General features: G+C 42.3%; 1 protein-coding gene across 1 annotated transcript; it reads right to left on the bottom strand.

Annotated features, from left to right (window-relative positions):
* Positions 1–39,295: 39,295 nt before the first annotated feature.
* On the bottom strand, positions 39,296–143,056 carry LOC126156199 (uncharacterized). The gene is made up of 5 exons (XM_049916288.1): positions 142,196–143,056; positions 112,677–113,068; positions 49,857–49,882; positions 42,902–43,791; positions 39,296–40,024 (listed from the first exon to the last, which is right to left on the bottom strand). The coding sequence occupies exons 1-5, from the start codon at positions 143,054–143,056 to the stop codon at positions 39,629–39,631; spliced, it is 2,565 nt and encodes an 854-aa protein (XP_049772245.1). The 3' UTR covers positions 39,296–39,628.
* Between the last annotated feature and the right edge of the window lie 1,123 nt (positions 143,057–144,179).

Here is a 144,179-nt window from a genome sequence, read left to right as displayed (position 1 = left end):
CAAAATTTTCGAAAGTTAAACACAATTGAGGAAACGCTTGAATAAACACTTGTCTTTATGCAGAAAACAGCATATTCACTGGACAGTTGACAGTTTCACATTGTGGACAATGGCTTCTCACTGCAGCAGTAGCAGATAATGACATCACATTATACTGGACACAGAGCAATAGAGATGGTAACAATCATCCAGATTAAGATAAGTATAGGTAGCAGTTGTATTGTGTAATTTGTATTTCCCTGAACATCAGTCATGGCCAATATTGTTAAAAGTCATTGAATGATCGTGGCACAGGGGGTGTAAGGAGTGATTCATGTAGCATTAAAGTGGGAAGGGATGAAGTAGATGTGGAGAGTCAATGGGAGGTAGGAAATCTACTGTCATTAATTTTGAATTGATTGAATGGGTTCAAGGAGAGTGAGGAAACATCAATTAGGAAAATGAAATCAGAATTTGCTTTAATGAAATCTAATTTTTCCAATAAATTTGGAGAGATAAAAGTAAATTTTGGGACAATGGAATCCAACTTTGGAGCTCAGTGAGAAAATAACTGTAGTAAGTGAGAAATTCAACTTTTGCAGGATGTATTCAAGGGAACTGAAAATAAAATTGGAAAAAAAACTGTTAAAGTGCTTGAAGGAATAAATAATACCGTTGATAACCTACGAAAGTCACTATTAAAAAAGGAGAGATCTGTGGAAAATAATCTTGGAGGATGAACTGAGGCATAACACCAGAAGTGTAGGAGGTATAATTGATATCTATGAATGTACCCATATCCGAGTGCAAAACAGATATAAGAGCTAATAATGAGAGTACTGAAGTCCATATAAGAGCAGCTAACGTTGCAAGTTTGCCACTGGAATATCCCATGGGGAAAGGCCTGTGTGCTAAAGTTTTCAATGGTGAAACTGCTGAAAATTTCTTTGAAGCGTCCAAAGATAATTTTATAGCTGTCATGAGTATTATTATAACAGCAATTCTAGTAAGGGATGGAGAGATAGTAAACATTGGCAGAGTAGCTAGGATACAGACTGGAGAAATAAACGGCAAGGAGAGACAGGAATTGAGGAGATGGAACAGAAATGAAAAGATGTTGGGAGGCTGTAGTAGTTATAACGAAGTGTTAGAAGAATAAAAGGAATAAATGTTAGAATAATAATGAAAGTATTGACTATTCTAATTATTGTGTTATGGAGTTGTGGTATGAGTTTGAAATAGAGCATAATAAACACAGGGGGGGGTTTGGCTTATATTACAATGAATCAGATGTCTGATACAAAGTTGTATTGCCAAAAGCGAAAGAGGTTGCTGGTATGGAACTGTGGTCGATTTCATTACTAGCGATCAAGTTAATAGTGGTAAGGAATTTATATGCAGGTGTGCAGTGTTGAATAATGTTATAAAGAGTGGAAGTAATGTTGACGATGTTCATTCTTCAAATATTAATGTGTATAATCCTATTCAAAGTGTAGTATGTACGTATTATGTTTCTAATGGTGATGATTCAGTTGATAACGAGGTTAATTTTAACTATGTGCCAGTACCAATAAGTGTACATTACTCCCTTACCAACTTTTTTGGGACTGATGGCAGTAATGGTGTAAAAAATACCAGTGTGTCCTGAAATAGTCAAACATGCCCAAGATGGGCAACTGTTGTCTGTGTAGGTAGCTGTAATTTCACGTTAACTGGTGAGGTCATCCCCACCACTTCGTAGGTGCCTGATAACAAGTGTAGAATATTTTATTCTTCCTCTTCGAGCTGTAAAAACTTGTCAACATCATCTGTTATTCCACAAGATGTTTTGGCAACTTGGCATTTCATTGCCCCATCTGCTCTTATCGTTCCAAAGCCGTATTAGCTTTCTACATCTAGTGCCGCACCATCCATAACACTTTTGTAAACTCTTGTACTCATTCACCGTCATCCCGCCCTCTGTATTTTAATACTTCGAATTCTGACGATATTTTTCGACGATACACCACCTTGTGTGGTAATACACCTATCCTCTCGCGGATTTTCGAATTGTACATGGCAATAACGTAAGGTAATAGCGTATCCATTCGCTATAGTGACTGCTGACATAGTGACCCAAAAAATTTGCAATTGCCCTCTGCACTCATTCTGTTCTGCCATTTGCTTTGGGAGTAACGCACTTTTCTAATACTTATGACTCGAAACAAACAACTCAATTCTTTTCTTACATTCAACATCAAGTTTGCACCTTGAGCTATTATAATTGTGTCTGGGGTTCAGGTTTTCAACAACCAAATATTGACCATTGCTCGTGCCACTGTACTGACATGCTGATTTGGGATAGCTATCGTACTCACAGGGCACTATAAATTATTTGTTATTGTTAATATATAACGATTTATCACTGATGTTTGTCCAAAAGGACCCAAGATATACCTTCTGATCATTTAAAAAAATGGTTCAAATGGCTCTGAGTGGCCGGCCGGTGTGGCCGTGCGGTTCTAAGCGCGTCAGTTTGGAACCGCGTGACCGCTACGGTCGCAGGTTCGAATCCTGCCTCGGGCATGGATGTGTGTGATGTCCTTAGGTTAGTTAGGTTTAAGTAGTTCTAAGTTCTAGGGGACTGATGACCTCAGTAGTTAAGTCCCATAGTGCTCAGAGCCATTTGAACCATTTTTGGCTCTGAGCCATGGGACTTACCTGCTGAGGTCATCAGTCCCCTAGAACTTAAAACTACTTAAACCTAACTAACCTAAGGACGTCACACGCATCCATGCCCGAGGCAGGATTCGAACCTGCGACCTCAGAGGTCGCGTGGTTCCAGACTGTAGCGTCTAGAACCGCTCGGCCACTCCGGCCGGCTCTGATCATTTAAATCGTTTTCTGATTCCTGTCAATCTCTGAAACAGAATATGCCTATAACTTATTTCAGCTTGTTGCACACACAGTACACAGTTCTTTAAGTACTGTTCTCTTTACTGGCTCCATCTTCGCTTCCAATAGTGTTACGCTAGACGTCGGTCGGTGGGCTCCAAGAATTACTGATACATTATCATGTGCCTTTCTCAGCATCTGCTCCCGCTGTGTAACTGTCTCTACCACACGGGATCTGAGTTTTTGACTGCCTACACAACAGCTTATCGTGGAAAATGGATTATGCTTCAGTAGCCAATAGTTTGATAACGTCAACCCGAGGTTGCGGCTTTTCCCCTCCTACAGCAGTGAAGCCCACCCTCTGTAACACACAAGACTTTTGACTGATGCCATCTACAAACCTGTGTTCGTTGCAAAGGTGTTGAATCGCCTCAAAATCAAATTCACTGAGTTTTAGTACCCAGAGTATTAATTCCTTGCCAGGGTTTTTAATCACCTCAAAATGAAATTCACTGTTTTACCGCCCAGAGTATTAATGTACTTGCTGGATCTTTTAACCCTAACAGCCACTGCAGAGCTGCATGATTGCCACAATTTTGAATTTTCTTCCAATTAAATAACACCAAAATTGTTGAGACACAATATTTCCTTCTCGGTCATATAGTAGTTATTTCCACTTTACTCAATTGTCGTGCTGTATAGGCAATTTGACGTTCCGCCCCCTACACATCTCAAATCAATACACATCCAACTGCTTAATTCCTTATGTCACATGTGAGCACAAACTCCCTGTAAATTAGAAAAACCAATACAAGCCCATTTGTCAATAATTCTTTCAATCTATCGAACACTTCTCCACGCTATGCTGCCCATGGATACTTGATGGCCGTGCAAATTCTGACAATTGTGGCGCAAGCTTTTGATAGTACAATGGTGAGTAAAACATAAGGGCAAAAGTAACCTTTGTATAATGTATCTCCGCCAGGTAACATAGCTCGATGAACCTAGCACCATACATAGAAAGAGCTGTTACAGTATAGTAGAGAAAGTACCTGAAGGAAATATGCAATGAGACGAACAGAAATGACACTTTTATGCAAAGACAATAATTACACTAAGACCATGGTGATTCATGATGGTCCCCTGGACGTTAAAAAAGGCGGGACATGGTTCCTAACATAGAGTGTGAGCATCACATATGGAATTACAGGCTCTCCAACGTGATACCACGTTAGTCATCAATCAAATCAGTAAGGAATTTGTGAGACAGCACTTTCCATTAGCCACCAACGCAGTTGACAATTGCTGAATGGTCGTTGCTACATGTGGATGTGATGCATTTTGCGTTACCTCTCCCAACGCATCGCACATATGCTTGAAATTATTTACGATGGGGGCATTTGCAGGAGAATCCATTCGCTGAATATTATCTTTTTTGAAAAGCTTCTTCTAAGGTACTATTCGAAGCTGTCCCGCACTGTCATCAATCGAAATGAAGTGTCAGATGGATAGGTTCGATTAGATTAGATTAGATTAGTACTTGTTCCATAGATCATGAATACGACATTTCGTAATGATGTGGAACTTGTCAGGTTATAAAAAGGTGTCTGTACAAGATATTACATTACACAAAATATTACATGAGACTTATTATTTTTAATTTTCTTTCTGGGGGGTGGGGAAATTACCCACTTACTGTATCCAAAAATTCGTCTAATGAGTAGAAGGAGTTACCATTCAGAAATCCTTTTAATTTCTTTTTAAATGCTATATAGTTATCTGTCAGACTTTTGATGCTGTTAGGTAAGTGACCAAAGACATTTTCGCTGCATAATTTACCCCCTCTGAGCCAAAGTTCGATTTAACCTTGCATAGTGAAGACCATCCCATCTCCTAGTGTTGTAGCCATGTACACTGCTATTAATTTTGAATTCGTTCGGATTGTTAATAATAAATTTCGTAAATTGTTATCGTGGTCTTCAGTTCTGAGACTGGTTTGATGCAGCTCTCCATGCTACTCTATCCTGTGCAAGCTTCTTCATCTCCCAGTACCTACTGCAACCTACATCCTTCTGAATCTGCTTAGTGTATTCATCTCTTGGTCTTCCTATACGATATTTACCCTCCACGCTGCCCTCCAATACTAAATTGGTGATCCCTCGATGTCTCAGAACATGTCCTTCCAACCGATTCCTTATTCTAATCAAGTTGTGCCACAAGCTCCTCTTCTCCCCAATTCTATTCAATACCTCCTCATTAGTTATGTGATCTACCCATCTAATCTTCAGCATTCTTCTGTAGCACCACATTTCGAAAGCTTCTATTCTCTTCTTGTCTAAGCTATTTATCGTCCACGTTTCACTTCCATACACGGCTACTCTCCATACAAATACTTTCAGAAACGACTTCCTGACATTTAAATCTATACTCGATGTTAACAAATTTTTCTTCTTCAGAAACGCTTTCCTTGCCATTGCCAGTCTACATTTTATATCCTCTCTACTTCAACCATCATCAGTTATTTTGCTCCTCAAATAGCAAAACTCCTTTACTACTTTAAGTGTCTCATCTCCTAATCTAATTCCCTCAGCATCACCCGACTTAATTCGACTACATTCCATTATCCTTGTTTTGCTTTTGTTGATGTTCATCTTATATCCTCCTTCCAAGACACTGTCCATTCCATTCAACTGTTCTTCCAAGTCCTTTGCTGTCTCTGACAGAATTACAATGTAATCGGCGAACTTCAAAGTTTTTATTTCTTCTCCTTGGATTTTAATACCTACTCCGAATTTTTCTTTTGTTTCCTTTACTGCTTGCTCAATATACAGATTGAATAACACCAGGGATAGGCTAAAACCCTGTCTCACTCCCTTCCCAACCACTGCTTCCCTTTCAGACCCCTCGACTCTTATAACTGCCATCTGCTTTCTGTACAAATTGTAAATAGCCTTTCGCTCTTTGTATTTTACCCCTGCCACCTTCAGAATTTGAAAGAGAGTATTCCAATCATTATTGTCAAAAGCTTTCTATAAGTCTACAAATCCTAGAAACGTATGTTTGCCTTTCCTTAATCTTTCTTCTAAGATAAGTCGTAGGGTCAGTATTGCCTCACGTGTTCCAACATTTCTACGGAACCCAAACTGATCTTCCCCAAGGTTGGCTTCTATCAGTTTTTCCATTCGTCTGTAAAGAATTCACGGTTGTATTTTGCAGCTGTCACTTATTTAACTGATAGTTCGGTAATTTTCACATCTGTCAACACCTGCTTTCTTTGGGATTGGGATTATTATATTCTTCTTGAAGTCTGGAGGTATTTCGCCAGTCTCATACATCTTGCTCACCAGATGGTAGAGTTTTGTCAGGACTGGCTCTCCCAAGGCCGTCAGTAGTTCTAATGGAATGTTATCTACTCCGGGGTTTTTGTTTCGACTCAGGTCTGTCAGTGCTCTGTCAAACTCTTCATGCAATATCATATCTCCCATTTCATCTTCATCTACATCCCCTTCCATTTCCATAATATTGTCCTCAGGTACATCGCCCTTGTATAGACCCTCTTTATACTCCTTCCACCTTTCTGTTTTTCCCCCTTTGCTTAGAATAGGGTTTCCATCAAAGCTCTTGATATTCATACAAGTGGTTCTCCTTTCTCCAAAGGTCTCTTTAATTTTCCTGTAGGCAGTATCTATCTTAGCTCTAGTGCGATAAGCCTCTACATCCTTACATTTGTCCTCTAGCCATTCCTGCTTAGCCATTTTGCACTTTCTGTCGATCTCATTTTTGAGATGTTTGTATTCCTTTTTGCCTGCTTCATTTATTGCATTTTTACATTTTCTCCTTTCTTCAGTTAAATTCAATATTTCTTCTGTTACCCAAGGGTTTCTACTAGCCCTCGTCTTTTTACCTATTTGATCCTCTACTGCCTTCACTATTTCATCCCCCAAAGCTACCCATTCTTCTTCTACTGTACTTCTTTCCCCCATTCCTGTCAATTGTTCCCTTATGCTCTCCCTGAAACTCTGTACAACCTCTGGTTCTTTCAGTTTATCCAGGTCCCATCTCCTTAAATTCCCACCTTTTTGCAGTTTCTTCAGTTTTAATCTACAGTTCATAACCAATAGATTGTGGTCAGAGTCCACATTTGCCCTTGGAAATGTCTTACAATTTAAAACCTGGTTCCTAAATCTCTGTCTTAGCATTATATAATCTATCTGATACCTTTAAGTTTCTCCAGGGTTCTTCCGTGTATACAACCTTCTTTCATGATTCTTAAACCAAGTGTTAGCTATGATTAAGTTATGCTCTGCACAAAATTCTACCAGGCGGCTTCCTCTTTCATTTCTTAGCCCCAATACATATTTTCCTACTATGTTTCCTTCCCTCCCTTTCCCTACTCTTGAATTCCAGTCACCCACGACTATTAAATTTTCGTCTCCCTTCACTACCTGAATAATTTCTTTTATCTCATCATACATTTCATCAATTTCTTCGTCATCTGCAGAGCTAGTTGGCAAATAAACTTGTACTACTGTAGTAGGCGTGGGCTTCGTGTCTATCTTGGCCACAATAATGCGTTCACTATGCTGTTTCTAGTAGCTAACTTGTTCTCCTATTTTTTTTATTCATTATTAAACCTACACCTGCATTACCCCTATTTCATTTTGTATTTATAACCCTGCATTCACCTGACCAAAAGTCTTGTTCCTCCTGCCACCAAACTTCACTAATTCTCACTACATCTAACTTTAACCTATCCATTTCCCTTTTTAAATTCTCTAACCTACCTGTCCAATTAAGGGATCTGACATTCCATGCTCCGATCCGTAGAACACCAACGTCCTCTTTAGTATTTCCCGCCCAGAGATCCGAATGGGGGGACTATTTTACCTCCAGAATACTTTACCCAAGAGGACGCCATCATCATTTAATCATACAGTAAAGCTGCATGCCCTCAGGAGAAATTACAGCTGTAGTTTCCCCTTGCTTTCAGCTGTTCGCAGTACCAGTACAGCAAGGCCATTTTGGTTAGTGTTACAAGGCCAGATCACTCAATCATCCAGACTGTTGCCCCTGCAACTACTGTAAAGGCTGCTGTCCCTCTTCAGGAACCACACGTTTGTCTGGCCTCTCAACAAATACCCCCCCCCCCCCCCGTTGTAGTTGCACCTATGGTACGGCTATCTGTATCATTGAGACACGCAAGACTCCCCACCAACGGCAAGGTTCATGGGGGTGGGGGAATTTCGTAAGTGAATATATATATTGTGAGACTACAGTGAAGATCCCTAGCTCTTTAAATAAGTGTCTGCAGTATGATCTTGGATGAGCTCCAACAATTATTCTGATTACACGCTTTTGTGCAATGAACACTTCTACTCAATGATGAGTTTCCCCATAATATAATGCCATAAGAAAGCAGAGAATGAAAATAGTCGTAGTAAGCTAATTTACTGAGATGTATATCGCCAAAATTTGCAATGACCTTAATAGCATAAGTAGCTGAACTCAAACGTTTCAGCAGATCTTCAGTGTGTTTTTTCCAGTTCAACCCCTCCTCAATGCATAAACCTAGAAATTTTTGAATATTCTACCTTAGCTACCGATTTCTGATCGAAGTCTATTTTTATTAATGGTGTCATTCCATTTACTGTGTGGATCTGTATATACTGTGTTTTGTCAAAGTTTAATTAGAGCCCATTTGCAGAGAACCACTTAATGATTTTCTGAAAAACATCGTTTACAATTTCATCAGTTGTTTCTTGTTTGTTGGGTGTGATAGCTATACTTGTACCATCGGCAAAAAGTACAAGCTTTGCATCTTCGTGAATATAGAATCACAAGTCATTAATATATATTAAGAACAGCAGAGGACCCAAGACTGGACCTTGCGGCACCCTATTCTTGATCGTTCCCCAGTTAGAGAAATCACCAGTTTTTTGCATATTATGTGAACTGCTGATTTCAACTTTCTGCACTCATGCAGTTAGGTATGATTCAAACCATCTGAGTGTTGTCACATTCATACCATCGTACTTGAGCTTATCTAGAAGAATATAAACCTTTGAGAAATCACAAAAAATCCCAACAGTTGACTTCCGGTTACTCAGAGCATTTAATATTTCATTAGTGAAACTATATATAGCATTTTCCGTCGAAAAACCTTTCTGATAACCAAACTGACATTTTGTTAAATCTTTATTTTTACAAAGATTTGAAGTTAGTCTACAATATATTACTTTTTCAAGAATTTTGGATGAGGCAGTCAGAAGAGTGATTGGGCAGTAGTTGTTGACATCAGACGTATACCCTTTTTGTGCAGTGGTTTAACAATGGCATACTTCAGTCTGCCTGGGAACATACCCTGCTTCAGAGAGCTATTACATATGTGGCTAAGAATCCCACTTATCTCTTGAGAACAAGCTTTTATTATCCTGCTGGAAATACCATCAATACCAAGTGAGCTTTTGTTCTTGAGTTTATTATCTTTCTAATTTCAGAAGGAGGGGTGAGTGGAATTTCCATCGTATCAAATTGTGTTGGTAAGGCCTCTTCCATTAACTGCCTTGCTTCTTCTAATGAATATTTAGATCCTATTTTCTCTATAAGATTTAAAAAATGATTATTCAAAATTTTTTCGACATCTGGATCGTTGTTTATAAGGTTCCATCTGCTGTGATGGTAATGCCATCATCCTGCAGCCTTGGTTTCCCTGTCTCCCTTGTAATATTATTCGAAATTGTTTTGATTTTGTTATCTGAGGTAGTAACCTCCGACATGATGCCCATGCTTCTGGACATTTTAATAACCTTTCTTAATGTAGCATAGTAGTTTTTGTAATATTTGGCTGTTTCTGGGTTATTACACTTTCTTATTGTTAGATATAGTTCCCATTTGTGGTTACAAGATATTTTTATTACTTTAGTAAGCCAAGGTTTGCTGCTATGGTTTCTTATAATTAGATTTAACTACTTTCTGGGGCAAACAGATTTCTAATTCTCTTAAAAGTGTATCATGAAATAAGTTATATTTTAAATTAGCATTGGGTTCCTTGTGCACCTCATCCCAGTCTAACTGCTAGAGATTTTCCCTGAAATTTCTAATTGTTCAGTTATTAACTCAACACACAACTTTGGAGGGTAGTTTTGAATTACCGAATGGAGCTATGGGATATACTGTAACTAGCTGAACACCATGATCAGAAACGCCATTCTCAACAGAACAGAAATTTGTGTTTTTAAACTTATCTTGGTCTATAAAAGTGTTATCTGTCAATGTGCTGCTGTCCTTTACTACCCGAGTAGGAAAATCAATGACATATGTCAGATTGAAAGAACCAAGCAAGACATCCAGGTCATTCTTCCTATTACACTCTTTCAGTGAAACATCCCCATAAATAATAATTGGCTTTCCCCTATCTGACAGATAGCACAACAAGACATCAAAGTTTTCCAGGAGTAAATGAAAGTTTCCTGAAGGGGATCTGTATACTGTTAGAATTATAAAAGAGCCCTCCTTCAGTTTAGGCTGACAGGCACGTGCTTCTATATGTGGTTTCTAGACAAATCTTTTTTGTATCTAAGCTTTTCACACAGTGATAACTTTTGACATATATGGCAACTCCTCCTCTCACCTTATTCTCTCTACTCGTATGTGCATTTACTTTATAACCACTGATATTTACCTTTTCCATATCAGACACTATGTGATGCTCAGACAGGCGTAGTATGTAACACCCCCAGAAAGAAAGCGTAAGAAATTGTATTAGAATTTTGGAAGGAGTCTTGGCTTTGCAACGTGGAGCTTCGTCAGTTTCAATCGAAAGTAAATGTACATCTACTTAGGTACTTCACAAGACACCGTAATGTGCATGCTGGAGGGTACCCTATGCCACTACTTGTCATTTTCCCTCCTATTCCACTCGCAAATAGAGCGAGGGAAAAACGACTGTCTGTACGCCTCCGTATGACCCCTAATTTCTTGTATCGTACCTACGTAGTCCTTTCGCCCAATGTACACTCCTGGAAATTGAAATAAGAACACCGTGAATTCATTGTCCCAGGAAGGGGAAACTTTATTGACACATTCCTGGGGTCAGATACATCACATGATTACACTGACAGAACCACAGGCACATAGACACAGGCAACAGAGCATGCACAATGTCGGCACTAGTACAGTGTATATCCACCTTTCGCAGCAATGCAGGCTGCTATTCTCCCATGGATCCGATCGTAGAGATGCTGGATGTAGTCCTGTGGAACGGTTTGCCATGCCATTTCCACCTGCCGCCTCAGTTGGACCAGCGTTCGTGCTGGACGTGCAGACCGCGTGAGACGACGCTTCATCCAGTCCCAAACATGCTCAATGGGGGACAGATCCGGAGATCTTGCTGGCCAGGGTAGTTGACTTACACCTAGAGCACGTTGGGTGGCACGGGATACATGCGGACGTGCATTGTCCTGTTGGAACAGCAAGTTCCCTTGCCGGTCTAGGAATGGTAGAACGATGGGTTCGATGACGGTTTGGATGTACCGTGCACTATTCAGTGACCCCTCGACGATCACCAGTGGTGTACGGCCAGTGTAGGAGATCGCTCCCCACACCATGATGGTGTTGGCCCTGTGTGCCTCGGTCGTATGCAGTCCTGATTGTGGCGCTCACCTGCACGGCGCCAAACACGCATACGACCATCATTGGCACCAAGGCAGAAGCGACTCTCATCGCTGAAGACGACACGTCTCCATTCGTCCCTCCATTCACGCCTGTCGCGACACCACTGGAGGCGGGCTGCACGATGTTGGGGCGTGAGCGGAAGACGGCCTAACGGTGTGCGGGACCGTAGCCCAGCTTCATGGAGACGGTTGCGAATGGTCCTCGCCGATACCCCAGGAGCAACAGTGTCCCTAATTTGCTGGGAAGTGGCGGTGCGGTCCCTTACGGCACTGCGTAGGATCCTACGGTCTTGGCGTGCATCCGTGCGTCGCTGCGGTCCGGTCCCAGGTCGACGGGCACGTGCACCTTCCGCCGACCACTGGCGACAACATCGATGTACTGTGGAGACCTCACGCCCCACGTGTTGAGCAATTCGGCGGTACGTCCACCCGGCCTCCCGCATGCCCACTATACGCCCTCGCTCAAAGTCCGTCAACTGCACATACGGTTCACGTCCACGCTGTCGCGGCATGCTACCAGTGTTAAAGACTGCGATGGAGCTCCGTATGCCACGGCAAACTGGCTGACACTGACGGCGGCGGTGCACAAATGCTGCGCAGCTAGCGCTATTCGACGGCCAACACCGCGGTTCCTGGTGTGTCCGCTGTGCCGTGCGTGTTATCATTGCTTGTACAGCTCTCTCGCAGTGTCCGGAGCAAGTATGGTGGGTCTGACACACCGGTGCACAATGTGTTCTTTTTTCCATTTCCAGGAGTGTATGTTGGCGGCAGTAGAATCGTGCGGCGGTCAGCTTCAAATGCCGGTTGTTAAATTTTCCGGTGTTTCCCGGAAAGAACGGCACCTTCCCACCAGGGATTCCCACTTGAGTTCCCGAAGCACCTCCATAACACTTAAGTTTTGTTCGAACCTACCAGTAACAAATCTAGCAGCTGGCCTCTGAATTGCTTCGATGTCTTCTTTCAGTCCGACCTGGTATGGATTCCAATCATTCGAGCAGCACTCAAGAATAAGCCGCACCAGCGTCATGTAGGCGGTCTTTACAGGTAAACCACTCTTTCCTAAAATTCTCCCAATAAACCAAAATCGATCACTTGTCTTCCCCACCACAGTTTTCACATGCTTTTCCACCCCACATCGCTTTGTAACGTTAGGCCCAGATATTTACACGACTTGACTGTGTCAAGCTGGACACGAGTATCCAAACATTACAGGTCTGTTCTTCTTACTCATCCACATTAACTTACATTTCTCCACATTTAAGGTTAGCTGCCATGATAGGTGATTACTGGATTAGTGTGATCGGACACAAGCTTACCAGAGAGCAGGCTTGTTTCAGCATGTTGTGCAGCGTGAAGAAGTAGTAAGACAACTAGGAGAGAATGTATTAATCGTTTCAGACAAGCTGGAGTAGCTAAATACTGTTACCGAATGACTTTTTCTCCCGACAGATGGTAATTCTGATTCGCTTGTCTCATCGCAGTAGGTGACAGTGCTTAAGTCCTGTCAGTTCTACAATTCAGGCAGAATCAGAGTTAAGAAAACAGAAAGCGTTACATGAGCCCCAGCAGACGAGGACCACAACAAATATGTGGGGAGCTGTAGTGCAAATGCTGGATTCAGTAAAAGAAACATGAAAATGTTCAGTGAGTGAGATGTACTCAGTGAATTCATGGGTCACCCGTGCAGATTAAAACTAATCACCCATGCAGATTAAAACCAAATGAACTGGACACTTTGATATATTTACAAGAGGACAAGGTCTAACGCCATTTTCTCTCATTTCAGAAGTATTCCTTGTTCTGTGACCCCAAAATTGAAAAACTCACATGTAAGGTTTGAGTAATTTGACGAAGCATTGCCTATATGTTGGTCCCCTCTACTGAAGATGGAGTCTCTAACAGAATTTTGAAGTATTGGTCTAATTCAATAAGTGGAGTCCTTAGTGTTATATGTAATGCTTCGCTGGCACAGGGAATTTTTCAAGAAAGATTGAAATACGCAATTGTCAAACCGCTTCATAAGTAGGGAGACAAACTTTATTTAAATAATTATAGACCAGTCTCATTGCTGACTTCATTTTCTAAAATATTCGAAAAAGTTATGTATTCAAGAGTAGTCTCTCATGTAAGAGAAAATAATTTACTCAGCATTTCACAGTTCGGATTCCAGAAGGGTTACTCGACTGAGAATGCTATCTACACATTTACCCATCAAATAGTACAAGCACTAAATAACAAATCACCGCCAGTTGGTATTTTTTGTGATCTTTCCAAGGCATTTGACTGTGTGGATCATGTCACACTCTTAGAAAAACTCAACTTTTATGGAATTGCAGGCTATACACAAAGCTGATTTGAATCATATTTAACAAACAGAAAGCAAAACGTTGTGCTGAATAACACAAATAACGTTGGGAGGGTGGTAAATTCTAGTGAATGGGGAGTTATCACAAAGGGAGTCCCACAGGGTTCCATTTTCTGTCCTCTGCTGTTCCATATTCATGTGAGTTACCTCTAACTTAATGTTCAGCAAGCAGAACTAGTACTTTTTGCAGATGATGTGAGTGTTGTAATAAATCCCATTCCAGAAAACGCAGCTGAAGATGTTGTTAAGGATGTCTTTCAAAGAATTATTAAGTGGTTCTCAGAAAAAGGAGTCTCCCCTAATTTTGAAAAAGCTCACTATATCCAGTTATGTACGCTGAATAGAGTCATACTGACAATTGATGTAACATATGAACAGGGCTCAGTTAACAGGGCAGATTTCTCCAAAATTTTGGTGTTCACATTGATGACAACTTGAACTGGAAGAAGCATATCACTCAGCTTCTCAAACAATTAAGTTCAACTTCTTTCGCTCATCGTATAATCGCTAGTCTTGGTAATAAGCAGATCAGCCTCCTAACGTACTTTGCATATTTCCAATCAATAATGTCTTGGGGAATAGTTTTCTGGGATAACTCACCATTTAGACATAAAGTGTTCATTGCACAAAAGAGAGCAGTGAGAGGACGTCATGAAGGATGTCATGAAGGCACCTATTCAAGGAGTTAGGTATTTTAACTGCACCATCAGTGTACATATATTCGCTAATGAAATTCGTTATAAATAATCCATCTCATTTAGCGAAGAGCAGTTATGTTCATATGTACAACACTAGAGGGAAAAATGACCTTTTCTATCCGTTACTGAAGCAGTCAGTTTCTAAGAGGTCCGAGCGGATGTAATTTTATGTAAGAGGTCCGAGCAGCTGTAATTTAGATGCATTGCTCATGAGCTGCCTGCGATATGCAAGGTATAAGACAATCGCTGACCAGAGAGCAGTGTTGACTGCAGTACGAACTGTGTAGCTATATCAGTAAGTTGTTGTAAGTGTGCTCCAGTCTGCAGTCTGCTCTGGTCTGGTCTGGTGTATCGTGTTGGGTCGCGGTGCAGCGGTGCAGCAACGCCGGAGCCTGAATAAATATGATGAATTGGCCTGTCGTATTGATCTTATAGAAAGTAATAATGACACCAAATCAGACGATACGTCGCCAGTTTCGTTTAATCAAACACCGGAATTCCAAAATTTACAGCAGACGATCAGTGAGATAGGTTCGTCCAATAATACATTACGTAGAAAATTGTCATCTTTACAGCAAGAAGTGACAGAGATGAAAAATGTTTCAGCCTTTAATACATCACAACATACGCCACTCTCCGAACATTTCTCACACTCACACAGCATGTATAATTTTGGTAATTTACAGAGAGTACGTGAGTTAGATTCTGAACAGTCACAGCCAAATAGATTATCATGCAATCCTGAACCTGCTCAGACATACAAAGACGATAATTTTTATTACAAACACTTTCTATCTCTTAGGAAATTTAAAGTGCTTAATAATGACAGAACACAGATTCACGCTTTGGACTGGATACGACAATTTGCTTTTGTATTTTCATCAGCTTGGCCTGTAATGCAGAAACTAAAATTTATTTGTAGCGCGTAAGTGACCTCAGGGGATTCATTACACTTCGATGAATATGTGCCGTAGCGTGCACAGGGCCCCAAGCCGTAGTAGTGCTATTTCATCTTTAGTTTTCTGCACTACTGCCTTCTCTTTTACTATCCTTTATATCTATCAAAACAGCTCTTCAACTATCGATCTATCTAGGATTAGAAACGTGTAAAGAAATCCCGACTTGACAAGTTTAACCGAAAGTGACAGTTTTCATTAGACACTTGCGAAATGGCAAGCACCAGAACTTTAATAACCGACAAAATTTTAATCATCAGTAAGTACAAAATTATCAGCAACAGGAACCACATTTTGGTAACAATAGAGGTTTTTCCCCGCAACAGCATCAAAGCCAGCCGGTTAGCATACCTAACCAACAATGTAATGTGCAAGGTCAACCAAGCTTTAATGTTTCGCCGCCTACACGTATAGCGTCGGCTCCGCCAAATAGTAACGCACAGCAACAAGGAAATCAGTACGTACAGAAAACACACCATTTTAACACATATCGCAATGCACCGTACAGCAATGATTATTACGACAGACATAAAAGTAACGAGCACAATTTTCACCGTAGCAGTCGGTCTTACCAGCAGCATAATCATCCGCAACAACAGATTATCATGAATGAACCTGACAGTAGATATCATCCCGAACCTAATACGTCAGGACGAAATAACAGAACAGTACAAATAGTTGAAATGCCACAGCATCCTCCCGAAAATAACACCACGTCAGAAAGAATTTGACTAGATACTGTACAGGTCGCATCTTCCAGCAACGCAAGCAATACTTTTGACACAGAGAAACTTATTCACGAAAATGTTATTACTTTTGACGACATCCGAGACACTCTTTTGCAGGAAAAACCAGTTATTCAAAAAACCATTTCCCACCCTGTCATTGAAGTAAAGATTGGATCATCCAAATTTTCAGCAGTAATCGATTCAGGATCAAAATGGCTCTGAGCACTATGGGACTTAACATCCATGGTCATCAGTCCCCTAGAACTTAGAACTACTTAAACCTAACTAACCTAAGGACAGCACACAACACCCAGCCATCACGAGGCAGAGAAAATCCCTGACCCCGCCGGGAATCGAACCCGGCAACCCGGGCGTGGGAAGCGAGAACGCTACCGCACGACCACGAGATGCGGGCGATTCAGGATCTCCTATGTCAGTTATAAATGAGGAAACTTTCAACGAATGTAACAAAGAGAATACCTATCCTACGTTACCATTAGGCAAAACTAAAGTAAAAGGAGCAGTATCTGGTAAAGGAGTAGATGTAAAGTTACAGACACACTTATCATTTTGTATTGCAGGTCATACGTTCCACTCAAATTTTTGGATTGTTCCCTTATTGACAACAGACGTTATTTTAGGTACCAGTTTTCTGGTACAACACGACGCAATTATTGACTTTCAAAATTCCTATTTAATGTTAAAGGATGAAAATGTACAACTGGCTTTAGAATTTCAGCACTCTTTATCTGCAGAAGAACAAACAATTAATCGTACAGAGGTCATTTCCTCATCACGTAACATAGACTGTCATTTCACATTGTTCACAGATACGTATGTACACAACTATAACACTCCAGACGAAGCCGACTATGACGTCATGCAAATGATTTCTGATAAAGTTAAGCAGAGCAGTGCAAATACAGACGACAAACGCACGCAACTACGCAAAATTCTTTTACAGCAAGCTCCAGTTTTTGACAACATCCCTGGTACTATGTCCGGTTTTATGTATGAATTTCAAGTTAAACAGCACGACAAGTTTAAAGCCAAACATTATCCCATTCCGTATATTCACAGAGAACGAGTTAAGAAAGAATTGAAAGCTATGCTTGACCAAGGAATTATTGAACCTCCAGTTAGTCCGTACATACCCGCTCCATATTGTTAAGAAAAAGGATGGTTCACTTCACCTCGTACTTGATTCTCGTCACATCAATGACATTATTATTAATGAAACAGATCGCCCTCAAACACTAGAAGAACTTCTACAGAAGTTTCATGGTACTGCTATTTATTCCACATTAGATTTGAAATCGGGATTTTGGCAAATTCAGCTCCATCCGAACTGCAGAAAGTACACAGCTTTTCTCTGTTTTGGCGACTGTTATCAATTTTGTAAATTACCGTTCGGTTTAACTATTTCTTCAGCAGCGTTTATTCGCGGTTTGAATACTATACTTCCGACAGAACTAAAAGACAGAATCACAACGTATGTAGACGACATTCTTATTGCAGAAGCTAACTGGTCTGAACACAATCTGATTCTTGAACAACTGTTGCAAACTTTTCGTGCACAAGGACTCACAGTTAATCTTAGCAAATCGCACTTAGGCAAAACTTCTATAAAATTTCTTGGACATGTAATTTCAGCAGAAGGCATTGCGCCTGGCCCGGAAAAATTCAAGCTTTACATGACATTACTGTACCTACGACGAAGAAACAATTACGCAGCTTTCTGGGATTAATTAACTTTTTCCGTAAATTTATTCATTACTCTGCTTTAGATACCCCTAGATTATGCCAGTTGACCGGTAAAAACACTATTTGGTCATGGGATAGTCAAGCACATTCTGAATTTGTCAATCCGAAACAAACTTTGTTGAATGCACCACTTTTATCACATCCAGATCTTACTAGAAATTTATCCATTGCCACCGACAGTTCTAACACCGCTTTAAGCGTACACATTTTTCAGGAAATTGAAGAAGATGGTACTACAGTAATTAAAAACATCGCCTTTGCGAGTCGCATTCTGTCACCTGCTAAACGCAATTATTCTGTTACAGAACTTGAAACATTATGTGTTGTATGGGCATTTACGAGATGTAAGCATTTTCTTTATGGAAGACATACGACCGTTTACACAGATCATAGAGCGATACAGTTTTTGCTTTCCGGAAAATTTACACACGACAGGTTAAGCGGATGGAAACTCTATTTACAGGAATTTAATTTTACAATTGTTCATATTTCCGGTACGCAAAATGTTGTAGCAGACGCACTGTCCCGTTCTCTCAGCAACAATCAGCAAGACGTCGCAACCAACTTCTTCCAAGTAAATTTTAGCGTCATGTATATTCAACAAGTTGCATTTGAAAATTTCATTTCGGCGTCATTACGAAACATAGCACAAGAGCAGAGTAAAGACAACGTATGAAAAGAAATTAAACACCTTTGGCAAGACAGGAACAATGTTACCATTGGAAACCACTGCACTGTACGCAATAACATTCTGTTTCGTCGCTCTCACCCTGACGGCAACAACTGGTTACTATGCATTCCTGACGAACTTGTTAACAAATTAGTTTGGTACACTCATTTAAGTTACGCACATTACGGAGCCAGAAAATGTTTTCTTATACTGAGACAGAACTGTTATTTTGCCAACATGGAGAAACGTATTCGACGAGTTTTAGCGTCATGTAAAATCTGCCAGAAAGCTAAGTCAGACACGACTTCACATATTCCTCCCTTACATCCCACTGTACCTGTTAAATTGAGACACATGGCCGCTGTAGACATTTTTGGTCCGATTCCCAGAACTAATAGAGGTTTTTGCTACATCTTTGTCGCTGTTGAACTCACTTCGAAATTTGTTACCTTCACTCCGTTACGCAAAGCTACTGCTAAAACTGTTTCGAAAGCATTTGTAAAACATTTTCTATTTTATGTAGGACATGTATTGAAAGTAATTTCCGACAAAGGACCACAATTTCGATCTGCTATATGCACACGTATGTTACGAACAAGAAACATTTCTCCGATCTATATATCCAAGTATCACGCTTCTTCGAACCCTTGTGAACGACTAATGAGAGAAATTGGTAAACTATGTAGAATATACTGCCATAAAAAACATATTGATTTGGAGACACACATACTCTCATTCCAGGATGTAATTAACTCCATACCAAATGAATCCACTATGCTATCTCCTTACTGTTGTATTGAAAAATGTTGAACCACCTAACAAAATTAAAGAATTAGTATCCTTTCCTACCTCTCGTCGACTACGACACCATGAAATAATTGACATTGCACTCAACAACATCAAACGTGCCACAGAGCGCCGAAGAAGACAGCAAAAACAGGTTTGTACACGCCGTGACTTTCACATTGGACAGAAGATATTAGTACGCACACATTATTTATCCAACAGAGGAAAGAGTAGATGTAGTAAGTGCCCAGCAAGGTAAGGTTAGCAGGTCGCTTTTCTTGTCGTTATATATCAGACCGTGCACATTTTCCATTTTTCGTGTATGTATGATTGTTTTCCTGTATGCACTATGAAATGCTTAAGATGTAACAAACACCAGTTGACTTTGACATTTTTCCTTATGATATATCAATATCTTGACTATTCTACACTTTTGGCTACTGCATTATGAGACTGTGTGTACATTTTTGCACCTGAACACTCTCTATGTTTTTGACATAATACATTTTCTGTCATGCTATGCTGTATGCTTCATTATATCACTAGAAACGAGTTTTTATTTAATGAGTATATGATTTAAATGCTAGATATTAATCCCTATTCATCATTTTCAGAAAGCAATAACGTGTAAAAGAAATAACTTAAACAAACCGCAGTGAATTACTATGAAATGGGAATTTCACCTTCGGAATGAACAAAAGAAGATGCAATACCTTGTCATGAAGAGTAAATGGATCAGAATTAACAAGCATTAACAAGAATATACTATACACATCGTATGATAGCAGTCTTAACTAATTATTTTTCTTTCAGAATACGAGGCGATTGATGGAGGCTGTCAGACAGAACTACACAACTTAGTTTTGGTGATGAAATATGGTAGAAATAAGAAACTCTATACTATGAATAGTTGTATGAAGTAAATGGGAATATGAATAATGAATATTGAAGTGTCTTTTTTGCAGATGATAATAAATGATGATGAATAATTATATGAAGAATATGCTAATATGAATAATGAAGTTTTTCTTTGCAGCTGATGATAGTAATGAAGTTATGGTAATATGAATAATGAAGCTTTTCTTTGCAGATGAGGATAATGATGAAGTTTATATATTTACTGTTAGTTAAGAAATGCTATGTAGTTATTTAAGTATTTGTTGCAGTTCGTTTTGACAGTATGTCTTATGTCGCATGGTATAATGACTGAATGTTTTGGAAGGACAGCTAGAGTACATACATATTGAGTACACGTTTCATTACCTGTTAATTCGAAGTTCACTACTTTTCAGCATAATATGCGTTTCTTCTTGCAGCTCAATAATCCATTTTGTATTTTTTCTAGGAGAAGCTATTCATGAAATCAATGTGCTATAAGCAGTTAGTCATTAAACCTGTTCTAGTACTAGCATTGTTTTTACCCATTTGTGTGTGTCATTCATGAATGTGATCACGTATACTCTACTTGTTTCATAACCTTGCTACATCTGACTCATGACGAATGACGTTACTAATACTTATATCCAGCAGTAAGTGAAAAGCAAATATTTTCATGCCCCAGCAATTAATTGTCGATCTCAACGCAATGCATTGCTAGCACAAAAAAATGTATTACCAGTCCCAAATAATGTTACCAGTTTAAGAGATATTTCTAGTTCTAAATATAATGCAAATTTCTCAGATGTTTTCTAACCACAGACCTTGAGTAATAGTTACAGTGTGTTACATTTTAAATATGTCCTAAGTCACTTGAATGATGAGTTCTGAGTAATACTGAATGATGTTTTGTAATAATGCATAAATGCTATGCCAATAATTTCTGTGAATAATATTTTTGTTATGTCACTTGAATGATGACTTCTGAATAATACTGAATAATGTTTTATAAAACGATATGAATGTTTTGTAACTGGCCAATGAGTGCCAATAATTATTTTAAATATGTCATATGTCACTTGAATGATGAAAAATGTTTTGTAATATTGAATACTTACTATATGTTTACTAACTGGCCAATGAATGCCACTGTTTCTTATATTTTAAATTTGTCTTATGTCACTCACATGATATCATATATGAATACCAGTAGCTTGATGCTACACTCATTAACTCTAGTTTTGAATGATGACTTCTGAATAATGCATAAAAATGGTTTGTAACTGGCCAATGAGTGCCAATATTTACTGTAATTAGATGACCTATGAATAATGTTCTGTAATACTCCATACATAGTACAGAAATATTTATTAACTAGGCAATGAGTGCCAACAATTACTCAAATCGGTTGATAGACTAGTGTAATTCTCAATGATGACTAGCATAGGACTTAATGTCTTTCACCTTCTGACCTAATTACCAGAAATTAGGACTTAATGTCTTTCACCTTCTGACCTAATTACCAGAAATTACTGCAATATCCGTTTGTCCTGTCCATCCTCATGATCATGGAGCACTATATTTGTTTTTTTTTTACTAATTCTACGTTGGTGAAAGAGTATGGATTCTGCAAGGGTGTGGTGTTGACACATCATACTCTCCACCACCTTGAACGATGGAGATGTTATTATGGTCCCACTGTTTGGTCTACCTAATGTACTACCAAAATGATAACATTGAATATTAATACGACATTTCAGTGTCTTGGCTACACTGATTAATACTTCAGGGAAGAGAACTTCAGATTGTCTCACTTGGTGTTGTGCTTCTGTAGAAAGATATGGACTTTCAGTGCAGCTACGTACAACCTACTGTGCTACAACCATGATGCAATCCTTCCCTTTCCTATCCTAGTTCTTGTAAAATGGTAAAAAATATATACAGTGTGTGTGCACTTTATGTCATTTGTTAATATGTTTTGTACTCATTGCGTATCCTAGTTCTTGTAAAATGGTAAAAATATATACAGTGCGTGTGCACTTTATGTCATTTGTTAATATGTTTTGTACTCATTGCGTATCCTAATTCTTGTAAAATGGTAGAAATATATACAGTGCATGTGCACTTTATGTCATTTGTTAATATGTTTTGTACTCACTGCGTATACATTTTGTCATTTCTTGATATGTTCTGTACTCAGTGCATGTGCACTCTATTTCATTTCATGTTGTGCACTCTGTATATGTATATACTCTGTGACTGTAAACTTAGTTAATTAAGAAAAATTTGTTGCTCATGGCAAGTCCTTCTTGATATGTTCTGTACTCAGTGCATGTGCACTCTATTTCATTTCATGTTGTGCACTCTGTATATGTATATACTCTGTGACTGTAAACTTAGTTAATTAAGGAAAATTTGTTGCTCATGGCAAGTCCAATTGACTCACCATCGCTGCCAAATTTTTGCCCCCCCAGTGGAGGGTTATGTAAGAGGCCCGAGCAGATGTAATTTTATGTAAGAGGTCCGAGCAGATGTAATTTCGATGCATTGCTCATGCGCTGCCTGCGATATGCAAGATATAAGACAATCGCTGACCAGAGAGCAGTGTTGACTGCAGTACAAACTGTGTAGTAGTAGCAGTAAGTTGTTGTAAGTCTGCTCCAGTCTGCAGTCTGCTCTGGTCTGGTCTGGTGTATCGTGTTGGGTGGCCGGTCGAGGTGCAGCGATGCCAGAGCCTGAGTATTATTGTATAAGGTAAAAAGCAGCCTCAGGTATATGTAGTAATGTTATCTCAAGTCCCATGCAAATGTTTTTAAAATCTCGTAATAATAATCTTTCTCATAAAAAGTAACTTTTAACAACCATTCATTTCAATTTAAAGAATTTACTAATTTATCCCATCCATGATCATCCCCATTGTTGCAAAAGAAAAATCAATTGCTTCCTTTCATAAAATGACAAATCTATCTGCCAGCATTGCACAGGGCTGTGCCAGAAAACATTATTTTAAGAGCAGATATATATATGTTATCCGGCGACTTCATTGAGGTAACAATTTTTCTCTTTTTTATTCAGAATGATCTTTCAGGGCCATGACGCAGCACTGCTGATGTCCAAAATTTACCAGGTTAAATTCATAGTCAATTATTGAAAAGTCATAAGTGAGTGACAACTTAATTGAGAGGTTAGTTACATTGTATTATTACCAGGTTACTGAATTTTTGTTTTTTTGTTGGGACGTTACACATGAATGTGAACGACATAATTATAATTTTTACTGTTGAGAGGTTTAGGAATTTTTCTGTTTTGAGCTTACATTAAATGTGAATGAATTTTGTGCGGAGGTTAAATGGGAACGAATTTTGTTGGGAGGTTACGGCAAAAATTTTTGTGGGAAATTAGAATCATATTCATATTACTTATTAATAAAAAATTATTCTGTGGGGAGGTTACAAGTTGTTCAAAAGGAGTACATTACTCAGCAAGAAAAATCTTTGATCATTTGCCCAACAACATACACTGTCTGGCAGGTAAGCAGATCAAGTTTTAAATCTAGCTTAAAACCATTTCTTTTGGACAGTTCCTTCTATTCCATGGACGAGTTCATGTTTCAGAATTGGTAAGAAAAAATTGTACCTCTAAATGCAGTTGCACGTGTAGAATTAATAATTTCAGTAATATTAATATTACTGAAATTAATATTATATTAATATTATATATTATATTAATATTATATATATATATATATATATATATATATATATATATATATATATATATATATATCTTGTAACCTGACTTGTTCCACATCATATCGGTAAAATAATCGTAAAAATGATTTACAGAACATGACATAATTAAACTAAACCAATACTTACGAGAAGAGAGGATTATGTCAGTGTATTTAATGGAGCAAGATAACAAAAAGTACCAAAATTTCAGGTGTACGTTTCTATCTGATTGCTGGTCCAAGACAACCCAGGACCAGGCCAATAAGAGTATCCACATGGTGGAGCCACATTATAGCAGTTCAATACAGTATTTCAAGGAAATGATAAAGTGAAACCAATACCATTGTTCACTGCATAATCCAGAGGAACGAATGAATTGCTTGACTAAGTTGCCTCATAGTCTCCACTATGAAATATAGCTGGGAGGTGCATGAACGATGTACAGGCATTTAACTGTCTCTTACAAGAGTTGGGTTGTGACTAAGGAATTGAGGTGCGATTTCCACTACAGCGAACTGGAAATAATTCGATCTCAGACTATCGTTTGAAGGGGCAGACAGGTTGGAATACTCAATATAGCAATGATAACAGATAGAACTATGATCCCAGGAGAGGCAACTGATCACTGAGATATCCTTTCATGCATAAGTTGACTTACATGTAAATGAAATATGCGAGAGGTGTGAGACAACACTAGAAATTTTGCAAGTATAGCTGGCTAATCCAAGATATAATGAAACAAATGCAAATGAAACCAGTAATACAAGAAATTGATTGGAGGAATCTGTACCAGCTACTGAAGTAAATAATTAAGAACTACTAGTGTCATTGCACATTAGCAGTGTAGAGTTAATCGAAGACTGTCAAGAGATGATAGGTAAATACTAGATTACTGTTGTTAGAGCATGAATTATCAATAAGGAAATTCATTGTATTTTTGAAACCAGCGGTCAGATGTCCATGATAAGCAGTGGCGTTAGTTGAGGACTGTCTGCGATTGAAAGCAAGGTCTGAATTGCTGAAGCAGAAGATTGCGGTAGAGGAACAGTAATGTGAAAAATCAGTGGAAGTTAAGAGACTAGTCATATCCTTGGCCTAGACACTGTAAATTACTATAAAATGATTAAAAATTTTGGTCAGAAACCTGTATAGGCAGGTAATGGGAAGAGTCTTTGACGCTGCACTTCGAGGACTGTATAGAAAAGAGAATTCAAGGAAACGGCTGTTCTGTGGATTTCATTGATGTGACGTGAATGGAAGATATGTGGTGCGATGGAAATAAGAGAAGTCAGACTTGAGTGAAGTGATCTTAGTCAGTGGAAAAAAACGCAGTGATTTATGAAAACCTAAGGAAGTAGATGATGTTCAATGTGGACCATTTCCTAATCACGACAAGATTATGGCAACAGCATAATATGAGATTAGACTGTTCGCTCCAAGCATTCAAAGACAACTGGGTAGCCATGAACATTATTATATCCTTTTTTGGGCATGTACGGAAATCAATTTCTTTGGTCATGTGGTGCCACCAGACGGATTCATCCCGACCCACAGTAGCTACAGGTATTAGAAGTTACGCAGCACCATAAACTAAGTGATATGTTCGCAACGCCTTTCTAGGACTAGTAAATTTCTACAAAAGATTCATCCAAATGACTGTATCCGTGCTGCGGCTCTGTCATTTAACAGGATGGAATACAGTGTGGAAATGAGATTAAGAAGCAGTGTTTCCACTTACGATTTTGGTTTTACTCTTGTTTCGTAATTATCCCTAAAATACCCCCAATATCTTAAAAATTCCCAGATTTAGGGTTATAATTATAACAAAGAAATACGTATTATTTCACGTATGAAAGATAATAACATCAAATACTCATAGCACAGCAAAACTCTTACACTGTTTCTCTGCATTTAGGATGGTATTCTTGGGTTCTACGACTGAGCAATTAATGGCTAGCATTACCAGTTTCGTATGAAGCAATCCAATAAGGGCTTCTTGGTTAAGTCTATTTATTTTTTCATTTTTGACAGTTTTGAAAACACTAAGTAATTTTACTAAGTCAGTATTTGAAAATTGGAAGTTGGAATAACCACATCAAAGTTTTCTTAAATAAAATTGTAATTATGATCTTTTAAGTTTTTAACATTTTACCAATAAATTTCAGTTGGCTATTTTATTTATTTCCTCGTCTGTAACCCTAAAATTCTTGGCTTCGATGATAGTCGCTTTTTGCCTGATGCTTTTTGTCACCAAAAAATTAAAATGGCTAGACTTATCTTTCACAGATTGATTCTTCAGATTTCGTGCTACTTGGGTAATTTCATATTCCAGTAAATCGGAAAGTTTCTCGTGCAGGTTGAACCACTGTTGTATCTGACGTTTTATTTCCACATGTTCTTGGCAACTTTCATAACATTTGTTCATTACTGCTGTTACCGCCTTTGTCCTTCAACCTTCCACATCGCATGTACTTCCAGTCCAACATGAATATGTTCGTTATTTAGGCGAATTTTTTTTAATGGCATCCAAGTACATGAGGCTGTTTAAATCAAACCTAGGCCTCTCGTTCTCCTTCTTGGCAAGATTAACAGAAAAGATGGCAACATCTTCCGAACCATCTCAGATAGTATGTACAACTGTGGTGATTTTAACTGAAAGAATACATCAGATTCATTGGTTACAGGAAGGTCGTAAGTCATGAAGCGTAGTAGTGCATTATTAAACATATTTTAAGACTGTTCTCTTCATCCATGATTTAAAATCAGGATGCTACAACCACGAATATTTTTCTTTTCCTGCTGACGCTCTTGGCACGAAGGTGCTTCATCAGTTACTTCCATTTTTAATTATAGTAACACTCACACGGATTCTGTAGCTATCGTTCCGTGTCGCTCACTGAAAAACAAATCAGCACTATAATACTCGCAGGAGAAGATGGCAACTGTTTCAAGAGACTGTTAGATGTCGGAACCAGTGGGAACACTTCATGTTGAGTACTTTTTTCCCACGGCAACCAGTGTCAGCCACCGAACAGTTCAGGCACAGCTGATTACACGGTGTTACAACACTATTATTTTCATTTCATATTACTTTCTGTATTCATATTACTTTTCAATATGAGAGTCTGCATAATATACCTTCATCAATCCGTGTTCCATTTTTTACTTCCTCTTCAGCGTTCTGAAAGGTTTGATGCGGCGTGCCACGATTCATGCTCCGGTGCCAATCCTTTCGTCTCAGAGTTGCAATTTCAAGCTTTGTCCTCAATTATTTGCTGGATGTATTCCAAATCCTCTCTCCTCTGCAGCTCTATTGTTTACCCTAGAATAGGTGTTCTATTGTTCTGTCCTTTCTTTTTGTCAGTATTTTCCATGTGTTTCTTTCCTCGCAGATTCTACTGAGAACCACTTAATTCCTTACTCTATCTGTCCCCCTAATTCTCAACTTTCGTATGGACCACTACATCTAACATACTTCGATTGTCTTCTGTTCCGGTATTCATACAGCGCATATTTCACTCCATACAATACCATCCTCCAAACATACATTCTCAGAATTGTCTTCCTCAGATTAAGGCCTATGTTTGAAACTAGTAGGTTATCTTGGCCAGAAATGCTGCTTGTTATTTCCTCCTAGCGCCATTCAAATAGTTCAAATGGCTCTAAGCACTATGGGACTTAACATCTGAGGTCATCAGTCCCCTAGACTTAGAACTACTTAAACCTAACCAACCTAACGACTTCACACACATCCTTGCCCGAGGCAGGATTCGAACCTGCGACCGTAGCAGCAGCGTGGTTCTGGACTGAAGCGCCTAGAACTGCTCGGCCACATAAGGCCGACTTTGTTCCGTCCATCAAGAGCTATATTTCTGCCTAGGCAGCAGAATTCCTTAACTTTGCCCACTTCGTGATTTCCCGTTCTGAACGTTTCTCACTGTTCTCATTTTTACTACTTCTCACTAGTTTCGTCTCTCTTCGATTCACTCTCAGTCCATATTCTGTACTCATTAGACTGTTCTTGCCATTAAACAGATGCTGTAATTATTCTTCATTTCCACTAAGGATAGCAATGTCATCAGCGAATAGTATCATTGACATTCTTTCATCTATTTTTACAATGATCTTCAAACAAATCGAGGACAACTGTGGCATGCTGATATGCGGCACTGTCATCCACAAACATGCCATGGTCGTTTGGAAATCTGACGTCCATCAACAACCTCAAATGGTCACCTAGTAGCTGAACATCCAAACCACTTAGTCCATTCCATTTGCACACAGGGTACACCATTATGAAACCACCACCAGTTTACACAGTGCCTTGTCGAGAACTTGGGTCCATGGCTTTTTGGGGTATGCGCGCGTCGTTTGGTGATGATCGTGTGCTCAGCCGCCACTTTCGTCATGCTTGGCCTCCCAGGTCCCCAGACCTCAGTCCGTGCGATTATTGGCTTTGGGGTTACCTGAAGTCGCAAGTGTATCGTGATCGACCGACATCTCTAGGGATGCTGAAAGACAACATCCGATGCCAATGCTTCACCATAACTACGGACATGCTTTACAGTGCTGTTCACAACATTATTCTTAGACTACAGCTATTGCTGAGGAATTATGGTGGACATATTGAGCATTTCCTGTAAAGAATATCATATTTGCTTTGTCTTACTTTGTTATGCTAATTATTGCTATTCTGATCATATGAAGCGCCATCTGTCGGACATTTTTTGAACTTTTGTATTTTTGTAGTTCTAATAAAACCCTATGTCATTCCAAGCATGTGTGTCAATTTGTACCTCTCTATCTACATTATTCCGTGATTTATTAAGTTTTCAAATTTAAACTGACTTTTTGATCACCAGGTATAAATCTCTCTCCCATCACTTTTATCACCTCGGTGTAACGCCACTCTTTAATCTTTCTTTCATTTCCGTCATTGCTTCTGCGATGTATAACGTAATCAGGAGGGGGGGGGGGGGGGAGCGGAGGACTACATCCATTCATTACACTCTTTTTCATTCGAGCACTTCGTTCTTGGTTTTCCAGTCGTTTTGTTGGTTGTTGGTTCTTGTACAGATTGTATGTTACCCGACTTTTCCTATTCCTTATCCCTATTTTTCTGACAATTTTCAACAGCTTGCACATTTTAACATAGTATAACACTTTTCCAGGTAGACAAATCTTATCAACGTTTCTTCATATTTTTCCAGTCTTACATGTGTTATCTACCACAGCGTCAGAACTGCCTCTCTGTGCATTTACCTTCCCTAAAGTCAAACTAGATAGCCTCGTAGATTCTGGACGCAGAGGCCAATAGCTCTTTTGATGCCATTTTCCCCAACAATTTCCGCTGGAATGTAATGTCTGTTCCTCTATATACGTTACAATCCAATATCTGATTTTTGGAATCTTTGCCTGACCATGATGCAATCTAACTAGACTTTTTCCAAGGATACTTCCTCCTGTAGTGATTCTTGAACACAGTGTTCGCTATCACTAGCAGAAATTTACTGCAGAACTCAATTAGTCTTTCTCTTCTCTTATTCCTACTACCAATCCCATATTCTCCAGTATCCTCTTTCTTGTACTCCTTCCCCCACAACTGCCTTCCAATCCCTTATGATTTTTAGTTTCATTTCTCTTTACATACTGAATTATCTGTTCAATATCCTCATACACTTTCTCTATATCTTCACCTTCTCTTCCGACGTTGCCATGTATACCTGAACTATTCTTGTGGAGGTGTTTTGCTGTCGATTCTGACGAGAACATCCCTAACACTGTACTGTTCACAGTAATTCACTGTCTGCCTTATTCATAACGTCTTCTATGCCCATTGTACCATTTTTTGTTGCTGTTGATATCACGCTATACTCATTCGATCAGAAATGCTGGTCTTTTTTCCATTTCACTTCACTTCTAGATTCAGCATTAGAATTTGCCTTTTTAGATTTTCTAGCTTCCCTAGCACGTTCAAATGTTTGACTCTCCACACCTCTATTCGTAGAACGTTACCCCTCTCCTTTGTTATTCAGTCTTCTTCCCATTGTCATCCCTCACATCACCGCCCCCCCCCCCCCCCCCCTGCACTTTACGAATGGTGTCTAGACCGGAATCTTTTGCAAATTTAGAGATCATAGTGACACTTTTTCAATTCCAGGCCGCATGTGCTGTGAATTCACATTCTGAGTCGTAAATGCAGTAGTTACCATTGCCTACTACATCCTCCGCCGTTGCTCATTGCTGAATCTCCCGCTTTTTAGGGAGAGTTTCCCACGTGAAGGGCAATAGAGTGCCATGAACCAATGTCTGCTCCTCTGCCCTCTTTGACAAGGCCAGAAGTCACCGGCCGCTATTGCTGTTTTAAGTAAATGCGTTATTTTTCCCATACCAACTGGTGGGTATGAGGTTCGACGCACCGGCCGGTGTGACCGTGTGGTTAAAGGCGCTTCAGTCTGGAACCGTGTGACCGCTACGGTCGCAGGTTCGAATCCTGCCTCGGGCATGGATGTGTGTGATGTCCTTAGGTTAGTTAGTTTTAATTATTTCTAAGTTCTAGGCGACTGATGACCTCAGAAGTTAAGTCGCATAGTGCTCAGAGCCATTTGAACCATTTTTTTGAGGTTCGACGCCCATAAGTTGTTAGCATGGAAGATAAATACGGCAACATATCCCTTCTCGCTTTCCAACACCATTGAGGCATTTCAGCTTTTCCTCTGTACTTAACATGCCCCAACGCCCCTATGTAATCGGTTAACTTCAATGCGATTCCTGGAGGTGTATCGAGACCAAGTTCCGATGTCACATTTAATAGTAACAACAGAGAAATTGATATTAAGCTAAAATTACATCGAATACGAGTTTAGTAAACCTTTGGGGCCATAGAGTACAAGAATACATTGGGGGGTGTCTACTGGAGTGCCCAGGAACAGTCTGAAAAGCTTGTAATGGCGTTGCAGGGTACGTTGTGCAGAGAAATAATTATCAAGAAAAAAATTGTATACGTTGCGCTGTTTATTCAATTCAATTCAATTCAAGTAGCCCGCCAGAGACAGTGTCGCCAAACGTGTTCTTCATTTGATTTCCTCAAACTTAAGAAGAGAGCGATACAAAAACTGAACATGGGACGGTAGTAAGGATCGAACCCGAGCCAAAGTTGTGTGCCATCGCCTACGCTATGAGAACAGCTGACACTGTACCTGGCAGGCCGCTTGAATTTGCGCATGCAGTGATCCGATTCTCTGACGTCAATGCCAACGGACTTGAAAACGCAGCATTGTATCGAACTTGTTTCTTAACAATTATTTATCGGCAAAACCTACCCAGAAACAGTCGCGGAAGCTCTTATGAATGTTTCTGACCACTTTATATAGTACAGTTGCTACCTTAAAATCGATTTTACCATACATTTCATGAAAATCTGGTTGAAATAATAGAACCCTAAACCAGACATGATGTAAAACGCTTCGCCCAAAATCAAGACCAAATCCCTAAAAGAGGAAACACTGCAAAGCAGCGCATCGAGACTTGGTGGTGCTGAAGGAAGCGTTAATCAATGCCTCCATGCTAGAAGACCCTGACTTAAGGGCTCAGCCTTGCGGCGGATAGCTCCCGTATTGGGATTGGGTCAAATGGCTCTGAGCACTATGGGACTTAACTTCATCAGTCTCCTAGAACTTAGAACTACTTAAACCTAACTAACCTAAGGACACAATACACATCCACGCCCGAGGCAGGATTCGAACCTGCGATCGTAGCGGTCTCGCGGTTCCAGACTGTAGCGCCTAGAACCGCTTGGCCACCACGGCCGGCATTGGGATTGGTGTTCATTTGTTCACCTGTTCTAGGAGGAAGAGCGTGATGATATAATGGTGAGACGTTCGCATTAGTGCCACGATTCTTGTCATGGTCCAAACGAACCTACTGCATTACAGAACTCGAATACCTTGTGCGCGATTTATGACGTCTCAATTCCTTATGTATGATAGGAACATGAAGGTGTGCTGTGAACATAAAGCACTACAGATATTTATGAATGCCAAACTGACGCAAAATTTTTAATTTCGAATCATGTAGATACCAGGGAAGGACAGTGTGATGGCAGATCCACTGTCACTCACACCTGCAGGATTGAAAGTCGAAGAAAATGGTGAATTATACAAGGGCGTGTTCGAAATAAGGTACACTAAGCCAGTATACTTTGAGAATTTCAGAACATCTTACAGGAGCAAAATATGGATCATACACTGAAAGATTTCAAGGTAAATGGAGGGAGCAAACAAGTTATGTTATCTTACTACTTTCTCTTCAGGAACGACATATTGTTCGGAGGAAGGAAACATGGTGGTGAAAACTGGGCACTGTGTATTCAAGAAGATTTGGTAAATGGGCTGATATATTATGACCATCTTTGTTATGCACATAGGGTGCAAAAGAATGTTCCACAAAATTAAGAGAATCTGCTTGCTTCAACTTCCTGAGAGTTCTGGCAACTTTGAATTTCTCTTGATTTGCAAAACCATCCACTGTAATACCCATAAATCTACTTCTTCCGATTATTACTGCGAAATCGAGGGAATGTATCGCCGTTGACTTGTTTGGTTGTTTGGCCCGCTCCTTAGGACGAGACGAGGTTACAATTGAAAAGATATCAAAATATGTGTTCTGCCACAGAAAGGTTACCACTTATACATTTATTGTTACCATCTTGAATGAAATCCTGCAGCAAGGATAATGAAAGAGCTTGGTAAGATAATTCGCTTGTACTGACAACCACAACATAGTAACTACGATATCTCTGCAGATGGTTTCCATGGAATAATTAATAAATTATCGCGTGGAACAATAGAAATGCCAGCCACTGGGACTTGAAGAACAAACGACCAGCTGATAAAATCAAGGAAGAAGAGTTGACTTCGCTTACCATCAACCACTCCCCCCCCCCCCCCCCCATCCGCCTCACAGGGAGAGACAGACATACTGTAGTAGTATGTATGACAAATGAGGGAACTCAGAGAGAGCCACTGGGAAGTAAAAAACAATAGATAACAATCTGATTGAAGCTCATTCGTAATCCAGGGAATAGAGGTTCGTTTGTTATAAATTCTGTAACATATATAGTGAACGGTTTCAGATTGAACGAAATGTGGTTGAAGTGGAAATGCTCCACACGAAAAGATATTGTGGTGTACGTTCTGAATCATATATCAAGAAATTTTGTGGATAGCCTCATGAAATCTGGGTAAGTGTCTCAGATAGATGTGTCATCTGCAGCTGATTGATACGTTGACCATCGTCCTCTCATGAAGTGTTCGATTGTTATTAGTTACTTTTTGGAAGATATTAATACTAACTTGTCTGTATATCTGAGATACATTGTGGATAATGGAATATTCTTGTGTGTTGTGATCGACTGATTGAGTCGTGAAAAAGAAGAGGTTGCGGCAGTCATACGAGGCACACCGGGGCTGAGTTTATGACTTATCATTGCGAAGAAATGGTTTTATTGATTTTAAGAATGCTGTGTTGAATTTTGACGTGAATTGCTGCAAATGGATGTAGTGATGAGTAGGATTATATACATGTAGTAGTGAATTTCCTGCGAAAGCTGAAATGAATCGTCACCTAGATAACACTCAAGATTTTTAAGCGTTATAGACAGTGTAATCATGTGTCATTGGACCGTGGGAAAATCACTATGACTACAAGGCCCGAGTGTAAGAGAGTGGGTTGTAATCAAGAAACAGAATTCATTCACGAAGTGATGACGACAGAACTAAGGGACGCAAGCCTAGCCAGATCTGTTGAGATGTTATCGAGAAAGGAGAGGAGAATACAAGGAGTATATTACAAGGAAAGGAAGGTCTTTCGATATCTTTCACCCAGGTGCTTCGTAGTATGATTATGTCAGCGCGAATTTTGTTATTGAGCTTTTATTTTGCATTGTGTTTAATTGTGCCACTTGTTCTGGGTGTTCACAGATTCGATAGTATGTATCAGGAGCTGATGAGCAAGACACAATAACGAATCCAGTCTTCTTCCTCTTACATAGCTTTGTGTAACTTTAAGCGTTGTTCAGTAGCAACAACTTGAGTTCTTTTTGGTTGGTTTGCTGATCATGAGTCACCATGTGTGTACAGTGGCAGATATGCCAGCTGTTGATTCCGACCGTCCAAGTGGCATGCTGACTAACCTGTCTAGACGTTCCCTTCTGTGAAGACGGGTCAGAGGTACACAAATAGGAGGTCTCCGACAGTAAAGGCCATTCTGCCGAAGCCCTCTCTACATCGTTTGCCTCAATACAACACTTCCAGTGGATGCTGTGATCAGATGCCAGTTGACGTGCAGTACTAAGGCCAAATAACGATCCTCGCTTTCTGATGTCACACATGATCGGTCCTGCCCTAGTCTTTAGGATACAGTTTTGGTCACTATAACTGTCGCCACATCCAACAAACAAGAGAACGATTCACATTAAGCCCTGCTTCCTTTCATCCTATCGCCCTCCACCGCAGAGAGTCTGGTAGGCGTCTTCTCTGTGCCAAACTGCACCGACTATGACTGTGTACACACCAGTTGTGGACGAGGGACTGCCTGGCGAAAAGTACCTCGTTTGATAGGTGACCTGACGTCGTCTTTGGCGTGGTTGTCCGTTGACTGGAATGCCACCTTCCGTGCAGAACACGATCGTACAGACATCTGGTGACAGTTTGTATGATTAAATCGTGAATTAGAGACAAAACGGGGAAATAGCGGTTTGTTGCTTTAATTTTGGACACCAGTGTATAATTGGAAGTGTCGTTTGTGGTAGTAAATTAGTGCGAAAAGTATAAGAAAATGAAACATCAGTAGGAATCAGGTACAATCCGATGCCAGAGTAGGTGTGAAGTGTTGTGGTATTGTTTTATGTTTTTGTTTAGTATTGAATTTTACTGGAATTACGGTACTGTTCTCAAAACCTATAGCGACCCATCCCTCATCCCAAGTTAGCCGTCACCATACTCAGCAATGAAGTCTTCCATTCACGTAAAATACGTTTTAGAAATATCGTGGAAAATTTCGCTTCGTGAAGTAACTTTTGAAAGTACAGCAGGACGCAACTGATGTCTAAAATCCTGAGAGACAGAGATGCGAAGCCACTCAGTTATGCTTCTAATAAACTTTATGGGCTGTTTAATATGTAATGTAGACTTGTAGCAACATTCCGAGGAAAGATTTATATTGTATGTAGACTAAGTATTTTTTTATGTTGAGAGGCATTTCTCACGACGATGGGAACATGGCCCCAATCCCGCAGGCATACCTCAGCAGCATATGGATGAGCAGAGCTACATGGGAGTCGCGCTGACCTCGCTTACGACCACCAGGTAGAGCAGTTTTTAATGGCATCCAGCTGATTCCAGGCGCACTTTGCCGGTGACACCCTTTGCTCCTGCCGCTGTGGGCACTCCACACAAGCGATGTCCTCCCGAAAGGACGACATACACTGAGGTGACAATGTCTTGGAATACCTCCTAAAATCATATCAGACATCCTTTTGCCTGACGTTGTGCATCAGCTCGATATGGCATGGACTCAACAAGTCGTTGACAGTCCCCTGCAGAAATACTGAGTCATGCTGCCTCTACAGTCGTCCATAGTTGCGAAAGTGTTGCTGGAGCAGGATTTTTGTGTACGAACTGGCCTACCGATAATGTCCCATAAATGTTTGATGGGATTCATGTCGGCCAATCTGCATGGCCAAACCATTCGCTAGTTCTTCAGACCAATGGTGAACAATTATGGACCAGTGACATGGCTCGTTGTCATTCATAGAAATTCCAACGCTGTTTGGGAACATTTCGTCTGTCAATGGTAACAGATGATTTACAAGTACCCGAACATCCACAGGAGCCTGTCGATTCCATGTAAACACCATTAGGAGACGCCACCATGTCGCAAAGTGCCATGTTGACAACTTGGGTCCACAGTTTCATGGAGTCTGCGCGACCCTCGAACCTTACCATCAGCTCTTATCAGCTGAAATCGGGACTCATCTGACCAGGCCGCGATTTTCCAGTTGACTAGGGTCTCGATATGGTCACGAGCTCAGCACAGGTGCTACAGCCAACGTGGTGAAGTTAGCAAAGACACTCATGTCGGTCATTTGCTGCCATAACCCACCCATTAACACCTAATTTCACTCCATTGTCATAACGGATATATTCGTCGTGCGTCCCACAATGATTTCTGCGATTATTTCACGCGGTGTTGCTCGTCAACACTGACATGTCTACGCTTGTACCACTGCTCTCGTTCGTTAAGTGAAGACCATCGGCCGTTGCGTTGTGCGTAGTGAGAGATAATGCCTGAAATGAGGTGTTCTCAGCACACTCTTAATGCTGTGTATCTCGGAATATAAATTTTCCTAACGATTTCCGAAATTGAATGTCCTACGCGTCTATCTCCAACCTCCATTCTGCGTTCTGCTAATTCCCGTCATGAGGCCATAAATACGTCGAAAACCTTTTCACATGAATCACCTAAGTGCAAACGACAGCTTCACAAATTAACTGCCCTTTTATGCTTTGTGTACGCGATACCACGGCTATCTGTATACGTGCATATCGCTATCAGATGACTTTTTCCGCCACAGTGTAGGACGCCATGCGCCAGGGTAGTGTCGATATCCCCTTGTAACACAATAGCTTAGACACTACATACCTTTTGCTGATTCATTTTGCTTTCTGTTTTGTTCAACATTCCATCGTTGAGCTTCTGTAATTATTCTAAGATTAATTCGGTACTGTATAGAAATGTATTTTTTTTTCTTTGTAAAAACTTTGACGTCCTGGTAAAAACATATGCAATGTATTGTCTTTATTAGTTAAACACTTTGCTTCACTTGGAGGGAAATAAAATTTATTATATATAACTTAAATTTTTTTCAAATAATTTTATGCTGAACTGTCAATATGTGCATATGATATGTTTTGTTCAAAATGTCTTGTTGCTCTATATTTGCTGATCCTCACTTACGGTTATTAGTTCTTTATATGTGTAAAAGGTGTTGTTGTTCCCCTCGGGAACGGAATGATGCAGCGCGCGCAAAATGTGGTTGGCATGAAGGAAGAGGTGGGAAAACGAGTTACTTGGACACGAGCTACTGAACCGCCAACAGCTCATGTAACAACAGCGGATTGTGCTGGTGCCGAGAGAGGCTTTTTGTGCCGTTTTCCAATGTGCCAAAGCCTCGGATGGATGGATTAACAAACTAGCCCTGTTTTGGAAATGGTATCTATCATCGCCACCAAGAAATGACAGAGCTTTATCATTATCAACCGCTGATCCACCTGCCAGGACGTACTCGCCACCACAATGCGCAATCACTGCAACGGAAATAAGGATTTGTAGAAATGTAAAGTGATGGATCAGTTTATGCTGATGTTTCATTTCTTTCAAGTAATAAGATAAACCAAAAACTATACTTTGGAATCTTACCTTGAATTATCCCCAGTCACATAACGCCTTAGGATCCTTTCCATGCTAAATATGCTTACCGAGTGTCCATGTTGTGAAAATATTAAAGCCCAGTTGTTAACTAAATAATGCCACTTCAATATAGTAAGAAGAAAGTAATTTAATTCAGAGTTAATGTGGCAAAAGTGTATGAGATAGTAAATGTATAAATATTATCGGTATCAACTACTGTTTTGAAGGGCGACTTGCTTCCATTAGCCATCCCTGTAAGGATTTCGCCAATGTATTCTACCGACTGAGCAGAGTATATGGTCAAAAGGCAGGTATGGTGGTGTCCGCTCACAATTTGTTGGAATTATTGGCGAATTTATCTTCTAATATCTTTCTTTCACTTCTGTAATGAATGTCTAATTTTTTAGTGCGTGCACAAGAGCAACCATGTCCCATATTTCGGGCTGTCCTTTGCTGATAGAATAATATCGATTATTCTATGGATATCATCCTATCAGCAAAGGATAGCCAGAAAGATCGGACATGGTTGATCCTGTGTACACACTAAAAACCCAGACATTCGTTACAGTAGTGAAAGAAAGATACTAAAAGATAAATTCACCAATAATTCCGACAAAATGTGAGCGGACTCCACCATACGTGCCTTTTGACCATATACTCTGCTCAGTCGGTATAATACATTGGAGAAATCCTAACAGGGATGGCTAATGGAAACAAGTCGCCCTTCAAAAAATTAGTTGATACCGATAATATTTATACATGCGAAATCCCTTGATAACTGAACTTAGTCACCGTGCACATTAGCTACATTACACAATGAAATGAACAACTGGATTCCCAAGCAAATTTAAGAAATTAACCACCATAAGGAACCATAATTTTCAGGTGACTGTTGCTTGTTAAATAATTGCTTAAGTCGAGGAGGGTAAAACTCGTGTTAATGAAACTCCTTTGCCGACGAATATGGTTCGCTATTCTAATGGGCCAAGTTCTTTCATCACTCCTTTCCACCTCCTGCGATATGTGGCCAGAATATCTGTCCTGTTTGAGAAATGTCTTTTTAAATCATCAGTGTAACTCATTCCCTGATCGGTCGTACTTAAGACGATTAGTCGAATTCCGTTACTTTTTTTACAATCGTTGGCTCCAATCTCATTGTATTCTCTTGACAATTACAGACGCAACTGCAGTCAGTAGAATTTATCAATAAAGGGACACTGTTTGCTCCTCATAAGAAGCACAATAACTCTACAAATTCCATCTAATATTACGAATAGTTTACCCTGTATTTGGAATAGTGCCGAAGTTTAGAATAAGGTTAATTCTAATTAAAAAGTAACGTGCATCTTTTACAGGGGTGTGTTGTTTGGGTGCTTTGACGTCAGAGACCTACGAGCTCCATTGTCTCGTTGTGGAGAAATTTTGTGATAATATGTTGCCTTTGGCGTGATGATAAAACTGTTACCCAACACAAATAACTTAGCTACTTCTTATGTTCCGACATCTGAGCACGATATCACTCAGTAAATCTCCGTCAAAAAACTATGAACATTTGCTAGTTGAACTCACATGCATGTATGAAGTTTAATTTTCCTGTTGATATACTCATTTCTACTGGTAATGTGTTGAAAAGTGAACTCGCATCAATTCTGAACAAAAGACACAAGCATTTGTAATAGTTTCGTAAATACAAACCACTCTAACTGTTTCTATTACAAATCGTTTATTGGTGTTAATTGCGTTGTAACAAGAAGCAATGAAAATATTTACTAGTGTCCAATTATCATATGAACAATGGCAGACACAGGTCAAACATGAATTATTGGAAAGGTTCTGTCCCGTAAATATACACGGAGAATAAAATCAGACACATTTCTTTGTGTGGTAGAGTAGCGGAAAGGTATTACAACTACAATCGAAACGTTGTGTATAGCTATTAATCACTCATGAATTTAAGAGTTGCCTTTTGCAAGTGTCGACGATTCGACGATTAGTCCTTACAACCCGTTTTTCAGATGCTCCGAAAACTAGGTCCTGTGCATTTAAAAATTAAATACGATCATAAAATTCCTTTCTTATCAAAAATTGGCGTGAGATATTTCATATATGGCATTGTGTACGGATTCCTAAATGATTTAACGATAACCTCATCAAACTTCTCTGGATTGTTGAATGCTTTTACATATTCTTTGGCATGTTTCTCGGAAGTGAGGAATAATCCACTAGCGCTGCTGAAATGAACGCCGATTACTAAGCAGTGGTCCATGTCCTTCTTCAGCTCCTCGAAGGTGTAGGCGTCTGCCTGCTGTTCCAGTCCCAGACGCCGCAGCAGGCCCACCAGCGTGCTGTGGTACTCGCGCAGCAGGTCCTCCATGTGGTGTCGGTGGACGTCTTCACTGGCGCTCGAGTACAGGAAGTACAGCAGGTCCGAGGCCGGGCTGGTTGCTGATACACCCTGCAAGGACACCAAGGAGCCATTTATTAGAAAACTTTCTCGAGATTACGTCCGTTCTCACAGGTAGAAAGGGCATAACCTTTTTTCAAATCTTATTATTGTCTTGAAACTGGGTTTCATCTTAGTCTTTGGTAAATAGTTAATGTCAAATGGTGAAAGCTGAGTTGAGATGAAGATCTGTGAAAGATAACTGAACACTGCGGTTCTAATATTTTTCAAAGTTTCTGAAAATACTCAGAAGATACAATTTGAATAGTATAGGTATGACCATTTTGGCCCACTTCGTCTATATTTGTGATATCACGTGTAATTTTGCACACGCTAGATGGGCAAGACACAAGTTATGAGTACATTTCATTGCGACCATGTCGTGGATTGACTAGAAGTGGAAAACCTCTTCTGCAAGTTTGTTTGCGTGGCCACCCTCGGCAGCAATCATAGAAATATTTATTTTGTAAATGAAACAGCCTTTTCTTTCTGTACTGTAATTTGTTTCGCCTTCTTTATTTTTATTTTTCTTTTTTAACTCTAAGGCACCTTCAATGGGATCTAGAAAGATACAGTTTGTTTTGATATTGATATGTGTTATTGTAAGATTAATAATAGTCTACCACAAAAATAAAGGTAAACATGATGAGCAGTGTGAAGAAAACGTTCGTAATATAAAAGTGCCGATATGTTTCGGAAATGAAGTGATCTCCAGACCACATAAGAGGAAATTCAGATGCCAACAAACGCGACGTGAACTGTTTGATAATCTAAAAATAATATATATCAAAACCAAAATTGTATCGTTCTAGAACCCATTGAAGACGCCTCACGGTAAAAAAGGCGAAACACGTCTGGGAGAAATAAATTACAGTGCAACAAGAAAAGGAGGCTCTATTTATAAAACAAATACTTGGATTTTCAGCAACCACTGTGTCAAGAACGTACCTGTCGAAGGACCCCGCACTCCTCTTACGTCAACTGCTGAAGACAGGAACTGCTGGCAAATACAGCGCAGAGAGGCTATAGAGCACGAATGTATCGTCATTTTAGTGATGTATGAAAACATACACTATGTGATCAAAAGTATCCGGACACCCTCAAAAACATACGTTTCTCTTATTAGGTGCATTGTGTTGCCACCTATTGCCAGGTGCTCCATATCAGCGACCTCAGTAGTCATTAAACATCGTGAGAGAGCAGAACGGGACGCTCCGCGAAACTCACGGACTTCGAACTTGGTCAGGTGATTGGGTGTCACTTGGGTCACACGTCTGTATGCGAGATTTCCACACTCCTAAACATCACTAGGTCCACTGTTTCCGATGTGATACGAAGAGGAAACGTGAAGGGATACGTACAGCACAAAAGAGTATAGGCCGACCTCGTCTGTTGACTAACAGAGACCGCCGACAGTTGAAGAGTGTGATTCGGGAGGACGACGGTTCAATCCCGTCTCCGGCCATCCTGATTTAGGTTTTCCGTGATTTCCCTAAATCGCTTCAGGCAAATGCCGGGATGGTTCCTTTGAAAGGGCACGGCCGATTTCCTTCCCCATCCTTCCCTCACCCGAGCTTGCGCTCCGTCTCTAATGACCTCGTTGTCGACGGGACGTTAAACACTAATATCCTCCTCCTTGAAGAGTGTCGTAATGTGTAATAGGCACACATCTATCCAGACCATCACACAGGAATTCCAAACTGGATCATGGGGTGCCGGTTTCGATTCCCAACCGAGTTGGGGATTTTCTCTACTTGGGGACTGGGTGTTTGTGTTGTCCTCATCATCATCATCATTAGTGACAATGGCTCGAGTGGACCGTGTAAAGTATTGGACTGTGTAGCAATTGGGAATCTGTACCGGCGCTGATGATCGCGCAGTTAAACGCCCCACAAACCAAACATCATCATCATCATCATCATCATCAACACTGAAAAGGAAGGTGCTTCTCTGCAGTGCCTCGCACTGATTATTTCAGATTGCAGCGAGCCCCCGCTAATGGTTGTATCAGGCGTGATCAGTTGTGATACATGTTAGCACCCGCCTGTAAGAGTGTTTCTGTCGAAGTCACATGAGGCATTGAGAAAAACGTACCGCCTCCAAACACGGCACCATTCACTCAGATGGTGAAGGTAATAATGTGTGGTGTACGTTTACGTTGAGTGAAGTTTGTCTTGTTGGTCCCGGCGAAGTTTATTTACAAGCGAACTATGTGGGATCCCACTCACATCACTCAGGTACAGCCAGGAGTTTCCACCGCCTAGCTGGAACTACGGTGTTTTGTAAGCGTCATCAGGTTCGAAAGAAGGTGTGAAAACACTATGTCTGTAATTCAATTGCTCAACAGTGTCGTTGGTAGCCAATTCATTACTGTACAGTAAATGGGAACCTCTTGCAGATTACACCTTTCTACATGCCTCCGTCCGAGCTGTAATTATCGGTGGTAGTTTATTATTACCCTTTTAACTCGCTATCGAAGAGTTCTGCCCAGGCATCTAAAGGAAAAGACTACAATATATAATAGGCAGCCAAATGAAAACGAGAAAGGTGGAAAAACAGTAAGTAAACCGTTTATTATTTCAAAAGTAAACACCACGCTGTAATTGTAAATACATTTCTCTCATTGTGAGACAACAACACGAATGCGTTGATGAAAAAAATGTTTGTCGTTGCCGATGGAACCATGATCGTACGCAGGTGTGCAGCTCTTCATTCAAAGGAAACCGACGACCATGAATGTCTATGGAAGTGGCATGGAGAGAGAAATCAGGACTGTAGGAAGGATGTGTTTGCTTACAGTGTTTCCATATAACTCGTTTTCATTCCACATCCCATTGCATAATTGGAAGATGATATGAATATTACCGAACAAGTAAAGCTCAATCTCACCTGAAAATCAACTAGACGGACTTCTGATACTTCTCCATTCGTATACTTAAACATCATGTTGTTCTTCCAGCAGTCACCATGGGTCAATACCGGAAGCTTTGTTTGCCTCTTGATTTGCTCCATTCTTTCACATGATAAATCGAGGAAGCGGTCAGCAAAAGCCCTGTATTTTTCTGAATATTTCTCATAACCAGGACATTTGTCAAACTCATTGGCTAGTCCTATGAAAAGCTTCTTGGTCATAGTTTCTACAAACTGTCGAGCGCTTTTGTCCGTGAATATGTGGAAACTGAATGTGTCCTTGTAGTGGGGCTGTTTGCAGAGTACGTACGCTGAGGCGGCGTGCAGCCGTGCATACGCCCGCAGTGTGACTTCACAGTGTTTGAGGTCCAGTGGCTGGCCAGCCTGAGCCAGCCTGAATCCAGCTGCTGACAGGTCCTCCAGCACTAAGAAGGGCGCGGGCTGTCGGCCACATTGATAGCACTTGGCCGCTATCGGCCGGAACTCCTCATTCTCCAGTGCTGCCAACAGCTCGTGGACTTGCGGCATCACATTGTGCAGCATCTCTCCCTCGATCTTGAACACATCACATTTTTCTATGAGATCCTTGAGCAGTTCACCAGACTCAAGAACCGTTTTCACTATCATGGTTTTCTTCTCTGTCTGCTCACTGCCTTCATATCTCATATTGGCAGTGAGTCTGAACATCAAGCTTCCATAGCCAACTCCTTCAGGATTTGCGTACTGGACGTTGATGGAATCGACGGTAATTTTCTTTCGTTCTGCAGTCTTCAAAGCAGATTCTATGAAACCATGATTTATCCATGAAGGCGGTGGAAGTCGCGTATCAGTTGATAATTCCATGTTGTTGGCTTGTCTTGGAACTAAATCTGTGGACAGGATAAAACACAGCATCATTACGTGCATAGGCAATGATCTATAAATGGTTCAAATGCCTCTAAGCACTACGGGACTTAACTTCTGAGGTCATCAGTCCTCTAGACTTAGAACTACTTAAACCGAACTAACCTAAGGACGTTACACACATCCATGCCCGAGGCAGGATTCGAACCTGACCCGCGACCGTAGCAACAGCGCGGTTCCGGACTGAAGCGACTAGAACCGTTCGGCCACAGCTACCGGCTGTACGCCCTATAGATATGCATTACATGAACAAAGGCAGTGAGTCAAACCAACTACCTTCTCTAACCATCCATTTCTTTCTCTTTCGCTCTCACTCTCTTTCAGATACATATCCCCTCCCATCCCCCCCCCCCCCTCCCCGCCGCAACACACACATACACACTCATACCTCCACAGAAATCATCTGTTCGTCGCACACATTATATCCCTTCTCGCTTGGTGCGATTAGGAAATGACATGCTTGCTTTATTCGTACCCGTACTTTGAAGCTAGTGAAACGAATTATTGTCGGTACTGAATTGTTTTGATTCAGTATTGCATTGATTCAGTTGTGACGCTATGGCTGATGTCAGCGCATACAATTACACTGGCGATGAGTAATTGGTGGCATGGGTGTGTCAGTTTTAATTGGACACAAAGAATTATGGTGTACAGATCTAGAAAGTAATGTTGTGATGAAAAACGAAATCACTATGACAGGTTACTTTAACATTATTTATCAGATGACTGAATAATGATCCATTAATGAACTGAAATGTGCAATTGATGATATATCAGAATTTAATTCAAATTAAATAATTACGTAAAATTTGGTGACAAAATAGCAGCTAAACTTCAAGTACTGCTGTGAAAAACGCAAGATGTTTGATAACGGAAGGATGTGGATCGACATTTGTGAGTTTCTTGTCTGACAACGCCATGGAGCAGCGATTTGCTTCCTGCTTGGTTGGTTTGAGGCAGGGGACCAAACATTGCCTGAAGCAATTTAGGGAAATCGCGGAAAACCTAAATCAGGATGACCGGACGTGGGTCTGAACCGTCCTCCTCCCGAATGCGAGCCCCGAATGCTAACCACTGCGCCACCTCACTCGGTGCTTCCTGCCGTGTTGGGACGGTTTCTAAATGCCATGGCTCACTTGTGACTGTTGTGCTTAAAAATTGTGCGACGTATGGCAGTTCACATAGATGTTTTCTCGACTAAGGAAAATGCTCATTATACGAAAGAGTTGGAAAAGGAGTCGGCCTCATGTTTTTATATGGGCCTGGAAGTCATCACAATACCTGTTCGGACCATAGTTTGTCGAAAGGTGTGTGAATGGAAGTTCTTATTTAGATACGTTGAGGACGTGCTTAACATGTTAGCATGAAACAAGGGAATCATATGGAATGTGTCGTTACAGTAGAACAGAGCTGCTTTTCATGTGACTGAGTTCATTGGTGAACGATTTAGAGGCCACTGTATTTGGTGTGGTTCAGCAGCACGTCTAACCCGGCTCAAATGGCCACCACAAAGTCTGGACCTTACCACGCCAGACTACTCACTATTGGAAACAATCAAGTCCTGTGTCGCTCAATATCGGTTAAAGACTGTTGAAATTTTGCATAAAAGTTTTGAGAGAAACATTGGACGCTTTCCGTCGATATCGGACGTCGCATGAAAGACGTGATGGACGTTTTTATTTCTTTCTATTCTTTTTATGACTCCTGCTGCAGATCGCAAAACGAAATTGCAGGTATCTGCCAAATCTAAAGGGCGTATCGAAAAATATATAGAAAATGGGAGGGCCGGTAGAGTCGGTCGCAACAAGCATATTTCACATAGCAAACCATACCCGCCTCCCGCATTGGCGTCATTGAACAGCGTCGCGCTCCTAGAGAGTAGTTACATAATATGCCATCCGAGATGTCATTGTAACAGTTTTGTATGTCAACGTTTACAATGAATCTGTGGCCTCAAGGTAAATAAGAAGTCAGAGTGAAGTTACATAGCCATAATTTGAGAGTAGTTACAAAAAGTTCTCAAAATTACTCCGCTGCTCGAATGCACGCCATGCAACGAAGCTGGGGTGACTACCGCCCTCTTTCACACACTCCTGTAAAAGTGGAAATTGCATCAGAGGCGATATCAGCTTTTCATCAGTCTCAATACGTTTTTAATAGACAACATAGTTCAGATGGGCCCAGAAGAGGTAATCAGTGGGCTTGAAGTCGGTAGAACGTGCAGGCCATGCCAACGGCCCACCGCGACCTATTCAGTTCTCACCACAAGTTTCATCCAAATGCATTCGCACTGCATATGCGAAGTGCGCAGGTGAACTCATGTTGTACCACATTCTCTATCGCTCCCTAAGTGGAACGTGTTCCAAAAACTCTGTCAGAATTTCTCGTAAAAAGATCAAGTATCCGTTTGCGTTCAGTCGCCGGGGCAACATCTGTCAGCACTTGCCCGCGAAGCGCAAAGGTCCCTAGTTTGAGTCTCGGTCCGGCTAAAGATGCAGGTCTCATTCATATTACTTTGGCTTTATATTCTTTCCGTTTCCACTTGCCCAGCTGTCCATTGTTGCAGTTTTGTCGGACTTTCCTACTAACTGTGTTTCACTTGAGCAATGTTTTATGGTATTTGGAAACGTTTCAGCCTGTCAAGAAGTTTCATATTAGCGCACACTCCACTGCAGAGTGTGAATCGTTTTAGCCTGACAAGAAGCTTCATATTAGCGCACATTCCACTGCAGAGTGAAAATTTCATTCTGAAAACAACCCTGTCACTGAATTGTTCACAGTAACACATTCTCTGCCCTACCTTCCTAATTATACAGATTCCTAGTCCCGTTTCACCATTTTCTGCTGCTGTTGGTATTACCCTATACTCAGCTGACCAAATATTTCCATTTCACTTCACTGACCCCTGCTATATCTATATTCAAACTTTGCATTTCCCTTTTCAGATGTTATAGCTTCCTCCACGCCCTGACTCGTAGAACGTTATCATTTCCTCGGTTCTTCAATCTTTTTCTCATGGTCGCCTCCTCCTGGTACCATGCCGTGAGTAAACAAAAAATCCCACGTAAATGGATAATGATAAAAAGCATCGAAGCACAGCGTGGTACAAAAATTATGAATAACATGCCATAATCTCACAAAATGACAGTAATGAAGAAGGAAAAACGGCCAGCTGCGGTAGTAGAAATTGCAATCACATACCCACGATTTGCAAACATCACCATTAGCTGTAGTCAAGCAAAGACTTGCATTCGTAATATGGACTAACAAGACTATGACAGTACGTAGTTAAAAAACTTCACCGTGAGCGAGGTAGGTTGTAAACGAGCCGAAAGAATTTAAGACCAAAAATCTTAAAAAACTTATACCTGAATCCAAGTAAACTCTGAACTTATAAAAAAACAAGAGAGGAAGTTGAAACTACAAAGGAGAGAAGTTGTGTTATACCGTTAACTGGCAACTTGCTATATGTAAGAAACAAATCCTTCGTAACTGATAATAGTTCAAAGCAAAAATCTAGAACGTTTGCAGCCAGGTCCAAATAATTAAACAATATGAAAATAACAAGGGAAAGATGTTGATTTTACAAGACATCGAAGCTACCTTATATACACATAAAAAAAAGTTCTGCATCACCCCGGTTTCTGGAACTCCTGAAGATAGACGCTGACTGTGGATATTGTATTACAGACACAGTCCCTTTGACTGTACAGAGATGTCACTAAACCCGCCCAAAGATGTAAACAACCATGCTTGAGCAGCGCTTAATAGACGGATGGAGTCCAACAACCGATCATTTCCAGTCATTCCATCAGGAAGGAGGTACACGGCTCGTGCTGTCTGAAGTTAAACCATGCCTAGACGGTCATTACCGCGGTTCGATCGCGTCCCCACTGTTACTTTGCGCCAGGAAGGGCTCTCAAGGGAAGTGTCAATGCATCTCCAAGTGAACCAAAGCGATGTTGTTCGGACATGGAGGAGATACAGTGAGAGCGCAGCTGTCCATGACATGCCTCGCTCAGGCCGCCCAAGGGCTACTACTGCAGTGGATGACCGCTACCTACGGATTATGGCTCGGAGGAACCATGATAGCAACGCCACCACGTTGAATAATGCTTTTCGTGCAGCCACAGAACGCCGTGTTACGACTTAAACTGTACGCTACAGGCTGCATGATGCGCAACTTCACTCCCGACGGTTATGGCGAGGTACATCTTTGCAACCATGACACCATGCAGGGCGGTGCTGATGGGCCCAACAACGTGCCGAATAGACCGCTCAGGATTGACATCACGTTCTCTTCACCTATGACTGTAGCATATGCCTTCAACCAGACAATCGTCGGACGTGTTTGGAGGCAACATACTGTCCAGCGAGTGCTATTTTGGGGTGGCATTATGTGGGGCCGACGTACGCCGCTGGTGGTCACTGAAGGTGTCGTAACGGCTGTACGATACATGAATGCTATCATCCGACCGACAGTGCAACCATATCGGCAGCATATTGGAGAGGCATTCGTCTTCATGGACGACGATTTTCGGCCCCATCATGCACATCTTGTGAATGACTTCCTTGAGGATAAAGACATCGCTCGACTAGAGTGGCCAGCAAGTTCTCCAGACATGAACCATATCGAACATGCCTGAGATAGGTTAAAAAGGGATGTTTATGTACGACGTGACCCACCAACCACTCTGAGGGACCTACGCCGAATCACCGTTGAGGAGTGGGACAATCTGCTCCAACAGTGCCTTGATGAACTTGTGGAGAATATGCCACGACGAATACAGGCATGTATAAGTGCAAGAGGACGTGTCATTGGGTACTAGAGGTACCGGTGTGTACAGCCATCTGGACCATCACCTCTGAAGGTCTTCGCTGAATGGTGGGACAAAATGCAATGTGTGGTTTTCATGAGCAATAAAAAGGACGGAGATGATGTTTATATTGATCTCTATTCCAATTCTATGTACAGGTTCCGGAACTCTCGGTACCGAGGTGATGCAAAACGTTTTTTGATGTGCGTAGTTCCACAATACCGACAAATTTGCTGTGAATACCGTAACTAAATGCCACCATTAACTCAACCCAAACACCTGAGGTAGCAGAAATATGTTTCCACCATTATAATTCCTTAATGGTTGACATTTCATCCGTATGATAAGTAAACACATACTGAGGCAGGACATTTTTTGGAAATTTATGGTAAGTTCCGAGGGGACCAAACTGCTGAGGTCATCGGTTCCTAGGCTTATACACTACTTAATCTAACTTAAACTAACTTACTCTAAGGACAACACACACATCCATGCCCGATGGAGGACTCGAATCTCCAACGGGGCCAGCCGCGCAAACTGTGGCAAGGCGCCTCAGATCGCGTCGCTACTCGGCGCTTCCTACCGTGGCAGGATACGCTTTAATAAAAATGTGGCAACACAGTAAGTTGCATCAAATAGCATTTATTAAGAGCATGTTACAAGTGGTGTTTAACATTGTTAGAGTTTGATACACATGCCTTCATGTCCTAAAATTAATGCGAAGATATCTAGCTAACTTTCCTTTCTCATGGCAGTCTATGATATTCCAAGCAACACTGAGGGTAATGTTTGCCGACACTCCGGTTGAAGTTTTCTGTAAACAGCGAGTGCTGCATTGGAAGGAAGTCTTCAGAGTAATCTCTGAGCTAACTGCAGGCATTGAAATTAACTGCCTACTTGCTGGTGCGGAAATGAACAATAGCTGGTGCGGAACAGAATTAGTGTCTACAGTGCGTCGAGTTTTGAGCCTGTCGAAGGAAGAATATCCATGTCTGCCTGTACATGGTGAAAGCGAGGTAGTCCACGTTTGACAGCATTCCCTATTGGCTGGTATCCACTCTATCAGCAGACGTACGCACCAGAGGAAGTGACGCAGAACCAGAAAATGTCTGTGTTTGTGAGCGCCATCTCGAGGCTGCTGCGTGGAGCTGAGAGGCGTAGGCGAATGGCTGTGCCTATTGTGGTGGCGGCCTATCAAGGTTTTTGTTGCGTACCTCTCGTCTGGTACACAACAAGAAGCCTATAATATGAAATAACTGAAGTGTGCAATAGGCAACACAGCATAAAGCAGCAACCCTCGAACAAAACGCATACTCTTTTTATCACAATGTGTTCAGCGTGTTTTGTCAGTATACATTACGGAACATACAAACGCACAACTGTTTCCTTATAGGTATTGCTCAAAATGCTAGTCGTCATGATCACGGCACACTGTATAGCGACACACGCTCAAGGATTCCAGGTGTTTGGCATACAAGTTCCGTGGCTGCGATGATCCTAGCAGCCAGTACCATGTGAGTATCAACCAGCTACTCGTAAACGAGGCTCCCCACATGTCCCCAGGAGAAAAGGTTAATTGGTATGGTGTCTCGTGATCGAACTGGCCATGAATAAGTCCACCACGACCAATCTGTTATCGGCACATCGAGTGCAAAGCTGGTGAACTCCCAGTGGCACATGCACAACTGTTAGTAAACTTTACAAAGTACGAAATGTGAGAGGTCATGTGGAGGAGGAGGAGGAGGAGATTAGTGTTTAACGTCCCGTCGACAACGAGGTCATTAGAGACGGAGCGCAAGCTCGGGTGAGGGAAGGATGGGGAAGGAAATCGGCCGTGCCCTTTCAAAGGAACCATCCCGGCATTTGCCTGAAGCGATTTAGGGAAATCACGGAAAGGTCATGTGGAGCGAACATTTTCTACTCGCGTCTGTTCAGCGAATCAGGGAGTGGGTAAGACCCATACTTCTCGTAATCAGTGGTAATACCAGGCCCTACATTCAAAGCAAACTTCATTTGATAGCAGCGACGCACCAGAGCGTGTGGATTTTCGTCGTCTCTTGTAAACATGGCCTTGTCTGTAAACAAGACGAAAGCAGGAAAACTGGAGTACTCGGTACATTGCTGCAGGAACAAATTTGCAACCGCTCTCTGAAAATGCGAAGTCCACTTTCAGCAATAAATCAACATTCTGTGGATGACAGAGGTGCAGCTGTTATTCACCTCCAACCAGGTGACTGGGCGGATTGTGTCCTAAGCTCGTGCAACGCAACGACTACAATAGGCACGATTGTTACCAATCGTATGATATACATGCTCTTCCATTTCGGCTGTTTTAGCACACTTCATACAGCCAGTGTTTGCCATACTACAGTACGGAAGGATCCCGTATTTCGTAGGCGTGTATCTACAGATGCTATTCCATTACATTCAGTAAACCCACGAGTGCATATTGTCCACTTCTTCATCAATAAAGCTATCTACAATACCACCGTTAACGCTGCCGGAAAACAGAACTCTACATCGAATCGAGGAGTACTGGATGTAGACATGAGGGCAACAAGATAAGGACACTTCCGTTATCAATAACACGTACCGTGAGCGAATGGAGACAACACACACAACGCATACCGCCGAAATTTGCACTGTTGTGCAGTATTTTTAGTGCAATACAAAGACAAAAGCTAAGTGGGGTAAGAAACCAATCGAAATTTTGTAACTCTGTAACGAGCAGCCGGAGACCGCTTGTCTCTCTTACACCAAAATTCACAGAAGGAACCATGAACAACCTCTGACTGTTTGTCAGTGGAGTTCTGTTCCACCTGATAGACACAGAAAATCGCAAGAGGAATGGTCAGTATTAATGGATATGCCAGACACGATCATTTGAAGCAAATACCTTCATATACTGAATGGTTTCCAAGATGGAACACATTTAATGTAATTCATATTTATTTTCTGTATTATTCAATACAGTGTTAGCTTTATACATGCCCAACTGTTAGTAAACTTTACAAAGTGCTTCTAACAAAGTATTAATTGAAAAATACGCACATTCGCATAGAAGCATTACAGCACACTCACGCAACAGCAGTTATGCTACAGTTCACAATAAACGTTCGACTACTCCATCGTCAGCTTCAATGCATTTGTGTACCCATAGGAAAACGTGTTGTGTTACTTCTGCAGCGTCCATAATCTGACCACATACTCCATCTCACACATTCACATTTCGTTTGTAAACCTCAGATATTCTCCAACCCATAAACAAAATCTAATGGTGTAGTATCTGACGATCATGGTGGCCAGTTAATTGTACTACTGCGGTCGATACAGCGATTAGGGTAAGTGCGGCTGAGAAGTTCCCTTACAGGTCTGGTAAAATGTTAAGAGGCTCCATCACACTGTAAGTACATTGCGGTCCACGTGGCCAGCGGAAAGTCCTCAGGGTGTTCAGTTCACTCTTCCAAAGTGACTGAACGCATCAGTTATCCCAAAAGCAAATGTAAATTAAATGTGTTCTATCTCTAAACCATTCGGAATAGGTCTTATGTCCACATAAAGTCTTTCGCTTCAATGGAGCATTCCTGTCATACCCATGGATACTGAGCATTCCTTCTAGGCACCCAGTGTATATTAAACACAGCTTTCACATACATTATCTGTCAACAACTGTTGCCATAAGAAACAGACGAAAACATGTTTGTGAACAAATATTCCAGCACACCTTCCCCTTCTTCATTGAAACTGAACTTTTTCCTATTCTATTAATGAACTAAGTGTAAAATGTATTGTTAAATGTGTTAATACTGAGTATTATGTCATACATGCAGTACATCACGTATGAACATATGATAAATGTTTGCAGCAGTCCAGTGACATATGTTGTATTTGTGCAAAAACTTTGTGAAACTCTCACAAGCAAAGGATGAGTGCTCAATATTAAATAACATTTCTTTTCAGCACCTTCAATGATTCTCAGTTCTCTAGCAGTGGCTAGGCAGATTTTCATAGTAAATTTCCCTCTGTCCCCAGACACTCCTTCTCCCCTCTAACTCCCCCATAGTCCTGCCCCACGAAGAGAAAAGCAGTAATTATTGGTTTAAATTTACATGACTGTGATATTTCGATGAGATCTTTTTAATACCAAAGACTACACTGCTGTATAGGTTATTAAAACTTTGGAGTTTTATAAATGTGAACGACAAAATGAATCACGAAGAAAGTGAATAGTAACGTTTTTGGTAGCAGTGTTGCCAGTAAACGGTCACAGCCGCAGATCATCTTACTAAAAAACCGATTGTCAAGTTAATGAACGTGATGAAATTCCATTAAAATGGTTGCAGGAAAACAAAACTTTATTCAGATTGAACGTAATTTTAGTCACAGTTTTCTAAAATATGTATGTTAAGTAATTCACATATGAAATTATTAATGAAGATAGGTAAAAGTTCTTTTCTGAGACCGTCTTTGCATTAGAGCAGTAGCACTGCTCGTAATGGAAATGGGTACTTGGGTTATTTTCTTCATTAGCCTCGTTATCTTCCTCAAAGACAAAAATGTAAAAAGGAGCTTCCGATGACCTCGACGGACAAAAAGCGTCACTGTCGAACGCTGTGACTTTCTTCGGTTTCATTCTTGCCAACCTAAAGCGTGAGACCTAACATTTCAGTCTATATTTGCATTTCTGAAATAAAGTTATTACTGTGTTCACAGGAATACTTTCTTTTTTCCGATTCATTTTGAATTTCCCTGCATATCTCTGTTTTGAGCCAACTACTCAGTTCATGAAACTGGCACTAGAAATATAAATTGCCTTCACAAAGCTTTAAAGTCACTTACTTTGACGCACAAAGGTGTGCATCATTTAGAAACATAAATTTTCGAAAAGATTCTAAAAAACACAAAAAGTGTAACTGCCAAGAAAGTTCAGTTTAATAGCAGCCTAAGGGGTTTGTTTATGCCCAAGTACCTCGACGTCATTAAAAATTTCTCCGTAGAGCCCATTGATATACACGAGGGTTGGAACTTTAATAGTGGCAACTATTTATTTATAGCTCGTACAAAATAGATATGTGTTCCACAGTTTTACTGACCTTCAAGGCAAAGAATGGTTCAAATGGCTCTGAGCACTACGGGACTTAATTTCTGAGGTCATCAGTCCCCTAGATCTTAGAACTATTTAAACCTAACTAACCTAAGGACATCAACACGCCTATACCCGAGACAGGATTCGAACCTCCGACCGCAGCGGTCGCGCGGTTCCAGACTGTAGAGCCTAGAACCGCTCGTCCACACCGGCCGGCCATGCAAAGCAGTCACGAGCATTGTGTATAACCCGTTGCCAGCGATGTGGAAGTCATAAGTCATAGGATACACTTAGCAGTGCTGGTTGTGTTGACAGTTCGAGCGGCGTGGTCTATTGCCCGACGAATTTGTAGCAGTTGTGAAGTGAATGCCGTGAAGTGTTTCCTTCAGTTTAGAAATCGAGTTGAACTCACGAGGGCTGAAGTCAGGAGAGTGCAGTAGGTGGTATAGCACTTGGCAGCCTCATCAGTAAAACAAATCAGTAACAGCTTGCACTGTAAGTGATTCAGCATTGTTCTGCAAAATTATGGTCAGGTCCTGCAGTAAGCGTCATCACTTCTGACTCTAAGCTGGTTGCAGGTTGTGTTCCAAAAATAAACAGCATAGAGACAGAAGTGTTAACACTTTCTGCAGGACCTGACCCTCGTTTTGCAGCACAATGCTGAAACACGTACAGTGCAAGCTGTTACTGATTTGTTTGACTGATGGGTCTGCAACGTGCTATACCACCTACTACATTCCCCTGACTTAAGCCCTCGTGAATTCAACTCAATTTCTAAACTGACGAAAATACTTCACGGCATGCGCTTCAGAACTGCTACAAAGTCGTCGGGCAATAGACCGCGCCGCTCGACCTGTCAACACAACTGGAACTGCTAAGAGTATCCTACGACTTCCACATCGCTGGCAACGGGTTATACACAATGCTGGTGACTGCATTGAAGACCAGTAAAACTTTGAAGCACTTATCTATTCTGTACGAGCTGTAAATAAATAGTTGCCACTATTAAAGTTCCAACCGCCGTATTAATAAAATCAAACAATTTGAGCGCTACGTCAAATCTGAATTCCGCGCATCTTCAGTACAGTAATGCGATCATTGTAAATAAGTGTTCTATACCTATTTTCACTTTCATGATGCCTGGATGCAATAACAAAAAAATTATCACACAAACCTCTGTGAACTGTATATTTGCACATTTTGCGAAGAGTTTGTTATTTGTTGTTAAATGAATACGTGTTTAAGTTGTTACGTTTTATTCCACATTCATGAATTCCTTTTACTTAGAATCTGTAGATCAGACATAGTCATATCTCTCTTTTTTGTGAATATACGTTGTGTAAGTCTACTCTCTTATTATATGACTCCTTCTATACTTCCTTGAGGACGTCATCGCTATCGATCTGCAGCGGAAAAAAGTCCTTCGACTCTAATCTCCCGATGATGAACATGGTTTCCCTCACTGATGTTCTTGGTTGAAAGTTTCTCAGTTTTCTTGGGACTCTCCACAAGTTCATCAGGGAGAAGTCTCTGACGAACTTGTGAAGAAATTGAGGTCAATAGCTCCAGTCATGAGTTCTATCAGCTCTCGTATATACTGAGTGACAAAGTACTTATCTAAATTATTGTGAACGTATAGCTGGCTACTGTAGACACCACATTAAATATTCCCAAATGTTTTTAGATGTCATTAAGAAGATGATGATACGCCCAAGTGAAATTGTGGTCAACATCGACGTGGTACCGTTTTCACGAAAGTACTGATGAAAGAGACATTAAGACTAATAGCTACGCATGTCTCCCATGACTAGTGGAACAAATATGGATTCACCACTGTCACCGACCATAGCTTAATTTTTATGGAGGGTTGTCAACAAAGAACATAAAATAGCGCCTCCCACCATCCACCCTGTTTCATCAGATATGTTGACGATCTGTTTTAATTTAGTGACATGGCAGTGAAGTGCCACAGCAGATTGACTATGAATGGTATATACATGGCGGTAGCTGAAAGGAATTTTTGACGGAATAGAAAGGCAGGTTGCCTGCTGCGTAAGTAAAAGATAAAATTCTAATTCGTTGTTTGTTGAACACAATATAAAGGACAGATGGCCAGTTACATAAATTAGAAAAGAAAAGCTGATGTGTTGATTGATTAAAATGATGAGTGTATGTAGGCTGCCAACGATGGAAGTATCACGGAATGCTAGCATTTGGGCCGGTGCATAGGAGTAGGTTTGTGTGGGTGGATGCTTGGAGGAAAATTTGGAGAGACTGAAGAGGTAATGTGGTTCTGAACCAAGCCTTAGGTTGTAGGTGCGGGGGGAGTGGGGGGGGGGGGGGCGGAGGGAGTGGGGAGGAAGGGAGCCTTGACAAGGGAGGAAGGGCAGGTTCTCCTAGATCTGTTAGGATGGGTATATACCAGCGTGAATTTCATTTACAGGTAAGGTGAAGCGATTAAAGTTCCTTTTACAAGAGGACGTGGAGAGTGTGGAGGTGTAGTGTTGGCGAATGTAGTGCTAGAGATGTAGCAGAATACCTAGAATGGAGAGCAATAGGGAAAATAGCGGGTGGTTAGTGTATAGTTTGCGGGTAACGCACTACATTCGGAGGTGTCCAAGATGGAAGAGCAAGACGGGGAAATAGGGAAATTTATAACTTGGTAGAGGATTCCTATAGGGGACGGTAAGTGGATCTGTTGGGCCTGAGCAGAGTGCGTGATGTTCGAGGATGTGTAGGGTGTGATGAAAAAGGAGCGGAAATCCATGCAACGTTTTTGTAGGGGAGGATGTGACAGATCAGGGATTTATAGGTATGGAGGATTATGAAAGGGTGCAATCCCCACGCTTGGCTAGTTAGTAGTTTTACTAATTTTAGTCTGTAACGGGCTTTCTGTTGAGTGGTTAGTAGATGGGGCTTTCATGTTAGTTGGCGATCAATTATTAGTCCAAGGTATTTAAGTGTGTTAGTTAATTGGGTAGAATGGTTGTAAATGATAAGGTAAAAGTTGTGGGTATGGAAGTTGTGGGTGGTTGTTGCCTAGGTTTTGGCATGATTCCTTTTGAGTCAGAAGATGAAGTAATTGAGATGGAGCTGGAAGGTTAGTTGGGATTTCTGGAGGGTTGGGTACAGGGATGGGAAGGCCGAGTCATCGGCATACTGGAGGAGACGAGCAGCAGGAGGTAGCTTTGGCATATTAGCGTTATAGAGGACATACAGGAGAGGACAGAGGATATATCCTTGGAGCACAACTGCAGTGGGACAGAAGATATGGAAATTGGTGTTGTTTACGGTGACATAAGAAAGCCGATTAGGGAGAAAGGATGCGATGAGGCAGATTTAATCAATGGGAAGTACAGAGATCTGCAGTTTAAAGAGAAGGACAGAATATCATACATCGTCATATTGAATCCGGGTAGTCAAGGGAAAGCAGGATTCGGTTACGATTGTGGAGGAGACCGTAATCAGTTACTATTGGTTGCCTTTTACTGTTACACACATTTATTTTTAAAACAGTAATTTCAGACTCAACAATAAATAAAAAATATGAGATGTTATTAATGAAGGAATAAACAACTGTGTAAATAATTATGTTTTCAGTGCGTTACAATTTAGCAAATCACCATAAAATATACAAATAATGTTAAAAAAAACAAGCCACTATGATCACTGCTGAAGGCCTTACACGCCAGGAACGAAAATAATATAAAAAGATTTAAACCTGCTGTAAAACAGTAAATACAATAGCAAAAGTTAATTAAAAAAACATCTGATCCAGACGGTGCTCCTGGAATCGACCTCTGAGAAGGTCCGGCAACGAACGCTTTCACGAGCGCTGAGACAAGCAGCCAATGGTTGCATTCAATTCACAAGATGGTTACTCAGACTAGTGGCAGTCTGCTGAAGCTAACTGACGTCCGATAAACCAAATGCAATGATGAAACAATACTCCAAAGCTGGAACCGCTGGTCAGCACTACGCCCGCAGAATACTGTGTTTAGAGCGCCCAGAAGCTAGAAAGGGACCACTACCAGATTTCCGTCCGATTCCACAAACCCGAAAATCTGAACAAACAGGTTACAGTACAGAACACCAGACAAACTAACAGTAACTAAAACGCTGCTCGATCTGCGTGCGAGGCAAAACCGAAATGTAACCAGCCAGAATCAGCAAACCAGACGTCATTCGGAAACAATCACAAAGTGAGCCAAAACCAAGTACCAAATGAGTGACATCAAAATCATTAGGCACACAAATGCACACTGAATTTACTGTGACAACTCTGACAACGGTTGGCAAAATGAAACAAATCTCTTCACTGCTTTATTAATTCACAGTTGAGTAACCACGCCGTCTAATCACTGAGCCAAGTGCTTTTAACACAGTCGGGACTTCAAGTACTAAGTGGTACACAGATCCACCAAACTGCACATGACGGCGCGATGATCATCTGTCACAACATCACATACGTATTACCAGGCCCAAACGGGTGACTGACTCCGCACTACTTGGATTGAAATGCTCTCATCTTAAGCTTGCTGGATACAGTTTACGACGAGGTCGTGCACCCTCGTGACCACAGCCCTTCCATCCGGCAGTCCATACGTGCCGCCGCCAGCGATCCTGGCGTGTTCTGGCACTGTGCGGACCTGGCTCCTCCTGAGTCCCCAGCCGAACTGGCACACTCACACGACACGGAAAAACAACGACGTCGCCCCAAAGATACTGCAACAGTTACTACATATCGATAACCGCCGCTGCTGCCACTAGCGGACAGGCAACGCATGCGAAATGAATGACACCAGACAAGACGAGAAGACGACAAACAACCGCAACCATGCCATCTAAAGGATACAGTCTTGGCCTCCAACAGAACCAACGCGAGCCGCAGCACGGCTCACGTATGCTTTTTCGGGATCAAAAAAGAAAAATATGGCGGATTTGCAGTTGTTGATTTAGTGGGATCGGAGATAAGTAAGGTACACGAGATCGTTATCAGAGGAGCCAAACTGTTGGACAGGAATTGGTAGGTGTTGGTGTAGGTTGGTGTACGCGTTGGTATAGGACGCACAAAAACCTTGCTAAGACAGAGGTGTAGCTAATGGAATTTTTGGAGGATGTGCCGCTGGCAGGTTTGTTAGGTTTGAGGAAGAGGAGGATTTTCCATGGCGCACATTAGAAACACGTGTGAATGATTATATTATAAAGTGTGACGAGAATTACCAGAAGGAGAGGAGGCGCTGTTTCTGGTGCCTGTAGGTTCTGTAGTCGTGACCAGGAGCAGTGCTTTGTTTTTTTTTTATGCAGTATATGCCGAATAGCTGAACACAGCCTGTTATGTTCGAACAAACCAAATTCTTGCTCACGCATTAAATTATCTGAACTTTGTCATCAGGGAAGCAGTTATTTGAGAAGAACTTTAATAGATACACTGGCCATGCACTTAGCAATTCATGGAAGCTTGCACTCGATGAAGAAAGAGCACAGAGGATTACTTCTCGTACTTTACCGCCTCATGTAAGCGGTTAGGCTGTAAAGGACGCTGGGCAGTAAGTGCAGACGTGAGCAATGGGCACAGCGGGCGCCACCTCAATATGCGCCTCTACGTGACGTAATGCAGCCGATCAGAGGCCGTCATCTGCGCATAACCGCGGGAGTTTCGCCAGATTACAACTGTCAGACGTAGCACTTGACGAGTATCTATTAATAAGAAATCATCGAAAGCTTGGGATTTTATCTGAATTTGATACGACAATTATACAGATAACTTTTTATCTGGAGTCTCCATGGAAAAAGATAACGTAGAACCTTTATGCCTACCTGCGTTGTCAGATTTGCGTAAAACATTATGATCTAATCCATTTTTTCTAAGGTTTATTGCAAAGTAAATACATAAAGTATAATTATTATCCAGCTTAGGTTCGACTTATAGACGTATTTTCGTGTGTAGCGATGAAAGCTAAGATGTTACTGTACACTTGATCAATGAAGAATATTTAATGTTATTGAGCAATCTTTCGCAGCCCTCAAAAATAATTCGTTTTAGACGAGATATGCGTAATAAAAAGATATATGTTGACTTAATACCTCGCGAAATATGATAAATACATACCACATTCAGTGAACATGTGCCTGATGTATAAATTATCTATAATGCAAAGAACTAAAATGACTGGTAGGATATTGTGTAGATAAAGTTTAAGTTTATTAAGCGATTGAACAATACAGGTTCCCTCACAAAGTTCATGGACATGTACGCATAAACAGTTGCACGAAAACTATTTCCTCAATGTGCCTTCAACTAAATCATCGATGGTAAGCCTATGGTTAAAAAAAGTTAGTAGTTTTTTTCACATGTTCCTACAGGAGATAGTATTGGTCAGAACTACAAGGAATTGCATATATGGTAATTATTTATTCAAAATATGGTCCATTTTACTTGTGACGAATAGTGTATTGTACGAGGCATGAATTACAAGAAATGGCATAGTAAATTACCACATTACAAATTACGCATGTGCGGAATAGTTGCAAATCGTCGAGCAATCATGTAAGTGAAGCATTATTGTTATTTTTTGGGAAAAAAGGTTTGATGACAGAATGTTAAGACTTTACACCGTTCCAAGCACATTAACGGGTGCTGTCTATCATCGATATCTGTGCGATGAGTTACCAGAGCTACTGAACAATATACCCTTGCGGAAAGACCACGGCTATAGTTTTTTTATGACGGGATACCACCCCATTTTCCGTGGATCGTGTTACGGTACCGCTCCACAACGACGATGGATTGGTAGTGTGGCCTTCCCGTTCATCAGACATGAGTTCATTGGTTTTCCGGCTGTCGAGACATCTAAAGACATCGGAATATGCCCAGTCAATTGATAGCGTGTAAACGTTACACAAGCGTGTGACCGATGGATGAGACGCAATTCGAGTGGAGCAAGGTGTATTAGAAAGAGTGCTTGATTCACTGGGAAGCAGGGTTCTAGGATGTGTCAGTATGTGTAGTAACCAAACGCAGCACTGCCTATAGTGTTTACATCTCCATAACAAACAGAAGGGAATGAGAAGACAGAGTGGCCAAAAATGCAACGTGTATTAGTTTCTAGGCATTTGTTTTCAGAAAGTTTTCTCCTGGTCTTGAGCAGTGCTACCTCCTGTGGAAAAATGTGATACTTTGTGTGGACTTTTTCTGGTCGTAGTAGTCACAGTCCAGAAACAAACGAAATGCACGTAAAGAAATGCTACATTTCACTGTGTTGGATAACATATTCAAGAAAGTTTTTGCAGCACGCTATTAACCTTTAGCAGCAGATTTCTCGTACATTGTGCTCTGCAGGAACTCTGTTCCACTGGAGGAGGCCAGTGGGATTCTAATGTGCAGATAAAGCAGCCTTGTTTATCGCATTAGAAGGTGGCTCCGTGCAGAGATGGAGAGTGATAGGAGAGCGTGGAGGGGATGAGGTTTGCGTAAGTGTGGAGGAATGAGGGAGCGAAATCCGTATTCCTAACAGTGCTTCTTTTGGCTACGTTACATCTTTCTATAGGTTCAAATCTATGAGGAGAACAATTTAGGAACACTTCCAATCCCCAAAATCCTTCACGGTGAGCCATTTACAGTTGTTAAATCCAATAGATGCTCTGTTCAGTGCCTTTGTTAAGCATAATAAGCTCACGTAAATCAAGTTGTGATACTAAATAAAGCAAGCACTTTATTACTGTTGTGAAATACTTTTCTCACTGAGTTAACTGCCAAAACTTTGTGAAACATTGTGATGATTACAATGTAATCCATTTTAATGTGTGTGAATTCTTAAGGGACCAAACTACTGAGGTCACCGGTCCCGTAATTCATTTTTCTAATATTTATTGCAAAAGTAAACACAAACAGCTTAATATTTATCCAGCCCATGTTTACGAGAGTATTTCCGAGTTTAACATTGGTTGCTACTCTAACACTTTCGCAGGTAAAGCATCTAGAACTCAATATTATTATATACGCGTTATAAAAAGGAATATGTTGGCTTAAGTCACAGTTAAATATGAGAAATACATTCAAAATTCAGAAAAAATGTGTGTGATATATGGATCACTTGTAATGCAAAACAAATTTAAAACAATGTGTAGGATATGGTGTACATACCGTTAAAGCTTAATAAGCGATTGCGCAACGCAAGTTGTCCCACAAAGTGCCTTCTCATTTTCGTATTATTAGCAACATGAAAATGATTTGCCTCTCGCGATTTCAACGAAGGGTTCAAGGATAAATCTATGGCTAAGTACTAATCATTTTTTGAAACGTTGTTTCACTAAGCACATATGGGACTTTTTCCCAGCGCTTTATTCACGCACTAGTCCGTAATAAATGAAATGCACATAACAAACTGCTGCATTTCATTGCAGTGTATATCATAATTAAGAAGTGTTTTATAATACAGCACTTACCTTTATATGTAAGTAAGAAATACCAGCATCACACTTGAGTCTCAGATTTTTTGCAACTTTTTCTCCAAGAGCTATGTTGTGCTAGAGAACACCGGTGGTAGTCTGATGCCCTGATACAGGACGTTCCACTTTACAAGTGTTCTTGGCGTTGGACGTCGGCTCCAGCGCATTGTGGGGGGAGGAGGTGGGGGGGGGAGTGGGGGCAGCGATAGGGAACTGTGGAAGGGATGAGGCTTGAGTAAGCGTCCGAGGCCGAGAGTAGGCAAGTCATCTTGTGGTGTCGTGCTGCCGACGGCTGTCAGGCCTTTGTGGCCACTGGGTATCGTCCTATACGTTCAAATATGTGAGGAGAATAACAAACGTTGTAATCGATTTCGATTGCTCGTCTACTACAGAGAAATATTTCTTCACAAGCGACGACGCTGCTTCGGCTGTTACACTGCAGTACATCTACATCTACATCTATACTTATACTCCGCAAGCCACCCAACGGTGTGTGGCGGAGGGCACTTTACGTGCTACTGTCATTACCTCCCTTTCCTGTTCCAGTCGCGTATGGTTCGCGGGAAGAACGACTGCCGGAAGGCCTCTGTGCGCGCTCGAATTTCTCTAATTTTACATTCGTGATCTCCTCGAGAGGTATAAGTAGGGGGAAGCAATATATTCGGTAGCTCATTCACAAACGCACCCTCTCGAAACCTGGACAGCAAGCTACACTGCGATGCAGAGCGCCTCTCTTGCAGAGTCTGCCACTTGATTGTGCTAAACATCTCCGTAACGCTATCGCGCTTACCAAATAACCCTGTGACGAAACACACCGCTCTTCTTTGGATCTTCTCTATCTCCTCTGTCAACCCTACCTGGTACGGATCCCACACTGATGAGAAATACTCAAGTATAGTGTTTTGTAAGCCACCTCCTTTGTTGATGGACTACATTTTCTAAGGACTCTCCCAATGAATCTCAACCTGACACCCGCCTTACCAACAATTAATTTTATATGATTACTCCACTTCAAATCGTTCCGTACGCATACTCCCAGATATTTTACAGAAGTAACTGCTACCAGTATTTGTTCCGCTATCATATAATCATACAATAAAGGATCCTTCTTTCTATGTATTCGCAATACATTACATTTGTCTATGTTAAGGGTCAGTTGCCACTCCTTGCACCAAGTGCCTATCCGCTGCAGATCTTCCTGCATTTCACTGCAATTTTCTGATGCTGCAACTTCTCTGTATACTACAGCATCATCCGCGAAAAGCCGCATGGAATTTCCGACACTATCTACTAGGTCATTTATATATATTGTGAAAAGCAATGGTCCCATAACACTCCCTGTGGCACGCCAGAGGTTACTTTAACGTCTGTAGACGTCTCTCCATTGAGAACAACATGCTGTGTTCTGTTTGCTGAAAACTCTTCAATCCACCCACACAGCTGGTCTGATTTTCCGTAGGCTCTTACTTTGTTTATCAGGCGACAGTGCGGAACTGCGGAACTGTCGGCGTCGTATCGGAAGGGGAGAGTAGGTGACGCAGCTTTGTGAAGGCGTCCTTCAGCTTTCTTCTAAAAAAATGATTCTCTAACGACAAGGTCATTGAAACCAGACACAAAAAGAATCACAGATATTGGCTGCGAATGGATGTCGATCTAAATCAGCGGGGATAATTGAAACCTTGTGCCGGACCAGGATTCGAACCAGTGTCTCCTGCTTACTAGGCAGATGTTCTCTCCCCTAAGCCAACCTGACACAGTGGGCATCACAACTGAACCGAATCGCGGTCCGGCACAAATTTTCAAATTTCCCCACTGGTTTATGGGTGCAGCTGCGATGATCGCTATGTCCGGATGGCTTAGTGGTCAGAGCATCTGCCTCGTAAGGACACTCGGTCCGAACCCAGTCCGGCACAAATTTTCAACTTTCTCTGTTGATTTAGATCAACGGCCACCAACATCCAATGTCTGTAATACCTTTGTCTCTTATTTCATAGTGGCTGCTGGATCAAAATGGCCTCTATTCTTTCGAACATGTACGACAGAACAGACACCACATACATTCAGGGTGAATCACGTAAGACGAAACGCCACATTCAGTACGTGAACGGCTACCCATATCGAAAAGCGGTTTTGGGCAAATGTTAGAGCATCGAGAGATGGTTAGCTTTTCCAGCACTGGTGTCAACAGAGATATTAAAGAACGTAGGGTTTTTTAAATGGAACCGTATACTTTTATGACTGCATTCGATAGTTGCTGAGAATACTATTATACTGATACAGCGTTTGTTGACGTTGATCCTGAATCACGTCGCAAAAGGTATTCGAGGAATGTTCTAGAATGCGAGAGCACGGTAGCCCGAAAAGGCACTTGGGGTGCAAACATTGCCAAGCAGGCATCTCGGACCAGGCTACGTAGTTGTACACCGTAAGGTAGGCCTGCGCTACTAGAATAAAGTTTTATTTCCTTTTGAATTGACTTACGACATAGACCTAGGTCCTCATACGGAAGTTGTATATTCAAATATGACATAGGCTTGATCTTCTTCTTTTTTTTTTTTCGTCGTTCTTCTAACTGGTTTGATTTGGCCCGCCACGAATTCCTCTCCTGTACTAACCTCTTCAATTCAGAGTAGCACTTGCAACCTACGTCCTCAATTATTTTGCCCTCTACAGTTCCCTCTAGTACCATGGAAGTCATTCCCTCATGTCTTAACAGACGTCGTATCATTCTGTCCCTTGTCCTTAACAAAGTTTTCCACATGTTCTTTCCTCTCCGATTCTGCGTAGAACCTCCTCATTCCTTACCTTATCAGCCCACCTAATTTCCAACATTCGTCTGTAGCACCACAGCTCAAGTGCTTCGATTCTCTTCTGTTCCGGTTTTCCCAAAGTCCATGTTTCACTACCATACAATGCTGTACTCCACACGTATATTCTCAGAAATTTCTTCCTCAAATTAAGGACGATATTTGATATTAGTAGACTTCCCTTGCCGTGGAATGCCGTTTTTGCCATTGCTAGTCTGTTTTTGATGTCCTTCTTGCTCCGTCCGTCATTGGTTATTTTACTGCCCACGTAGCAGAATTCCTTAACTTCATCTACTTCGTAAGCATCAATCCTGATGTTAAGTTTCTCCTATTCTCATTTCTACTACTTCTCATTACCTTTGTCTTCCTTCGATTTACTCTCAATCTACACTCTATACTCATTAGACTGTTCATTCCGTTCAGCAGATCACGTAATTCTTCTTCACTTTCACTCAAAATAGCAATGTCATCAGCGAATCGTATCATTGATATCCTTTCACCTTGAATTTTAATTCCAGTCCTGAATCTTTCTTTCATTTCCATCTCGCGTCCCCGATGCACAGATTGAACAGTAGGGGCGAAAGACTAAATCCTTGTCTTACACCCCTTTTAACACTAGCACTTCGTTCTTTGTCGTCCACTCTTATTACTCCCTCTTGGCTGTTGTACATATTGTATATCACCCATCTCTCTCTATAGCTTAACCCTACTTTTTACAGAATTTTAAACATCTTGCTACATTTTACACTGTCTAAAGCTTTTTCCTGGTCGACAAATCCTATGAACGTGTACTCATTTTTCTTTAGTCTTGCTTCCATTATTAACGGCAACGTCAACGTCTCTCGTGCCTTTACCTTTCCTAAAGCCAAACTGATCGTCATCTAGCTCATCCTCAATTTTCATATCCATTCTTCTGTATATTATTCTTGTAAGCATCTTGGATGCACGAGCTGTTAAGCGGATTGTGCGATAATTCTCGCACTTGTCAACTCTTGCCGTCTTCGGAACTGTGTGGATGATGCTTTTCCGAAAGTCAGATGGTATGTCGCCAGACTCAAACATTCTACACACCAACGTGAATGGTCATTTTGTTGCCACTCCCCCCACTAACTTTAGAAATTCTGATGGAATGTTATCTATCTCTTCTGCTTTATTTGATCTTAAGTCCTCCAAAGCTCTTTTAATTCTGAGTCTAATACTGTATCTCCTATATCTTCTAAATCGACTCCTGTTTCTTCTTCTATCACATCAGACAAATCTTCCCCTCATAGTGGCTTTCAATGTATAGTTTGCACCTATCCGCTCCCTCCTCTCCATTTAACAGTGGAATTCACGTTACAATCTTAATGTTATCACCGTTGCTTTTAATGTCACCGAAGGTTCCTTTGATTTTCCTGCATGATGAGTCTGTCCTTCCGACAAACATTTCTCTTTCGATGTCTTCACATTTTTCATGCAGCCATTTCGTCTTAGCTTCCCTGCACTTCCTATTTATTTCATTTCTCAGCCACTTGTATTTTTGTATTCCTGAGTTTGCCGGAACATTTTTGTACTTCCTCCTTTCGTCTATCAAATGAAGTTTTTCTTCTGTTACCCATAGTTACTTCGCAGTTACCTTGTTTTTACTTGCGTTTTTCTTCCCAACTTCTGTAATGGCCCTTTTTAGAGATGTCCATTCCTCTTCAACTGTACTGCCTGCTGAGCTATCCCTTATTGCTTAGAAAACTTAAACCGAATCTCATCATTCCTTAGTACTTCCGTATCCCACTTCTTTGCGTATTGATTCTTCCTGACTAATGTCTTTAACTTCAGCCTAATCTTCATCACTACTATATTGTGACCTGAGTCTATATCTGCTCCTGGGTACGCTTTAGAATCCAGTAACTGATTTCGGAATCTCTGTCTGACGATGATGTAACCTAGCTGAAATCTTCCCGTATCACCCGGCCTTTGCTAGTACACCTCCTCCTCTTGTGAATCTTGAACAAAGTTTCGCAGTTACTAGCTGAAACTTGTTACAGAACTCAATTAGACTTTCTCCTCTCTCATTGCTTGTCTCAAGCCCATATTTTCCTGTAACCTTTTCTTCTACTCCTTCCCCTACAACTGCATTCCACTCCCCCATGACTATTAGATTTTCATCCCTTTTACATACTTTATCACTCTTTCAATATCCCCATACACTTCCTCTATGTCTTCATCTTCAACATGCGACGTCGGCATGTATACGTGATCTGTCGTTGTCGGTGATGGTTAACTGTCGATTATGAAAAGAACAACCCTGTCACTGAACTGTTCTCAATCACATACTCTCTGCCCCACCTTCCTATTCATAACGAATCCTACTTCTGCTGCTGTTGATATTACCCTATACTCATCTGACCTGAAATCCTTGTCTTCTCTCCACTTCACTTCACTGACCCTTACTTTATCTGGATTGAGCATTTGCATTTCCCTTTTCAAATTTTCTAGTTTCCCTACTAAGTTCAAGCTTCAGACATTCTATGCCCCGACTTGTAGAAAGTTATCCTTTCGTTGGTCATTCAATCTTTTTCTGATGGTTACCTCGCCCTTGGCAGTCCCCTCCCGGTGATCCGAATGGGGTACTAGTCCGGAATCTTTTGCCAATGGAGAGCTCATCATGACAGTTGTTCAATTACAGGCCCTGTGGATACACGTCAGGTGTCTTTAATGCAGTGGTTTCCATTGCGTTCTGCATCCTCATGCCGTTGATCATTGCTGATTCTTCCGCCCTTAGGGGCAGCTTCCCACCCCTAGGACAAGAGTTTGCCCTCAATCTCTGTCCGCTCCTCCGCCCTCTTCGACAAGATCGTTGCCTGAATGAGAGTGACTTCTTACGCCGGAAGTCTTCAGCCGCCGATGGTGATTATTAATCAAAATTTTAGCAGCGGCGAAATTCTAACCCGGGACGGGAGACGTTTTGATTATGAATCAAAACGCTACCCCCTGCCAATGGTTCTAGAATCTATCGTATCACAAAGGGCTTACGAAAACTATTTCACAATTGTGTATCCTCCCAGAGAAATCAACTGTTCATTTTTCAAAAAATAAAGAGATCTTATAGGATTTTGAAAGCAGGAATTAAACCGACAGAAAAATAAACGTAACACCAAAAATGCTAAGTAATGAAACATCGTGAATACATTGGCGAGGTAACATATTTAACTCATTAACATTGCAAGATTACATGTTAATGTAAGCACGAAGTAAGTCATTCCAGATGTGAACTTCCGGTACCATAACAAACGGTGTAACTGCCACAATGTTGAATGCAAGCATGCAGACAGGTCGAATCACCAGTTTTGACGCACAAATTTGCAGACAGGCTGCAAAGAACAGCCACTAGAGTGTTTCTGCTGTCAAACGAAATCGTACTCGAGACCATAGCTCCAGGTGAAAGCCGAGAGTGTCTAGCACGCAGAAAGTTCTCGTCTTACCCCAATGAAATCGCAAATGGTGGTGGTTTGGGGCCAATGGAATGCACAGTATGTGGCATCCAGCTCAAAGCTGTCCTAGAAGTAACCAATTTGTAACAGTTATTTGTGACAGTGTGGTGTCAGCTGCTGCTCAGAATGCTGCTGCAAATGCAATGCGATGCACAAGAGCCGTATGCCGAACACGATGATCTTTCTTGTCGGCAGTGCCACGTGGTCGTCCGGAGCCCAGTCTTCTTTCGACTGTAGATTCTCGTAACCACCGCTGCCAGCACTCGTGTTCAGTGGCTAAATTCCTGCCAAGTCTTTGTGCAATGTCGTGGAACAAAAATACAACTCATCATAGCCCTGTTACATGACCTCGTTGAACCTCAGTGAGGTTCTGATAATGGCGTCTTTGTCGCCTTAGAGGCGTTCTTGGCTAACATCAAGTCACAACCTCTACTCTCAAAGGTAACTAACGTTCACGACCGCTACAGCGACTATTTGCAGCAAACTGGATTTGCATCATCATAGTGACGCTACTAACGCCACTCTTATGCTACTGGCGAGAAATCTGAAGAGACAGCATCTTTTAGATGTGGAAACACGTCTAACAACTTTCGTTTATGTCGTACAACTCCTTCTTCGTGTCTGATTTCTTTCGTCAGCGTATTATTACCTTTCTTTGTTCCGGAAAGCCGGCCGTTGTGGCCGAGCGGTTCTAGGCGCTTCAGTCTGGAACCGCGCAACCGCTACGGTCGCAGGTTCGAATCCTGCCTCGGGCATGGATGTGTGTGATGTCCTTAGGTTAGTTAGGTTTGAGTAGTTCTAAGTTCTAGGGGACTGATGACCTCAGATGTTAAGTCCCATAGTGCTCAGAGCCACTTGAACCATTTTGTTCCGGAAGGTACATCATTATACCGTCGTCACAGTCTCTATACGAACCATCTGGCTCTAAATGTAGGATGATACATTCATGGTTTATACCCATTTTGGCCTTGCTAATGAAGCCGTGTTCCTGACCTTCTTCACCGTGTTGCATACATTGGCCACACTCAAGGAATGTTTTTTTATTGCTTCATGTATAAGCGATTCAATGTCCGCTATCTTGAACGTTTTTTTTGCTGCATATTAGTAAACATATGCCTAAATTTCGTCGTATTATACTGGCAGCAGTTTATTTGTGAGACCACATCAATCTCATATGTTCTGTAACTTGTTTCAATTAACAACGTGCAGGAGTTCGGCCACGAGTCAAGCTTACACAGTGCGCAGTACTTTTATTTTTAAGTCAGAGCACAATATTCATTTTCCTGGTGTTTCCAGGTGGTGTTTTCTCTGTACCAGCCGAACGATAACTAGCATTGTCGGTAAGAACGACTGACTTCAGTGTAAGGTGTGGTGAGAAATTACAGTGAACCACGTACTGAATTTAATTTCATGTCAGAATCTGCTCCTTTTATTACATCTAAATCCAGTTTTGCCCTCACGAACAAAACTAAAATTAGATCCAGCCTACAGAATAATTATCGAAAACTTTTTTCAGCGGGAAATTTTAACACTAGCTGTGCCGTAACTCATTTCCCAGCAGATTTTTCTTCAGTGATTGTAATTTACCCCATGTTGCAACAACGCAGACATTGTTGAACAACCTTTGTCTCTTATTTCGTCCATCTTCTTCGGGAATGTAACTCATGCTGCAGCTATGCAACTCCTTTCCATCAACATCTTCGTTCCGTGATTACTTTTAATATATTTAAAACAAATGTCTTTTGAATTTCTTTGTGTCGCCGAAGGGTTATCTTTAAACCAGTCTTCTCAGCCATAAAACAACAAGTTTTTGTGTCGTCCAATTTTGATTATTTGTCTGTGATTCAAACGTGGAGCGCCTTAAACATTCTTCTCAAAACTATCCAGCTGTGCTATAATTTTCTTGCGATTTCCATGCTTCCAGACGAAACGAAACTAAATTTTCCTGACGTTTCTACAACTCGGATTCTTTAGTTTATAATTCGCTGCACAGTACAGTTCTCTTCCCCACACCACGTAGTTCCGCAGTACGTTCTTGTGTCTTCAGACTGTCACCAGTAGTATCATTCTTTCAGATTCACACTCGAAAAAGTTGTAAAATGGTAATTAATGCCCATTGCCTGTTTGTTGAACTCTCCACTTTTATTTCCGTTGGCTGACACATTTATTTAAAACATATCTACAGAACCCATTAACATCTATGGCTCTACAGCTGATTGACCATTTCAGTGGCTCTCGCCTTCCGCCGCCCTGTTAGGAGAATGAAGTTTATTTGACTGTCAGCAGTTAATGGAGGGGGACTCACGGAGTGACAAAAAATTTGGGTCACCTTCCTACATGACACGGAGAATAGTAGCAACCTTCAGCGCTACTTTATCACTGTCAGTGTTACATGTATCTCAACACGGCCACGAGTTGTCTTCTGTTTACTGAGAAACAACACTTTGCGTAACTGACTAGAAGCCTGCAGGCTATATTTTTCATATGAGATATTTTTTTCGGAAACCTCTCAGTTGTAACGTGCGACTGCAAGAATCCTTTAGACCAAAATGCATCAACGTTTCTGGCGGCCGTGCATCTGTTTCCTGGCTGTTTTCCACTCTCATTCAAACAAAATTTTGTACATTTTCGATAGTATACAGGGTGAGTCACCTAACGTTACCGCTGGATACATTTCGTAAACCACATCAAATACTGACGAACCGATTCCACAGACCGAACGTGAGGAGAGGGGCTAGAGTAATTGTTTAATGCAAACCATACAAAAATGCACGGAAGTATGTTTTTTAACACAAAACTACGTTTTTTAAATGGAATCCCGTTAGTTTTGTTAGCACATCTGAACATATAAACAAATACGTAATCAGTGCCGTTTGCTGCATTGTAAAATGTTAATTACATCCGGAGATATTGTAACCTAAAGTTGACGCTTGAAACCTCCGACGTTCAGTTGCGTGTTGTAACAAACACGGGCCACGGTCGGCGAGCAGTGTCATGCGCATACTGCATAGTCACCGCTTTCACCCGTTTCATGTGTCGCCACATCAGCAATTACATGGTGATGACTTTAATCATTGAGTGCAATTCTGTTAATGGGCATTAACAGAGAATGCGTTGCTGTTCTGTGTACCGATGAAGCGGGTTTCACAAACCACGGGGCAGTGAATCTACGGAACATGCATTACTGGTCCGTGGACAATCCTCGCTGGCTCAGACAGGTAGCGCGACAGCGACCGTGGACTGTAAATTTATGGTGCGGAATCATTGGCGACCACCTCATTGGTCCTCACTTCATTGCAGGGGCCCAAACAGCTGCATCATACATCGCGTTTCTACAGAATGATCTGCCAACGTTGCTCGAAAATGTCCCACTGGAAACGCGTTGACGTATGTGGTATCAGCATGATGGTGCACCTGCACATTCCTATTTTAACACTAGGCTGACCCTTGACAGGGTGTTCGACGGGCGTTTCATAGGACGTGGAGGAAGCATAAACTGGCCAGCCCGTTCTCCTGATCTTACACCTCTGGACTTCTTTCTGTGGGATACGTTAAAGAAGAATGTGCTCCGTGATGTGCCTACAACCCCAGAGGACATGAACAACGTATTGTGGCAGCCTGCGGCGACATTACACATTGTATGCAGCAAATGATGGCCACCACATTGAACATCTATTGGCCTGACATGTCGGGACACACTCTATTCCACTCCGTAATTGAAAACGGAAACCACGTGTGTACGTGTACCTCACCCCTCATGGTAATGTACATGTGTGTCAGTGAAAAAGACCAATAAAAAGGTGTTAGCATGTGGACGTAATGTGCTGTTCTAGTCTCTTCTGTACCTAAGGTCCATCACGTTCCCTTTGGATCCTTACGTAATTCGGTGCTCTCCATCACGTTCCCTTTGGATCCTTACGTAATTCGGTGCTCTCCGATACACACGATCGAACAGCGGAGGAGTGGTACTCAAGCGTCAGATTTAGGTTACAATATCTCCGGATGTAATTAACATTTTACAATGCAACAAACGGCACTGATTACGTATTTGTTTATATGTTCAGATGTGCTAACAAAACTAACGGGGTTCCATTTAAAGAAACGTAGGTTTGTGTTCTGGTAGGTTTGTGTTCTACTTCCGTGCATTTTTTTATGATTTGTGTTAACCAATTACACTAGCCCCCCCCCCCCCCCCTCACGTTCGGTCTGTGGAATCGATTCGTCAGTATTTGATGTGGTTTACGAAATATATCCAGCGGTAATGTTAGGTGACTCACCCTGTATATTCATGCTCTGTTCACAAGCTCAGAAACTGCTGTTTGTTGTATCCTACCCACTAATCTAACATGGTGTGCCTAGAAAATCTGCTTTCTGTAATCGCTAGACAACAATTCAAGCTAATTGTATTAATGACCTTTCATTACAGTAAGATAAATGAAAACACTTAACTTTGAGCATTTACAGTGATGGGTTGCAATCAAATCACAAATCTCATCAGTATAGACAATGCCCAATACAAGTGAAATTATACAGTTTCTAAGTCGCTGCTGCAGATCTCGTAGAGCGGCTAGTCTTCAACTGGCCCGCGGCTGCCGGTGCGGTGTTTATTTTCTCTTCGCCCAGAGGCCACCGCTGTCTCGGTGTCCTCCTGGAGAGGGGTCAGTCAGCGTACTATTTGCTGACGTCGTCTCACAGCCCTCTCTGCACTAAAGTTCTTGACCGTCGTGCCGGCGCTTGACTTTACGCCGGAACACTGTTAGTCCACCAACAAGATAGTCAATGTGGCTGAACGACCAGTGTGTACAACTGACACATGCACAACTGGACTTCGATCGCTAATAATGTGAAATATCACCATGGTATGAACATTGGAACAGGACCGATTCAGTTATCAAAGGACAACAGTAAAGTTACTTGAAACAGAAGTGGCGGCTCCAGTTCAGAAAGCTCACGTTATCGGCCACTGGTGGTGCATACCTCCCCCCTCCCTCCCCCCTCTCGGTTAACGCCATTCACTAACACCTTAGATACGCTTTGGAGCAGCAGTCAGTCTACTGATACAGAGCAAAACATAGAACACGCGAGGAAGCGTAAGAATATCGTTCCCAAATGGTCTCTCTATAACCTTTGTATGTTTACTGTAGACAGACCTTGTCCTTATGTGGGTGAATTGTTATGTTCAGGCTGGGATCAGTTTGATTATATTTTTTCAGTTTTTTCAAATGGCTCTGAGCGCTATGCGACTTAACTTCTGAGGTCATCAGTCGCCTAGAACTTAGAACTAATTAAAACTAAGCAACCTAAGGACATCACACACATCCATGCCTGAGGCAGGATTCGAACCTGCGACCGGATCGGTAGCTCGGTTCCAGACTAGCGCCTAGAACCGCACGGCCACTCCGGCCGGCTCTGTCACTATTGCAAAACAGGTAGAGGCTGACACATTACTGATTGTGCAAGGAGTGCTTCTTAACAGCTGTACCTAATGAACACCGCAAGGAAGTATCTTAAGCGATTTAGTAGTAAACTAGATACTATGCTGGCCACTGGCTAGTGGACCTCCTTCTTTACCAAATGAATTATAATGTACCTTTTGTCCGGGACTGGGTTCTCAACATAGGACGGAGTCTACGAGAATTCGATGGTGAGACGTGGAAGGTACAGGACGTGGACTGAAATCGTCCGCTTTATTTTGTGGCGTTAGTAGTATGCTAACGAAATTTGGAGGGAACGGAGGCAGCCAACCACTCGGGGTGTAGTCTTAGACGCGACGCGATGTGGCAACTACGCGAAAATATCAAACAGTTGCCAACGGTCAAATTAACATGCAAGAGCGCGCATGCGCGAGGCTTCGCGCGATGCGCGATACGGTGAAGCGGACGCGATCAGTTTATTTGGTATTTTGGCTAGGAGTAGACGAGGTTTGCGGTGTGTAGTTCAATTTAAAATTGCAGAAATTTGTATCAGTACTGTGCAAGGACGTTGCACGATGAGGGACAAGAGAAATAAAAACATTACAATAACCGTTTAATGTCATATTGTCGCCGGCCGCGGTGGCCGTGCGGTTCTAGGCACTTCAGTCTGGAACAGCGTGACTGCTACGGTCTCAGGTTCGAATCCTGCCTCGGGCATGGATGTGTGTGATGTCCGTAGGTTAGTTAGGTTTAAGTAGTTCTAAGCTGTAGGGGACTGATGACCTCAGATTTTGAGTCCCCTTGTGCTCAAAGCCATTTGAACCATATTGTCAATGGGAGTAAGTTGCCAAAATAATTGATAGATAACTCACAATTATTAAACAGAGTTTCTTGCGTTCTTTGTATATGATTTTTTTTTCAGTACTTAATTTCAAATTTTCCCTCATTTGCAATTACTACAAATATCTACATACAAAAAAATTATTAATCAGCACGGTTTACATCCTATGTATAGGATTTTGTTCAAAATACAGTTTTAAACTTTACCTCTTATGTAAATTTTGTTGCTGGCCGCTGTGACCGAGCGGTTCTAGGCTCTACAGTCCGGAACCACGAGGGCTGCTTCGGCCGCAGGTTCGAATCCTGCCTCAGGCATGGATGTGTCTGATGTCCTTAGGTTAGTTAGGTTTAAGTAGTTCTAAGTTCTAGGGGACTGATGACCTCCGATGTTAAGTCCTATAGTGCTCAGAGCCATATTTTTGTAAATTTTGTTGTTTTGGCATATGTCGTTATACACTCTGGAAAAATTAACCTCAGCCACATTCACTTTATTGAGACCACAGACAATGTTGTATTATAAAGTTTTCGCTTTCACAATATGTACTGCATTTTCTACACTAGTTACGATAGTTTTTTACAAAATTCTAAATTTAGCTGCTATAGATTCAAGTGAACATTCTACGACCATAGTTCCCAAGATAACCGATAGCCTTTCTGGCCAAAGCTTCATTAAATATTCCTTTAGAGAAAACGCTGCGTCCCATAGGAAAGCATTGGGCACGTGTTACTCGATCATGGTAAAATTATTCTTCAGGTGTTCTTAGTCTTCCCATTTCTACTGCATGTAGGAAGTGGCATTCGTCTAAAACAATTACGTCTTTCTCTTTGCCGTATATTCTTACATTCACAATAACAAACCTATAACCTGCGTCAGTGACACTTAACAATCCAGTCGAAACGCAGGATACATGAAACCTGATTTTTCTCATTTTTTTGGATCCGGAGTGTTGCAAGGCAGAGAGGGAATTATCATTTGTCCCATAAACACTGTGCTATTTTTAAAAGATATCTTCTGTTGGTTCGGACAGGTGCTTTGTTAACTATGTTGTCCATATAATTTTAGAAAGTTCTACAGCAATTGTCGAAATAGCCATTTTATAAATTCTGAATTTCATGCGAGGTGTCGGGGCTAGCAGTGTATTTACCACTAAATTCTTCTCGAATCTTCATATGGAAATGATGCTCTAAGCCCCCCTTTTCTAACTCCGACTTTTCCTGTTGCACATGAATTAAGAAGAAACGCGAACTGACTGTAATCGACCCTGCAAGTGGAGTAGAAAAGAGTTTGGCACCTGCAATAATTTAATTTGATAGACATTAATTAAATAAAGGGAAGTTTCAGTAACGTAGTGAGCAATGAAAGGGTTGCTCTACCGATTAACAGAATGAAAGTTCTGTCCAAAATAACAATTTCATTTATTAAGACTAAACTCAAAATCATAAACAAAACACATGAAACATTTACAATACCTCAAATTGGATCAAATTGGATACTCAAATAAATGCTGTGAAGGTGAAGTTGTCCATAAACTAGATTGTGACATTTATGATGAAGTGGTATGTGGAGCCAATTCCTTGCAACTCAAATCTTAAGAGAAACACCCAGCCAACTCAACATTAATTGCTGCTACGGTAGTGATAACTCAGACAATGAACACCCAAGACAGAACAAAGTTAGAAAAGACGAACAGTCGTGCTCTGCTGAGCTCTGATTATCACAGTGCAAATTCCCTAGTGTGCCAGTGCTGCTGGTGTATATTACCAAGCTGTCTTCTTAACTGCAAGAACACGATCTGGCGTACCGGAAGCGATGGCTGGTTGCTTCGAGGTCCCGTCGTGATGATGATAATGTCGCGAGTATAGCCCGAAACAAATTGTCCTGGTCTGGTTGTTCCAGAGTAAAGACTTCCTATCAATACAAATGCGCCTCTGAGGGAGACGAAGAAGGCTCGCCACACAATCACTGATGGTACAGTGATTGATTTTAACAAGTGAAGTCATACAGTAACTCCGATACAGTCAACTTTAGCCAAAACTGCCCAAGACAGACAACATAGCCCGCTTGTACACAGAACGCTCAATTGCCAACTGTAGTCGGAAAGTTACGTTGAAGTCGAAACTTCAGCAACTTCTTTAAACAGTTACAATCAAATAAAAGTATATTACACAGCCAACGGAAGGCAGGCTGTCCAGAGCAGTGAGAGCTCAGTCTTGTAACCTACTCCAACCGAAAGGCGAGAACCGACTCCCATAAGAGCACCCATACAAACCGAACACAGAACATTCCCGCCCCCACAACAGTGGCCGTGGTTAAACGTTCCAATCAGCAACTCGAAAACTGGCGGAAAATTCCACTCTATTGCCGAAGCACTACCATTCCACCAATGGAGCTTCTTGGCGCCAATTTCTGCGCCGATTTTGCTACGTCACGGAGCTATGCCCTGAGCAAGCCAATCACAGTTACGATTTTGCAGAAAACGCGGGAATTTGCCTGCCAAGACTGCCTGTGAACACAAGTCATTCCCACGCCTCGCTGGTAGTCCGCCAGAAAGTGTTTTCGCTACGTTTCTGCGAAGTAACGGACACTCTAGCCCAGCCGCTCCTTCAGGCTCCTGCGGGCGAGTCTCCGCCACTATTATGACAATGTCAGCGTCTGGAAAGCATTCACTCGACTCCCTCACACCCGTAAGCTTAACCCTTCCAAGATCAGCAGAGCCCGCCTGTCACCGGACCACCTGGGTGACGAGAGACGCTGCATGGGAAGTCCGCGTGTGAAGGAATAGCAACTTTTCACCGCATGCAATGAGAGAGGAAAATCGAATTACTCAGAGTAAGACAGAAATATGAGAGGGGGCTTCTGCCACCTCTCAAGCAAGAGCGAGTTGGCGAAACTGTACTGCTTGAATTCGACTACAGAACAAATTTTATAATCTCCACTGTATAATCAAACGCTGCAGGTAACGTATGAAACATATAAGTGTACTTCATGAATAGCAAAGATAGACATTTCAGTTCTTCATACAAATGAAGAAATTTTCTGTGAATATGCCTTTGCAAATTTACGTACAATGTTAGTTTCACACATTTGTCACTGACAGTGTTTCCTCAGTATTTGAAATTTAAGTAGCCAGTGACCACATTTTCACTGTGAATCCTTCATTATTTTGTGCGATATTCTACTTAGAAATTAAGTATCTCAGTAACTATGAGCAATATCGAATCATATACTCTTCGTCATCAAGTTGTGATGTCAGCATACGAAAAAAAAAACTATAAATTTTGTGTGTGACTTAGGTTCCTCACAATCGAAAGAGATCATTATATAGTGAACGAAACGCACAGAACGAGAAGGAAAGGAAAGGAGAATCTCTACCGGAAAACTGATCCCAGTAGTTGATGTAGCTTTTTCTCATTATTTTTTGTAGCAAAAATATCGGCAAACTTATTTTTATTGTGTACTAGTATCAGCTGCCCCCCTTCTGGACGTAGGACGGCGTAGCCACATCGCCCCGCTCCGCCTTGAATCGTTCGCTAACTCGCGCCATCCCGCGCAGTGCCGCGATGGCAACAGACCGGTTACGTAGAGCGACGTGGTCTCGAGGAAGACGAGGTAATGTTGATGAACGAATGTACCAACAACCGTTCCATGGTACAATCCGATCTGAATAATTGACCTTCGTAGGATGGATATCTTGGAGAGGAAAGGAGTAGATTGGAAAGAGAGACGACTGATACAGAATCTATATTTACACCAGAAAGTAAGGATAAGGATCGGAAATGAAATGTCAGAAGGAAGCAACACTGGACGAGGTGTTAGACAAGGTTGTTGCCTTTCCCCACTGTTGTTTAACGTATACCTTGAAGAGAGTACTGCGAAAAGTTTAGATGGAAAAAGAGGAATATGTAATGGCGGAAAGAGAATAGAATGTATAAGATTTGATGATGACATGGTATTAGTGGCAGAAAGTGAGCGGACATTGAATAACATGCTCAAAGATCTGAATGAAGCTTGTGTGGAATATGGGATGCAAATAAACACAGCAAAAAAAAGTATGCTCATCAGTACAAGACGCAGACTGTTCAATATTGAAATAGGACAATCTACCATTAGCCAAGTAAGTAAATTTAAATATCTCGGAAGCACAATAATTGAAGACTTGAGATGTCACCAGGAGGTGAAAACTCGAATTGCCATAGCGAAGGAGGCATTCAACAGAAAGAGAAGACTCTTATGTGGCAAATTAGATAAAGGACTAATGAAAATGCTTGGCAAATGTTTCGTCTGGAGTGTGGCACTATATCAGGCAGAAACATAGACACTGAGACGAGAGGATGAAAAAAAGGTTAGAAGCATTTGAGATGTGGATGTGGAGGAGAATGGAGAGCATAAGCTGGATGGAAAGAGTGAGTAATGAAAGAGTATTGAAAAGGGTTGGTGAGAGAAGATGTCTGCTGAAGGTTGTAAGAGAAAGGAAAAAGAACTGATTGGAACATTCATTGAGAAGGGAGTGCTTGCTAGTAGATGCTTTGGAAGGATTCGTTTGTGGGAGAAGACTGAGAGGAAGAAGGAGATACAAGGTGATAGACGACATAAAGGGAAGAGGAAATTATGCAGACCTGAAGAGGATGGCAGAAGACTGGACAGCCTGGAGAACTACCATGTGATAACCTGCCTTTAGGCAGAATACTGATGATGATGATGATGATGCAGGATATTCAAACATTGTTTCTGCACTGTCCTGTTACACCATGCGAGGTGGCGCAGTAGTTAGCACACTGGAACTGCATTCGGGAGGACAACGTTTCAAACCTGCGTCCGGCTACCCGGATTTAGGCTTTCTGCGGTTTTCCTAAGTCGCTAAAGATCACGGCCGATTTCAATCCCCATCCTTTCCACAATTCGAGTTTGTGCTCCATCTCTAATGACCTCGATGTCGACGGGACGTTAGACCCAATGTGCCGGACGAGGTGACCGAGCGGTTCTAGGCTCTACAGTTTGGAACCGCGCGACCGCTACGGTCACAGGTTCGAATCCTGCCTCGGGCAAGGATGTGTGTGATGTCCTTAGGTTAAAAAAAGTTCAAATGGCTCTGAGCACTATGGGACTTAACTTCTGAGGTCATCAGTCCCCTAGAACTTAGAAGTACTTAAACATCACACACATCCATGCCTGAGGCAGGATTCGAACCTGCGACCGTAGCGGTCGCGCGGTTCCAGACTGAAGCACCTAGAACCGCACGGTCACCCCGGCCGGCTCCTTACGTTAGTTATGTTTAAGTAATTCGAAGTTCTAGAGGACTGATGACCTCAGATCTTAAGTCCCATAGTGCTCAGAGCCATTTGCACCATTTGGACACCCAATCTTCCTTGCTTCCTGCCCTTCTTCCTGTCCGAGACGGCTTCTGTAAGGGCGCGCGCGCGATCCTACTGGCGCCTCTTGTGTGCGCGTCCTTTCTGGCCCTCGTCGTATCGTCTTTGCTTGGTTATATGTTCCCATTGGGGCTGTGTGGTAGAGAGTGGGGTGTGGGACACGGAGCTGGACGGGGTGTGTCTGGTTAGTCGGCGCCTATCGATTGCAGTTGATCGTTCGGCCGTGGGGCCCGCGTTTTCCTGCAGCGTTTACGTTTACTACCGGCGATTTTAGCGGGCAACGAGCGATTCTCGTCGCGTGCAACCTGCTTACGAAGTGTGTGGTGTCACCGCCAGACACCACACTTGCTAGGTGGTAGCCTTTAAATAGGCCGCGGTCCGTTAGTAAACGTCGGACCCGCGTGTCGCCACTATCAGCGATTGCAGACCGAGCGCCGCCACACGGCAGGTCTAGTCGAGAGAGACGCCCTAGCACTCGCCCCAGTTGTACAGCCGACTTTGCTAACGATGGTTCACTGCCTACATACGCTCTCATTTGCAGAGACGACAGTTTAGCATAGCCTTCAGCTACGTCATTTGCTACGACCTAGCAAGACGCCATATTCAGTAATTAGAATGAATTCTGAACAGACAACATTGTGAATCATGTACCGTCAAGAGCGACGTTCATCATTAGTGGATTACAATTAAGTATCAAACTAATTACGTCCGCTTTCTGAATTCTAATTCCTTCTCATGTTCCAGACCTCACGTAAGTATAGTCCTTCCCTCCTCACGCCAGCCTGCGTGAGCTAAAACGCGTGCATTTCGGCCTCCTCTAGTAACACGCTGTTGGCTCTTCTGCCAACACAACAAAGTGCATCAGTTAATTGTGGTGTGTTAAAAGTCGCAGAGCTGTATTGAACACCTTGTTAGCAGCCACTAGCAGGAGGGCAGTATTATCCGACGCATGCCTAGAGTCGTCAAACTATCGGCCCCCTTGGCATTTATTTGAAATTATATGTGAAGATTGTTCAGTAAGTACTGTACTAAAAGACTGCTAATTCTACCCCGGTGCGAGATGGACAGGAATTTGGTTCCTTTGCGTCTTGCAGTGACCCGTTTTGGGGCTTTCGGCGTCAATCTGGAAGCTTCTGAAGCGCCAAGCCGGTATTTTTCAATGTTAATCTGGTACCTGAAATCAATGCTTTTTATCATTGAGTTTTTTCTGGTTGTGGGCTTTATTGCCCTTCCTGGGGCGAGTTATTGGTTTTGGCCTGTTACTAATGTTGTGTGAGCTCATGCTAAAGGTGGGTCATGCGTGTGTGTGTGTGTGTGTGTGTGTACTTGCGTTTGCAAACACTCTTACTCCTTGTTGAGGAACCTTTCGGGTTATACGTGTACATTTTAATCGGGCAGCTGTCATTTGGTGCGTGTCCAAATTACGATGTCTATTAGTCCCTAAGAGGCCCCAGTAATGGTATACCTTGACTTAGTTAATCTTGTTGGAATTATTATGTAAATATTCTTATAAATGACTTTGTTCCTTGTTTCTTGTTATTGCTAGGAAAGTTAACTTGCGATGTTTATGAGCGGGCAGCTCCTATACTGAAGTTTTAATAGTTGTTTTTTTTTCAAAATTATCTTTAATTGCACGTTTCAGTACTGCTGCGTATGTTACTTTCTATGAAATTTGTTTCCTGTTGTTGTTTGATGTATGGTGACAGCTTGCATCGGCAGCGGTTGACGCGTTGCTGTTCTGCTGGTCTGTAGCAAGGACGCGTATTCCTTCTGCTTCGGCGGCTTTTCCGTCATCGCACAAAGCCTGTGTGTTGGCAGGTGACACGCGCTTATGCTGATCTGCCGTTCAAGCCTCAAATTGAGTAGTTTATTGTCATTTATTGTCTTTTTATATCGCGTCGCGGCGGGGTTGTCGCCGGATTAGGACGTTCGATGAGCTTACCTTCGAGTCATGTTGTGGGATTAGCCCTCAGCTGCGACGCTATATTTCGCGGCAGCATTACTGGCCTCTCGGCCGACGATGCGCAGTAGACAGCTGCGCAGCTGGCCAATGAGCGCTGAAGCTCCGTCATATTTCAGAGTTCTACCGTGTTTTACGTGCGGAAAAGTGCGGTTGGCCGATTTCTGTTGTATACTGGGTCTTCTCTGAGTTTTGTCATAATGGCTGACACACCTAAACCTCGTCAATTGTTTCACAAACAGGCTTGAGACCTTATTTTTAAGCCGGCCGGTGTGGCCGTGCGGTCTAGGCGCTTCAGTCTGGAACCGCGTGACCACTCCGGTCGCAGGTTCGAATCCTGCCACGGGCATGGATGTGTGTGATGTCCTTAGGTTAGTTAGGTTTAAGTAGTTCTAAGTTCTAGGGGACTAATGACCACAGATGTTAAATCCCATAGTGCTCAGAGCCATTTTGAACCTTATTTTTAGAGTGCACTCTTTCTTCAAGCGTGAGGCTGTTTCAGGCGAGCCGATGTGCGTGGTTGCCAAGGTGCAGGAACGCACTGCAGCGGCCTGTGGCGATATTGGAGTACGAACTATCTGGCGAATTATCCAGGAGGCGAAGCTGTCAGAGCAGGCAGTTGCCAATGTGGTGTTTCGGTCTCCAGGGAAGAAACATAGTGTTCCTAAATTGGTAACAGGAATCGACGACTTCGATCAAAATGTGTTACGTCGCAACGTTTTCGAATTTTACGAAAGAGGCGAGTTCCCCATAGCAGCGAATTTGTGCACTGTTATGCACGAAGCTACTGGGTTTGATGGAAGTGCAAGATCAATGCAAAGAATGTTGAAGAACATCGGATTTAAATATGTAAAGTCAAATGATGGGCGACATTTTTAATGGAGCGTAATGATATTGCTGCTGCTAGGATTACGTTTCTAAGAAAAACGCATGACATCAGATCAAAAGAAACGTCAACTATCTATTACTTGGATGAGACTTGGGTAAATCAAAACCATACAAAAAATTTTATTTGGCAAACAACCGATGGACAAGGCGGTTTGAAAGTTCCAGTGGGAAAAGGAGGGCGTCAATAATATGTCACGCTGGTTCTGCTGCTACCGGGTTTGTGCCTGAAAGTAAACTTATTTTCAAATCAAAATCAAAAACCACATCTGACTACCATACCAAAATGAATGGAGAAACATTTCGAGAATGGTTTCAGAATCAGCTGTTGCCTTATTTGCATCCAGACTCTGTCATTGTTATGGACAATGCAAGCTATCACTCTGTTGTTCTCAACAGGCCTCCCACTACAAACACAAGGAAAAGTGGTATTGTTTCTTGGTTGCGAAATAGTAATGTAACGCACAGTGAAACAAAAACAAGAGCAGAGCTTTTGGAACTGGTGATGATGTCAAAGACGAGCGTTAAAAACTACGAAATTGACTCCATAGCTAAGCAACATGGACACAGAGTGGTAATAGTACCTCCTTATCACTGCCATTATAACCCCATTGAACTGGTGTGGGCGCAGGTGAAGATATACGTGGCAGACAAAAATACTACATTTAAAATAGCCGACACTGAAAGACTCACCCATGAAGCAATAGAGAAAATCACCGTTACTGATTGGGAAACTTGCATGCTTCACACTGACAAACTGCAAGAAGAAGATTACCGGAAAGAAGTTGTCAAAGACGAAATAATGGATTCGTTAATCGTCAGTCTAGCTCTCCCATCCAGCGGCTCCAGTTCTGGAGGCAGTGACAATGAAAGCTCCGAGTAAAAAGGTATGTGAATGGAATGTAAACTTACTCTGTAATTATCATGAACGTTTACTTTCTTCTCAAGCTGTATGTGCCGTAGAAAGTAGTTCAGTGGAATATCTATTCTGTAATGACAATTTTATTTTACTTCGTTTTTTTCTTTAAATTAAACGCCTTTTCATGCTGCAATCTGTTTTATTTATCGAGACTCGTTTAGAATTTTATTTTAAGGCATCAGATATCATCTGATGTAGTACACTGTAGCTATTATATGCCGCCTTGTAGATCTGAAAACAGTTTACGCCCTTATTTTTGCATAAATAAATTATTACTTACGATTATATGCAAAAATAAGGGTGTGAACTGTTCTTAAACCTACAATGACGGCATATAGCCTCAGTGTACTATTTCAGATGATATCCACCAATAACGCCTTAAAATAAAATGTGGAACGCGTCTGGATTAATAAAAGAGATTGCAGCTAGAAAAGGTGTTTACTTCAAAAAACGATTATTTATATTCTTGCTGCGGGTAATGGCCATTCAAATAAATTTGTTTCTTTTACTTCTCTCTCTATTCTGTCTACGATATAACGTAGGTTAAAATGCTGTTCATCCAGGGGACTGGTGTGGGTATTTTAGATTTTATTCTTTGGTTTTTTTATTTATAAAGCAAGAGGAACGGAAGGCGTAATCTTTCTGTAAGGTGCAATTTATTACAGAATCCATTCTGCAGTGAGAGAGCATGTATCACTATTTGGTAATGTAGTTATGACTGGGAAAGATTGAATAGACATTCCATTCTGTTATGTGCATGTCGCAGTTATTAGGTACATTTAATAAATTTTTCACGAAACGGGGAGTAGAGCACCATGAACCTGACAGTTGCAAGACAGGTCAAACATCCGAGACACACTATTGGCTAAAGCAGCTGTCCGTAGCATAGCTGCCGTCAATTCGCCCAGCGCCGAGTTGACAACGCAGCACTCCTTGGAAGCTGCGCGGCGCGGCGACAGGCCATTAACGCTGTGGCGGACTATAGTCACGCACATAAAGTGCCGCCGCTGATTTATTTAATCAATTAATGTTTGCAATCGGGCCACCATTGTATTTAATATGTTCTTCGAGTACCATTTGTAATTTTGTTTATAATGCAAGTCTCCTTAAGCGTTGTGATTAATCCAAGAACTTTGTAACTGTTAGTTGGGTTGTGACAGAATTGTTATTAAATAACAATATTTGTTTGGGAATGATAAATGACGCCACAAGTTGGGATACCCTTCAGTGTGTTTTCCTCAGATTAATCCCGATCTCAGTTCGTAGCCCCAAAGGCTGCCTATGTTCTGTTTTGCAGGGAGGGCTAGAACTGTCTAGCCTTCGACGTAATTTGTCGTTCCTTTAAGTTATTGTACTAATACATTTGTCGTTCCTTGAGTTATTATATTAATATTTCTGGTTGTTTTCGAGAGATCATGGATTCCAGGGGTGCTCCGCGATTTAGCGTCTTAAGAAGAGCATTTGCAATCTGAATTAATGGTTCGTGGCCTGCCTTTAGATGGTCGCGTTCCAGAACTGGCAGCCAAGTTGCGCGCAGCAATGGACAGTCTGCTTTGACTTTCTTCGGACTCCATTGCGGATGTATTCCTGTTATTTCAGCCGCGTTAGATGAGGTGCAACGCAATGAGTCTTTTCTGGAGGGCAGCCAACCAAGCAGTCTTGTAGGATCCGGGCGCACCTACCACATTGGGGGTGCTGCTTAATGGAGTTCTGTCATGTTGAACTTAAGAATTCCGAGATGCGAGGGGTATACAGCTACTTAATTGGGTAAGGGATTTGCAGGTTAGGGTCGTATCCCCGAGTTTAGAGAGTGAAGGTGCGGCATCTCAGCAGGAAGTCTTAAGTCGTAATCAGCTCCTTGATTATAAGCGGCCCAGTGCCCGAGGCTTGGTAGTTTGATCAGTTCGCCAAATTGCCCAACCCTATTATGCGTCTCCTTAACAGTATATCTGAGTCGTCTACTGGTGATTCTCATCAAGTACAGCAAGTGCTGTGGCTGCTTGTCCGGTTTGAGTCTCATGATGATGGCCTGCGCATGCCGTACCACCTGATCCTATCGTTGCTTTATCCATTAACAGAAGCGACACTATCTTGGTCTGTGAAACCTTGAGGCATCAGGATTCCATTGGACAGCTCAGGGCTCGAATTATAGACAGAAAGTCGTCGCCATGTACTCGCAGTGAGCTTGAGCAGAGGTATGATTGGCGGGTGCAGGACTCTTCTGAGACATTGCGACGGTATGTTGCACGAGAGCATATGGCTGTGTCAGCACTGGACATGGGGGTTACCGAATCTGACAGTGTCTCCAATATTTTAGAAGACTTACACCCAGAGGATCGGTCTCGCTTGGTGTAGCCACGCCCCCCAACTAATTTTGGTGAATTTCAGCTATTGCTAGAGTCAATTGAGGCACTGAACTTTCCTGCCGAGCAGCGCGGATCAGATGGAAGTCTGCCGTCGACACCTTTTATCCTGCAGGGTAACAAACCACGATCCGAATCTGATTGGTCCGTTCGTAAGCGTTGTATCCATTGCGATGCGAGTTACCAACTTGTGCGAGAGTGCCCTGATGGGAGACGCCCCAGGCCTAACAGCTGCCGCCATTGGAGGGAGGTCGAACGTGTCAGAGGAAATAACCGTTTCGTCGTACGTGTATTTGTGCTATGGAAAGATCTTCCCTTGGTTATGTTTGTGCCCACAAAGGATAGAAATCAGTTTTCACTTTATTGAACTCCGGCTATTCGGTCTCCTTGCTTGATTACAAATGGTACCTGGAGTTTTGACACTTGTGCAAGTTGCCTCCCATGAGTTCATCTTCCGAGAGACGTTGTGCGGTCAACGGGCAAGAGTTGCGTCTGTTTAGCGAGGTGCGCAGTAGTTTGTCGGTTTGTAACTTCTCATGGTCGGTCAGTCTTCTCGTAGTTAGAGACTTGACAGTCACCTTGTTGCTGTAGCGCGATGTTATTCAGCGAACCGGGTTGGTTCTTGACATTGCGAGTGGTACTTTGTTCTTTAAATTCTCCCCAGTGGAGAGGATAGCCCTCTGCTCTTGTCTCGGTCCGAGCCTCATTAGTGTTGCAAGTTGCGAAACCGGGGAGTTTGCAGTTGGTCATCTTCAGCTGGAGGACGCTAGACTGTTGTTGTAACTGTTGCAGGAGTTTCCGGATTTCTTGTCGGACAAACTGAGCTATACAAATTCGATTCAGTATAATTTTCGTCTAGATGATGATGTTCCTGTTCGACAGGCCCCTTATCGTCTTTCACCACCTAAAATGAAAATTCTGAGGCAGAAGATCAGTGCTACGTTGCGGGACGGGGTAATTAGGCCCTTCGCTTCACCGTATGTTTCACCAATGTTCCTTGTCCCTGAAACTCGGAGACAGGACTATAGGCCGGAAATTGAATACAGGGCTCTAAACAAGTAGACGGTTTTGGAATCACTCTCCTTTTCTGATCTTCACAACTGTTTTGCATGGTTTTCTGTGGCTAGTTGTTTCACCGTGCTCGACTTGAATCAAGCCTATTACCAGACTCCCCTGACCAAAGAATCTAAGCATGTCACTGCCTTTTGCACAGACTGGAATCTGTGTGAGTTTAATTGACTGCCGTTTGGTTTGGCGACTGGAGCCGCTGTTCCTTCTCGTTTATTGGAACGTGTCTTGGGGGATATTAAATTTGTATGTGTTTACAAGTACCTTGACGATGTGGTTATTTATAGCCATTCGTTCGAGTAACACCTTCCTCACCTTGGTCAGGTGATGTCCAGACTTCGTTTTGCTGGTTTAACAGTGAAGTCTTCCAACATTACCCTCGCCAGACGCCATAACTCATTTTTGAAATTTCCTTCTCCTAGGAGTAAAAAGGAGGTGTCTGGGTTTGTAGGAACAACTAATTATTTTTGTAAATTCGTTCCCAATTTAGCACAGCTTGCTGCTCCTCTTAATAATTTGCGCAGGGGAAGAAAGGGAGCAGTGTGCTTTTGAGGCTGCTAAGACCGCCGTCACTAATCTTCCGGTGTTGACTGTGCTTGATTTCGACAAGAGATATATTGTCCAGACTGACGTTTCGAATGCTGGGATCGTCGCGGTTCTTTTCCAGGAGGATCTCGCTGAGAAATATGCTTTAGCTTTTGCCTCGAAGAGACTGATGGGTTCCGAACTTAGGTAGTCGTTTCATGAGTGTGAGGCCTTATCCGTTGTGCTCGCCCTTTATAAGTTCAAATTTTATCTTGAACACAGAGAATTTGATTTGGAACAGACAGTTAAGCATTGAGTTGGTTTCTGGAAGACTGGTAGGATTGCGAGACGGGCTGTCCGCATACCAGCCTTCCGTTTCAAGGTACGCCGTATTAAAAGCTCCGACAACCAGGTAGCAGACACGCTTAGCTGCATGTTGGAAGGGGAGGACCTGGGAGCCGAAAGTGGTGCCGGGAAGCCTCATGGTACTGTATGCGGTATGTTAGCCGAAGTACCGCTATTGTTTGGCAGACTTAAGGACAAGCAGGATGAGGATCCGTTCGGGGGCCCATTGGAAGGCAACTGTTGTCGAGAGAGTGTGTACCAAAGTATTTGTTATAGAATGGAATTTTGTGTAAATAAGTAGGTGAACTCGGTGAGCAAGGGATTTGTCTCTTGTTGAGTTAGTTCCGTCCATCGTTCATTATTTTAATAACTCCTTGCTGGATGGTCATTTGCTGTATGATGCTTCGAGAACTCAAATGGGAAGTGAAGGCGATCTGCTTTCCAAGGAACGCTATTGAGAACCGACATTTGAAGCTGACCAGAGAACTACTTCACTGCCACCAACATAAATTATTGTATTTTTCTTGTGTGTGTATTGTAAATATGTGTCTAAACGTTTATGTATACGTACATTTATGTGTATGCAAGTAGGATGTCTGCATGTATACATAAGAGAGCATATGAACAATGGCAACAAAAAGTGAATTACTAATCGGGAAGTGCACTTAATTAGTGTAAATTTCATAAAATCATAATGTGAGTAAGCAAATGTAGGCAATTTGCATGGTCCCTAGGTGACTAATGTGAGCCTGAAAATCATAAACCAATATCAAAGAATAATCGTAATGACAGAACTGTCAAACATAATTATTGAAATAAAACGTCTATCACGGTGGAAGGAATAAATCCTTCAGACGTTAGATACTTGGGAGTAATGTGCTCAGATCCTGTTGTCAGAAAGCAAAGTAATCACTAGAGAACGAATCAGTGTTCAGAGCAACTATGATGGTAAGATATACTGAACTGAATAGTCCAGTTGACCAACGGGTCGAATTCTCTGCATGAGGGAACACTGGCTACATGAATCCTACCGAAATATAAAGACATTTGTTGTAAGGGATGTACCACGTGTGCTACATAATGTAAAAGATCTTATAATGGACTCTTCACACGTACAGTGAATATAACTGTGTGCGAAAAGTCCATTTTTAAGTGTCGAACACTCTGAACGCTAACATAGCGACAGTAAAAGATCAAAACCTTTTAACAAACGAAAGAGAAATCCAGGAATTGTGTAGGTGGAAAAAGCGGTGACCACAATCACAGTAAGAAATAACATTGATACAAAGAAAAGCCTGTGAATCTGTAAATAGTATGTAAATTTATGGCTAAAGTCCGTAGCGTGTGGAAATGTCTAACCATTAATGTGAAGTTTCACGTACAAAATAGTTGTATGCAGTGTACAAAACTGTTGAAATATCACATGCATGAAGGTGTTAGATGTATTGTCAAACTGCAGAATCCGCATACGGCAGTCAGTAACGTGAAAACACGGAACATCTGAACGCTTCAAGTGGCAGGTGGATAAACACAATAGAAAATCCTAACGGAACGTGGCGACTGTATCTACGATGCACGAAGTGGTAATGCAGTGCGTGTGTGACAGACTATGAGCTGTGCATTTTATTGGAATGTGACACGTGTGGCTGAAGAGAGATTGAGAGGTAACCAAAACATATTTTCAGTTCATATGTGTACATATCTACATAACAAGGAAGCTGTTGCGCCGTGGACTTGTCTCATGCTTCCTGCGGGATTTTGTTCTGCTTAGACTTCCTGCGGGGAGCGGACCCCGGCCACCGCGTGCCGGTCAGTGTTGGACGGCACGCCGCGGGAATCCGCAGTTGTCCAGCGTTCAACGACCGGCGGCTGGACCCCGACGTCTGCCCAACATTCCAGCGGCATCTGACGACAGCCGACGATGAGTTTCATATTAGTTTTTGATCCATAACCACAAATTATTGATATATGCTGCAGTACTGACTGCAAGACACGAATTAGATCGTTTTAGTGCTATATGTATCCCCTAAGAACTATGTTACATATGTAAAGTGGATATTCATTGAAAGTTGATGCACTAGAAAAGAGAACAAACCAAGTAAAATTAATCATCAATTGCATATTTTCATATTGTATGCCCGATGAAATGATTTAAATAGGTAACTTCTAAGTATTCTGTAAAACTGTTTTCTATAAAAAAAGATCGTCTGCAGATCAAGGTAATCAAATGATAACATCATTCACAATCAATACTTAATAGTAGCGGGAGTGTGAACAGTCTGAAGATTCAGGGCGGGGTTCTTTTAACCTGGTTTTTCCCGTCGGCCGTAAGCTAAACAGGGAAGTAAAGGTATTGTTTACCGAGATTTTTGTGTCATACGAAGCTGTTCTCACTCGTCGCGTAGTGTAAGGGAGAAAGATAGGGCAGTTCCCAGAGTACAAATAGTTGACACCTTGTAAAAGCGGAAAGGTAATGTGAAACAAAATTAATGTAACCATTACAAAGTGATATGTATGTGTGTGAGAGTGTAAAAACGTACGTGTGAGAAGGAACATGTGTTATTGGTTCAAATGGCTCTGAGCTCTATGGGACTTAACATCTGAGGTCATCAGTCCCCTAGACTTAGAACTATTTAAACCCAACTAACCTAAGGACATCACACACATCCATCCCCGAGGCAGGAATCGAACCTGCGACCGTAAAAGTCGCGCGATTCCGGACTGAAGCGCCTAGAACCGCTCGCCCACCGCTGCCGGCAATATGTGTTATTATAAAGATGGTATGACTGTTCGCAAACCACACGTGTTTTCGGCCCATTCATACCAGGGGGCTCTTGTACCGATACGCGGTACAAAATATTAAATCGTGCGACGTTAAGTCGGACACAAAACGAAGTAAAATGAAGATTCTAATACTTTAAATTATTGAAAGTATCGCGCGGGGAGTCTGAAAATGGGCGTGTAATTGACTGTCAGAACGGTAATTTGTAATGAAACGAAATAATAAAAAAGGCAAAAAACCCTATAACTATATAGACTCTACGTAGCAATGTAATTGTTCTTTTACTAGCTGGTGCAAAAAACCAAAAAGACCAGAGCTATTGCTTACTCTCTATGTTCTAGCCTTGAAGAAAACGCACACTACGGACGGCATTTCGCATTGTAAGTCGTGAATTTTAAAGAATATATTGTAATTTATGAAAATTTTGCATTATCCTTTAATGTATATAGTGACATTCATGCAGAAGTAAAAATAAGTTTTATTTTTCAAGATCTCAGTACGCTGGACAAACAACAAGAACGGCCGAACAGTAGACCATTTATGGCAGACATGTATATCTACATCTGCATGGATATTCTGCAAATCACATTTCAGTGCCTGGCAGAGGGTTCATCGAAACACCTTCACAATTCTCTATTATTCCAATCTCGCATAGCGCGCGGAAAGAACGAATGCCTATATCTTTCCGTACGAGCTCTGATTTCCGTTATTTCATCGAATGATCGTTTCTCCCTATGCAGGTCGGTGTCATCAAAATATTTTCGCAATCGAAGGAGAAATTTGGTGATTGGAATTTCGTGAGAAGATTCCGTCGCAACGAAATATGCCTTTCTTTTAATGATGTCCAACCCAAATCTTGTATCATTTCAATGACACTCTCTCCCACATTTCGTAATAATACAAAACGTGTTGCCCTTCTTTGAACTTTTTCGATGTTCTCCGTCAGTCCTGTCTGGTGAGGATCCCTCACCACGCAGCAGTGTTCTAAAGGAGGACGGACAAGCGTAGTGTAGGCAGTGTCCTTAGCAGATCTGCTACATTTTCTAAGTGTCCTGCCAATAAAACGCAGTCTTTGGTTAGCCTTCCCCACAATATTTTCTATGTATTCCTTCCAATTTAAGTTGTTCGCAGTTGTAATTCCTAGGTATTAACTAAATTTACGGCTTTTAGATTAGACTGATTTATCGTGTACCGATGTTTAACGAATTCCTTTTAGCATTCATGTGGATGACCTCACACTTTTCGTTATTTAGGGTTAACTGCCAATTTTCGCACCATTCAGATATCTTTTCTAATCGTTTTGCAATTTGTTTTGATCTTCTGATGACTTCACTAGTCTATAAATGACAGCGCCATCTGCAAACAACCTAAGACAGCTGCTCAGATTGTCTCCCAAACCGTTTATACAGATAAGGAACAGCAAAAGGCCTATAACACTACCTTGGGGAACGCCAGAAATCATTTCTGTTTTACTCGATGACTTTCTGTCAATTACTACGAACTGTGACCTCTCTGACAGGAAGTCACAAATCCAGTCACATAATTGAAACGATATTCCATAAGAACGCAATTTCATTACAAGCCGCTTGTGTGGTACAGTTTCAAAAGTCTTCCGGAACTCCAGAAATACGGAATCGATCTGAAATCCCTTGTCAGTAGCAATCAACACTTCATGCGAATAAAGAGCTAGCTGTGTTTCACAAGAACGATATTTTCTAAACCTATATTGACTCTTTATCAATAGACCGTTCTCTTCGAGGTAATTCATAATGTTCGAACACAATATGTCTTCCAGAATCCTGCAGCATATCGACGTTAATGATATGGGCCTGTAATTTAGTGGATTACTCCAACTACCTTTCTTGAATACTGGTGTGACCTCTGCAACTTTCCAGTCCATAGGTACAGATCTTTCGTCGAGCGAATGGTTGTATATGATTGTTAAGTATGGAGTTAATGCATAAGCATACTCTGAAAGGAACCTAATTGGTATACACTCTGGACCAGAAGACTTGCTTTTATTAAGTGATTTAAGTTGATTCACTACTCCGAGGATATTTACTTCTGCGCTACTCATGTTGGCAGCTGTCCTTGATTCAAATTCTGTAATATTTACGTCGCCTTCTTTTGTGAAGGCATTTCGGAAGGCTGCGTTTAGTAACTCTGCTTTGGCAGCACATTCTTCGACAGTATCTCCACTGCTATCGCGCAGAGAAGGCATTGATTGTTTCTTGCAGCCAACATACTTCACATACGACCAGAATCTCTTTGGTTTATCTGCCAGGTTTCAAGACAAATTTTCGCTGTGCAAACTGTATAAGCACCTCGCATTGAAGCCCGTGTTAAATTTCGAGCTGCTGTAAAAGATCGGCAATCTTGGGGATATTGCGTCTGTTTGAATTTGGCAAGTTTGTTTCGTTGTTTCTGCAGCAGTGTTTTGTGTACCAAGGAGGATCAGCTCCGTCGTTTGTTAATTTATTTGGTATAAATCTCTCAATTTCTGCCGCTACTGTTTCATCGAGTTGAAACCACATCTGGTCTACACTTATGTGATTAACTTGGAAGGGGTGGAGATTGTCTGTCAAGAAGGCGTCAAGTGAATTTTCATCTGCTTTTTTGAATAGGTAAATTTTTCGTTACTATTTGGAGGATTTGTGGGTTACAATATTCAATCTCGCTACGACAACCCTGTGTTCACTAATCCCTGTATCCGTTTTGATGCTCGTTATTAACTCAGAAATATTTGCTGCTAAGAGGTCAAGTGTGTTTTCACAGACGTTTACTATTACCTTGGGCTCATGAACTAACTGCTCGAAATAATTTTCAGAGAATGCATTTAGCACAATTTCGGATTATTTTTTATACATACCTCCGGAATTAAACATGTATTTTCGCCAACATATCGACGGTAATTTAAAGTCAACACCAACTATAATGGTATGGGTCGGGTATGTGTTTGAATAATTGAGTATAAATAATTTCATCATAATTTCATAGCGTTCCGTCATCAGCAGACGCCTTAAAAAACACGCAATCATAATTAGAAAAGAAAAGAAAGTGCATAAATTAATTTATTTCATATTAAAGTAAAAACTAAAAACTATCTGTTCAGTATAGACATTGGCTGCTTCTCGGCAAAACAAAGATTATTTCGTTTAAAAAAGGAAACACCTTCTATAGTTCAAAGGTTACATTTAATTAATTTAATTAATTTAATTTAATTAATTAATTCCCCCCATGAACCATGGACCTTGCCGTTGGTGGGGAGGCTTGCGTGCCTCAGCGATACAGATGGCCGTACCGTAGGTGCAACCACAATGGAGGGGTATCTGTTGAGAGGCCAGACAAACTTGTGGTTCCTGAAGAGGGGCAGCAGCCTTTTCAGTAGTTGCAGGGGCAACAGTCTGGATGATTGACTGATCTGGCCTTGTAACATTAACCAAAACGGCCTTGCTGTGCTGGTACTGCGAACGGCTGAAAGCAAGGGGAAACAACAGCTTTAACTTTTCCCGAGGACATGCAGCTCTACTGTATGATTAAATGATGATGGCGTCCTCTTGGGTAAAATATTCCGGAGGTAAAATAGTCCCCCATTCGGATCTCCGGGCGGGGACTACTCAGGAGGACGTCGTTATCAGGAGAAAGAAAACTGGCGTTCTACGGATCGGAGCGTGGAATGTCAGATCCCTTAATCGGGCAGGTAGGTTAGAAAATTTAAAAAGGGAAATGGATAGGTTAAAGTTAGATATAGTGGGAATTAGTGAAGTTCGGTGGCAGGAGGAACAAGACTTTTGGTCAGGTGATTACAGGGTTATAAATACAAAATCAAATAGGGGTAATGCAGGAGTAGGTTTAATAATGAATAAAAAAATAGGAGTGCGAGTTAGCTACTACAAACAGCATAGTGAACGCATTATTGTGGCCAAGATAGACACAAAGCCCATGCCTACTACAGTAGTACAAGTTTATATGCCAACTACCACTGCAGATGATGAAGAAATAGATGAAATGTATGACGAGATAAAAGAAATTATTCAGGTAGTGAAGGGAGACGAAAATTTAATAGTCATGGGTGACTGGAATTCGTCAGAAGGAAAAGGGAGAGAAGGAAACATAGTAGGTGAATATGGACTGGGGGGAAGGAATGAAAGAGGAAACCGCCTTGTAGAATTTTGCACAGAGCATAACTTAATCATAGCCAACACTTGGTTCAAGAATCATAAAAGAAGGTTGTATACCTGGAAGAATCCTGGAGATACTAAAAGGTATCAGATAGATTATATAATGGTAAGACAGAGATTTAGGAACCAGGTTTTAAATTGTAAGACATTTCCTGGGGCAGATGTGGATTCTGACCACAATCTATTGGTTATTAACTGCAGATTGTAACTGAAGAAACTGCAAAAAGGTGGGAATTTAAGGAGATGGGACCTGGATAAACTGAAAGAACCAGAGGTTGTAGAGAGTTTCAGGAAGAGCATAAGGGAACAATTGACAGGAATGGGGGAAAGAAATACAGTAGAAGAAGAATGGGTAGCTCTGAGGGATGAAGTAGTGAAGGCAGCAGAGGATCAAGTAGGTAAAAAGACGAGGGCTAATAGAAATCCTTGGGTAACAGAAGAAATATTGAATTTAATTGATGAAAGGAGAAAATATAAAAATGCAGTAAATGAAGCAGGCAAAAAGGAATACAAACGTCTCAAAAATGATATCGACAGGAATTGCAAAATGGCTAAGCAGGGATGGCTAGAGAACAAATGTAAGGATGTAGAGGCTTGTCTCACTAGGGGTAAGATAGATACTGCCAACCGGAAAATTAAAGAGACCTTTGGAGAGAAGAGAACCACTTGTATGAATATCAAGAGCTCAGATGGCAACCCAGTTCTAAGCAAAGAAGGGAAGGCAGAAAGGTGGAAGGAGTATATAGAGGGTTTATACAAGGGCGATGTACTTGAGGACAATATTATGGAAATGGAAGAGGATGTAGATGAAGACGAAATGGGAGATAAGATACTGCGTGAAGAGTTTGACACAGCACTGAAAGACCTGAGTCGAAACAAGGCCTCGGGAGTAAACAACATTCCATTAGAACTACTGATGGTCTCGGGAGAGCCAGTCATGACAAAACTCTACCATCTGGTGAGCACGATGTATGAGACAGGCGAAATACCCTCAGACTTCAAGAAGAATATAAAGATTCCAATCCCAAAGAAAGCAGGTGTTGACAGATGTGAAAATTACCGAACTATCAGTTTAATAAGTCACAGCTGCAAAATACTAACGCGAATTCTTTACAGACGAATGGAAAAACTGGTAGAAGCCGACCTCGGGCAAGATCAGTTTGGATTCCGTAGAAATGTTGGAACACGTGAGGCAATACTGACCTTACGACTTATCTTAGAAGAAAGATTAAGAAAAGGCAAACCTACGTTTCTAGCATTTGTAGACTTAGAGAAAGCTTTTGACAATGTTAACTGGAATACTCTCTTTCAAATTCTGAAGGTGGCAGGGGTAAAATACAGGGAGCGAAAGGCTATTTACAGTTTGTACAGAAACCAGATGGCAGTTATAAGAGTCGAGGGGCATGAAAGGGAAGCAGTGGTTGGGAAAGGAGTAAGACAGGGTTGTAGCCTCTCCCCGATGTTATTCAATCTGTATATTGAGCAAGCAGTAAAGGAAACAAAAGAAAAACTGGGAGTAGGTATTAAAATTCATGGAGAAGAAGTAAAAACTTTGAGGTTCGCCGATGACATTGTAATTCTGTCAGAGACAGCAAAGGACTTGGAAGAGCAGTTGAACGGAATGGACAGTGTCTTGAAAGGAGGATATAAGATGAACATCAACAAAAGCAAAACGAGGATAATGGAATGTAGTCAAATTAAGTCGGGTGATGCTGAGAGAAATAGATTAGGAAATGAGACACTTAAAGTAGTAAAGGAGTTTTGCTATTTAGGGAGTAAAATAACCGATGATGGTCGAAGTAGAGAGGATATAAAATGTAGACTGGCAATGGCAAGGAAAGCGTTTCTCAAGAAGAGGAATTTGTTAACATCGAGTATAGATTTAAGTGTCAGGAAGTCGTTTCTGAAAGTATTTGTATGGAGTGTAGCCATGTTTGGAAGTGAAACATGGACGATAACTAGTTTGGACAAGAAGAGAATAGAAGCTTTCGAAATGTGGTGCTACAGAAGAATGCTGAAGATAAGGTGGGTAGATCACGTAACTAATGAGGAGGTATTGAATGAGATTGGGGAGAAGAGAAGTTTGTGGCACAACTTGACTAGAAGAAGGGATCGGTTGGTAGGACATGTTTTGAGGCATCAAGGGATCACAAATTTAGCATTGGAGGGCAGTGTGGAGGGTAAAAATCGTAGAGGGAGACCAAGAGATGAATACACTAAGCAGATTCAGAAGGATGTAGGCAGCAGTAGATACTGGGAGATGAAGAAGCTTGCACAGGATAGAGTAGCATGGAGAGCTGCATCAAACCAGTCTCAGGACTGAAGACCACAACAACAACAACACGGTAAAGAAATCCTGCAGCAATATTTTGATGTGATAACAGGAAATATAGTCCCTGAGCTTACGTCTACGTATTTGTCTTCATGGACACTTCATATAGACATCAATTTTGCAACAGACTCTAAAAGCGCCTCACGCAATCCTATATTAACAAGGCGGTGAGTTCCGTGCTGTTAAATAATCAGAGCTCAGAGAACTATTCTACGAAAGTATAGATTCAGGTCCCCCATATTATCATTACTCTTTCTTGTGTCCGCTGCGCCAAATGTGTTCTACTCACGCTATTTCCGGGCGTAAATTTCAATAAAGTTAGGCGTTAAGATTTTCTTACACTCTTTCTGTCACATTTGTTGAGGGCACCGTAAGTATACTTGAGATTGTGTCCGGACCTGGGCGGTAGCGGTACAATGAGATTCTTCCAAATAACTTTCGGGAATTCAGCCAGGTAACACTTTCAGCGACCGCCGATATTTCGGCGGGAGAACACCCCGCCATTTTCAAGGCAAACTGCAACGGACAGGCGGCGTACATGAAAATTTAATACCTCGGTTCTCGGACAGAAGCAGGAAAGATAACACACACACACACACTGAAGACTAGTGCCACCAAAGATGACCAAAGTCAGAGCTATCGATAGTGAGACTACGAATTCGCAGGTGAGGTAGCATTGACTCTGTCCCTCTGTTTTTTGACAGGGGAGAGAGCCGGATTCCAAACAGAGTTTAAACAGAAACCTCCATCCCTGTTAACGACGTTGCTCACTAATTTAATCTCAAGTGCCTCCCTAATAACACTGTCCCAATAGCTGGGCGTGCATGCCAATATCTCGGTGTTATTATATAACATGGGGTGACCAGTATCCAAGCAATGTTCGGCAATAGCAGATCTATTTGGCTGCTGTAATCGTGTGTGCCGTTTATGCTCAGTACATCGGTCCTCCACGGTCCTGATAGTTTGACCAATATATGCCATGCCGCAGCTACAAGGAATACGATATACACCCGCCTTACGCAGTCCAAGATCATCCTTAACGGAACTCAAAAGTGCTCTAGTTTTAGATGGAGGTTGGAAAACACATTCACATCATATTTCCGTAAAATACGCCCGATCTTGTTGGACGTGTGTCCTACGTAAGGCAAAAAGGCAGTAGACTTGGGTGTTGACTCAGAATTATCATCAATCACCGGATGTTCAGTAGGTCGATAGCGCAACGCACGTTCAATCTGTCTGTCACTATAATCTTTTTGACGAAATGTAACTTCAAGATGGGACAGCTTAGCTGGCAAAGTCTCAGCGTCAGAAAAGACATGTGCCCTGTGTACCAAGGTACGAAGTACCCCTTCACGCTGAGCCGGATGGTGACAACTATTAGCCTGTAAGTACGAGTCGGTGTGAGTACGTTTCCTGTAGACTGCATGTCCCAATGATCCATCATCCTTCCTCCTAACCAACACGTCAAGAAAGGGAAGGCAACCATCCTCTTCCACCTCCATCGTAAAACGAATGTTCGGGTGGATCGAGTTCAGATGTTCTAGAAAGACATTCAAATTATCCCTACCATGAGGCCAAATAACGAAGGTGTCGTCAACGTATCTAAAGAAACAGGCGGGTTTCTAAGGCGCCGACTCCAATGCACGTTCCTCGAAGTCTTCCATGAACAAATTTGCGATCACAGGACACAACGGACTACCCATCGCAACTCCATCTGTCTGCTCGTAATACTGGTCTTCTGTACGAGAACCGAGGTTTAAAATTTTCATGTACGCCGCCTGTCCGTTGCAGTTTGCCTTGAAAACGGCGGGATGTGCTCCTGCCGAAATATCGGCGTTCGCTGAATTCCCGGAAGTTATTTGAAAGTTGTATACACCAGGAGAAACTCAGGTCTCACAATGAGATTCTTTCTCGCCAGCCACCCAGCAAACACTGAGTATTTTTCTGCCAATTCATAAGTACTGAAGAGGAGGGAAAGTGGGGCCGGTGAAGGTAGGTGGAGGAGGGGAGGGCCAGAAGAATCTGACAGGAGGGAGAAAAGTGGCTTAGAACTGAACTGGGGAGAGATGATAGAAAAATATGTCCCAAGAGGAGGGGGAGGGGAGGGGTGTTAGATTTATGAACAGAAGGATGGATTATCCTCAGGGGGTCATAAATCAACCCTGAGGGTTGGTGGAAAATTATTGAGGAGGGGAAAATTAAATTTTTACAAGTGAAACGCAGAGATTGATATTTGACGACTCTGCATTTTGCAGCTGGTGCAGTGCAATGTAAGACATCCCTTGTTTTGCAGAGATAAAAAGAAAGGCCTGTCTGAGACAGAGTGGATGTTGGTCGGTAGCTGTCTGTAGAGGGCGGAGATGGCTGAAATTGCACTGTTGCACCTGGCGCCTGGTACGAGGCCGTATCAAGTGTCTGCAGAGCACTCTGCGCGTGGGAGGTATGTGGCATTACCCATGGCCGTCGGAGCACGGCACTCCCCTGTCCTCTGAAGCCAGTTAGAGCGTATGGACTGCTTGGGTGGGCGTTGGCGCTAGCAAGGGTGAAGGGAGGGCTGTGGAGGTGCCATGGTATTTATTTAAATTAAAGATCCAAGTGTGCGAAACACAGCAGTAATTGCTCATTCTGATAGCTATGATAATCTACTTGTGTGTGTGTGTGTGTGTGTGTGTGTGTGTGTGTGTGTGTGTCTTTGGAAGCAAAGCTCAGTGCCATAATGTTTTAAAATAATGCAATAAAATACGTCTGTAATTATTTTAACAAGCAAACTACCTGGCATTTTATATTTAACGTAGCACTGACGATGTGTGCAGCATTTTTTAACATAATACTGGTGTATATATACCCTGAATAATCCAGCCCTATTTTTTTTTTAATAGGACGTCATACAACAGTTTGCTTGTCTGCTGTCTTTGCAGCCATTTTTGGGCTACAAATTATACTGATTTTTAATATGCCATAAGCATAATAAACAATCATCCTAAATTACACTAATCGGCTGATACATTACAGTAATTAGGTAATAAAGTAGATCCATCATTTTGTATAAATCTGACAACAAGCAAGCTTTACTCGTATCCCCCGGCCATTTTAGAATTTGCCTCCATTTATACCTCACTCAATGGACCGAGAATGACGGAAAGAGGGATGGGAGAGGGAGAGAAATCTAGATACAACTCAGGCTATGCTCAAACCCGCCCTGTACCGATACTAACAACACTCTTCATGATTAGTCAGGAAACTAGCAAAGCATTGTCGCCTTCTCACACAAGTAAAACATCTGGATAATTGCTTTGAAGAAACCAGTACAGATTTTCAATTTCATCCTTCTCCAATCCGAACTAGCACCCTGTCTCTGGCAACTCTTTCGTCTACAGGAGGTCAAACCATAATTTTTTTCCCCCACCACCTTAAATGGCCAAACTACTTGCTTACTGTTTGATTGGAACAAAGTTCTAATACAGCGAGACGGCTTTAATCACATAAAGAGATGCATCACTTACGAACTCTTTTTGCATCTTTATTTAATGAGACACAGTGGACTATATGGTCATGTGTTAAGTAACATATTAATTATAAAGATCAACTCTTGTTCTTTTAAAAGTGATCTTGCTGTATTATGCCTGGTGATGTGAAATACACCTGTCATCTCCCATTAGTAGAAGTAAAGCAATATTCTTGCAGTTAATGGAGAACAGCAACCTTGGTGGGGAGCATACCCAGTGCTGACGTTGCCATTTGTAACTCTTTGTACCACCTAAATATTAAAGAGTCACGTTCAGTTCTGCTTCATCATCAGCCTTGGAAAAACATTTTATTACAAATTTGCACCTCACTCTTACTGAAGATGTTATTCCCATACGTCGCCCGTCGTAAGTGGCAATGTGTCATCCGTTGGCGTTTCGGATTTTCCTGTGGAGAGATAACCCATAATCCTTTCTTTATCGCATCTGACGGAAAATATTGTACCAACAAAATTGTTTATTCTTTCAACAGGATATCTCTTGATACCTACTGATCAACATCTACAGCAAACTTGATGTTGTTGAAAGGAATACCATTAAACACGGCGTAAGCTGACTTACTTCCTCACTACAGTCCTCACCTTCCACCCATTTCCTTTGGAAGTCAACGAAGTAAGTTCATTTATACAGGGTGTATCATAATCAGTGGCGTAAACCCAAACAGTTGAGCGTACACGATACTAGAAGCAAAAAAATTCTCAGGAAACATAGGGTCGAAAATGCGTACCTTAAGAGCTATGAGCAATTTTTCATCTTCGATACTGTGAAACAAACCTCTTCTACTGCAAGTTCTATTTTGGGAAGTGGTAGTATAGACCAAAACAAGGAAAGAATGTCCAGTAAACATGTGCTGTAAAATGTATTCCTTAAGATCTATGAACACTTCTTCAATTTTACTACTTTGAAACACAGCTCTTCTAATGATCAAGTGCTCGTAACTTTTTACGTATACGATTTAGAGCACATGTTTGCTGGAAATTTTTTCTTGTTTTGGTCCATACTACCACTTCCCAAAGTATGCAAAGCAAAGAACTTACAGTAGAATAGATTTGTTTCACAATGTTGAGGGTGAAAAATTGCTCGTAGCTTTTAAGTTGTACATTCTACCCTAGTTTACTGAGACTTTTTTTCTTCTAGTATCGTATACTTCCAACTGTATGCGTTTACACTATTAATTATGATACACCCTGTATTTTACGCTGCAGCTGTCTTGAAAAACAGTGAACACGCGTCAGACAGGGGGCTATCATCAGAGCAAAGATGTCTCTTGATATGACATACAGCTGATGGTAACATGTTACACATGTTCAGCTGATAGTGAACACTCCAGGTGATTTTCGAAGGTAGGTTAATCGCTGAAACCTGCCAGCAGTTTTCAGTTACAGTTAATGTTTCACTGAGGTACCGTCTTATCGAAGAAAAACTTTGCCGTCCTCTATGTCTGTCTTCCCATTATCAGTAGGAATACTTCTAGTGTTAGGTTTACGTTCTTTCTTTCGTTATCCTTGTTTTGTGACGTTGCTTGCAACTAAGTGTATGTGTGTAACACTTTTGCTTTCATTGTTACATCCAGTGGTGACACATTCCTAAGTTTGTACATGTCTTTTCGGTAAAAGTCCTGACTCTGAAGAACAACCATTATGCCGAACGTTCCAGATGAAGAGAGAATCAGGTAAATTAAGGTTAGTGGGGTCTAAGAGCTTAGCAACCCTCAGTAACAACATTAAGAAATTACAACAACAATATTTACAGACGCTTAGGATTGGCGGTGATAGCACGAAAAAGACAAAAACGTAGATTGGATTTTAGTGTTGATGTACGGGTCATCTCTGATGAAATGTAAACTCAGACTGGACGGGTATCAGGGAGGATATACGAACACTCGCTTGAAGAAATTCAGAGAAACCGCTTGAAACCTAATTCTGGAGGGCTGGATTGGAATTTGAGTCCCGCTTCTCCAGTTAACGAAACCAGTACGCCACCTGGATCGTAAAAGTTCTGTTGTAAAACGCCAGCTTCATCACTCCGTTTGTCGCTCCTTACGAAACTAGGAATTTTAAATAATCCCATAGTCTCTGCGCATTAGTGACTTCTTAAATGGTGCAATATCTAAGCAATGCAACAGTGAATATTACGTGCAGATGCGACTGATAAGCATACTTGTGTGGTTTTTACAATGAGAATATGAGGTTCTTGTGTATTCATAATAAGGTACCATTGTATAAAGGTAACATTTTTGAACTGAATGTTTGTCTTACTTTTGTTTGATTTTACATCGACAGCGAGGTCATTACTGTTTGTATGTAAGTATGAATTAATGACAGTGAGAACGAAGTCTTCTTGTGTTACCGTTTAGTGTTGTCTTTTTTGCACTGTCTGCCAAAAAAGTAACTACAAGTTTTTTCTTAATTTCGGAAAACAGACGTAACTCAGTGACTTTCATTATAAATAAAGCAAATAGCAGCTATGTATTTACTTACAGCTTGATGCTTTTCACTTAGCCATATCTGTTATAGCGCCCATCTCTTCCTTGGTCTTCCCAAACTTCTTCAGCCTACTGTTTCATAATTTCTGACTTTATTCATTTTGTCACGGTGCTAGCTGTACTTGCTTCTTTTGCCTTCAGTTTTGGTTCTTACGTTAAATGTGTTTAATTCTTTCCTAATGTCTCTGTTACTTAATCTATCTACACTGGTTCAACCTTTCACGGCCCTAAGAAATCTCCTTTCATCTGCCTAGATCTTACTTTCTTATCGTTTGTAAACGACCCTCAACTCAGAACTCATCCGGAGAGCGATGTGGGGACGGTCATTAAATTACATACCTCAGTCGTGTTATTCTTTGTTCTTGTTTCTAAAGTACCCGAATATTGTTTCACACATGTTTCTAAAATATGATACTTTCTTATCTATACCTTTAGCATTTTTGTATGTTATATCTCACATTATTTAAATGGCTGACCTGTTCTGTTACAGTATTATTCACAATTATTTTTATTCTTATGGGCTCCCTTCCTACAAAAGTAACTGTTTTAGTTTCATTCGTGGATATGATCATACTGTAGTAGGCCACATGTTACAGTCCTCCCAGAATCCCCAGTTGGTGATGAAAGATGCTGCCAGTCCTCCATTAATATCTATCATGGTTGCTGTATTTTCGAACATGCTTATAAAGGTGTTTATTAAATGGAACCCTATTTTCTTCATTATGCTTCATATTCTTTCTCTGTTAACTTTCTCAGTCGCCTTTTCTCAAATCAAGAAGTGGATCTCTGGATTAAATTCTGCGTATTCTTCAGTGATCTGTTCCGTCGCAAATACTGCATCTTATGTCCACTTTCCTCTAAGGAACACATTTATTCTTAACTTGGTAAGCACTCGGCTATTACTTTTAATCTGCTATTCGGGACCCTAGCGTAAGCCTTCTATGCCGCATAACCCTTGTATAATTCTGGCAGTTCCTTCCACCTACTTTTTAAGCACCGGTTTAACTTATGCTTTTTCCATACTGAATAGATTTAGCAGTCTCAGATGAAGAGAGGTTCCATGATTTTTTAGAAATTCATTGTCACTGTTTATAAGTTTCTTCAAGGCTATCAGAGTCTCCTGTTCATAAAGCGACCGCACCTCGCGAGGCTATACATATTCAATTTCCCCATTTCTTGCCCGACCGGCTGCATATCAGAGACAATATTAGTGTTCGACCCATTTCATTTTCTTTACCTTATTTATGTGTATACCAAGGCGCCTTCTCACGGTCCGCGCGGCTTCCCCGTCGGAGGTTCGAGTCCTTCCTCGGGCATGTTTGTGTGTGTTGTCCTTAGTGTAAGTTAGTTGAAGGTAATTAACTTTTCATAATTTGTATTCACAGTCATGTGAAATTTCTTGAAAGACATCTTGTTTACGCCAGTGACTGTTAAACCTTTTATTTCCACTATCGCAATTTCGGCCTTAGGCCATTATCAAGTGCAGATGTTTTGGCTTTAAGACATGTCTACTTTATACAAGCTGACACAGCGACATATAAATGTGTCAACTTGTATAAAGTAGACATGGCTTAAAGCCAAAACATCTGCACTTGATAATGGCCTAAGGCCGAAATTGCAATAGTGGAAATAAAAAGTTTAACAGTCACTGGCATAAACATGATGTCTTTAAGTAGTTTAAGTTAGTTTAAGTAGTTTGTAAGCTTAGGGACCGATGACATCAGCAGTTTGGTCCCATGAGATCTTACCATAAATTTCCAAATTTATGTGCGTTGTTTCGCTATCTGCTTGGTTAAGAGTTTTCACTGTCTTTCAGGTTAATGGTTGTCTTTCGTGGACATTATATTCGTTCAGGAACCGCAGCCACAATTCTTGATGAACATATTCCACCGCCGATTTAGCAATGTTCTTCTATTCCTTGTAAATCTGAAGAGTTTCGCCTGTCAGGTACTTAAGATAATCTAGGTAATCTTTATGTCTGAGCTTATGGTCGTTTCAATCAACATGCTGTATGTCAAAATACAGGATGAATCACTCAAAACTTTCACTGCAAATATTGCGGAAATTCACTCCTGGAAATTGAAATAAGAACACCGTGAAATCATTGTCCCAGGAAGGGGAAACTTTATTGACACATTCCTGGGGTCAGATACATCACATGATCACACTGACAGAACCACAGGCACATAGACACAGGCAACAGAGCATGCACAATGTCGGCACTAGTACAGTGTATATCCACCTTTCGCAGCAATGCAGGCTGCTATTCTCCCATGGAGACGATCGTAGAGATGCTGGATGTAGTCCTGTGGAACGGCTTGCCATGCCATTTCCACCTGGCGCCTCAGTTGGACCAGCGTTCGTGCTGGACGTGCAGACCGCGTGAGACGACGCTTCATCCAGTCCCAAACATGCTCAATGGGGGACAGATCCGGAGATCTTGCTGGCCAGGGTAGTTGACTTACACCTTCTAGAGCACGTTGGGTGGCATGGGATACATGCGGACGTGCATTGTCCTGTTGGAACAGCAAGTTCCCTTGCCGGTCTAGGAATGGTAGAACGATGGGTTCGATGACGGATTGGATGTACCGTGCACTATTCAGTGTCCCCTCGACGATCACCAGTGGTGTACGGCCAGTGTAGGAGATCGCTCCCCACACCATGATGCCGGGTGTTGGCCCTGTGTAGCTCGGTCGTATGCAGTCCTGATTGTGGCGCTCACCTGCACGGCGCCAAACACGCATACGACCATCATTGGCACCAAGGCAGAAGCGACTCTCATCGCTGAAGACGACACGTCTCCATTCGTCCCTCCATTCACGCCTGTCGCGACACCACTGGAGGCGGGCTGCACGATGTTGGGGCGTGAGCGGAAGACGGCCTAACGGTGTGCGGGACCGTAGCCCAGCTTCATGGAGACGGTTGCGAATGGTCCTCGCCGATACCCCAGGAGCAACAGTGTCCCTAATTTGCTGGGAAGTGGCGGTGCGGTCCCCTACGGCACTGCGTAGGATCCTACGGTCTTGGCGTGCATCCGTGCGTCGCTGCGGTCCGGTCCCAGGTCGACGCGCACGTGCACCTTCCGCCGACCACTGGCGACAACATCGATGTACTGTGGAGACCTCACGCCCCACGTGTTGAGCAATTCGGCGGTACGTCCACCCGGCCTCCCGCATGCCCACTATACGCCCTCGCTCAAAGTACGTCAACTGCACATACGGTTCACGTCCACGCTGTCGCGGCATGCTACCAGTGTTAAAGACTGCGATGGAGCTCCGTATGCCACGGCAAACTGGCTGACACTGACGGCGGCGGTGCACAAATGCTGCGCAGCTAGCGCCATTCGACGGCCAACACCGCGGTTCCTGGTGTGTCCGCTGTGCCATGCGTGTGATCATTGCTTGTACAGCCCTCTCGCAGTGTCCGGAGCAAGTATGGTGGATCTGACACACCGGTGTCAATGTGTTCTTTTTTCCATTTCCAGGAGTGTAGAAAGTGCTCTTGATGTGAGGTTCTCACAGAACGCATTAGTAGTCAGGGGCTCGCACTGTTAGCCGATAAAAATATTGTAATAATGCTTAGAAATTGTACTTTTGTGGAGAAAAATACTTTTTTAATGGAACAATACCTATTGACGTTAACAGACTAAAAGTAGGATGAATCAAAATGTCAGTGGAGTTTGTTGCAGGATTCTAGCGCGAGCCGTTTACAAGATATCGAATTTTTAAAAGTTCCCACACCGACCCTTTTACAGTACTCTGGTAGCACTAATAAAGAGCAACACAAGTGAATACACTAGTTTTGTGGATTCTAATTAGTAACGAGAGTACTGACCATCACCAAGTCGTATTCAAAATGGCCACTGGCAGCAGTAATATACGATTCCAGTCTGTTATGGAACGACTGCTGCACACCTGCTATTATCTGAGTGGAGTGTCCGAGCAGGCTGGAGTAATACGTCGTTGTGTATCATCGGCTGTGGCCGGAATGTCCTTTTAGACGGCGTAGTTCAGATTTCCTCACAGAAAAATGTCTACAGGCGTCAAATCGGGGGAACGGGCTGACCAAGGTACAGGTCCTCTGCGTCCAATCCAACGGTTTGGAAACAAGTCGTGAGGACATGCAGTAGTGCTTCGTGCCGTATGGGCTGGACAGTACCATGCTGGTACCACAGGTTCCCCCCACTCTGCAGAGGAACGTCTTCTAACATCCGCATAAGATGGTCTGTTTAGAGGCTGCGATACTTGTGCACGTTCACTGTTCCGTTTCTGAAACACTGACCTATTAGCTGATAGTTAACTATCCCACATCTCACGTTTATGCTCCATGGACGCTCATGTTCCACCTGAAGAAGTCAAGGGGGTATTGTCAATAGACCAATATGCCATGCCACTTCTTCGTGCGACTGAGTGGTACCTAACTTGAGAATCAACAGCAACAGCAACAGGTACATTAATTTTCCCTTCTTCTATGTCACTTGTTTCCTCTTGTTACGTTGTCTAGTTGTTACACTACCACTTCCATGTAACTGGCTAAAGAGGTTAAAAATAACTACCGTAGATGGTTGACATCTATTGCTATATCTTGCCACATACAGCGTAAAATAACGAACTACATTGTTCTTACACTGTCCTTAACCACGAGCACGTCGGCTTTTTATGCATTGGTAGATCCGATAGTCCACTCATCGCCTTGGACTGTCACATACAAACTCAGTAGCAAATCTCAATTCACTCAGGGAACACACAAGCACACTGTAAGCAAAACTAACAACACAGTATCTACCAACCACGCTAATTGTTTGATACAGACAAGTGTCTGTGAGGAAACTTTTCGCAATATTCACAATACTGTTTCTCGTAAACGACTCAGACTAGAGTCCTGCAACAAGCACCGCCGACATCAGATTTACCTTACTTAAGTCTCTTAATGTGGTCTAGCAGTAGCGTCTGTGATTAGCAATCAAAACGTTCTCGGCTCCGGGTTTGAAACCCGCCAGCACTTAAATTATGCTTAATAATCAGCATTAGCGGCAGAAGACGTCCAGCATTAGAAATCACCCTGATGTTGCCAATGGCCTTGTCAAAGAGGGAGTAGGAGCAGATAGAGTTTCAGAGCACTCTCTTCCCTTTGAGATGAGGAACTGCTCCTAAAGGCGGAAGAATCAGCAATGGAAGCCATTGCATTAAATACGCATAAAGTGTATTCACAGTCATGTGGCCTGAATTTAAAAAACTGTCATAATGATCTCTCCGCTGGCAAAAAATTCCGGGATAGTCTCCCATTCGTATCTCCGGGAAGTGACTGCCAAAGGGGAAAACCATAAGAAAAAGATTGACTAACCAACGAAAGCATAACGTCCCACAATTCTGGGCGTAGAACGTCAGAAACTTGAACATGGTAGGGAAGCTAGAAAATCTGCAAAGGCTCAGTCTAGATATAGGAGGGATCAGTGAAATGAAAATGAAGGAAGTCAAGGATTTCTGGTCAGGCGAGTATAGGGTAGTATCAACACCAGGATAAAGTCGTATAACGGGAGTAGGATTCGTTATTTGTAGGAAGATAGGGCAAAGACTGTGTTATTGTGAACAGTTCAGTAACAGGGTTGTTCATATCAGAATCGACGGCAAATCAACACCGTCAGCGATACTTCAGGTATATAAGCCGACATCGCAAGCTGAAGATGAAGAGGTAGAGAAAGTATTCGAAGATATTGAAAAGGTAATATAGCACATAAAGGGAGATGAAAATCTAATAGTCACGAGGGACTGAAATGCTGTTTTAGGGGGAGGAGTAGAAGAAAAGGTTACATGAGAATACGGGCTAGGGATAAGGAATGAGAGAGAAGAAAGACTAGTTGAGTTCTGTAATAAATTTCAGTTAGTAATAGCGAATACTCTGTTCAAGAATCAGAAGAAGAGGACGTAAACTTTGAAAAGACCTGCTGATACGGGAAGATTTCAGTTAGATTACGACATGGTCAGACAGAGATTGTAAGGCGTACTCAGGAACAGATATAGATTCGGATCACAATGTAGTAATCATGAAGTGTAGGCTGAAGTTTAAGAAATTAGTCAAGAAGAATCAATACTAAGAAGTACATACTACGGGATGACGGGTTATGCTTCAAAATCTCTAAGGCTATAGATACAGCAATAATGAATAGCTCAGTAGACAGTACAGATGCAGATTCAGGGAAATTCAGGAATATAGAAATACTATTCGCTGATGAACGAGGTAAGTGCGAGGTGCAGGGAGGCTACGACGAAATGTCTACATGAAAAATGTGAAGAAATCGAAAAAGGAATAATTCTCGGAAGGACTGACTCAGCATACAAGAGAGTCAAAACAACCTTCAGTGAAATTAAAAACAAGGCTGGTAACATTAAGAGTGCAACGGGACCACTACTGTTAAATGCAGAACAGAAAATGGATAGTTGGAAAGAGTACATCGAAGGCCTCTATGAGGGGGAAGACTTGTCTGATGTGGTAGAAGAAGAAATGGAAGTCGATTTAGAAGAGATAGGGGATCCAGTATTAGAATCAGAATTTGAAAGAGCTTTGCAGGGCTTAAGACCAAATTAAGCAGCAGGGATAGATAACATTCCATCAGAATTTCTAAAACCATTGGGGAAAGTAGCAACTAAACTTCTATTTACCTTTATGTGGTTTACCTTGTGTGTCTGGCGACATAATATCTGACTTTCGGAGAAATATCGTCCCCCACATGTCCGAAGACTGCAAGAGCCGACAAGTGCGAGAATTATCACACTATTGGCTTAAATCACATGTGTCCAAGTTTCTGACAAGAACAATATACAGAAGAATGGAAAATAAACGATCAGTTTGGCTTTAGGAAAGCGAAAGGGTCCAGAGAGGCAATCCTGACGTTGCAGTTGATACTGCAAACAAGACTAAGGAAAAATCATAACATCTGTCGATCTGGAAAAACCGTTCGACAATTTGAAGTGGTTCAAGATGTCGGAAGTTCTGAGAAAAATAAGGGAAAGCTATAGGGGGAGGCGGGTAATATACAATATGTACTGGAGCCAAGAGGAAATAATAAGAGGGGGCGGCCAAGAACGAAATGCTCGGATTAAAAGGGGCTAAGACTGGGCTGTAGTGTTTCTCCCCAACTGATCAATCTGTTCACTGAAGAAGTAATGATGGAAACAAAAGAAAGGTTCAGAAGTGAAATTAAGATTCAGAGTGAAAGTAAAACAACGATGCTATTCGGTGATGATATTGCTACCCTGGGTGAAAGTGGAGAAGAATTACATGACCTGCTGAATGGAATGAACACTCTAATGGACACAGAATAGAGATTGGGAATATATCGAAGAAAGAAGAAAATAATGAGACGTAGCAGAAATGAGAACAGCGGCTAACTTACTATCAGGATTGAAAGTCACGAAGTAGATGAAGTTAAGAAATTCTGCTACATCAGAACCAGACTAGCACTGGCAAAAAGGGCACTTCTGGCCAGAGAAGTCTACTAATATCAAATATCGGCCTTAATTTGAGGAAGAAATTTCTGAGAATGTACGTTTGGAGCACATCATTGTATGGTAGTTGTTGTGTACATAGTTACGCGTAGTCAGCGCGTACACAACTTTCCCACTAGAGCGCGCCCCGCTAAGCACAACAATGCAGGCGCAGCGCTCGTCCGTCTCTGCACTATGAGATGGCGCTGTCTTAGAGATGGACCAAATGCTGCTTCCGCCGATCCGTGTATTAACGCAGCCAATGAGATTGCTGCTAACGTAGAACCTTTTCTCCTCATAGATCACACTCGCGCAGTGATACATGAACGCACGAGGTATTATAACGAGTGTACAGACCTCTGATTAGTCAGTCTGCCTTAGTCTGCATTAGTCTGTAGTCAAGTTTCAGTCTGCGCCTAATAAGATTACCATACTCCTGTACATAGCCATGAATAGAAATGTATAGACACTTTGTCATGTATCAGAGATATGTGAGAATAAGATTAACGTACCAAGACCAAAGGAACTTCAGATTGTCAATAGTAAATAGCATCCAGAATGAAGTTAAGTAAGGTTTATGATTTTTATTATTTTAATAAATGTGTGTGAAAATTAATCAAATTCTGTTTAAAGTTGGTCACCGTCAATCTGCTACTCTAAGCGTGCAAGTGGCATTTCTATCTTCTGACTTAATGGCAGAAGATAAACACGCCACGATAAGACCACGAGACATATTGCTGACAATCGCCTACTTCGTTAGAGCGACAAGTCAAATAATCCGATGGTGTCTGTACCGAAGGTCTTACAGTATGCACACCACAGTAGTGAAACATGGACTGTGAGAAAATGGAAGAGAATCGAAACATTTAATATGTGGTGCTACAGACAAAAGTTGAAAATTAGGTGGACTGATTAGGTAAATATGGAGGGGTTCTGTGCAGAATCAAAGAGGAAAGGAATGTGTGGAAAACACTGACTAGGAGAAGGGACAGGATAATATGATATCTGTAAAGACATCTGGAAATGACTTCCATGGTACCAGAGGAGCTTTAGAGAACACAAACTATAGAGGAAGACAAAGATTGAAATACATCGAGCAAATAGTTGAGGACATAGGCTGGAAGTGCTACTCTGAGATGAAGAGGTTAGCACAGGAGAGGAATTAGTGGCGGGCCGCATCAAACCAGTCAGAAGAATGGTGACTCAAAAACAATAGTCAGTAAGGATTGTTACATTTAAAAAAAATGTATGTATGCAAAAAAAAATGAAATTTCTGTAATATTTTCGTTGCAAGTTTTAGGTGATTCACCCAGTATATTTCAGATGCTGAATCCAACACATTCTTGGCTTAATAGGTACATTATTTCTTTCCCGCAGTTGACAACGATATAGTAAATAAGTAGTAACAGCTCTACTGATTAATGAAAGAATATATCGTTACCGCTTGTACACCTTTCGCGGTATAAGGTCGTGGTCACGAAACTCTTCTGATCCTAATGTTTCGTCCAGAACTGCGATGGACAACTTCAGAGGCGTTGCTCTTCCGTTAAGTCTTGCCGACCAGCAGCAATGCCATGCACTCTTCAAAGCCTTCATTCTATTAACATATCGTTAGCACAAAATCATATTTAATCGAATCATGTTTAATGGTCCACTGTCGTCACCATAGCTTGGAAGGAATAAATAAACGAAGTACAGCATAATAAGAACATTTAGTAGAGAAATGTAAGTGATTTGGGCAGCTACAAAATTCCCTTACTGTCGAAAATCGGTGAGAGGTATTTCATATACGACAAAGAATATGGATTATCAAAGGTCTTGGCGAGAGCTTGCTCTGAATTTTCTACGTCGTTGAAAGCCTGTGCATATTCTGCGCCGTACTTCTCCGAAGTCAGAACGAAGCCACTCATGGCGCTGAAGACAACGGCTGCAGCCAAACAGCGGTCCATGTCCCGCTGGAGTTCCTCCATGCCGTACGCCTGCGCGGCCTGCTCCATGCCCAGACGACGCAACAGGCCCACCAACGTGTTGTGGTAGTGGCGCAACAGGTCGCCCAAACGGTGGCGGTGGACCTCCTCACTGGCGTTCGAGTACAGGAAGTACTGCAGGTCCGTAGCCGGGCTGGTCACGTTTGCTGCCTACAACAAAGCCACAAGCGAGTGTAGGAAATGTTACAGGCAAGGGGTGTGGTTGCTGACATTTGAAATGTCGAGGAGACAACGCTCATGGAGTGGTGATTCATCAGCAAGCTTTTCTAATGCGTATTTCGAGCAGCTAATGTACCGGAGGAATGTTCACGAATAACAATGCGGTGAGGGAGCTTACTTTCGGCCGCAGTCATTTGAATTTACACATTCCGCTCGTGATACACTAAAGCTAAGTAACTCCGCATTATGTGCGTTGGGAGAGTACAATGAGGTAAAAAAAAAGTAATGGGAAACTTGCTAATGTCGTGTCGACGACCTTTGCCTGGCGTTGTGCAGCACCTTGACGTGGCGTGGACCCAAAAAGTCATTGGAAGTCAGACGCATTGAGCGATGCTACCTCTACAGGGTGGTCAGAAAAAGTGTGAAATGCTTGTGGGGATGTTACAGGGCACCTTGTACTGAGACATAAGTGTTAAGAAAAAAAATTCCATACCTTGCTCCGTTTCCGAGTTATTTAGCGTAGAATTTAGCCAATCAGAGCGTCGCGCGCTCACACTCAAGCGGCCTGCCAGGGGCGGTGTTGCCCAACGAGTGCTTCGTCTCGTTACGCTGAAACTTGAATTTACGCGCGCGACGATCTGATCGGCTAACTTCAATGCTAAATAACTCGGAAACGGCGCAAAGTATCGAATTTTTTTCTTAACATTTATGTCTCAGTACAACCTGCCCTGTAACATCCCTACAAGCATTTCACACATTTTCTGACCACCCTGTACAGCCGTCCATAACTGTGAAAGTGGGCACTTACTGACCTCTGTCCGCAGCTCGTGGTCGTGCGGTAGCGTTCTCGCTTCCCACGCCCGGGTTCCCGGGTTCGATTCCCGGCGGGGTCAGGGATTCCCTCTGCCTCGTGATGACTGGGTGTTGTGTGCTGTCCTTAGGTTAGTTAGGTTTAAGTAGTTCTAGGGGACTGATGACCATAGATGTTAAAGTCCCATAGTGCTCAGAGCCATTTGAACCATTTTGAACCGACCTCTCGATTATCTCCGGTAAATGTTCGATTGTATTCATGTCGGACGATCAGGATGGCCAAATCATTCGCTCGAACTGTCCAGAATGTTCTTCATCGCGAACAATTATGATCCGGTGACATGGCGCAATGTGATCCCTTAAAAAAGCATGAATGGCTGCAAATGGTCTCCAAGTAGCCGAACATCCAGAAGATCCAGCTTATTCCATGTAAACACAGCCCGCACCATTATGGAGATACAACCAGCCAGCACAGTGCCATGTTGACAATTTGGGTTCATGGCTTCACCAGATCTCCTCCACACTCCAATTCTACCATCGGGTCTTACCAACTGAAATCAGGACTCACGTGACCAGTCCACGGTTTTGCAGTCATCTAGTATCGAACTGATATGGTCACGAGTCTAGTAGAGGCGTCGCAAGGGATGCTGTGCTTCATAGCAAACGCATTCATGTCTGTCGTCTGCAGCCACAGTCCATTAACGCCAAATTTCTCTGAGCTGTCCTAACGCATACGTTCGTGGTACGAACCACATTGATCTCTGCTGTTATTTCACGCTGTGTTGCTTGTCTGTTAGCACTGACAGCTCTCAGCAAACGCCACTGCTCTCGGTCGTTAAGTGAAGGCCGTCGGCCACTGCATTGTCCGTGGTAAGAGGCAATGCCTGAAATCTGGTATTTTCGGCACAACCTTGACACTGTGGATAGCGGAATATTGAATTCTCTAATTATTTCAGAAATGGAATGTCCCATGCGCCTAGCTCCAACTACCATTCCGCGTTCAAAATCAGTTAATTTCCGTCGTGCGGCCATAATCACGTCCGAAGGCTTTTGCACATGAATCACCTGACTACAAATGACAGCTCCGCCAATGCACTACCCATTTGCACCTTGTTTACGTGATCCTACCGTTATCTGTACACGAGCAACTCGCTATCCCGTGACTTTTGTCACTACAGTGTAGATCTTTCACTCTGTCTTGGTGGAAGAGGTAGCGGGGAGGGGAACGGAGATTTGGAGATTTTTGAAGCCAAATGTCTACTACATGCAAAATACGTGTACTTTTACACATTCCTGTTCAAATTGCACACGCATAAACGATAGGTCCATTGTATCCAAATTCGGAGGACGTGTTGAACTATGTACTGGCCATGATTTTCACTCTGCAGGCAGGTCAGATGTAACTCTACAAGCCAGATTATCCTGTGTAAGCCCTTCATCACTGTATCATTTGAATCCTCTTACTGCAGCAACCTTTGTTCCGCCTCTACAATTTGTGTCTCCCAATCTTCCTTCCATTACAAAATTAAAAATTCTTTGATTACTCGGGATGTATCTTGTCAACCTAGACCTTTTTTTAGTCAGGTTGTGCCATAAAGTCTTCTCCCCATTTACATTCAATAGCCCTTCACTAATTACTCTTCTTACCCATTCAATCATCAACATTTTTTTGTAGCACCACATTTCACAAGTTTTCATTATCTTTCTGCCAGTACTGTATATCGCAAACTTTTCGTTTCCATATAATACCACACTCAAAATAAATTCTTTTTAAAATGTTTCCCTAACTTTTAATTTTATATACGATGTTAATACATTCCCTTTTTAGAAGAAAACTTATCTTGCTATTCCAGGTCTGTTTTTATTTGCTCCATCGTCACATACTCGTATTTCGCTGCCCAAATAGAAAAACTCGGCTACTACTTTACTTCTTGCTCAACATTTACATTAAACAACAATGGGCATAGGATTACAGCACATCTCACACGATTCTCAGCTGCTGTCTCCCTCTGAAGTATTTTACTCTTAGAAATACTGTTTGATTTACGTACAGATTGAGGATAACCTATCACTCCCCTCGTTTACCTCCGATAACTGTAGAATTACGAAGAGTGCACCGTTAGTAAGGGAGTGGTACAGTGGACAGACGGCTTCCACTAGGCTCAGCAGAAGCCCTTTTTTTGTGACTAGAAAGATACGTGATATGCTAAACCTACTTAATAAAGAAGCGTCAGACGAAGTGGAAAGGTGAAAGCAAGTACCAGTACGCCTTGCTGAAGTCAGAAGCTAAGGTATCGGCATAAGACTGAATTAGAATGGGACACAACGATCGATTTTCTGGAAATGGTTTCTTGTTCTAATGACATTTCGGTTTGTATACAAAATACTGCTATGTAAATAATCCTATTAATTATTTTATTATCTGCAAGTGATATATTTTTAAGGAGTGTCCAGACTCACTGTTGTGTGATATTAATTTGTATTTCTTTCCCTTTCTCTACAAACCTGTTTCAGCTAAACTGGCAGTATCTAGTGACCTGCTGTACAATGTGGATGACTTTATTTTCACTGTATATTTTTATGTCATAGTATAATGGTAGTCACTCTGTCAGTTGGACATCATTTTACGGATTGCTGCCATACATCATCTCTGCTAAACAAAATTGTTACAAACTGACACAATACCTGATGTACGTGTATAGCATATAGCGTAAGTTAGCTTTGCCAGTAGAAGATAAAAAACATTTTGTATCAAAAGTTAAAGCAAATACCGTAGCATGGAGTCATTATATTTGACGAACTCTGAAACGTAGTTCAAAGTGAATATTTTGAGGGAAGGACCGACAATAGTGGTATAAAGTTAGTTCTGGCGCACTTTGGAATGCTGCCACAGTCTATGACATCACAAAAGAAGATGGCCAACACAGAATATTAGTGCAGTCCAAGTTCCCTCCTCCTATCCGTGATAAATTTAAAAATTGTCGGGTAAAATCCCGATCCTTCCTATGGCTGTGAATCTTGAAAGTTGAGGAGGGGTAGTTACTATTGATCAAGCACTAGACGGAAGCTCTATCCAGTTTCGTGGATAAGTGCTGGATGTAGAGAGAATATTTTCGCTATTAGTCTAGCCAGTAGCCCTGTGTTGGAGAGATGGATGACGACGATAATGATAGGACAGCAAGCTACCACCGGCAAGCAGGAGAACATCCTCCTGTCGATCTTAAAGTGAATAGCCACCGGAAGATTAGAACACTGGAAATTTCCGCCACTATATATATGACTCCTGTAGCAAAATCATTGGGGAATGAAACACACTTGTACCTATTTATGACTCGCATGTCAAATCGTAGCCAACAGATCTTTTATACGAATGTAGTACTCATTATATTACTTGAATCGGCATCTCAAGACGAAAAAACGGACCAGTCACCTCCAGTCTAGTCCAGCGCCATCTACCGAGCGTATTGTGTACCTGAAGAGCTGGCCAGGTGGAACATTTCTTTGTACCGCCACACGCAACAGACTTAAGCTGCGACTTCGGGTTGCCGACCTCTCATGACCACTCCTACTGCTGGTCATGGCACAAATGCAGGACAACCAGTTGTGACTTGGGCTAACAGCAGTTGCAACCCTGAAATAGACTCCTGATTTTTAAAAACTCCAGTTTACCCAATCCAAAATGGGGATATAATTTTGTCAATACACCTCTAACAATACATCATAATACGCCTGATTACCACACCAATTCTGGGATCATATCTGCGGTACTCTAGCCCTTGCTTCCACCCACATGGCGGCACGTCACTGCAATCTCATTGACTGACTGATTAATCAAATTGATCATGAGACCCCTCTGCATGGTGAGTAAATTTTTTCTTGATGCCAGGTAACTATCACAGATGATTCCATGACGTCTCCGGAGGCATCGCGCAGGCTAGGTAGCCACCTCTTCTGATAACAAATTGGTTGGTAAGCATGATCAAATAGTTGAAGATATGCAACACTAATTACATTCTGTCTGTCGGTTACACTGTCATGCTGATGTAAGAAAGTCACTTAGACTTCTGGTGTACTCCTCCCAAACTAATCTTGCTGAGACCTGTCGGTCAGTGGGGGGAGGGGGGCAGTAGGACACGTTTCACTCTCTTCTCCGCTCCCCCGCTCCCCCCCCCCCCCCTCCCGCCATGACATTTCCGGTTCCGGACCCATCCCCGCCCCCGAAACCTGGTCGCATGTGAACGGTTTCCACCACCGAAACCGGGTCGTGAACCTTCTACCGAGTGTAAGGTTGTACCGTTCCCTCCAACAATCCACTGCTCGAAGGGCCGGACAGCTGTTAATGATTCCAGACTCACAAAAGTTGTTCTGTCTTTCTCAGAAGGACTGGGCGCTTAAATGTCGCTGGAGTAAATACCAGAATGTCGAAGAATACGCTTCCCCTCATCCCTCCTGCAAACCGAAACGCTCTGAGATGTTTTTTGTTTTTCGAAATATCACTTAAAGACTGACACAGCCAGTAATAACAAAATACCTATTTACTGAATGCCACATTCCAAACATGTAAGAGTCTGCAGACCTACGTTTCCCTCATAATATAGCCATGTAGAAGCGTTTCTATTGGCTCCGGCCAAATTAGTGACCGGATGTTTTGAGACCTCAAATGGGTATCTCTGGAGTGTATGTGACGTTCTTTTCAAGGACTATTATTGAGAACCGCCTGGAGAAGGATTCTACTGTCGCCAACATAGATTTCGCGATTGGCCATGAAGATAAGATACGAGAAATTAGCACTCACTAGGAAGCGTATGGACGGTCTTTTCCTCCCTTGTTCTATTTGCCAGAGGACTAGGAAACGAAATGACCAGTGGTGGTACAGGGTACCCTCCGCCACGCACCCTACGATGACTTGCAAGGTATGCATATAGATGTAGAAGTAAAATTAGTCTGCCTACTAAGATGTGGCTCTATCCATTTACAGGTACACTAAACTCGCGGAAGAAGGTCGTCTCTTATTTAACGAGAAGAAAAGGATGGAACTTGTGCTGTTTATGGTCTCTCTGTAGAACCCTCATATTACTGCCTAATATACTCACTGCAGTCACTTTGCGAGACTTATGCGAGAGGTTGGAATACGTTTGCCCGCAATACATAGAAGAAACGGTATAAAGCTCACAACTCCCCTTTTGTCAGAGTATCGCATATTCTCAAGAATCCTCCAGTCATCGATATACAGCATTTGAATCCACCTGATTTCGACGAGTAAGAGATGCCCCGTAAAGGTACAGATCCCTGTTAATTATTGCGAAATCGCATTACATTCTAAAATCGCTGTTCCATTAATTGGAAGGCTGTCTAGCCCTCCACCTGTCACTGAGTAAGTAGATGCTGTCACAACGAGAAAAAAATGCACATTAACGCGCACGAGGAAATTCAGAACCATTCAGAGTATACATGGGCCGCACAGAGAAAGCGATTGATGGTTCCTGCCCGGATCGCATCGCGGACTTCATCATCAGTCACCTCTGACGTCAGTCAAGTCAATCGCCGCATCTCCTGGGATACCACCGAAGTTGAGCTGTGAGACTTCCTCGATCAACTCTGGGGAATGTGGAATTGCGGCGTAGAGCTGCTGGTAGTGGGCGTGAAGCACATTCCCTATTGCAGATTGGGTTACGTATCGACGCCCTTCTTCGTCTGTTAGGACGTGAATCAATTTTCGGCGTCGATTTTGGCGTTCTTGGATGATATGGTACATCAACGGATGTTCATGAGGCATGCGATCAGCAGTACGAGATCGTACTATCGCTCCTTCCAAATGCCTCCGCATGAGATTGGAGATTTGTGTCTTAGCATGGTTCATCCTTGTATGGCGCTCAGGGGATGCTGGCATCGTGGAGCATTCTCGTAGGATCCTGTAGTAAAAGTCCATAGTGCTCTTCCTCCAGGCTACAACATCTTTGCCATTCCGGATCACAGTTTTTCGAAGAGCAGGTTTTGCACACTGGATCCACCAGGATATGGTAGACGGATACGTGGGACGGCGTCTATTACATGTGATCCAAGTGTCTTCTATTAGAAGTCGACAGTCAGGTGAATTAAGAAGTGCCGTGTTCAGTTTCCATAAACCACGTCCGTGCCTTACTGCCTGTCTTGTGAGAACAACATCACAGAAGTAAGCCTCATGATCTGAGAAAGCAACAGGCCAGATTTCAGCCTGTCGAGTGTGTTGTATTAGGGATCTCGAGATGTAGATGCGATCCAGTCGACTAGATGAGTGCGCAGTGTAGTACGTAAAGCCAATAAGATCACCGTGAACATGTCTCCACGTGTCGACAAGTTGTAGACGCGTGACGACTGTTTCCAGAGATGCGCATGGTGAGTGACGCGGCAATTGATCCTGAGGTCGCTGGGTGTAGTTGCAGTCTCCACCTATGACCCAGTCATCGTGTGGTCCCATAAAAAGGGGTGTAACTTCATTCGCGAAGAAGGCATTACGTTCACGACGGTAGCTGGAGCCCGACGGCGCATAAATGTTGACGATGCGTACACCAAAGAGAGTAAGGGCCATACCTCTGCCGTTGGGGAGGTATAGGACATCTTCGGCAGGAAGATGGCAACACCACTACCGGTGTCCGAAGCGGGAGAAAGATGCGCCGTGAAGCCATGTGGTGATGAAAAATCGGCGACATGCACTTCCTGAAAAAGCGCAATATCTATGTCCGCATCATAAATCATATCGCGGAGTTTGTGGGGCGCATGAATGGTCGCGAGGTTAATCGTTGCGACACGATAATGCTGGTGTTGGAGTCCCACAGGCACAGGTGGGGCTTCTTCTTTAGGAGCGAGAGGTCGTCGATCTTGCCGGTCCGCTGAAGAGGCTGCTATTGTGGAGAGTTTGAGGACGCGGGCACAACCGATGGGGGCGCCCCATCATCAGCACCGTCCACCCCAGTCCCATCGATCTCCACGTTGTCTGCCCAGGAGACTGATACTGCGGTAGGGCATCGGTTGTGCACATCATCCACGCGGAGAGGAGACGTACTTTTCGGCTCAGCGGATAGGCTCTCTTCAACGTCGACCTGTGGGGGCGACGGCGCCAGTAAGGAGGGATGTTCGTTGCAGTGATCGCCTGTGGCGGGTCGTTCACATCAGACTTTTGGTCATCAAAGAGCGGTTTGCCGTCCATCTTCGGGTCTGCATCCCTGGTATCCATCCGTAGAATGGATTCATCAGTGGGTGTACGGCTACGTTTCTTTCTCTTTCGTGTCGACCCTTGTTTTCGAACATGTCGTTCAGAGTCTGATTGCGGGTGGCTTTCGTCTGACTCCGGACCAGTCTGAAGGAAAGCAGAAGTAGGTACCACTCCCGAATCAACGTCCATCTCAGTAGCAGTTTCAGTCACAGTGCCGCGAAGATTCGGCAGGTCAGGATCTGGCGTGTATGGCACCTCAGAAGGAATCTCAGTAGCGGTAGCATCTACCTGATCAGACGACGTCAACGGAGCCGGAAGACCCTGAGTGGAGGTGCTACCTTCCTTGGCAACCTTGGCATATGACAGGGATCTGAGTGATCACCGCTGGGGACGCTTCCTCGCCGATCGGCGTCTGGATCAGGCGGCGTCGCATACAGGCGGATCTGACGTGGCCTTCTTGTCCACAACCGGCACATGTTCGGGGTTGGCCGTCGTACATGACAATGGCTCGCACCCCGCCAATTGTCAGGTATGATGGTATATGTTTTTTCAGTTCAATTTTGAGCTGACGCACAATATTAAGGACATGGTAGGTCGTGAAGGTTTGCCATTTCGCCTCTACGTAACCGATGACGTTACCGTATGGTTGTAAATCAGAGACAACTTCGTCCTTCGGCGCTTCAAAAGGTAGTTCAAACACCGTAATCGTGCGTTGACCGTACTCTGCGAGTTCAAGTGTTACAGCTCCGACGTGACCATCAGAGTATTTGAACTTAATTCCATTGGCATGTCGGCGAATAACATCTTCACACACCTCGGTGTTTGTCATTTTAATATAAACGACACTACTCATGATCGAAAAATTGATTCCGATAACGTGGTTAGGATCTAAACGAACTTCATCACGTATGAACGTTTCAACTTCATGTGCACGAGGTCTCGCATGTTCAGCTGGGAAGGAAACTTTAAGGGTCGCACGGCGGTAAGCGCTCGACATGTTCACGGTGGACGGACACAAGCCTTAAAGCTACGACGCGGAAGTAAACAACGCCTGCAGCGGACCACTGGCCGGCGCGCGGGGCCGTCCGCACGCTGCCACGGCTGAGAGCCGACTGCATCTGAGCTACCGAAGCACGACTCACGCCTGTTACTCACAGCTTTACTTATGCCAATATCTCGTCTCCTACCTTCCAAACTGTACAGAAGCTCTCCTGCGAAACTTGCAGAACTAGCACTCCTGAAAGAAAGGCTAATGCGGAGACATGGCTTAGCCACTGCCTGGGGGATGTCTCCAGAATGAGATTTTCACTCTGCAGCGGAGTGTGCGCTGATATGAAACTTCCTGGCAGATTAAAACGGTGCGCCCGATCGAGACTCGAACTCGGGACCTTTGCCTTTTGCGGGTAAGTCTCTACCATCTGAGCTACCGAAGCACGACTCATGCCCGACACGTTGTTTGGAAGGTAGGAGACGAGATACTAGTAGAAGTAAAGCTGTGAGACCGGGCGTGAGCCGTGCTTCGGTAGCTCAGATGGTAGAGCACTTGCCCGCGAAAGGCAAAGGTCCCGAGTTCGAGTCTCGGTCGGGCACACAGTTTTAATCTACCAGGAAGTTTCATAATACTTACTGTTCTACACATAACACTTATCGAATGACTGTCTATAGATATCCCACTGTACATGACCTAATCTCGTTTACCGTATTCCTGTGATTACTACGCTAGAAATACGACAGTGTAATGGTGTCGAAGTCTTCGTTAACAACACAGTGGCCCTCTATCTCTTTTTTCCTCTTCTCTCTTTCTCTCTCACTCCTCGTTATTTTTATAAAATACAACAGAGTAACACTACAAACTATAAAAGCTTCGCTGACGTCTCTAGGCAGAGAACTGGACAAGATTTTACCACGTCTCTCTCTTCTGACATATCAAAAACAAATACCGTCTGCGTGTTGACTTCAAGCATATGTTGTGATCCCATTAAATACGCACGTATTGGTCAACTGAAGCAGGTGGCTACTTATCGAAGTCGCTCTCACAGACCCGTGTAAAGTTCTGAAGCCTGTACTTGAGGAAGACTGTATCCCACAGATCATCAACACAATAGAAGGTTCTTGTGTTGTTTTTTTGTAGGCAATGTGATACTTTTTTACACTGGTTGCATCACATAAAAACATACTGCGTCTTACTGTAGTAAATAGCCATCAGCAGAAAGGATTTGCAAAAACTATGTTCCTTAGACGAAACACTTCCTAAATTCGGTAAGATTACATTACGACTGGCCATCTCTGCCTATGCGAATTGGAGTCACAAAGTATTCTCGCAATCGTGGATCTTGAGCAAAGCTTTACATGATCTCTCTATACATCTTGTAACTATTCCTCTGTCTTTAACCAGTACTCCCTGCACCATTGTCCCCGATTTAATTTGAAACTGACCAGAAGTAGAAGGGCACTGTACACATTACATTCAACGTCTTGTGAACGAACAGAATGAGCTGAAATCCACGTAATCGATTTTTCTTTCCCAAAGAGCATAACACATGTTCCAAACTGGCACAATCTACTGTCGTTACTGATATAGACCGGTTTTCTCCTTCCAATACTTTTACCACCGTTCTACGAAGACTCTTCCTTACCAGTGCTACTCACGTCATCAATTCAATTACATACGATCTTTCTGGATGCATGCACGCCGAAGAGGTTAGCACTCCTTATTGGTGTATAGTAGAAATAGTAGAAACGAGCCTGATTCATTTAAGAGTATTGTGGTGATGTAACCGACGGCTCGGAAGGGAAAGAAACGTATTGTTTATGCATGATAGAGCTCCAGACAGAGAGAGCTTGACATATTTTGTGTAAAATACTTGTGCTATCACTTCTGTAGTATTGTTGTAGTGCTTGGAAACCATACCAAGAGGTACTGGAAAGAGAGAAATAATTGTATAACATAAACACAATTAGGGCTACATGGTTCTTCACTTAAACATGTTGTAATGTTAAAATAGCGTAGTTTCCGATATATTATGATGATAAAACTACAACCTTCGACACCGAAGGGAAAAAAAGCAATAGATTCTTTGTGACACGAGTGCAGTGTATAGTTTTCTGGGGTTGTATGGCGCTCACTGTTCCCATCCGATTGTGGTTGGAAAGTTATGCTATGCTCGCATCAGATCTATAAAACGATGATCAGCAACTGTAAAAATGGACGAAACAATGACATCTTTGAGGAAATAGACAAATGCAAAGCACAGGTGTTTGGCATGTGAAATTACACGCCATGCTGCACCAACTCTATAAACAGAACACAGCGTAAAGTAGCAACTACGTTATGCAGTACTGTATAAATATACCTACTCTACTTTGCAGTTTTATTTAAAGGCTTCAATAGTAATATTAATAATAATAATAATAACGTAAGGGCCTCATCAAAATTTAAACCAAAGTAATTCACGCCACCCATAAGGCGGCGTGAATTAATATATTTCTCTATATTAATAAAAGTAAATGTAAACAAGAGTATGCAGAAGGCACTGGGCAGACATAAGTCGAACGATCGGTATAGAAGGCTCTGAGCCATCTCGAGCGGGAAGGCTCACTGGTTGATGTGGCCAGATGTAGATGGGAGTGTGGGATGGGAGCGCGGGAGAATAATAGGTTTTAAGTACCTCCTAGAACAATTTCAGCGTAGTAACACCGTTCTGACATCAGAAAGCGCGTGGGATTGTAAATGCTGAGGGGAACCTCCTCTGCAGGACTTCGATGGCAAAAGATATTGCTAGGTATCGGCGTCGAGAGAAAATAGTTCCACTTGTTCTTAACCCTTCAGGTGTCCACCCCTGGTAGCTGAGTGGTAAGCGCGATAATGTCAATCCTAAGGGCACGGGTTCGATTCCCGGCTGGGTCGGAAATTTTCACCGGGACAGGGCGTTGTGTTGTCCTAATCATCATCCTTTCATCCTCCTCGACGCGCAAGTCGCCGAATTAGCGTCAAATCGAAAGACTTGCACCCGGCGAACATTCTACCCGATGGGAGGCCCTAGTCACACGACATAATTTTAACCCTTCAGGTTAAAAAAATATTTTTTAAATGTAATCTAAAGCACGGAATTGAGGAAAGAGTCGCTCTGGATCTTTCACGATAGACAGACCCGTATCTGACCGCTCCGATGAAATGCTAACTTTATTCGGTCAGTAAGTACTTTTACAGTACAAATGGCTTTCCAGGCACTGCTCCGAGTGTCTGGAACAGCAGTTGAGTATCGATAGGTTATTCCTCAGTTTCATATGACAGTAAAAGCGTACGCGAGGCAGTGATTTTGATTGTGTGATATGTAGACTCACTGTAACTGTGATGAAATGTAGAACAACGGTAGAATCGCGTATCGCAATCAAGATGCAGTCTCATCGTCGTGGGTAAGGGATTTCTTGCATGGCTCGGTGCTGGTGTGAATTTCCGGTAAGTCTTCAAGGATTTACCATACGCAAGATGGCCATAGAGACGAGTGCAGTTAAACGTATCTAAATTTATTGTGTAATGTGGTAATGTTCAGGCGAGCGAGTGTTTGTCGTAGATGCATCAGTACAAGTCCCGCGTGGCAGTGCAAAATTAATTGTTTAATCCTAAATGAAACCGGCACCTAAATTCTATGTACAGATTGTTCTAAAAGGGGCTAACGTATGTTGCACTGTTCTGAAGGACGGAGCCTGATTCATTGTAAAGATAATTTATGAACATAAATGTGAGGTGTCGTCATAAGGCGCGTAACGGAAGACGTTAGCCTGATACTCTGTCATTTGTGAGTTCTCGAATTAACTACAGGTGCCAAAAATTACTGTAACAGAAATTGTTTGCAGTTGTAAAATGTGCTTTATTGGAGGATACTGCGCCTCTGAATTACATTTCATTTATCACCGTAGGTCCGTGTTCTTGTTTGCTGCAATACCCTGTTTCATTACAATATTAGTTGGATGATTTGTTGCTTCACAAGATTGCTTACAGCTAATAGCATCGACAGCGGGAGAGCACGATTGTCTTTGAGAGCCAAACATCTTCCAGAAATATAAGGTTCGTGGTTTGTGTTGCTTACGACACGTAGCAAACGTTGGGTGGACGTTGGCACGCTGTGTCCCGATTTTAAACAATCTACGTCGCACCGAGGCCTTCAGGTGACTAACTACTGGCGCCGGTTCATTAATAATAGTAAGCAACGCATGTTATATCACATTCCAGCATTCCGTTTAGTCATAATGGTAGTCAGGTGGAATAAATCTCTAACTGCTCCACCGACCCTGCTAACTTCCAACAGTCTCTTCCACACAGAACATTGGTCAAGCAAATGTATACAAGAGGATTGATGTACCTCATAAACACTGTCACTGGTTTAGAATCACTGCAGTTATGCAACTGAAGACTCGATTTATGTCCAAGATGTGTCATGAAAATGGAGTGCTACGCATTTATCTTCGTTCTTCTTGAGGAGGGTTTCGAAATAGGTTTTCCGTCGTTTTGGTGGGCATGATTAATCACAAACGCATTGGAAACCCTCTGCTGTCTGTGATACGTGGGGATTTGTTGTTAATGAGTGCAGGTAGACAGTACTTGAGCCACACACAGAGCGTGCTACTGTATATGGGTCGAACGCAGTTTATAGTACACAACGGATACACCCCGAGAAAACAAAGTAAAAAATAGTTAAATGTGCGGTAAACGACTTACCACATCTCCACTCCTCTCTCTCGGGAAAGCATTATCAGTATATCGTTAAGTCCTACCTTGTTACTATACCTCTATTTTGTATCATCCTTTGACATAGCTCCATGTCAAATGGTTTTCTTTTCTAGGAAAGCATCCAAGACAGCAGTCAAGTTGCATGTATTCCTTTTACATACTGGAGAATGATGTTAGAAACCATGCAGCAACTGATTTGTAAGGTATTTGTTAGCTGACACTCTATGGTTGTGATTAGTAGAGAGTACAGAAAGGTACTGTAAACAGTGTTTATTAGAGTTTAAGAAACGTAAACAATCTTACACTGGGTCACATATGAAATCCATTCTGTAGTTGGTTATTACGGTACCCAAGCTAGTAACGCAGTGCTGTATAGCTAAGGACGCTTTATAAAAACCTATAACTTGGTTGCCTATAAATTCTAGGCCACGTCTGGGATTGTGATCCGACATACATAAATCTATTACTCTACGTCTGGTGGTCATCCATGTTAAACAATCTAATCCAACTGTCTTATAGCTGACCACGGAAAATTACTGTTCCTCTGGTTACCGGTGCTTTCATGTCAACTTTTTCTCGTGTTCCTCTTGCTGTCACACGCGTGTTTAATTCTCCAGTGATGTTGCTGCAGGACTATTGTATGTAGGGGCAGGAATTTGTAGCCGTTCTGCAGGCAATCACCGTCGGTCCTACCACCCGCTCCTTCTGGCACCACGATTTTAACCTCTCCGTTTATTGTCGTCGTATGCACCTCACTCCTGCATTGAAACACCTCGGCCTCACCCTCGACCGTCATCTCACCTGGACTCCTCATCTCCTTACGATCCAACACAGAGCCTGCAATAGACTCTACCTTCGAAACTCCTGTCTGGCTGGACATGGGGACTGCATCCTTCCACCATCCTCCACACCTACAAATCCTTGATCCGCCACATCCTTTGTTATGCCAGCGTCGCCTGGGTTTCTGCCCCACCCAAACTCTATAATGCCCTCCAAATACTTGAACGCCATACACTCCACTTTGCCTTTCGTAACTGCGTCCTGTCCCACATGCATGAACCCTCTATGATCTTATCCCCTTCCTACATCTTCTCTTTCTCCTCCAACATATCCGCACCCTGTATATCGTCTGCAGACTCAATTTCCCCCACCCACTGGTGTCTGCTATCATCCCCAGCCCATTGCCGCGCCTTTACCGTGGTGTCCCACCAACTCCACACCCTCCACCTAATTTCCCAATGCATCTTCCAGCACCTACCTTTTCTGGATGTTGAACTTCAGCCTGATATCTACCCCTCCTACCAACCCCAACCCCACCTTCCCCTCTCACTCCTCAGGGTCCCCTCTCTCCTACTCATCCCTTCCCCTGAGTGCGTTTCTCCTCCCTCCTATGCCCCTCCCTTTCCAGTGTACCCCTTTACACTCCCTCCTGACTTGCCGTCCCTCTCCATCTCCCACACTGCCCATCTCCTGGCCCTTGGTGCACTCCCCACCCCATTTCTTTTCATCCTATCCCCTCCAGCCCCATCCCCTGCTGCCCCTTCCTCTTCCCATTTTTCACTCCTCTCAGACCTCCCCTCCGTCTGCAGGTCCCTCCTCGCAGGTTTTACTCTTCATCGTGCATGCTCCATCTCATACAGTGGTTTTTAAGTGTTGGTGTGTATTAATACTGTGGCCAACGATTAACTTGTGCATGTGGCTTCAGTGTTTTTTACATGCTGCACATCGCCCAGTGTGTTTTTTTAAACTTATGTGGACTTTTTTAACTGTCTCACATGTAAATCTCTGTTAACCCTCCACCCCCCCCCCCCCATGTCTCCCTGTACTATGTTCTCATATCTCCCTTTATCACATTTTATATGTCTCATTTCCCTCTTTTTGTTAAACATATCACTTGGCTGAAGGGCAGCACATTGTGCTGCTGCCAGCCCTCTGCTGCCCATATGGGGCAGGGGAATGGAATCACAATAAAGAAAAAGAAAATAGCCGCTCTAGCATCTTGTGGGTTGGAGTCCCATAACTTCCAAATCGAAGATTTCTGCTGCCTGTTCTACCCTCAAGGGTGAAATCGAAGCTTTGGAAGGAACCCCCTGTCACAGTCTACTGTCGTCCATCCATCTGTCCAACTGTCCGTCTACTGCCACTGCTCAGTCCCCATCTCCTCATTGCCCGTTCTTCTTTCTCTTTCCCTACTTTGGCGACACCTGTAGACTGCACAGTCCACCACAGACACCTCCATCACCACAATCATATGCACCTACCCTTCCCCTGCCCCAACCATTATGTCCAGGAGTACCTCCTCTGGGCTTCTCCCTGTCTGCTTCACCTCCCCTCCTCACAGTCTCCTCCCCATCCATCTCTGCCCACTCCTCTATCCCCATCTGTATACTGGCCCTGCTCCCACTCTTGCTCCTGCCCCCACTCCTGCTTCTACAACCTGTCAGGACGACTTTGCCCCACTCCTCCTAAACCTGCTATGACCACCCCTGCTTCCCCCGCCTGTATCACCACTTGCCACGCTACAGTTGCTACCATGGAGCACCCACCCTGCCTTCAAAGTGCCTCCACCTCACAAAAAGCGCCTGCATCCCACCACCTTCCAATCCAAATAGTCCCACACCCCTCCTCCCAGGCCATCTTATCCCCTGCACAGACTCTGTCCTTATCTAATCGCTCTCTCCTAAGGAAACTTCCCTGCATCACCTTTAGCCCACGTACTTCTGTCACACCTTTCCTTACCTCCTTCTGTTACTGTCAGCCCCAAACCCTTCTTCGTTTACCAGCCCTCACTGCCATGATCGAAAAACTCAGCCCTATGGTCACGGAGGCGAAGGTTTTGGCAGAATTGAATGCCCACCCTGCCCTGGAAATCCACTTAGCCTGATGTATCTATAACATCTCCTGTCCTACCTTCCTGACGTGTGTGTTTGCAGAGTCCGCCTCCTCCATAGATCACCTCCTCACTCAGACACCCTTGACTTTCATCTGTCGCCAACCTGTTGCCTCCTCCCATTACCCTCCTCAATCCTACCACTACCAATGCTGTCTCCTCTACAATGACCACCTCACCCAAAACTGCAAAGAACCGCCCCCCTTCCCCCCAGTGTAAAGTGTCCAACTTCCTCAAACAGTGTCCTAAACGTGCCTCTTCCCTTCCTGCAACACCTGACACAAACCTGACTCCATCTACTCCTCCAAATGCAAGGCCAAACCACCTCCCACCAACCCCAAGCTACCTGTTCCCGTTTGCCCCATCGATCAACCCAACCACCCCAACATTTCCCTCCACCCCTCCCCCTATGGCTAAAGACATCATCTGGTTTCTGACCATCATCCTCTAGAATATCCACCCTTCCAACATCCCCACACTGTCCACCAGCACTCCCTTGCAGTTCACCCCAACTCCCATTTGAATATCGACACCACATACTCTCATAACCAGGCTCACTTCACCTTCATCCACCTATATGCTTTTGTTTAAGCCGCTCTCCTCCTTAGTCCATTCTCTTCCACCATTCCCCCTGGTGTTCCCACAGTACCATCTCCTGCAGCTAAACGTTTGCTTTCTTGTGCCAACAAGTACCTCTTCATGCATACCCTGTCCCAGCTCCAGGTCAACTTCATCACCATTAATGAAACCTTCCTCCAAACTCACCATGTAGTCTGCACCACTCACTACCTCCTTCACTGGACTGACAATCCCCTTCCCCTTGCATGAAGTGGGGTCTCTATTGGCCACCTCAAGCATATCCCCATCTGGCCACAATTGCTGCTCACTGACCCAACTAAACACCTCATCCTCAGTGTCAATTTTCCCTCCCCCACTGTCACCTGCACCACTATCTCTGTCCATACTGCAGCTCCTCTCCCCTATGAATTCATCTCCCATATTGACCACACCTTCTCTTCCTATGTGATTGCTGCAGACCACAGTATCCACAGCTGTGACCCTGCCACCCTTCAGCAGTGGCATCAGTTCCTTGCTACTTTCCATGGTGACCTTCTTCCCCTCCCACAGCACACTCTCCCCAAAAGTAACTCCAACCCAGATACTATCCTCAGTTCCTCCAACCTCCTTGATCGTATCGCCACAGATGTCCTTGACTCTGTTGGTAGTGACCACTTTCCAGGCTTTCACACCATCTCCTCCACCCCTTACCCCCTCCTGCCCCCTCCCTGCTGTCCCCCAAAGTCTGTCCATGATTACCGACACACTGACTGGGATGCCTACTGGGAATATATTACCCACAGGTCAAAAGCCGCCCAATTACCTTTCACCATCCCACTGATATCACCCATGCTTTCTCCTTCCTCCAGAAGACGATTACTGATTCCACGGTGGCCCATGTTCCTACCAAACTTATCCACCCTCACAGCTGTATTCTTTCTCCATATGCTGTCCCTCTTCTCCATGAATCCCACTGGATCTACTGCTCCTTCATTCGCACCTGCGACCAAGATTCACTCCTCTGCCACTGGCAATTACAACACCACATCTGAAACCTGTTAACAGCAAAGAAATGCCAGACTGGCGCCAGACTTGTACACGGCTCAACTCCACCCTCTATCTCAATTCATACAAGTATTGCTCTGCCTTCCACTGCCTTACTGGTAGCCGTCCCTCCCCCTATTATCCTCTTCTCAATGACAACTTCTCTCTTCTCTGACAACTTCAGTAACACAAACCATTTAGCTTCCCTCTTCTCTGAGATCTTCTCCATACCCAATGATCCTTACTTTGATTACGCCCTCCTCCCCACGGTCCTTGAATGCTCCAATACATCCATCCTACCACTCGCCCCCGTTTTTCAATATTTGGATCAGCTACCTCCCTCAGACATAAACACTCCCACTGCTTCACACAATGTCAAACTCATACTCTGCCCCAAATGCAACACCACCCTTTTTCATGATGGTGTCACCTACCGCCCCCTCAAGGAATCCCTCCCTCATTCCCAGATGTCCTTGCTACCCTGTATCACATCATCCTCTCCACCAGCTTTTACCCTGAACTGTGGAAGACTTGCCACATTCTGCTGGTCCCTAAATCCCACAAACCAGACCCCTCCCTGACACCTGTTTCTATTGTCCCATCTGCCTCACCTCATTGTTCAGTAAGGTCTCCAAGTCCATCCTCTCCCACAGTATTCGTCACCAACTTAACCAGTGCCACCTCCTTCCCCTTCTGCTGCATTGCTTCCGGTCCTGCTTCTCAGCCAACAACCAGCTGTTTAAGCTTACCACTCTCCTTTCCCTCAAACTTAACTCCCATCACTCCACTATCTTTATTTCTCTTAACCTCCAGAACACTTATGACCGAGTCTGGCATCCCAGGCTCCTCTTTAAACTCCAGACCTATGAACTTCCCATCAATTTCGTCCACCTAGTTGCTTCTTTGCACTCTTGTCATCGCTCCTGTGTCACTATCGACAATACCAACTACCAAACTTTCTATCCCACCACCAGTGTGCCCCAAGACTCCATTCCTTTCCCTTTTCCTCTATCACTGCAGATATGCCCAAACCTCCCCCACCTGTTCACCTCCTCTAATTTACTTACGGCACCGTCTTACTGGCCCTCTGTCCTACCCTTCAATGGTCCCAATGTACCCTTCAAACACACCTCGACCAGTTCACCTCCTTGTGCAACCAGTGGCTCCTTTGCATCAACCCTTCCGAGATCCAGACAGTCATCATAGGTCATACCACCTGCTCCTTCCAGCTCCACAAACTTTACCTTACCATTTATGTTCGTCCTATCTGCCTCACTCTCGCCCTGAAATTCCTTGGCCTCACCCTCGACCGTCACCTCAACAGGACTCTCCACCTCCTTATGATCCAATACAAACCACGCAATGGTCTCTGCCTCCTGAAACTCTTGTTCAGATGGACATGGGAAATGCATCCTTCCACCGTCCTTAACCCCTAAAAATCCTTAATCCATCCCATGTTCTGTTATGACAGCATTCCCTGGATTTATACCCCACCCAGATTCTATAAAGCCCTCCAAATCCTTGAACACAATGCACTTCACTTTGCCTTCCATAACCACCTACTGTCCCACACGCATGAGTCCTCTATGACCTCATCTCCTTCCCACATCTTCCCTTTTTCCTCAAACACATTCACAACATGTACATCGTCCACAAACTCGATCCCCCCCTCCTGTTGTGTCCTGTCCTCTCTACCCCCTGCCCATTGGCTCACGTTTACCATTGTGCCCTCCCCTCTCTTTATCTCCACACTCTCCACCTCCTTTACCAACGCAGCTTCCAGTGCCTACACCTCCTGCTTGCTGAGTTTCACCCTGATATGTACTCCTCCTACCAACTGTAACCCCACCTTCCCCCTCACCCTCCTAAAAGGCTCCCTCACCCCTTCTCTCCCATCCCATGAGTGGTTTTCTCCTCTCTCCTATGCCCCCTCCTTTCCCAGTGCACCCCTTCCATGTCTCTACACTCCCTCCTGACTTGCCTTCCCTCTCCCTCTTCCTGTCCCAGCCCACTATCTCCTGCCCCTTGGTGGGCCCCCTAACACCTGGTTTTTCGTCACACACTCTCCAGCTGAGTCTCCCCTGTTGCCACCTCCTCTCCCGTCTTTTCCCTCCTCTGAGGCCTCCCCTACCTTGGCATATCCCTCCCAGCAGTTTTTCCTCTTTATTGTGTGTGCTCCATCTTGTGCAGTTGTTGTGGTGTGTTTTAATACTGTGGCCGACTATTAACTTGTGCATGTGATTTCAGTAAATTTTACAAGCTATTCACATCACCAACTGGGATTTTTTTTTTTTTACTGTGGCAAACGGGCGTTTCCTTATAAGTGTATATTTTAATCCCCAATATCTCCCCTTATAATGTTCTTATGGCCTCCTTTTTGTCGCCTTTTATAAGTATCGTTTCCATCTTTTTATTCAATGTTTCACTTAGCTGAAGAGTGGCGGATTGTGCCGCTGCCAGCCCTGCCCTCCCCATATGGGACAGGGGAATGAAATCACAATAAAGGAAAAGAAATAGCCGCTCTGGGACGCGACCAACCTCGTTTAGATGTCAAACACTGTGTCAATATTTCACCATTGATGAAACACAGTCGCCTACATTGAACACCAGTGAAATATAAACTGAAATTATATAAATAAAGACTACACTATTATTATGTCATCTGCAATACAATGTGGTTATCAATTGAATTTATGGCCAAAATTTGAATTTTCGTAAAAATTTGTGTTTTCCACTATTTTTTATTGGCACATGGTTTTGAGGGGTTGGGATTGCATTGAGGGATCCATGTGACAGCTGGGGAAAAACTATCGCATCATCAGGAGGTAGGTGGAATTAACTGATCAATTAATTCATTTCATAATAAATTTGATATCAATTTCATACCAAAAGTGTGCCAGAACGAGCTTTGTTGTACTACTACCGACATCAGCTGTATTTGGACACTGAAATAGTTCAAAGGCAAAAGATGAAAATTTGCTTCAGACCCAGACTCGACATTGGATTTCCCACTTTCTCTAAGCACTCCTCTATCCATTTCAACTACCTGGACATGCTTTCTATGAAATTCTCAAATTACTGCACACTGCTCAGTAGCACCCCTGTCCATTTACCTTATTTGCTTACAGCATTTCCTGAATTCCTGTAAGACTTTCAGACACTATTGCCCATCCTCACTGAAGATATCATAGTAATCAAGTTCACAGATATTCGTGTAAAGTGGCAAGTTTCAGTCTAGGTCAAAATTTAACTTTCGCCATTGAGGAATTTCAATGCTTAATTGCAGCTGATGTCAGTACCTTCTTCAAAATATTGATATTCAAAGCCTCTGTACCAAAACGACGGATTCAACACATATGTAGCGTATAAGTGGATAGCTGAAAGCATAGGAACCCTAGTTGATGTGCTATACAACTGTTCATTTGCTATTTCATTGAACTATTGCATAGTCTGCAGTGTGTGAGAGTATAAGTTAGCATTAGCAGCACAAGATGAAAAATGTTTTGTACTGCAAGGTGAAGTTAATACCATGAAATGGGGATCATGTAGTGTGTGGTTGATGTCGGTATTGTTTTTAACCAAACAAAGACAAATTTTCGACAAATAACACAGATCATTTAGGAGCAGGACTAATGTTAGCACTTTGCTACGAGGATGAAACCAAACTCGTAGAGGAGTTCTGCCTTATGCTACACAACTTTGTGGTTTTGTTTGTTTCAGCACTTTTTATGCTGTCTTCATTGCATTTGTTTATTTTCACTGTCAGGTCTACTACACAATATACAGGTTATCAGAGGCCTTTTTTATGCTGTGTTGTGTTTTTACTCTTTTGTGTCGAGATAACGTTTATTCGTTTTGTTTTTTTCGCTGCACATTTATTTTGTACGGTTTCTTGCCAAGTACAGTGAAAAAAAACTAAAAAGGTCTTTTGCATGAGGTGGAATTTCTTTCCAATTTTCTTAGCAGGTACGGAAATAAGAAGAACTGCAACATTCACAAGATCGTCAATATGAGCATTCAGCTAGTAAATTAGGTAACCAGTAGAAACCATGTGCGTATTGTAATGTTATGTAACATATTGTTATTTGTGTTGAAAAATCATACAAACAATGCAGGTTTCTTTAAAGTGTGATACAAAGTTTGAACTAAGTTCGCTGACAAGTGCAGCTTTACATGTGGTTAGATATGTTGTGTTATTATGTGAGCTGTATGTATTGTTTTAAAATGCCGCACAACTACTAATAAATGACAGTAACGATATATCTATTTTGCACTCAAAACATTTATGAACTTTGATAAGTACTAATAAAGACAATTTCATTTTGCTACAGAGATCAAATTTTTGTTCATTGGCAGCTCTCTGCAATTAAACTTGTGGAGACTTGTCCATCGTTGTATCTGACTGTGTTATGTTTTGTTTAAATTTCGTATTTCCTGCATTATGAAGATATTCTTTTCAAATTACAAGATTTTTAGAATGGTTTATTGTGCTAAAGTGTCAGGAAATGTCAGTCTGCTGTATAGTAAAGCAGTGGAACATAATAGCTTCTACATTCATTATTAAAATATAGTTAAAAAGATCTATATTAGCCAGTATTAATTCAATTGTATTATATAACGTTTTATTCCCCACTGAAGTGGTGGTTAATTAAGTGAAACATAACTGGAAAACTTATAAAATGTCATGCAATGAAAATTTCCTCTCTGAACGATCAGTAACATAGCCTCAAGGATGAATAAGATTAAAATGTCAGTATCTTTACATATACTGATAAATGTTACAGACAATTAAGATATGGACTGTGGCACTTAATTTGAAAGTCCAGGGTCATGTTTTGAACATCAAGTGTAAATTTTGCATTAGGGGGAGTTAGAACAGAAATTTTTTCACTTTTTCAGGTGTTTATCTCACTATAAAATTTGCAATTTTCCGAATGAAATTGTATATATCATGTATAAACTCATATGGAAAGTACTTTATTTTATTTTTTAAATATAACCTACACAGGTTGAAAATGATAAAACTTTTACATATATTACTTCAAGATCTAATAAAATCGGTAATTTTTTATATAGAAGGCTGTGGATTGCTGTGTTATAAAGGTCATGTCCAGAAGAGGATGGGTACCAGGTAGAGGAAGTTGAAATGAAGTTTGAGAGACAAGAAACTTTCTGATGGTAAAACTACAAGAGGCAGGCTGACAGTGAAAATGATTGATGAACTACAGCAGTATTATGGGATGGCTATTAGAAATAATATTGAGAATTTGTTGAAAATGAAGCAGGCAGTGTGGGCTACCTTCTTCCACAGACTGACAACTGATGAAAAACCAGTACACCACCTTTGTCCTCCTGGACCTGATTAATGGTGCAATCACTGCAATGCCCAGTACTCAAACAGTTCATACACCCATAAACATTCCCTCCAAGCAGCAGTCATGGATATCATAAAACCTGTTTACAGAGACGTGGAAAATCCTGAATTACTGAAGAAGTGTCTCCATGGCCAGATTCAAAATCCCAATGAGTTGTTCAATAATCTTATATGGACCCACTTACCATAAAAATGTTTTTTTTTATGAAGACACTAAAGTTGGGGGGGGGCAGTTATGCTGTTATTGCTTTTAATGATGGGAAAATTGGTAGGGTGAAAATGCTAAAGCATATAGGAATTAATCCTGGAGCAAACTGCGCCATAGAACTTGAATGGATGGACAAGGTTTGCATTGATCAAGCAGAGTATGCAGCACTAAGGAGTCCAGAAAGAAGAAAAGAAGAAACCACTTTGAAAAAGATCAAGAGATTGATGTACAGTATGCTGCAGAGTGCTTCTGAGTGACCAAAAATAAAAAATTGAGCATATATTAAGAGAGATACAGTCTTTTGAAACTTTAGAAACCATCCCTGAAAATTTACATTTTCTGTTGCATTTTCACTAATTTCAGAAACACTTCAAGTAGAGTATTCAAATTTTCAGGGAGTAATAACATACATATCCTGAGTCTATTGAAATAAAAAAAGAACATAATGTTATCTATAATTAAAATATTTAGGATAATGTACAAGAAACGTACACAAAATTTTAACCATGTAATTAAAAAGATTGTATTTCCTAAATCAGTGGTTGAAATGCAATTATTGTAGTTTAGTAGACTCATAACATACAGTTTAATGGCCTGTAGAAGTTTCATGTCAATGGGTACAGTGATTCCTGAAGTACAGGGAAGTAAAGTCATTAAATTTAACATTGTCTTGATAGGGCTTTCCAACTCCCCTCAGATGCAATTTTTTGGTAGCTCAGAGTTGTGTGTACCTGTGTTTGCGTACATGTGTGTGTGTGTGTGTGTGTGTGTGTGTCTGTTTGCATGTGCATGCTTGTGTATACTTGACAAAAAATACAAGAGATGGGATGTCAGAGTATTTAATTTGGGCTCCATTGTTTCGTACACCAGGTGTGATGCAGAGATTAAACTATGCTCATTAATGTGTGCTACCATATTTTGATGATGACAGCAGCAGGGTCATAGCTTTGTAGTGTACTGCTCAAAATCATTACAAACTGACAGTTGATTTTATTTTGAATGTGTTTATAATTTGTTAGTAACATTATGTAAGTGAACATTGGTTGTTAACTATTTATGGCGAATATGTTTCATACTCATTCTCATATTACCTCGTCAATGCTGTTTAGTTTCCAACACTTTCCTGTTCGGTGTCAAAGTAGCAATAAAAGATTTGAATGTTTATGTATGTCAACTTGCTTGGAGATGTATTACTATCAGCATGATGTTTCATAATATATTGAATTACATGACTCAGTATTTTTCTTGTGGTGGGTACCTGTCATGCCAGTTTGAACTTCTGTAACAGAATAAACCTTCTCTTTTATGCATTTTTTAGGTTACATCATGTGGTAGCTATCAGAGTTAGGACTTGGCCATATTCTGACAAGCAAAGAATATGCACTGCATTTTGCAATTACCATCTCCACCTGACAGGGATATCATGACTCCTTGCCCATCCTTGAAACAGGAAACTCTCTAGTTAGTGTACTTCCAAGAAATAAAATACAAAAGTGTAGAGAAAGGGTGACTTAACAAGGAGAAGTGATTGGGCCCAATATAGTGCTGGGCTATGACTTGCAGCTCTAAGTGTGTGTGTTTGTGTGTTTTTTTCACTGGTGTGGCAGAATGTTTGCTAGGGGGCAGAGCTGTTGCTGATAAGCATGGCTCACAGCATGGGTGCAGCTGTGGCTGAGGGTGTGGCTGGGGGCGGTGGCCTGTCTTGGGGTGTTAGCAGCAATGCCCTCACTATACGTTCATTGGACATCCAGAACCTAAGTTGCCTTCCTACTTACCAAGAGTAACATTCCACTATTTTTTTACATTCATCTTACTATAGCAAGCTAATGGAAGTAACAATGGATCTTCTTGAAGAATCGTATTAAATTTATTTTTAATACCTCTACATCTACTCTACTGGTCATTAAAGTTGCTACACCAAGAAGAAATTCAGATGATAAACGGGTATTCATTGGATAGATATATTATACTAGAACTGACATGTGATTACATTTTCGTGCAAAAAAATGGTTCAAATGGCTCTGAGCACTATGGGACTCAACATCTTAGGTCATAAGTCCCCTAGAACTTAGAACTACTTAAATCCAACTAACCTAAGGACATCACACACACCCATGCCCGAGGCAGGATTCGAACCTGCGACCGTAGCAGCCTCGCGGTTCCGGACTACAGCGCCAGAACCAAACGGCCACTGCGGCCGGCACATTTTCATGCAATTTGGGTGCATAGATCCTGAGAAATCAGTACCCAGAACAACAACCTCTGGCCGTAATAACGGCCTCGATACGCCTGGGCATTGAGTGAAACAGAGCTTGGATGGCGTGTACAGGTACAGCTGTCCATGCAGCTTCAACACGATACCACAGTTCATTAACACTAGTGACTGGCGTATTGTAACGAGCCAGTTGCTCGGCCACCATTGACCACACGTTTTCAGTTGGTGAGAGATCTGGAGAATGTGCTGGCCAGGGTAGCAGTCGAACATATTCTGTATCCAGAAAGTCCCGTACAGGACTTGCAACATGCGGTGGTGCATTATCCTGCTGAAATGGGGTTTCGCAAGGATCGAATGAAAGGTAGAGCCTCGGGTCGTAACATATCTGAAATGTAACGTCCATTGTTCATAGTGCCGTCAATGCGAACAAGAGGTGACCGAGACGTGTAACCAATGGCACCCCATACCATCACGCGGGTGGTACGCCAGTATGGCGATGACGAATACACGCTTCCAATGTGCGTTCACCTCGATATCACCAAAAACGGATGTGACCATCATGATGCTGTAAATAGAACCTGGATTCATCCGAAAAAATGATGTTTTGCCATTCGTACACCCAGGTTCGTCGTTGAGTACACCATCGCAGGCGCTCCTGTCTGTGATGCAGGGTAACCGCAGCCATTGTCTCCGAGCTGACAGTCCATGCTGCTGCAAACGTCGTCGAACTATTCGTGCAGATGGTTGTTGTCTTGCAAACGTCCCCATCTGTTGACTCAGGGATCGAGACGTGGCTGCACGGTCCGTTACAGCCGTGCGGATAAGATGCCTGTCATCTCGACGGCGAGTAATGCGAGGCCGTTTGGATCCAACACGGCGTTCCGTATTACCCTCCTGAAACCACTGATTCCATATTCTGCTAAAAGTCATTGCATCTAGACCAACGCGAGCAGCAATGGCGCGATACGATAAACCGCAATCGCGATAGGCTACAATCCGACCTTTATCAAAGTCGGAAACGTGATGGTACGCATTTCTCCTCCTTACACGAGGCATCATAACAACGTTTCACCAGGCAACGCTGTTTGTGTATGAGAAATCGATTGGAAACGTTCCTCATGTCAGCACGTTGTAGGTGTCGCCACCGGCGCCAACTTTGTGGGAATGCTCTGAAAAGCTAATCATTTGCATGTCGCAGCATCTTCTTCCTGTCGGTTAAATTTCGCGTCTGTAGCACGTCATCTTCGTGGCGTAGCAATTTTAATGAGCAGTAGTGTAATATTCAAGTTGTGGTCTAAACCTTAAATAACAGAAGAGGCAATACAATAAGTGGTGGTCTTTAAACTTGTAGTTTCGTCTTTGCAAGATGTGTACACAGAACGGTTTGTTTGTGGTTTATCCTCTCCTTGTGTGAATGGACTCACTATTGTCTTCAGTGTGGTTGACAATATAGTGGAGACGTTCCCTCACGACAACCAGGATGTACATTAGGTATATGTTTGGTATTTGTCATTAGAGGTTTGTAGTTAGTTACTTGGAAGATTTTACGGAGTATATTAATATTTTGTGTCTCCTGTTTTTATCTATTGACAGCCTGAGGACGACTACAGATTGGTCGAAACTGTTATGGTATTGTGAAGTGTTCATGTTTCTTTGTCGTACTAAACATGAAAAATAAAGAGAAAGTTGTCAGTCACTTCACAACTATGTAACAAATGGCATTTTTTTCCTAATAGCTGTTTCACTTCTGTGATTTTCTAAAAATGAGAAATATCGCCAATAGGGTTCTAGAGGTCTACGCTTCACAACATTTCCTCTCGCAGACGTCTATTTTGGAAGGGGTCTTTAACACACCTGATTGTCTTTCATACCTTCAGTTTGCTAAGCACTTCGGTAGCAACATTGATTTATCACGTAGTAACTCAGTTGTTAAGGTGGAAAGAAGCAGTATTCTTTCAGCGAAAACGAAAATGTTCGCTGGATATACGTTACTTTCGGTTGTTTCTAAATATTACCAGGAGACTTAGTCTTTTACACAATGCGGTTCAATGAACAGGTTTTCGAGTTATACTGAGAGCAATCAGATGGAATCAGGACTCCGATCTATGGTGTAGGAATTGTGACTGTCATTGCGTTCCCATTCAGAGTAATACCAGACACTTGTTAAAATAATTTCACAAGATCACAGTGTCACAGATGGATCCAGACTTTCCAGTAAAACAGTTTTCCGATCGTGATGCATTTACGTTGAAATCCACATCACATGCGTTCCAAACGAACCGTGTTGACAGTTGCAGTGGATGTTAAGCACATCGCAGAAGTGGGATGTCGATGAAAATGCACTTCAGTCATCTTCTCGTCTGCAGTGACCTGATACAATCAGTTGTGTTCTTGGTAGACTGGATAAACTTTGGACAATAACTGACAGTTTGCTCCATATTGCTAGGAATAGTAATTCGCAACTTTAAATTTTAGCGTGAGTTGTGCTTCGGTAGCTCAGTTGGTAGAGCACTTGCCCGCGAAAGGCAAGGTCCCGAGTTCGAGTCTCGGTCGGGCACACAGTTTTAATCTGCCAGGAAGTTTCATATCAGCGCACACTCCGCTGCAGAGTGAAAATCTCATTCTGGAAACATCCCCCAGGCTGTGGCTAAGCCATGTCTCCGCAATATCCTTTCTTTCAGGAGTGCTAGTTCTGCAAGGTTCGCAGGAGAGCTTCTGTAAAGTTTGGAAGGTAGGAGACGAGGTACTGGCAGAAGTAAAGCTGTGAGTACCGGGCGTGATTCGTGCTTCGGTAGCTCAGTTGGTAGAGCACTTGCCCGCGAAAGGCAAGGTCCCGAGTTCGAGTCTCGGTCGGGCACACAGTTTTAATCTGCCAGGAAGTCTCATATCAGCGCACACTCCGCTGCAGAGTGAAAATCTCATTCTGGAGATTATTTTACATGTTAGTGGCATTAAGAGGAACAATTATCCACCTGGTAGTGTTTTCAGAAAGTATCTACTGTAAAATACCGCTGCGCATCTCGAAAATGCATAATAAATTTACAAACTACTTGATATAGGAATACTGTTTAAGCAAGTTACCGAAACTGTTATTACCTGAAAATCGAGAAGGCGGACCTCTGTTACTTCTCCGTCCAGATACTTAAACATTATATTGTTCTTCCAGCAGTCGCCGTGGGTCAATACAGGTAAGTTTGTTTGGTTTTTGTTCTCCTCTAACATTCTGTATGCTGTATCGAGACGTCGTTCAATAAACTCCCTATACTTCTGGGAGTATTCCTCGTAGCCAGGGCACTTTTCCAACTCATTCGCTAGGGCGCACATTACGTTAGAAGCCAACGATCTGAAATGTTTCTGGGCGGTTTGGTTGGTAAACATATTGTTATAGAAAGTGTTCTTGTAATGTGGCTGTCTGATGAGCAGAAACGCTGAAGTGGCGTGCAGCCTGGCGTATGCCCTCAGCACAGCCGCACAGTGCTCATAGTCCAGCGGACGGCCTGCCTGGGCCATCCTGAACCCAGCTGCTGCCAGGTCCTCCAGCACCAGGAAGTCCGAGGGCTTCTGGCCACAGTGGTAGCAGTGCGCTGCCAGCGGCTGGAACTCGTCCCCTTCCAGTTCTGCCAGCTTGTCGTGGATCTGCGGCATCACCTCGTGCAGCGCCTGGGACTCAATCCTGAATGCCTGACAACTTTCGAACACGTCCTTCATTGCTCCAGTTTCAAGGGCTGTTTTCACGATTATGGATATTTTCCTTGCTTTCTCACTATTTCCATACTTTGCGAATGCGGTAATTCTGTACATCAAGCTTCCATAGCCAATTCCTTCTGCATTTGCGTGTTGAATGTTCATGTTTTCTACAGTAACTTTCACCTTTTCTTTATTACTGATGGCAAATTCTATGAATTTGTGGTCGATCCATGGAGGTGGTGGCACTCGTGTAACTTTTACTGCTTCCATGTTAATCTGATGGCATCACCTGCGTACAGACAAGGCATATTTGAGTCTCTGATTAAACATTACAGATCGTAAGTTTTAGTCTAATGTGAAATAATGACAAGAGTACGTGATGATATAAATCATATAAGAATTTATATAAGGCCTTTGGATACTTTTTCACTTCACGTTCAGTTCAAATAAAGGAAAATTGAGACAGTAATTTATGAATACACAGACCGTAACCAGTCATAATTTTTTTGTCAACTTACCTGAAAACTTGCTTAAATGTTTAACACTGAAACATATTTGGAAGAATAGCCTATCATTAGGCAAATATGGAAACACAAAAAGAATTTAACACAAATATACAAATGTGGATCTTATAAAAATTTTATTCTGTCATGGAATGTGTTGTGGTTTTCCTGCGGAAAAAACAATTACATCTCATATTGAAGGAGCATTTCCATCATCTCTTGTCTGTTGCGAACTCAACAATCGTAATTAAGAACTTATCCCATTCATGAATCTTTGCTGTCTTCTTGTACTGCATTCACTCTCATCAGTGATTGTGCCTAACTTGATTTTATCGTCCACTGTTCACAGACTTGTTAGTAACACAATTCGCTGCTTATTAACATCGGTACCAATGTAAAAGAGAAAGTAGGTCGCGTTCAAACCAAAAGTTAGTTCTACATCATTCATCAATGAATCAATCCTAGTGTTATCTGTCACTTATAATTTCTTTATTTACACTTTGGCGTTGCAGCTTTGATTTTGGTAGACGAAATATATTACAGTAATACGGAATACAACTATTCCATGTTTCTAGTGACAACATAAAGTTCCTCTAAAAATTATAGAGATTGTGCACACACGTTGATACATGCCATTGATCATTACGGTTCTTATTTTCGCACTCTTCATTCTCTGTTCCAAGCTCATTAGCCCAAAAGCTCATTAGCCAAAAAGAAGCAAATATCAAGTTCTCTCCCTCAGCAAAGAGTTCGGGAGTAATAATGGATGAAAATCTAAATTGGACAGAGCACGTAACTGCAGTGTGCAAAAAAACATCAGCATCCCTTCATGTCATACAAAAATATAAAATACTCTTCCCTTTCCATCTGAAAAAGAAATTAGTACAAAC

Source organism: Schistocerca cancellata, chromosome 2, assembly GCF_023864275.1.
Source record: "Schistocerca cancellata isolate TAMUIC-IGC-003103 chromosome 2, iqSchCanc2.1, whole genome shotgun sequence".
NCBI classification, from domain to species: domain Eukaryota; kingdom Metazoa; phylum Arthropoda; class Insecta; order Orthoptera; family Acrididae; genus Schistocerca; species Schistocerca cancellata.
The sequence above is the reverse complement of the archived record's forward strand: the minus strand, read 5'-3'. Positions and strand labels throughout refer to the sequence as shown.

Bases quoted from the DNA above. Each gene is read 5' to 3' on its own strand.
- LOC126156199 (XM_049916288.1), bottom strand. From the start codon at position 143,056: ATGGAAGCAGTAAAAGTTACACGAGTGCCACCACCTCCATGGATCGAC. The intron at 49,883-112,676 runs GTAGCTGCCCAA...TTCATATTATAG, and splicing joins TTCGACAGTAAGGGAATTTT to GCTTCTTGTTGTGTACCAGA. The intron at 40,025-42,901 runs GTGAGATTGAGC...GTGTCCTTGCAG, and splicing joins TCCGTCTAGTTGATTTTCAG to GGTGTATCAGCAACCAGCCC.